This window comes from Sarcophilus harrisii, chromosome 4, assembly GCF_902635505.1.
Source record: "Sarcophilus harrisii chromosome 4, mSarHar1.11, whole genome shotgun sequence".
In the NCBI taxonomy this organism is placed as follows: domain Eukaryota; kingdom Metazoa; phylum Chordata; class Mammalia; order Dasyuromorphia; family Dasyuridae; genus Sarcophilus; species Sarcophilus harrisii.
In genome coordinates, this window is record NC_045429.1 from 142,576,307 (window position 1) to 142,720,485 (window position 144,179).

Consider the following 144,179-nt stretch of genomic DNA (forward strand, 5'->3'; position numbering starts at 1 on the left):
TTAAATAAATGAATAGGAGAAAGATGAAGAAACTGAGGAAGATTCTAGTCTCTTTCATTAATTCCAATGTGATTTTCATGGAGCATCATTTAGCAAACACTGAGTTAATCTACTATTTAGATAGATTCTAAAGGTATGCATATATTTTTGAATGATGTAGACCTACCTCACTTTCATGTCCCAATATCATAGAACCATAGGCTAGAGCCAAAAGGATCAGCAGAAATCATCTAGTACAATTGCCATTTTACAGATGAAGAAACTGAGACCCACAGAGGGAGGAGGCTATGGCTTGTCAAGGTGTCACAGGCAATGATGGTATGAAGTGAGATTTGAAACCAGGTCCTCTGTCTCCTTAGCCAGATCTCTTTCTACTGGACTTCTCTGCTACCAGGTGTGATAGATGGAATTAGCATTTCCAAAATGACTTCCCATCCCTTAAGAATTCTAATAGTAGGGGAATAACCCAGGATGCTCTACCAATGATAATTGTGCCTTAATCAGAAACTGTTCAAAGGGAATCCTAGTTCTGCCCACATTTTCTAAGGACAAAGGTGAGAAGTAGTCTCAACATTCTTAAAATTTCAAGCACAACAGACTTTAGGCCAAAAATTGATAACTTTTTTTGTGTCACGGATTCCTTTAACTCTTCTATGAAGCCCATGTGGATACTTTCTCAGAATAAAGTTTTTAAATGCATAAAATACATAATATTACAAGGAAAAAAATTATTTTAAAAAATTATCAAAATTTTAAAAAATAAAAACAAAAAACCCAAGTTTACAAACCCCATATTAAGACTACCTACAGAGTCACCCAAGTTGCAGACTGTCATCAGGAAACTCTATTGTGCCAATTCCACAAAAGGGATGGAGATGCTGCTGTGAGGGGAGGGGAGTTTTGGGGGAAGAACATTACCATTCTCTAAGTATGATTCAAGGGACTGCCCCACACCATCAAATTTTTTCCTTTGCTTCCCCTGGTATTTCGCAGTACAAGGGTAAATGCTAGACTTACTCAAGCAACCAATGGTAATTTCAGAGGGCGAAGGCAGGAGCAGAGATTCCAGCACCCCTGAAAACCCTTCCCCTTAGAGCCATTGGCAGATATATGACACAATATGGTACCTACCCAGTTGTAAGGTTATTTCTTGAATAATCATCATTAGCAAATTGACAATCATATTTTGAAGAAACTTTTATGTGCTTTAGTAATTATGGATAAACAGCTTCTGTATAGCCTAGGAATCATTGAAGAAGGGACCCCAAAACTAAAACTCCTTGAAGGAGAAAATCTCCTTCAACTCTGCCCCAGGGAATCAGATAAATTGGTTTATCTAAGTGGGGTTGGTTTAGTCCTCAACTAAAAGAATTGCAACCCTATTGAATTAAAGAGACTCATTCAATTCTAATTCCAGCTCAAACTGAAATCCAGCTTGTAGATAAAAAGAGCCAACTTGGAACTCCATCCACTAGCCCAGACCTCATGGAGCAGGCTTGGAATGTAGCCAAAGACTTCCTTATAAAAATGGCAATTAAAAACTCATTTCTTTGCAGAGGTTCTAACATGTTGTCCCATGCCATGCTATGCTATGCCATGCTACCAAGGAAAGCTCTGTGGAGCCCAGTGGAATAATATTCTCTTCCGGTATTACCTTCTCTTTATCCTCACCTATTTCCCTAATGAGACTTATGCCCCTCTGTCAGGATCTTTCTACTAGAAACTTTACTTCTCTGTCAGACTTTGCCTCTGAGGAATTCAGCCTTCCTATTCTTGCATAGTAAAGGCTGATTTCTCAATGGCAATAATAAACCTCCTTTATTAGTCTAGCCTTTTTGGATCTGTAAATTCCTTTACAGAGAATCTCTGTGCCACCAAAAGGGGGTTCCCCAAAACTCCCTACCCTTGTGCCAAATTCCAAGGGGATATAGAGGAGCCAAACTTCTCCATTTAGTTCTCTGAACCCCAAACCTGAAACTAGACCTTATCATTTAACTCCCTGACCACCAGAAACCCTAATCTCATTTTGGTTCCCTAAATCTAGATCTCATCATTTCGTTCTCTGATAAAAGAACCCCAAAACCTAAACCTCATCATCATAAAGTTTTTTTAAAATATGGCTCATAAAAAGATCTTTTTATGCCTCTCAAGAGTTTGAAAGCTATCTTATATATAATCTTAAAATATTCTCCCCCACAATTTAACTTTTAGGCATTTTTCAGAGATTCACTCAAAAATCAAGTTCCACTACTAAAGAATCTGCTCCATTTCTGACTTGGACCGCTTAGTTCCTATTTAGGAAGCTCAGCAGACCCCTGCTCCTAAGACATACCATAGTGGTGCCAGATTTAGTGGAAACTCCAAATTGACTGTAATACCCTGCTACAGCTCAGAACTCTTGGATTCAAGAGATCCACCACCCTCAGTTTCCCTATTAGCAGATATTACAGGTATACATCACCTTGACTGAACCAGGACTTTTCAATATAGATGAAAACTACTAATTTAGTAATTGGGATCAAGACCCAAGTCTAACACTTATGCCTTATGTGACCTTAGATGGGTCACTTAAGATCTCTATGCCTCAAATTCCTCATTTTTAAAATGAGAATTAAACTAATTAGTCACTTTCAGTTCTTAGTCTGGCTTTATGATCCAAACTGTCAAGTGAATGTTTTCAAGATAACCTACCATACATATTTCTTTTTTTCTCTTCTTTCTTTTTCTCTCTTTTCCTTTCCTTCCTTCCTTCCTTTTCCTTCCTCCCTTCCTTCTCCTTCCTCCCTTCATTCCTTCCTTCCTTCAAGAAAGCAATCAGGATTAAGTGACTTGCTCAGGGTCATACAGCTAATTAAGTATAAAATGCCTGAGGGCACATTTGAATTCAGGTCCTTCCACCTCCTGGATTGATGTGCTATCCACTGCATCATCTGCCTGCCCCCAACCTACCTAAAAAAAAAAGTAATGCAGCAGAAAGTTCATCCTTGAGCAGACAATCGTATATAATGGAAAGTGTTCTGAAACTAGAATCAAAAGAACCAGGTTTCAATCTTGGTTCTTCTTCTTACTACATGTGTGTAGTGTTCAATTCAATTTAAAAAATTCAAATAATTTTACTTTTCTGGACATTAGTTTCCCTATTTGTAAAATAAAGGGGTTAGTTAAGAAGCAAAGGTCCTTAATCGGAGGTCCACAGACCTCCAAAGAGTCTGTGAATTTTTTTTTGAACATTGATAATTGTACCTTAATACGATTTATTTTCTTTGCAATCCTATACTTTTATTTTATGAATTAAAAAGTTTATTCTAAGAAGAGGCCCATTAGTTTCACAGAACTGACAAAGAAATCCAAGACACAAAAAGTTTTAGAACTCTAGACTAGATGGCCTACACGGTCCCTTCCAGTTCTAATTTTATTAACTAAATGAAAGAGCAGACAGCAATCTTCCCACCATTGGACTTGAGACATAGACAAGACAAATAGAGAAGAGACATAGACATAGACAAATTCCAAATGTCCTATTTCTACCTTAAAGCTAGTAAAGAAACCCCTCAAAGTCAAAAGTTCCATTATGCCTTCTGAGGAGTTACCTATGGGAAACATTAACAATTCTGGAGGAAGATACCATTTCATAAGAGGTCTAAGAGTTCAACATCCCTTTAGGGTAACTAATAGGTAAAACTCCAATAGTTAGAAGTGAACCTAATTTTGTTTGAAACAACAAATTGAGTGGAAATTAAAATACTTCTGAATTTCCATTGTGCATGTCAGCTATCTATCTTTTCCTCTCTAATTGGAGGTAGGCAGGGGTGAAAAAGTATTAAAGAAACTTAAATTAGCCATATATCACTATGATAGGTACCAGAAATATAGCCTGGGTGTAGGCATATTAGCTCCAAATACTAGCTCAAAAAATCATTTATTGATCTGTGAATGCCACATGATCATTTTTTTCCTGTAGGTCTTGCTTCATGTTACTTGGAACACAAGAAGTTTCATTTTAGGCACAAGCTAAAAGCCTAGATCATCTTAGATTCATTCAAGTACTATACTTGGGTTATTCAAACAACTGAGTGGAAACCCTATATATCTACATATTTCTCCATCTTGTGAAGAAATAATAAATAAATAAAAATAAAATTTCTGAATATGAATGTCTGATTAATAAATTCAGTAAAACTTTCCAGGTAATTCCTACCAGATATAAAAGAGGAAAGAGGGGTTAATTAAATCAGGAGTCCTTAGTCTAGGTAAGGGATTTAAATTCGATGACAATTAATCAGAAATAGTTGGTTCATTTTCTTCAATGAGCTATAACCCACCAAAACTTCTGCCTCCACTTCCCCAAGCTATAAAATTCAATAGGGTATCTGAGGAGATTAAATGATTACAAATTCATTATAAATGAAAAAAAAATCAGGATTTCAGTGCTTAGTACAATAAGATCATTTGGTAAGGCATACATGTAATAAGAGCTGTTAAGTTGTTCCATTTATTCGAGTAAATATCTTGTAAATAAATCATTGGTAAACATTACAAAATTAAATACATTTTAAAAAGCTTGCCAGTATACAGAAAATTCACAAACATATTTCTTTTTAAAAATAAAATATGTTCAGAGCACCCTTGATATAAAATGCTTGACTACTGTCTTCTTTTACGTGGTCACTTATGAACATCACATAGCAGATAAAGAACACCACCCAAAGGAACCAAAGATCTACCTGAAGTGGTCTTCCCCCCCCAACCCCTGCCATTTTTTTTTCAAACATGATCAGATAGCCATGCCATTACTGCAGACCTATTTTAATCATCTCATAAGGAGCAGGAATATACTGTGTAAGAAAGGACAGTTGACCTCCCTAGACCCAACCCCAGAGTAGGGGAAAAGATAATGAAATTCTGCCCTATTTTGCCCCATGATCCTGTAAAACTTCTATGCCCTTACCCACATACTATAGAGTGAATCAGGAAGTGTCAACACTATTTGGAGCATGTTCTGACATCAAGGCTTCCTACATTGAGTCTTCTCTGCCTCCCAATAGCTCACAGTAAGACGCTCGATTTTCATCCTCCCTGTAGCTATCTCAGGAAGAAACATCCAGTATGAGAGAGACAGAGCTCTAACATGCTGGCTTTTTACCTGCTTTAATGGGAGAGACAACATTGTTTTTGGTTGAAAGTGGAGAATTAAAAGCTACACTATGCTTTCTTTTTCTGCAGTAAAACACTGATCAGACAGTGTTGGCATTTCTCTGTAGAGTTCCAATCAGAGCTTCAAACAAAGGGTTAAACATGATTCCAAATTATTATGAACGAGGCAGTGAGGAAGAGACCTGGCAAAGCATCAGATCAATAATACAGTCATCCATAAGTTACGCCCTTGAAAACAGTAACAACCAAAAATTTAAGTGTAGCTTCCTGAAAGAACTGATACATTTGTCTTCACTTTGGTGCATAAAGTGAATTTTTTTTAAATCTCAGCACCTGCATTAAAAATGTAAAGTTGTCCCTCAAAAACACATGTTCTGTGGTCTCCAGTTAAAGAATGACCAAACATCAATTCCATCCACAGGAAATAATACTCACATCTACAGAGTAACATAACAGTGTATATACAAGTACAAGAAATTGGAAGCATATGAGTCAAATATACAATTGAGGGGGGAAATATTACCAAACTATCTATAAGAAACCCATTCTTCCTGCTCTATATGGTTATAAACACTCTCCTATTTGCCATATAAGATAGGGCTGCCCATGTCAGCTACCAAGAGGCTTCCATCAAATCCCTGGGCTCTTCCATCCGGTTGGATAATCCTCCATTGATAGTTGTGCTGCATTCAAAGCACTGATAGCTTTGTTTAAAAAAAAAAAAATCTAAAAAAATCCATAAAAACAAATAAAAAACATCCATGGGTAAAATGTCTAACAGAAGAAAAAGAAAAGTTGCTCAGAAAGACAACTATTTTTTCTTTTAAATAAGAGTCTTCTTGTGGTCAAAATCCCATTTCCCTTTCTGTGTTCCTTAGAGAGAATTTTACTCTCTATTCAAAAAATTATATACTCTTCTTTTGGGGGGGACTCAGTTTCCGCATGCCTCTTATCCGAGATAGCAGTTCTTTGATAAATTCCTAAGAAAGAAAAGAGAAGCCATTAGTATTGGGGATGACACCATTTCAATTAGTCTTGTCTTGATTTGTTTTAAGTAAAATGAACTGCAGCTGCCCCTAATTTCAGACCCTGGCTCTTCAGACTGCATATTCTAAATGGTACTCTCTAAGATACATCTAAGCAAGCAATCTGGATTTCTATCAGAGATGAAGAAGGCGGCAGCATAATCAAAAAATTTTTTGCATGTTTTTAACCTTGATATTCCACATTTACTTCTATTGACTTACTTCATAATATAACGAATACTAAATGCTTTCTTAATTACTACTATTTCTGTACCAGGATAGAAAGGGATCCATTCTGAGTCAATGGCACATCATTTTAAGTTTTTGGACTATCTTGTTTTTCTTTAATTGCAGCATTTTCAGGATGAGAGAATGCTGTATTCTCCATCATGAAGACATTCTTGCCTACTGAATATTTTTGAAGGCTCAATGTATTTATAGCTACCCATTTTATTGTTCTGGCTTGAATAATATTTTTATTCTCTATCAATGGGAGTTTCAATTTCCTTAATGCATTTTGTTTTAAGGATCTATCATTGAGAGCAATGCTAATTTCAATATGCAAATGTTGGGTTTTTTTATGCAAAGGGCAGAAACATAAAGCATATAATTTATCTTATTGACAATTTTGGTAACATTTCTGCATTAAATAGACAAAGTTCCTATTTAAAAGTCACACACTGAAGTCACATAAATGGTAATATTCTTTGAAGGGCATTACCCTTCTAGGATTTACTGTAATTTGGACTTCATTAGTTTGCATTTTTAAATAAGTCAACATATTATATGTGAGAGAAGTACAGTGTTCTGGAAAATACCAATGAAAATCCATCAGTTCAGACATCAAAAAACCAAGTTGTATTCCCAAATCTGTCATTTATTCATTGTGTGATCTTGAGAAAATAATACAACCTCCTGTACCTCAGTTTCCTCAATGCATATTGAAGGAACTGGACTAGGTGATCCTTGAGATTTATTCCTGTTCTAACATCAAAAGTTCTACAATTTTCATTGAATAAAAAATTTGATATAACTGACATAACTCAGGATTCATGTTTATGCTACACAGTATATTTTAGTTCTACTATTAAAGAATCATAGTGTTCAAAACTGGAAGGGATACATATGATATTAAGAAAGTGGTGAAGGAAATGTCAGAAGGGTCCTGACATATCTCTTAGGCTAAACAGAGGAAAACTTTGCATCTTTTGACTTTAATAGTGTTACCCACTCTTCTATCTTTGATGCTGCTGCTGGAATTGTCTAAGTCTGGTGTGACAAAGAGTTAAAAGCCACTATGTTTAGTAGACTTCATTTTATAGTCAGGGGGACTAAAGCCCAGAAATGGGGAATCTGAAGCTCAGAAATGTTAAGTAATTTGCCCAGGATATACACAAATAAAGTCAAGTTCAAACCTAAAACTTCTCCCCTTCAAACCCATTTTCATTTTACTTATTCTTTTCTATGTAACAATTTAAAATATGCTGTTAAAAATCAGTAATTCAAACTTGGCTAATTCAGAATTCACAAAAATTCAATTTATCCCCTAATCTTATGCATTTGATTATTATCTCTAAGGAGATAACTTTCAGATTTATACTTTTAGTTTTCATCTTTTGAGCTCCATCTGTATTACAAGTGTGTAATGAAGATCTCTACTTGGATGTGCCTCAAGTATACCATACCTAGGACATAATTCTCCCCTCAAATCCTGCTCTTCATCTAATCTTCCCTGTTACTGTGGAGAACATAATCAACATTACGATCACTAAAGTATGGAATCTCGAAGTTCCTCTCCAGTCTTCATGTTCCCTCAGCCTCTATATTCAATGAATTGCTAAATAATGGTATCTTCAATCTCCATTTTTTTTCTCATACTCCATGGCATAATTTAAGCATTTGTTACCTGTCACCCAAGTAATGTCAATAGCTTTAAACTATCTTATATACACATTCTACTTGTAACCATATATGTTATTTCCCTGCTTAAAAATCATTAGTGGCAATACAGCCTTCAGGTTAAAATGGAAAATTTTTTGTCTGGTACTTAAAATCCTTCTCAATATAGTCCCAACCTACCTGGATAGGATTTGGATAAATTTATTTAAAAATTATTCCCCTTCAATTATTCTATATTCCAGCCAAACATGCTTATTTGGTTTTTCCTGTACATAGTATTCAATGTTTTAATCCTGTGCCTCCATAGAAATTAACTCCCATACCTGGAACATACTAGTTCTTCATTTAGGATATACTTTCTTTCCTCCCTTCAAAGGTCTGCTTAGGTATCATTCCTATAGGACATTTTTCCTAATTCCTGAGTTGTTGATGTTCTTTCCTTCTTCATCTTACCTTGTATTTATTTATATCTATATAACATATCCTCCAGCAGGACATAAACTCTGTGGGGAAGAAATTGGTTTTTATATTTATCTTTTATCCTAACTGTCTACAATAATGCTTTATATGTAGGAGATACTTAAAAAATATTTGATGAATTATTTAATCAATTTGTGTGGTAGGAGAAAAGAGAAGAGAAACAGGGAAGAAGAATCCACATTTTGAAATGAACATTTTCCAAATAACCTAAATCCTTTTATCTCATTAAAAATATATAAAACAACAAGCAAGACTTCTGTATTAATCAATTAATTAAAAAACTATTCCGTGCTTTTATGTTTGACACTAATTTGAAGAAGAGTAAAGCCTCATGGACCTTATAATCTAAGATGTGTCAAGGTACCTGGTTTGCTCAGCAGATAGAATCAGAGCATCTAAGCAAGTGCTTGGTCTAAAGTTTAGCCTAAAGTTATTTTCAGTTCAATTCAATTCAATTAAATGTTTTCTATGATTTAAGCACCAAGAAAACAAAGAAAAAAGTGAAAGAAATTCTTTACTTGTCTTTTTTGTTAAATTGGACCTGTGGTTTCACTAGCATGATAAATGTCCAATGAAGAAACTCCCATGTAGATGAGCACTTGCTCTGTCATTTGAAGTCTTCATTTTAGGTACTGAGAGGTAAACTGACTTGCCCAGCATTATAGAATCAGTATAGATCAAAAGTTTAACTTGAATTGTGGTCTTCCTGACTAAGGTCAGCTTTCTATCCACAATATCACACTGCTTCTTGAATGCAAAATATGTATATGATAATTTCAGGGGGAGGGCATCCAGTCTTAGAATGAGGAAGGGTCTTAAAGAGTATTTAATTCAGGACTTCTTAAACTTTTTCCACTGTGACTCCTTTTCTCCTTTTCACCTGAGAAACTTTTATGCAACCGTATATATATATATATATATATATATATATGTTTACATATATACATATGTTTACATATGTATATGTTTACATATATATATGTAAAATATGTATACAAATCAAACTCTTACTAATAATAAATCATAATTTTACAATCCCCACATTCAGTGTCTACAAAATACTTCAATAGGCATTTCATTCACAAATATCTTGGTTTGGCATTGTATAAATATAAAGGATTACTTATTATCATCATCATCATTATTACTTTTTTAGGAGTGATTCCATGGCTAGGGACAAAGTAGTAGCCACAGTAATACAGCCCTATAGTAGAAGCATGAGTGGGGGAGGGTGGGGGAGGAGGAAGGATAACATTAATAACAATGCACATTTAGAGAGCCCTTTGTGCTTAACCAAGTAGGGAACAGACCTAATAGAGAGGTGATGGACAACTTATCCATAATGAAACACATTTTGGAACATTGTAAACACATAGGGATTAATTTTGCTTGACTATAGTCATATAGTTTGTTCCATACATGTTTGTTCCAAAGCCTTTTTTTGACCTTTTTTTTTTTTTTTTTTTTAGAGAGGAAGGTGAAGGGGGGGGGGGGGAATGGATGCTTAAACATTGAAAAAAATTTTACTTAAAAAAAAACTAAAGTAGGGAATAAAAAGGCTGTTAAGGCAGAAACCATGATAAATGAAAAGAGGTTGACTATCAGGTTGTGGAAACATACTTGTGTTCGAGAAAAGGAGGCTTGCGAAAACAACTATGGCTACACATTTAATATGAAGGTTAATTTTAGCATCCAGTTTAGTAAACCCTAAAATTGGATTGTCCTTTCTTCTTGCCCAGCTAGAGAAGCAATAGCATCTGTAACAACTTCCTTGCCAGATTACTTGTTTCTGGCATCTTCTTCCTTTGTTCTATTAAACAGGCTGTCACCAAAAATACAATATCTGCATTTAGTTTAAAGCGGCATTAAGTTTTATCAGATGGCTTAGTATTATTTCCAATTCCATTCTCCAAAAGCACAGAAAAAAGACATTGTGAGATGCTCAAAGGAATGGTGTTATATAAAGTGTTAGAACCAAGGTATTTCAGCATGTATAAAGGTGCATATATTAGAACTCCTAATTCCACACTTTATTTCTGAACTGAAAATCACTATCAGGTTCTTTTTACAAGTATAGACTGTACCTATCTCTGCCAATAGGATGTAATCTCTAGAATATGAGGGAAAGACCTTTTTTGTATTTGTATCCCAGCACCAGCACTGTTTGGTATTTAATAGATGCTTTAAAAATGCCTGTGAGTTGCCTGAAATAGCACTGGACTAGCTAGTTGCTAATTCTGGGATTGTCATCAAACTCACTGGGTCACCTTTGCAAGGCACAATGTCCCTGTTTAGATGTCAGTTTCCTTGTCCGTAAAATCAGGAAGTTGAATTAGATGATTTCAGAGGTCCCTTCTAGCGCTAACATTTTCTGTCTGGAAAATGGGGATAAAACTTATCATTCCTATATTATGAAGTTGCTGTTGGGCTAAAAGGGGAGAGGAGATATAAAAGTGCTTAAAAAGTTAAAAATAATATTTCACATTTTAAGTCTATACAAAATAAAAATATCATACATGATATATTATAAAATATGTTATTAATATTACATACAAATCTGCAAATATAAGTACTTTAAGTAGGACTTCAGAAGGAAATAGGGTAATAGACTTGGCATTGGGAAGAATTTTGAAATTATCTAACACAACTCCCCCATTTTATATATGAGGAAACAGAATCAGAGAAGCTTAAGGACTTTGTCAAAATCACATAAATAGCAGCATCAGAATTTGAATCCAAGGCTTCAGATTGAAAGTACAGAGTTCTTTCCAAAGGGACCTGACTCAATGAACAAGTAAGAGTTTTCAAGTCAGAGTTTCAATAAGTGAAATGTATTTTTAAACATTAAAAAATATTTTGAAATTATTTGTTTTCTATCCAATGAAATCTTCTTTTAGCGGGCTACCATGAATTGATAGGCATATGGTCATCATCTGCCCCTATCATTTTAAAAGCAGCATCTTCTCTTCTTCAGATTTATTAAGCAACTTCCCAGAATTACAGATGGGACATATTAAGGCTGATCTTTTCAATGATAAAAGAAAGGGGGGAAAACTATCTCCTAGCTACATTCAACAATTATTTATCTAGCTAGATTACTGTGTACTCAGAACTCTGTTAGGTCTTGAGCACTGTTTTGAATGATGAAAATTTAAATGCAGCATCCTGGAAAAAGCTAATTATTCTTATTATTAGGGGAGGAGAACTAGATCTATAGTCTTTGGGATTGTGAGATTTGTATTGGGTAAAAGTAGGGAGAGGGAAAAAGAGAGGAGGAGTTAAGAGAATGAACACATCAGAGAAAAATAATACAAAAAGATTCTTTGACTCAAATGCCCTGTTTGTGTGCAGAGGAGATCACTTTGTGTGAACATTCTGACTTTAGACTAAGGACTTAATTTCGGGGATGTACTATTCAAATCAGGTCCACACTAGCCTGGCTGCATTAAGACAAATGCAATCAATCAATGTTACCTTCCCTGTGGAAAAGGTTTGATTAAGGGAGGTGAGATTATGTTACGTGATATCCATGAAAACAGCTAGCAACTCAAGTCAGGTTGTTGCTTTGAGGATTGAGGAGCCCATGAGAGTCTCCTCAGATGAAGCAGGCAGTAGTACCAGCAACTAACATTTCCCTGACTCTGTATGTTGTCACTTTAGCCCTGTTTCAGACAACAAAGGATGTCATTTCTGTGAAGACCAGGCTGGTCTTACTCCTCATTCAACAGCAACGACAGTTGTTTTTACAACATTTCCTTTAGCTGGATTCTATTTGTGGGCTGTCTTTCCCTTGATCTGTTCTGTACCCTGCTATCAAATCTTTCCCCAAAGTGCCCTAAACTTTCTAACTTTCCATCTTTAAAGCATAGTGTAGATCTGTCCTTCAAATCAGATGCAAAATGTTTGACAGCAGACTTAAAAGCCTTCTGTCTATGGCATTTCCTGACCACTTTACCCACAAACACATACGTTCCTTCCAGATATTTCACTGTGCTCCTGCCAGGCAAACTTCCTAACTATCCCCAGCTAACCTTTCCCTCCCCTTTTTGCCCTCTTCCTTCCTCTGAGTCTTTAACCATGCTAATCTTCCTAAACTCAGAATGCTTTTTCATTCTCTCCTCAACCCTAAATTATCCTTTTTTTAAAAAAATTCAACTCAAAATTCACTTCTACCTTGTTTATACTGATCTGAACTTCCTTCTGCTAACTTCAGTATGGCCAATATCCCCTTCTCAAAGTCCTGTCCTACAGATCTAGACCTAGGAGAAACTATTTCCTGTCCTTCCTGTATAATTGCCTTCTCCACAAAGCATAATAAAATGCATCACCCACAGAGAGCAACGAATTAATGTTCTGGGTGGGAAATTGTTTCATTTGGCAGACAGCTCATGCTGTTTCAGCTAACTTATAGTCGTATAGACCCCAAAAAATCAATCAAAAGAATTGGAATCCAATATAGCAGAGCCACACTGCTTCTGAAGCATATTCAGATGGCAGGGGAAGGGTTGTGCTTGCCTATAGAATGGCAGAGGACAGTTCCATTGGAAGTAAGATCTCCACTAGGATATATGACAGTGGGTGGGGATTCCCTCTACTCTTCCCAAAGAAGAAATGCCAATTCACATATCAACAGTGTTGAGGAAAGTTGTCATATCCTTAAGCTAATCATACTCTTCAATGTGGTACTCCAAACCCAGAAGGATTGCTGTTTCAGAAATACCAGAATAGAAAATAGAGATATGTGCAGGACTTATTCTCTATAGATGGGCACTGTAAAACACTCAAACAAGTCTAAGAACATGTGTATTGTTTTGCCAATGTTCTTTTCTTTAGTTGAGAAACCTTTAGAGCAGTGGCTCTCAAACTTTTGTTTTCAGTATCTTTATCCTATTAAAAATTATTGAGCATCTCTCCAAAGAGTTTTTGTTTATCTGGATTATATTTATAGACATTTATTAATTTCAAAAAACTATTTTTGAATTTGTAGACCCTCTAAAAGATCCCCAGGATTCTCTAGACCATACTTTGAGAACCACTGCTTTAAAGCTTTGGGCAATCACAGCTCATCATGACCTCTTTTCTCCAACCAGATAATGTGAGGGATAAGGAAAAGGGAAGACAAGTAACCCATTTGGAAGGGAAATGGGAATAGCTTTTAAGCTCAACATTTACAATAGCAGTGGCTGCCATAGATTATTTGCCGGTGGACTTGGGAGAAATGAAGGAATTGGAATTTAGGGACAAGAGTGTGAGGGTAATTAACAAATGGTTGAAAACATTTGTATGAAAAATATACTAAAGTTAAAATTAACAACCTGCAATGGCAGATGGTAGAAGAAGGTTAAAGATTTGACAATAAGAACACTAAGCAGAGTTAGGGAGAATGACAAGTATATAGTGAGAAATGGATGTTGGCATCTTGGTTATGAGGGGAAAGAGAGAAAATGAAGAAGCAAAGGAAAATAGAAGTATTATTTCTAATGGTCTTAGAAATGGTTAGTCAATAAGGATTGATTAAGAGATTACTATGTGCCAGCCTCTAATATGCAGCTATTTCATGCACAAGATACTTCTGACTTGTTATGTGAATAAAATGAAACTACCAATTATACATATATACATGCATATATGTGCATATACATGTATATATATGTATATATTTTTATTTTATTTTTCTTGGGATAATTTTTCTTTTTAAAATATTATAGCATATTTCCAAGAAGATCTAGCAAAAATCATGAAAGCTGAGGGTGCTTCTAGTGGCTTAGCTACACTGATTCTAGCAAAGAGGAACAGACATATGGTACCCTTCCTCCAACCTAGTATACTCTTCTTCCACTGCCCCTCCCCTCCATCTCAGTTATCTTGATGGTTCCTAACTTCCACTTTTTCATAAAAGCATATGCCAAAGGTGGCAGATGAAGAAGCATTTTATAATTGTCAATATAGTTGGACATCTGTTATATTTTCCTGGGTATTCAAAGAATTCATCTGTCAAAAATGTTGATGACCACATAAGAAATATGGGTGCTTTTGACAACCAGAAGAGAAACAATAGTCTTATTTCAAAGCTAAAAGTCTTTTATTTTTTCTAAGTGCCTAAAACATAACTGATCTGTGAATAACTTAGTCAATAGTAGAAATCTTATAAATAATGAATGTTCCCAAGCAATATTTAGCATAATGGTGAATAGTTGGGTGATAACATTCCAAGGAGCAATACCCTTCCCTATGAAGGAGTAAGAATGGGGAAAGGAAAACACAAAGCAAGCATTCTGAAAGCTATCTGATTCTGGGCTATTTCCTCTGTGGCCACATCCCCTTCTCAAACTATGATATCTCTGGCTACAGAACCCCAGTCTTCTACATTCTCCCTCCTTCCTCCACAACCCCCACCATTTCCCATTTCCTAATAAATAATCTCATCATTTACTTGAAATTTTAGATCCACAGAAGCCATCTGCTCCTGGTCAAGCCTCTCCCAGTGAAATGAAAGCAAAGCAAGTCACACCAGAACTGAGCTTGAGAGCTTTTAAAACGTGACATCCAACAGATTATTGGGAAATTAAGGAGACCAAGCAGGGAAGGAAGAGAGAAACATTTTCAACCGCACCAAACTTCAGGTAAAGAAGGGTAGAAAGTAAAAGGCAACCAATTAGTCTTTAACAGGTGATGGTGATATTTTAAAAAGATTCTAAATGGCAAAATAAGCTCTCTCAAAGAGCCAAATAAGCTGCTCAGAAGCATAACAGCTCCCTTTAGTAACTGAGTGCTTAGAATATATATATATATACATATCAGGAAGTAAGGCAATACAGACTGCTGCTGAATCAATACTGATTTTTAACAACCCAGGCTGAGCTACCAGAAGGCCTACTGGGAAGCAGCAGCAGAGTTGTATCCTGGTACATGCACCAAAGCCAAATCCACTACGGCCTACCACTTAAATATTTAATTTTTTCTTGTTTATCTTCACAGAGGTAGTTTCTCTGTACACAAAGCAGACTATGTCCCATTTTTTTTTTTAATTATCTGAAAAGAGGCTTAGGGAAATGTTAAGGGGAAGATATTTTTGCCATACTGACTGACTTCTGCCAATAAAATTTCCCAGTGATCTTATCTATATTCTGTTTTTCCCTTTGCTAAATCAAAACTTCTGATACTATGCTATCCATTCATTTTCTTGCAGAAGAAACAAGTTATCTTTAAAATGAATTTGCTCTATCAATGGGGAAGTTCTCATTAATATGAAGCTTCAGATTATTTTTCTTGGAATAAATTATTTTCAGAAATTCTAAGTATTCAACATGTATTCAACAGTGAATTTAAAAGCAATTTTAGTTCATTTGTGCTCAGTTTTATTCAACCCCTCAGGCACCCACTCTTTCTAATGGACTCCCCAAAGTCTAAACACTTATTCATACAGAACAGATTGAAAAAAAATTTAGTTTAGTATTTTATTTTTCCAATTACTTGTAAAGATAGTTTGCAACATTCATTTTTATAAGATTTTGAGTTCCAATTTTTTTTCTCCCTGCCTCCCTTATCTCTTCTCTCCCCAAAACAGCAAGAAATCTGACATAGGTTATACATGTACAATCATCCTAAAAATACTTTCATATTAATCATGTAGCACTTGAAACTGACATTGAATTGACTGAAACTGACAAGTAATCTGATGAAAGTAAATTATAATTCAGGACAAAAATGATCTTCTCTATATTTTTATGAAAGTTGTTATTCTCCCTCCAAAAAAAGTTGGGAAGAATTGCAGAACCATGATCTCTGACATTCCTTCTATGATCCTAAAATAACTTATTTACTATTCCCAAACTTTTGTTTCCTATTTTGTAAAATGTGAGAACAGGATTAGAGTCTCTGAGGTTCTATGTAGCTCTAAATCTAGATCCCCCAATTCATAACTCTTATCAAGATTCTCATTTTTCCTCTTCACATTAAAAGACATTCCTAAACTATGCCCAAAAAGTTATCAAACTGTGCAAACCCTTTGATCCAGCAGTGTTTCTACTGGACTTATATCCCAAAGAGATCATAAAAAAGAGAAAAGGACCCACACATGCAAAAATGTTTATGGCAGCCATTTTTGCAGTGGCTAGAAACTGGAAACTGACTGGATGCCCATCAGTTGGAGAATGGCTGAATAAGTTATGTTATATGAATGTTATGGAATATTATTTTTTGTAAGAAATGATCAGAGAGGCCTGGAGAGACTTACATGAACTGATCTGAGTGAAATGAGCAGAACCAGGAGATCATTGTACATGGCAATAACAAGATTATACATGATCAATTCTGATGGATGTGGCTCTCTTCAACAATGAGATGATTGAGGCCAATTTCAAAGATTTGTGATGAAGAGAGCCATCTATACCCAGAGAGAGGACTGTGGGAACTGAGTGTAGTTCACAACATAGCATTTTCACTCTTTTTGTTATTGTTTCCTCGAATTTTGTTTTCTTTCTCATTTTTTTTTCCTTTTTGATCTGATTTTTCTTGCGCAGCAAAATAATTGTAGAAAAATGTAAAGAAGAATTGCATATATTTAACATATATTGGATTGCTTGCCAATTATTGCCCATTACAAGGGCTAATGTTGAAGAATTGTCCATGCATATGTTTTGAAAAATAAAAAGCTTTAATAAAGAAAAAAAAGAAACGACCAACTTCTTAAAAATTATTTTTTTCAATTTAAAGATTCCTTCTTTTATTGTTAAAAAAGAAAACAAAGTATGTTAAGGAATTGACTTGTTAAACTTTTTTTACTTAGAGATTGAGTTAATAGATTTCTTTTCTAAATCAACTCCAATCATGTCTTTATATTTACCCACTTAATCCCCGCCCCAATACTTACATACTCAGGGTTACATACTCAGTGGGAACAACCACTAATCGTCCATTTCACTACTTCACAACTGAGCATTACTTTTTCAGTCTTTTTCTAGGGTGACTGCAGAGTTTGCCAGCTATTCAGCAGCATTCTTCTGTTTTAGATGGTAACATGTTAACCTAGAAATCTTTTCAATTTAGCCTTTCTACAACTCAGATCTGGTCCCCAATTCTGACTGAGATGGTCTCCCCTTGAAGAAACTCCAAGAGGGACCCAGAAACAAAATTCAGAAAAAGATATGTATTACATTATCTAAGACTATCTGTGGCCTGTGGATACTGATGTTATTATCCATGAGGCTAATGAAGTTTCTTATGTTTTCTTTAGCAGTTATATCATCATCTCACCACCACACTCAATTAAACTAAGTTACTAAGGATTCTTGTCTAGATTTATTTTTTAAAATTTCTTATCTTTGTGAATAAGCTGATGGACTTTAATTTTTAGTCTTAATACTAAACCCTTGGATACTTTCATATTTTTTGAGCATTGATGCTTTCATAATTAAGAGGGAAGTGAAGAGTGGAAGAAAGATGGTGAGAAAGATTTATCTGGTAGATGCCATGTGCTGAGCATGTGCTGTGATTTGGGACAATTATTTAACTGATGGATTTCATGTGGTCCATGATTTCTCCTATGTTAAATTGAAGAGACTAGAGGGTTTCTAAAGGTTCCTGACATGATTTTATCATCACTATTAACTGTGGCCTTTTTTTGAAGCTTAAATATTCAACACAATGCCCCAAGACGCAATGCTTTTGAAGTTTCCTATCACCAACTAAAGGAACTGTTCTGAAAGATAGACTTCATAGAAAGTGACAAAATGCCACTATGTATATATTTATGCACAATTCACACAGAAATAGCTCTTCTTTATAGTGTTTTAAAAGCAAAGGGTATAAAATAAATTAAAAATTGTAAAAAGCAAAGAGTATATTTTTCCATGCTTCTTGCATACTTACCTCAACAAATTATATTTACTTTCTAAATAATTTGTACTTAGTTATATACGTATATCACTTTCCCTCTACCTTCCCTATTCCCTGCCCAGATAGAGTGAAAGCTCCTTGAGTTCAGGGACTTATTTTATTTTTATCTTTGTATCATCAGTGCTTAGGCTAAACATAGAAGATATTTAATGAATGTGTGTTGATATAATGATATCATTTAGGCTGTAAGATCACCAAATACTGCTCTTACACAGTAGGTGGAAGGTTGGCAATCAATTTCCGAAAAAACTACTCAACATATCAAAATCTGAGTGCAATTATTGAAAGCAATTCAAAAGAAGAGACCCACCTACTAATTCTATTCACTAATTTTATAGTATTCTAAGGCAGCCTGTTCATAAGAAAACCACTGGAGAAACTAAGATTAGATTGCTGTAGCAATAAAGCTCAGAGAGAAAGGTATAAACACAAAGAGAGATGCAGTTACAGCACAAACATGTTTGTGGAATGGAAAAGCAGACATCTTCAAAGAACATCAGTATTTCTCTAGAAGAAAGCCAGAATCAAATGTACATTTCATTACAAAGGAACACTGTGACAGTACCACAACCTAGCATATCACTGTGACCCAGAGCCACCCACTACAGCTCCTAGCTTAGTCAGTTAGCATTCAATAAGTGACACATGCCAAATTGTAAGCTTCAGTAGCAAAATGATATCATCACAAACCCTACTAATAGAAAACAAAACAGATGCAAGAATGAAATTTATGCATTGGATCTACCTCAATGAGAGAATCACAGAATTTAAAAACCATTAACTCCCATAATAAATTTTCTCTGCCTCTAGTGAACATTTTGTCCCCCCCCAAAGGGGGATAGGATAACTGGGTTCCAATTCTGGTTACATCACTAACCACCTGTTTGACTTGAAGCAAATCATATAAATCTCCTTGTCTTTAGTTTTCTTATTTATCAAAATAAAGATGATAGATTAAATGACTTTCAAGAATCTCTCTAAATATAAAAGAAAAATTCCAGCCACGGTAGCTAGCTAAATTCAGGTAAATGGCCCTGATCCCATATACCTATACCAGCAGAACCTAAAATTAGCAACAGAACAGATAATGATCAAGAAATCTGATAAGAAACTAAAGTGGCTTATTTCATCTCAAAACAATACAAAAAGTCAGCTAAAAGTTCATAATTTATAAAAGGAGGTGGGGATGGGAAGGCAAATGACAAAACCAACATTGATGCTACCAAACAATTCCTTAACTTGCCCAACATGCCCTAGCATGCCCAGAGACATATGTATTCTTAAGGGTTCTGTGTCTGGGATAGCAAATGTATAATGTCCCCTGAAAAATTTCAGGGCACTCAGACCCAACGGTAAGGATCTTGGAGAGCCAGGAAAGTAGCAGGAACTAGCACAAGTATGATGTAATCAGACTGAGAGACTACAGCACATAAAGACATCCAAAGTCCCAGATATTCTCTCAAGATGCTAGAGAAGTCTATGAAGATACAGTGCCTCAAAGATCCAGAAGTCTAAGCCCAGGAAAAAGAAGGCAGATTAGGACCCCAGATGACCAAAACAAAGCCAAGCAGGCCCAACAATATCATCTAAAAGCACAACAGGCAGCAAAGGCTGGTCCTGGCACAAAGCCTCAATTCAACAACTAAAGCTGGAGAAAGGAGTGAATCAGAGGAAGCACCAAGAAATATTAAAAAGTAATTGAAAATCTAAAGATTTGCCCAAAATAAGTATTAAATAACTTCATAAAATCTTTAAGTAGGAGCCGAAAGGGAAAAAAATTGGCTTGGTCACAAATACTTTATGATTCCCCAGAAGAAATGAAGCATGAAACAAAAAAGGAAGTGGGGAAGGAAATTATAAGTGAAGTAAGAGTTTTGTAGGAAACAACTGAGGAGGAAACATCTTAGAAGGGAAAAGTGATAAGCCTTATCCAAGAAATGGATTCCCTGAAAAGTAGAATAGACCAAAGAGAAATCAATCACCATGAAAGACAAGAAATATTAGAACAAAATCAAGTTATTCAAAAAATAGAAAAAATATTTGATACATCAGCAACAACTGGCTTAGAAAATGGGTCACTGGACTCCCTATAAGCCAAAATAAAATAAAAATCCTGCTCACTATATATCAAAAACTCATAAAGGAAAAGTACTCAGATTTAATAGATTTCAGAGGGTGAAGACAAAAAGAATCCACTGATCTGCAATCTAAAGAAATCCAAAAGGAAAAGTCTCAAGAATGACAATACCAAACTCCAGAGCTTTCCTATCAAAAAAAAAAAAAAAAAAAATACTGCAAACACCCAAAAAGAAACAGTTCAAACACAAGAGACCACAGTCAGAATCACATGAAAATCAGAAGCATCTACTTTAAATAAGAGGAAATTTTGAGAATACAACAAAGAATAATTTATCATGCACAATTGGATATAACACTACGTGGAGAAAACTGCACTTCCCTCTCCCCTAACTTTGCTATTAATGTAATACTATCCTCCTAATCCCTCAGGCTTGCAAGTAGAAGTAATCCTGGACTCCTACACTATCTGTTATTCCCCTTATCTAATACATTGTCAAGGCCTGTTGAGTGCACCTTTGCAACATCTCAAATACACTTTCTTCCCTCCTATGACATTGTCAGCACTTCAGTACAGTCACTCAAAACCTCCTACCTGAACCATTTTTATAGCTTGCTGGAAGGTCAGCCTGCTTCAATTCTCTCTCAGCTCCAATTTATCTTCCACTCAACCACTAAAATGATATTCCATTATGTTCAGATTCAAATACAAAATACTCTCTTTAGCATTAAAAACCTTTCATAACTTGACCTCCTCCTACCTTTCCAGTCTTCTTATCCCTTACTTCCTGCCATAAACTCTCATTTTTGGGAAATGGCCACTGCATGGAATTATTTTGTTTGACTATACTCGTTTATTATAAGATTTTTTCCCTTTTATTTCTCTCACTTTTTATTTAAGAAAGGGGTAGAGTGGGATAATTATTTAACAATATTGATACTCCTGATCTCCAGAAATGATCACCATGGCATCTTTAAATGCACAGAAGGAATTTCAAAAAGATATATAGTCAAAGCCAACAGTTTTTAAAATAATATGTATGTGTAAATATATATGTATACATATATAAGCAAGTGTTAGGAAATGAAGAGCTAGATTTCATATGGGACCCTTATTTTCTGTTCTTTATATATAGAAATGTTCTCTTGTTTGGTGTTTAAGTTCAGAATTAAAAAGACTTTCTTGTTTGTTTTTTAGTTTTAAATCTTCAGTCTAATAGATAAGAGTTCTGAACCTGAAGTCAGTAGAGCTGGGTTCAAATCCCACCTTAAATCGCTAGCTGTGGAAGCATAGGTCAAGTCATTTAACCTCTCAGCATCTCGGTTACCGTATCTACAAAATTAAATGATGATACTGGTACCACCATCTTTACAAGATTTTTGAGAGGAAAGTATTTCACAAACCCTAAAGCTCTATATGAATATATGTTATTGTTATTGGAATATAAAGGAAAAGACACAATAATAGATGCTTAAATCATTGAATTGTACTGCATTTCAATCTTACTTTCTTTTATAAAATATTCTTCTCCTAGTGTTTACAATTTTAAAAAAAAAATCTTTCCTTTTACAAGTTTACAATCACTCAAAGTCTCATTGTAATCTCTTTGATATTACAAATAACTGCAGATCTAGAGAATTTAAATTCATAAATTCTTTGCAAAGTCAAATATTAGACATATTTCTTTTACAGGTAGTTTTTGCACCCAAAATGAAAATATTTTAGCTTTCCATTAGCTTTATTTATAGTTGCTAAGACTAAATACCCTGTAACTATGTTAAATACTGTAATTTTTCTAAGTATCCATTTCCTTTCACTTTTTTTTTTTTTTTTTGCTGAGGCATATGGGGTTAAGTGACTTGCCCAGGGTCACACAGCTAGGAATGTTCATTGTCTGTGGCTAGATTTGAACTCAGATTCTCCTGACTTCAGGGCTAGTGCTCGATTCACTGTACCATCTAGCCATCCCTCCTTTCACTTCTAAAAGCACTTAGGTATACATGGATAGATATGTGTATATACATATGTATATATAAATTGATTAAATAGATATGCCAAGTTCAGAACTAAACAAATGGCTTAATAATCTTCTAGGTTGGACAGGTATATTTTCCAAATTTGTAATTATAAAGCTTAAATTAAAGTAATTCCATTTCCTTAGCACTTCCTAAGAAGTTGAGATTTGGATAAAGAAAATACTCAGTGAATACATTTCCATTTGTTTTCAAGCTCTCCTGAACTGGGCATGCTCAGGCTTAGAAATCATCAGGTCCAGACTGCTAAAACATATGCATTTATGGATACAGATTAGTAATTATCATATATCAAGTCAACTTTTAAATGAAATCTACTTAGACAAATTGCTTTAACAAGAAGAAGAAGAAAGAGACAGAGACACACAGAGAGATACAAAAAAAGAGAGGTGGGAGAGGAAGGGAAGGAGGGAAGGAGGAAGGGAGGAAAAGAGAGGGAGAAAAATAGATGGAGGAGTAGAGAAACAGAAGGAGGAAGGGAAGAGAAGGGAAGGGAAGGGAAGAAAAGGGAAGGGAAGGGAAGGGAAGGAAAGGAAGGAAGGAAAGAAGGAAGGAAGGAAGGAAGGAAGGAAGGAAGGAAGGAAGGAAGGAAGGAAGGAGAAAGGAACAAATAAGGCTTTTTAGAAAAATGATTTGTTTACCTCTGTTGGTTTGTAGCAATCTACGAGAGCTTCCTAGAATTAAACACACAAATAGGTCAATTTAATAATTGTAAAAAGCCATTACAATCTTGAAAGTCATTCATCTGTTTAGTACTATCTTTTATAAGGCAACTCAAAATCAAACATCAGCTATCTTTTTTTCCATAGGTCTACTCTTTTTTTTCATAAGCATGGGATTTGTGAACCTCAAGCAAGAAAAGCTTTTCTCACTGGGAATATTATAGCCCATAGAGAAGAATCTTTTACCTCTGAGATGACTCCCTGTTTCTGAAAAGAAGGAACTATCCTTCCATTGGCACTGAAATGAACACTCTGCCCTTGAACAAGTTATCAATACTTTTCAGAGGAAATGGAAAAGGGAATGGCTTATCTTGAGAAATGGCAAGTCACAATTCAAAATTCTATGATTTTTCCTAGAATATTAAGATATCTATCAAAGTCTAGACAGAATAGAGCTATCATCATACTGCAGTGAACTGAAATAAATAGCTGACTGGGTGCAGCACTCTATTATTTTCTCTTTTCCCATAGCAGATTTCCCACACACACACTTCCCTCTCCTCTCATTTTGATACTACTGCACCATTAATATCAATTATTCGAAAAAACAAAAGGGAAAATTGTAGAAGGTACATCAGACCAAGTCCAAAGACCTGGTTTCAAAGCCCTAAATCATTTACACTGTCTGGGCTAAATTCCCTCATTTGTGACCCGAGAAGCCAGACAAAAAGCAGGGTGGTAAAACTTAAAAGAACTCTATATCCAGAGTGAAAGGAGCTGGGTTCAAATGCTAGTTTGGCTACTTAGCATTTGAATAATCTTTGATAAATCACTTAAGCACCTTTGGGTTTCATTTGATTAAAAAAAAAAAGAAATTTAAACAAGATGAGATCTAAGAGCCATTCCAACTCTACGATTCCATCATCTATGAACTCTCTCCCAGCTCTAAATCTATATAATCTTGGTTTGCCATTAACTTCTCTACATTCTTTGTCTGTACCTATGTCAGTATTTTTGGTTTTATTCTAGTTTAGTTACTGGTATATATTTTCAGAGGCATAGAATGTTTCTCCATTAATAATACTGGTAAAGATTAATCATTTTAAACACTATTTTAATAGTGTTAAATATTTATATGTAAAATATTTACATATTATATATTTATATGTAAAATATTTAATTTTAACACTAACACATTCAACAGAGATACTTCACAACTGGAAAGATATGAGTAATTATTAGCTCATCTGAAGGAAACCCCTGATTATCTTTAGAAATCACAAACCTTAGTTACCAATATTTTAATAAGAGGGAGACTGACATATTACCAATATTCATTAAGTTGGGAGTCTCCTAGGTACAGAGAAGGTTTTAGATATCATCTCTAAAAAGTGAAATAGTAAAGTGCTTGTTTTAAACTAAAGAAATGCCAAGCATTGCAGCTTCTATTTTCTGCCAGCATGCTACCAGGGGAACATGATATACTATTAAATATTTTGACAGCATTCAACTAAAAGAACCCACAAAAAAAGGGTTGTAAAGATCCAGCTGAGTGGTGCTACAATACTGTGCAGGTCACACATACTCCTGGGTCAGGGGGATTATTTCTAATCCAGGTAGTTATCTACTCATAACATCTTTAAACATACAACTGAGTAGTACATCTTTGGAGATAAAACCCACACTTCTCTCAGGAAGACAGTGAGAAGAAAGATATGGTGTATCTGAGCTCTATAGATCTAATCTATAGAAAAAGATAATGTGCGATTTGAATTCAGCTAGACTCTCCTCTTTGGAAAAATGAACAGCTTAATCATATTTTGCATACTTTGCAACCTCCTAACTTCAGGTATTTTCACGTACTGTCCCTTATGCCTGGAATACTCTGCCTCTTTATGTTGGCTTCCTTTAAATTGCAACTAATATTCCACCTTCTATGAGAAGCTTTTATTTATTCCCTTTTCCCGTGAAATTACCTCCTATTTATCCTGATTACATATTGTTTGTACATGGTTGTTTGAATGTTGTCTCCCCCATTATACTGTGAGCTCTTTGAGACCAGGGATTATTTTTTGCCTTACTTTGCATCCCCAGGACTTAGTACACTGTCTGGCACATAATATCAGTCTCAGTTGGACACACTATACATTGACACCCAACATAGTGATGTCATTTTGGTACTCTTAAAATACAAAGAACAAAAATCATTAAGCTATCCATTATTTGGATATGAAACACTTTAAAAACCACTTGCCTGTAATTTAAGAGCTCTCTCTTCTTCAGTGTCGGCATCAAGAAGATCATCAATGTCAATTTCTACTTCTGGCATCTCTTCTTCCTTTAAAAAAAAAAAAGCATTTTATTTAGTCAAGAGTTTAACTAAACTGTGCTATTACTATGACATAAAATCCTTTTTATTACTCAATAATTGTATAGTCTTAAGCAAAAGATTGTTTGTCCATAAAGAGAAGAGGGAAAAGGAGCTAGTAGAGAAACCAAGCATGTTGTATCTCCAATGGGGTCAGCTCCAAAAGAAGGCCATCAGAATATGATCAAGTTACTGCATTTTTTATTTAGTATAGCTATACATATACATATATATATGGACAGTTAGATGGTATAATAAATAGAATAGTATGCTTGGAATGAGAAAGACTCCTTTTATCCTGAGTTCAAATCTGGCCTCAGACATTTCCTCACTGTATGACCTTGGGCAACTCATTTAACCCTGTTTGCCTCAGTTTCTTCATCTGTAAAATGAGATAGAGAAGGAAATGCCAAACCATTTCAGTATCTTTGCCAAGAAAACATAAATGGGGTTATGAAAATTTGAACATGATTGAAATGACTAACAACATAAACAAACACGTACACACACATATATAATATATGGATACATCCATATCTCCAATTGCCCTGTTGTGTGTCTTAATACTTCATCTTTAATCTGTCCAAAATCAAACTGATTTTTCCCTCCAAAATCTGCTTTCTTAATTCTTCTATTTCTGCAAATAGTACTATCATTTTCCCAATTGCTCATGCCTGAAGCTCTGATGATGTTTAGCCCGCAGTAGAAGAGACTAAGTAGGAATGATAATAACTACCACTCCTGACCTCATTATTTATTATCTACATTAGACTGTATGGTAAAACCTCTTGTCACTCAGGGCTTCAGTTTCCTTATCTATAAAATTAGAAGATTGAATTAGATTACCCCTAAAGTACCTTCCACTTTTAATTCCTATGATCCTAAATATTTGAAGTGCTGCCATGTGAAATAGAGAACAGATTTACTTGAAAGGGCACCAGGAGACAGAATTAAGAATTAATGGAGAGTAGATGCAGAGAAATCCAAATTTGTACTTGATAAAAAGAAAAAAATTCTAAGTGTTATAACTATTCAAAAGTGATGAGGTCCTGCTCATAAGATTGTGAATTCCCTATCATTGGAAGTCTGCAAAATCTGGATGGCTGCTTGATATAGAAAAAATTCCTTTGCAAGTACAAGTTACATTAGATTACTGAGATGCCTTCTAGTTTTGATATTCTACAACTCTACTGTGTACTTCATCAATCAGTTCTCAAATCTAACCTATGTTGTCCATGCAAGATCTTTTATATCTATCCCTTTATTTCTGTTCCAACTGTCACTGTATTCATTATCTCTTACCTGCATTTCTATAATAACTTCAATTGGCTTTCCTACTCCCAATCTCTTTCCATTTCAATCCATCCTACATATTGCTGATAGATTAATATTCCCTAAAGAACAATTCTGATCACTTTGCTCCACAGTTCAAAAATCATCAGTACTTACCTATTTGACACTAATGAAGTACAATTCCCTCCCCTAGCTCATAATATTTTCCAAAATATTTCTAGCTTTCTTTTATACTTCTTGTTATACAATCATTCAGTCATTTAGTTGTGTTCATCAACTTCAGGACCTGCTGGACTTTCATACATGGGGTTTCAATGACAGAGTGGTTTGTCATTGCCTTCTCCCATTTCATAGATAAGGAACTAAAACAAATAGGGTGTGTGTGACTTGCCCATGGTTACACAGAGAGCAAATGTTTAGGCTAAATTTGAATTCAAGTCTTCCTTGCTTTGGACCCAGAGCTCTAACCACCATTAGAACTAGCCCTTCTTTTATATTGCTTTATTTTATGTATTCTCTATGTCCAACTAGACTTCTCAACATTCTCTTAATTCATCCTACCTTTTCCTATCTCTGTACTTTTGCTCACATACATATAGAAAGCAATTGTCCTCTTCCCTTCTCATCTCCTATTTCCATCTTAGTCTGCCAGTTTCCAGTCATTTAAAAACAAACTCAGATACAACCTATATGAAGATAATAAGTGGCAGTTAATCCTGGAGCGAGAAAAAGCTGAGTTCAAATCCTACTTCAAACACTTCCTAGCTATGTAACCCTGAGCAAGTAATTTAATTTCTCTAAGCCTTATTTTCCTCATCTGTAAAATGAACACAATAATCATAACTCATCCTTCTTGGGACTATGAGATAACACATCTATACCACTTCACAAACCTTAAAGTATTATATAAAGCTAGTTATCATCATTATCATTATTATTATTTCTCTCAGGTAGAAGACCTATCTGAGATCTATAAATAAGGATTCATTAAGCACCTACTATATGCCAGTTTAATGTACTCAAAGCACTTTGTGCTTCGATACATTTATGTTTTAATTTGTTTTATAGTGATTTGTATACATATCCAATATATCTTACTGGACTGAAATGACCTTAAGTTCAAGAACAACACTTCATATCCTCTCAATGCCTCGGACATAAATATTTGTGCTCTATAAATATTGAACTGAATTGACTGCCCCAGAAGGACCAATTTGGGTTCCTATCAAGACAGAAAATTGTTTCTAGAATGCTGAAATTGTGTGTTTGAATCTGTTAGCAGTACTGCCAAAGCACAGTGGGCATTGAAATTTACCCAAAATGACCAAAAAGCACTATTAAATTGTGATAAATCTATGTGGGTTATTAGAGCATTAATTCTCTTGAAAGTGACTCATTCCAACATCTGGATCATTTCCATAATACGGACTAAAGTTAAAGGTTGACCTAAAAAAGAAAATTAATTCACCCCCATGGCTGTACAGTTTGCTCAGAGATTTAGTTGAATTTTGAGTAGTCCCATATTACTCATTAAAAACATCCAGCACCCGTGTGAATATAATAGTAGGTATTGGAATTTTTAAATAATCTTTGAGGAAGATGAGGTCTCTGCCCTTCTAAAAGCAGTCAGATATGAAACCTGCTGCGAAATTCTTCAGATCCTTTTTACACATATGGAATATTTATTTAGTCATTAACACTATTCAGAGTACATTAGTCACATGTCCCCAGTGAGTATAAGTGCTTGGACAAGTTGAAACATCATTATGTCTTAAAATTATTAGAGCAGCCTAAAAAATTAGAGCCTTGGAAAAATTTTCCAGCTTTCTTTTTTTTTCTTCCATCAAAATCTGGAGTTTGTGAGTAAACCAGATTACAATCAGATTTCTGATAGTCTCAACCTGATGAGAATAAAATGAAGGAGGATCAATACCGTTCAGAAAATACTGAGAAATATCATGATTCACTGGAAAACAATGACTACAACAACATAAATGGAAATGACAACAAAGTGAAACTGAGCCCTGTATTCTTATAATGACCAAGTTTATCTCCAGAGAACAATTGAGAAAATATACATTCTTCCCTTCTTCATCAAATGTTCATCATTAACAAGCACTTATTATGTGCCACACACTGTGCTAAGTACTGGATACAAAGAAAAGAAAGAACAAGATACTTCCCCTGAAGAAGCTTATTTTCTAATGAGTGAAACAAAATGCAATTCTGTATCTACAAGATATATGTGTGTGTGTGTGTGTGTGTATACACATATTATATAAATGGAAGGTGTTATTATTGTTTTTTATCCTTCATTTTTAAGAGAACCAGTGGTATCATGGAGTAATATCTTGACTTACACATGAATTGGATTTAAGTAAGGCAGAGTTTCACAAAGTCGACAGTCTCACTCTCTCTATTCCAGAGTCACTAAAGTCCAGTGGTAAGGCAAAAGTCAAAAGACCGGCAATAACCCAGGATATAATGGATGACCAAACTCTAAGTGCTTCCCAGTGCCTGCTTCAGTTGCTTTCATGGTTAGTAGAATAAATTACCCTCATTCTTCCATTCCTCTGAGAGAAGTCTTCGTATGCTTGGGGTAGACATTCTCCTAATTCTCAGAAAGGTTTGAGTCTTATCAGTTATCTTCAACCTGGCATAGATTGTCGGCCAAGACAGTTTTATTGGGGTGTAGCTGCTGTATATGTTACAGCTTCTTGGATCTGTAGAGTCAGGTGAAAAGTCGACACTGAAGAGGGCTCAGCAAATCCTCACACCAGAGGTGCTAGTCCTCCCAAACACCCCAAATACTCCAATGCAATGGAAGGTCATCTCAAAGGGAATGCACTAACAGGTGGAAGGAGACAAGAACAGCTTTCTGAGGAAGAGGAGAGTGGAGTAAATCTTGAAAGAATCCAGAAAAGCCAGTGGACAAAAGTGAAGAAAGAAAGCACTCCAAGTTTAGGCAACCGTCAAAGTAAAGGCATTGAGTTAGGAGATAGAATATCATGTGCAATGAATAACAAGGACATCAGTCTTGATGGATCATACATAGAGGTCTTGGCGGGGTGGGGGTGGGGGATAAAGTTTACAAAGCCTGGAAAAATAGAAAGGGCTTTAAATGCCAAACAGAAGATTTTATCATTGAGAGTGAAAGGAATAGGGAAGGACTGCAGTTTATTTAGTGGACGTGCAGAGAAGCCAGGGTCAGACTTATGCTTAAGGAAAATCCCCTTAAAAGAGGGTAAGGAACTATGGGTATGAAAAATTATATAAAGCTACACTGTTACTTTGCTTTAAACCCTGCTACTGGGCAGGATGGGAGTAGTGGATCACTTGAGCTCAGAAGTTCTGAGCTAAAGTGAGCTAGTTCATATTAGACGTCCCCACTAAGTTTTTATCAATATGGGAGAACCCGGAGACCAGGGCAAGGGAACCACTAGGCTACCTAAGGAAAGAGAGCCAGTTCAAGTTGGAAACAGAAAAGTGTTCATGCCATTTAATTGTGTGATTCAGCCTATGAATGGCAGCTGCACTTTCAGCCTGCATGAGATAAGAACTAGTCACAAAAAAGGAAAAGAGAAGTTGCATATACTATAAGATATGGTTAATTATACGAACCTTTTTTTTTCTCCTCCCCCCCCCACTATTTTTAAAAAATTATAGTAACAAAAGACTGACTTGTAGGGCAGGGGAAAGGAATATATATTCAGAAGTAAATGTTTAAAAACAAAATATCATTTTTAATCTAAAAAAGAATAAAAGATTCAGGAGAGTAACAACATGTCTCCCACAAAACTTTGATATTTTTAAAAAGAAAAATACTAATAGCCACTAAAAATTATTTTTAATAGCTCAAAATGGCATAAATGAACCCAATCTCTCCAAGACTATACTAACAAAACAGACCAGATTTGACAAGTTCTTCCAAGGTGAAAGACTTAAAGTGCCAGCCTGACAAACAGATTGTCTATTGGCTAAGTGCCAATCCAGGAGGGTCATCAACAAAAGCTTGGCTACTATGTGATTTTTTTCCCCTCAGTCTTGACAAATAAAGTATTCTGTATCAGGAAAGGGAGTTGCCACACCAATTAAATCATGAGCTATCAAAATATTAAAGAGAATAATAGGGATCGGAATTGCTATGTTCTAATCAATCCCAATTAAAAAAAAAAACCAATTACTTATTGAGTGTATACTGTTGAGTATCTATAGCCTGGAAGTCAAAGTATATTGGTGTGTGGTGGATATCACTCTTTTATGATACCCATGGAGTCTCTTACTCATATGCATCTAAATCTTGGTTTAAAAAGCCTCCTTTGAGATACAGAAGTGGCAAAGCTATGCTTTTCTCTCCAATAGCTGGACCAGAATTCCGCCGAAAGGAAAATATAGGGGTTAAATAGGAAAGTCAGATGAATATTTAATGAGGTAGATAATTGTACACATCTATGTGATACAGGAAACTTCCCAATTTAACAAATTTGATAAGATATTAACATTGCTTAATTAATGTTTAATTAGAAATTTCTCTTTTCTATTCCTCAATGTAAGTGGGAAAGGGAGGAAGAAGATTTCATTACTTGTAAGGGGAAGGAAACCGGTCAGTGATCTTATTTCTCATAATAATATGAAGTTTTTCTGCTGATGTGACTCCAACAAGAATTTCAAAGCATGTGAAGTCTGCTTGCCAAATGAAGAAGACCTCTTGATTGGCTGATGATCTGAAACTGAGAATGCATTCAAAAGATACTAACCTACAAGAAATTTTCTCTTTTCTGCCTGCCTAAGTTCAAATGAATGATAAGCCTCTGGGTCAAGAGGGAGCCCTCAGGCTTTATATGACCAACACTGTGTGGTCCATGAACACATGACCCTGCTATGGTTTCTGTCTTTTTTATGTCTGGTCTTAGGTAAAGGTTGGGACTTTGTGAAATTTGAGCCACCAAAGTTCTAAGAGTCAAGTTTATAGTTTACCAACAAATCCCCAAGGTGTGGTCAGGGCTTAACCTAGCAGTCAAGATTGGAAACAAAAAGAACAAATTCATACATTGACATACAAATAACACTGGCATACATTGGCATTTAGAAATACAACACCTTTGGAAGTGAACTAATAGCACAAGAGCTTTGTAGAAACTGCTTTAAGCTGAAATTCACTCTTCACAAGAATCAAGGTAGTGTGTTGGGCGAAATTTGTAAACTTTTGTTCTTATCCTTTCTTCTTGGTAAATATGCTTTTTATAAGCTTTTGCAAAAAGCTAACTGATATTTATTGATTAAATGAGAATGAAATGCTAATTACTAAATCAACAATATAAAGGAGATACCAACTATAGCTAGTGACTGATACTTGGAAGAAGATACTATAAAGGGGAGTCAAGTCAATAGCATTATAGAAAGACATGACCCTCAATTCTTCATAGTTCCCCTTAGAATACTGAGGGAAAACATAGCCTTGCTCTGGAAAGCCTGATTCATTAGTGTATATGTCAGTTTGGATGGAAATCCTCATAACTTTAGAGGAGCTATATTTTATAGAAAACAATTCCTATATTCCATCTTCAAATCTATAAAAATAAGGAGGTTGGATTGACCTCTATTGCTCTTTCCACTCAATCTATCATCCTGTGATCCATTCCTGAACAAGCTGTAGGTTATCCACAGTTACAAAAGCAGATATAGTATATTTTTAGCAAAAAGCCAAACTACCACACCAAAACCAACAATATTTTCATCAGAAATATTATATACATAAAAACCTATGAACACACATCTGCCTTATAAGAATTTATGTTTCATAGAATTAATTAAAACTAGAGCTCAAAGCACAGTAACCATGGGTCTTCATATAACTGCTCTGTTGTCATTAATTTGCATAGCTTTAAGTAAATTGAATAAGCTTCTCTGCAGCTAGATTTCACTATTAGTACTTTAATAAACAATCCCTGGATTATGGATTTGATACCAGGTCTTCTGGGTCTCTAATATTAGATCATGATGCATGGTTTCATCCAAAATCTTGATGAAAAATGAATACAAGATTACGTGGGAGGGTACTCTGTGGAAACTAAATTCAATCAACAGTTTATTCTTTTAAAAAATCCACAGTTCAATGCACCCCCTCCAAAAATGCAGACTACAACCCACCCATGCTTTCTCATCCTACGAGATTCCTGCCTATGTCATCTCATAATTCTATTTAAAAAATCTTCTTTTAAGTCATTTTGACACTCTGTGGGTATCAGGGTAGCATCCAGACTGTCTCAATGAACAATTAATTACTTCATTCCCTAGAAGGTATGCCTGAGGTAACTTCTTTTGTGCAAGCCATTACTGGCAGTTTGCAGTAGTTAGATATGTTTGCCATATATAGCTCCACTGCCCTTTGAATCACTAATATTGGGGTTGCAAGGGAGATTGCTGTACTCTATGATTTGTAGCCATAAAATAACTCTGAGTATTAAAAAGATGGGATTATGTTAGGAAGGAGGTTTGAGATTGTTGAAAGTACTGAGCAATTATATATATATATATTATGGATTATAGATATATAGCAATGAATTAGCTTAATGAGCCACCCATACAATTACTGAAAAATAGATATTCTTCATCCATTTGGTTTTCCCTGGTAAGATAGTAAGACCAATTCATCAACAAGCATATATTAAGCCTTTACTATGTGCCATATATTTTGCTAAGCACTTGGCATATATTGAATAGCAAAAAGAATTCCTGCCCACAAGGGGTTTACATTTAAATGTGGGAGACAAATATTTAATAACTGGTACATGACATCCATATACAGAATGAATGGAAAGTAATCTCGGAGGAAAGTACTAGCAACAAAGGAAGGGGAAGAACATGACAGGCTTCCTGCAGAAGGTGACATTTGAGATGAGTGTTGAAGGATGCCAGAGAAATCAAGATGTGAAGGAGAGCATTCCAGGCATGGGAGACAGCCAGTAAAAAGGCAAAAAAAAAAAAAAATGAAAGATGGAATGGGGGAGGAAAAGCAAATACAATCATGTGGCTGGATTACAGAATGTACAGAGGGAAATAAATAAGAAGATTGGAAAAGTAGAAAGAGCCCAGGTCATAAAGAGCTTTAAATAAGAAAGGATCTCACAGTTAATTCCTGAGGTAACAAGGCACCATTGTAGTTTATTGAGTATTGGGATTAGGAATAACATGGGCAGTCTTATTATGCTTTAGGAAAATTTGGGCAGGGGGCAGTTGAGTGACTTTAGGCAGAAAGATTATTTAGAAGGCAATTGCAAAAGTCCTTAAGTGAGATGATAAAGGCCTGACCTACAATAGTGGCTGTATATTACTACTGAGCATAATGCCATATTTCTAATCACCAAAACAAGTAAAGAAGGTATTAAAGAGTCAGTTATTAAACATTTACCAGCATACTTTTAGTTAAATGATTTGACCAAGGTTGTGCAAATTTTAAGTGTCAAAAGCAAAATATAAAGCTCTCTCTATCATACCACTGGGGCCAAAGCTCTTCTATACAAAATTTGCTATACTTAGCCATACCCACAAGCAAAATTTGCAAAAGTCAGATTTGTGTGCAGGGGATATTTAGAAGTCAGGGTGAATCAGAGCCAGCAGAGCTAGAAGCAAAATTAGAAAAAAAAACAATGGTAAATACCCAAGAGGTGGGCCCATGAACAAGAAATACATTCCTGTGACTGATTTTATTTCCACCTCTAGAATCATAACTCTTGACAAAGTGTCTCATGGGAACAAATACTTTTTTGTTATACTTACTACTAATTGCCCAGGGGAAGGTTTGGAAGTCAGCCCTTTTAAAAAGACAGCTTATCCAATCTAAAATTTATTGTTGGAAGGAGTTGAAAATGATGAGAAAGTTAAACAACCTTTGCAGGAATAACTATATTCAAATTTCCTGGTATAATAATTTTTCTTATTTGAAGTCCCCTTCTAGCACTTTCAAATACCAAAACATATTCAGAAAGCAAATATAACTTAATATATTACTTTTTAAATATGAATGTTATTTCTATTACTTCTACAGTTATATTGGTATCTTATTCCCCTAATACTATTTGAGGGCTATTTGAGGGCAGTTAATGGTGGTAAATTTTATCTCCTTAAGAGTTTAGCACAGGCTTCTCCACTAAATAGATGGTTACTAAGTTTTTGTTGTACTACAGTTTTAATTTTTATCTGTAATTTGCATCTGTAACGTTTCTCAATTGATTTTGTAGTTTCTTATTCACAGAATCAGAATTAGAAGAACTGTCCAATGGCCAGAAGAGTCCAACCCAACTCTGAAAAACAATCTCCATTACAATATATCCCACAAGTAATCATTCAGACTGCTTCAAGATGTTCATTGAGGGAGAATGTACTATCTCCTAAAAGAGAGCATTCTACTTAAAAAGAGCTCTGATTATTAAGACTTTTTTCCTGTAACCAAGACTCAATTTATCTATTTTTGTGATCATTTTTTAAAATATGTTTTTGTATGGCTCAATTTATGAATAATTTCATCTCCAGCCCCTTTTATAACAACTTGATTCCTATTTCATAAAATTTTAATTATGTATATATTGATTTTCTCTAGTTTAAATCTTTAGTTGTTCTTCTGCAAGGTGTTTCACATAAATAGAAGTATTTATTACGCAAAAAAATCATTTACATTTACACTGTGCTAAGTGATGGGGAAACAAAGACAGGTAAAAGATAGTTCCCTATCAAATACTTACTATGTTTCAGGGCTATGCTAAATAGAAGAGATGCAAAGAAAGATATTGTTCTCAAGGAACTCACAGGCTAAGGAGGAAGACAACATGCAAACAACTATGTACAACCAATATGTAGCCGGGATAAAATGGAGAAAATCAGCAGAGGGAAGACACTAGATAAAGGAAGAGATAGGTTTAGGTAACCCAATTCAAGTGCCAATTTGCAGGAATAAAGAAAATTTCCTCAGCAGGGAATTCCCTTATGCCAATATAGACACCAAATGACAAATCATAGATTCACTCATCTACCGCAGCCCTATTCTCCAAAAATGATTGAGGCAAATAATGTCTCCTCAGAGGAAGGGGAGAAAATTCCCAATATAAAGAAAGGATTTTTTGAGGATGCAGAATTTGAGTTGAACCTTGAAAGAGACAGGATTTTGATAGGTACAGAGGCAGAAGAAGGCTTTTCTAAGCAGCTCACAGAAAAACATGCTCTTTGGTATAGTTTTGTTGGATTGAAATGTTCATGTAAAGGCACCAGAGATGATGAGAATAGGAAGGTAAATTGGTAAAGGTAAAGAGTCTTAAAAACCAGATTAGGTTTTTTGGAAGCAGTGAACAGTCACTGCAGATATTTAAGCAATTAAATTGAAAATATGGCAAGAGCAATATTTTTGGAATCAATGGCTTAAAGAATGAAAAGACTAGAGACAGGAAGATCAATTAGAAGGCTACTTTTATAGCACAGATAAGCAATCTTAAAACAATGGGAAAAGGAAGTAAAGGGAATGATGCAAGAAACGTTGCAAAGGAAGAATCAGAAAGACTTGTTCATTGACTGAATGGGATAAGTTAAGAAATAAAAGTCAAATTGAGAATGGTCATCAAAAAGTTATATCATTTCAGCCAGACCCAGTCCAACTTCTAACTAGGGAACCTTATATACTTAGAGGAAGGGAAGGAAAATAAAACTCATTATGATCAACTCTCAGTATATCATAATTTGCTCTTGGACTTCTCCAGAATTTCTTAATTCAATTTTGATCCTAGGGAATATTAAGAAATCTATTAAAATGCTTAAAGTAGCTGAAAAGGTCTATACCTTACTTCACTAGGGAATTATCTGGATATTTCTACTTATATTAGGTGAGAACATGTCAATAATAGGTTTGACAGTAGTTTTCATCAGCTGCCATACATATATTGTTTAACAGCTCTCTAAAAATGATAATAAATAACAATTCCACTCACAGCAGGTATCATCTCAAAGATTACCAAAAAGTATTAATAGGACAAAAGCATCATCAAAAGTCTAACTGATTACAGAGAAACTAAATGGATAATACTGGTCACCATTCTAAGAATATTAGGATTCCACAAAGCCTAGAAAGAAGTGGTAGAAAAAAATTTCTGACATAATATTCATAAATGTATTTATTTAATAAATATTTATTAAGAGACTATTATTATATATAAGGTACTGGACTAAGTTCTCTCTACAGAATTGAGAAATATTGGCACAAGATAATTTTTAAAAATTAAAATTGTCAGCTCTTTGAGTAGAAAAGGGTCTTTAGGATCAATTGGTTTAACTCTTTCCTGAAACAGGAATCCCTTCAAAAATTTATCCAGCCTCCTCTTGAAGACCTCCAAGGAAAAGAGCCAAATACTGATAACATATTAATTGAAGGAACTCTAGCATTTTAAGGTTTTACAGATAGATTTCCTCACAATAGTCCTGTGAAGTAAGTAATGAAAGTCTTCTCATTCCCATTTTATAGATCATGGAACTGAGTATCAAAGGGCTACCTAGGCTACAGTTACAAAACACCTAATAAATAATATTCTACCACTTCAAGAAAAATGCCAGAAGTTCAACAGGAGAGATGTCTGAGATATGTGAGCCTTAATAACTGAATCCACTCAGAGGTATGATTATTGAAACTTGCCATTTAAAGTTATATCTTATGGGACTATCAATGATATTCTGAGTCTTTTCCAGATATGATCATCAAGAAATGTTATTGAGCTAATACATAATGCCAGTAATTCTTTGGGGTTGATATCTATGACCTGCAGGAAATTCTCATAGAGATTGCTTGGGAGAATGACTCTTGCCAGGAGCTGAGGTAGAATTTGACTCATTTGATCCCCTGAAAGAAAGAAAAGGAAGAAGGAAATGTGGGGTAGTTTGTCATGATGTTGATCACTTCCATTTCTAAATGTTGTTAAGAATGCTAAATTAATAGATGAAAGAAATGCTGTGGATATAATAGATCTATATTTTAGCAAACCTTTAGCTAAAGTACCTCATTTTGTCCTTATGAAGAAAGTATAGATATGTGGATCAGAAAATAATACAATCAAATTAATTCAAAACTATATGGATGATTGTTTTTAGAGTAGTTGTGAATAGTTCAGTGTTAACATGGCTGGAAGTTTTCAGAGGAATAGCCCCAGGGATCAGTACTTGGCCCTGTGTTATTTAACTGTTTTTATCAGTACTTGAATAAATGCATACATGGTATGCTCATAAAATCTGTAGATGAGAGAAAGCTGGGAGGATAAGTAAGGAAATAGTTGAGAGAATCGGGTTCCAAAAGGGCCATTACAGACTAGAATATTGGTTTGAATCTAATAAGATAAATTCAATAGAGATAAATTAATCTTGCACTTGGGTTCAAAAAAATCAACTCCATAAACATAAGATGGGGAAGCATGGAGAAACAACAGTTATTTTAAGAAGAATCTGAAGTTTGAAGGGACTGAAAGCTAAACAGGATTGCTGTGATCACACAGCCAAAACTGCCAGGGCAATCTTGGGCTATGTTAGGAGAGGAATAACTTCCAGGAGCAGGGAGTTGATTAGCCTGCTATATTCTGCCCTTGTCAGGCCTTATATGTAGTATTGAAATCAATTCTGGGCACCAGTTTACAAAGAACATTGATAAGCTGAAAAGTGTCCAGAGAAAGGCACTCTGGACGGTGAAGGTTTTGAGTTTTTAAATATGAGGATCAAATGAAAGGGCTAGATATATTTGACCTGGAGAAAAGAAAATACAGGATGGCCAAGTTCATATATTGGATGAGTTATCATTTAAAGGAGTTATTATATTTGTTCTCTTTAGTCCCAGAGGACAGAAACAGAAGCAAAGGGAAGAAATAGCAAAGAAGCTTAATGTTAGGGAAATATTCCTAAAAATTAAATCTGCTCTAAAATGGAATTGCTAGCCTCCAAAGGTAGTGGATTCCCCCCCCCCCCAGTATGGGAAGATGGTTTTTAGGGTATGGTTCAGTGGGGATTCTTTTGGATATAGATTGGAATGGACATCTTTGAAGTTTCTTCCAACTCTCAAATTCTATGAGTCAATGTTCACTAATGAGGAATCAAAGTCAAGCTTACTGGCCTGTAGATGACAAAGTCTACTCCCTTTTTGTTCCTTTTTTTCAAATCAGAACACTTGTCCTTCTAAGTACTAAGTACAGTCCTGTTTATGATTTTTCAGAGATCATGGGCAGTATATTATACTAGCTCTTTCAGTATCACTGAAGTTTACCCAGACCTGGTGACAAACTCATTGAGGGTAAATAGGACCTTTCTTACTCTTCACTTGTCTTAGACTTCAGCACTTTGTTAACCAATTTTTCTTAATCTTTCTTTAATCCTTTGCTTTTCTTGGTAGAGAAATATGCTAAGGATTAATGATTTTATTACTGCAGATATTTCCTCCCTTCATTTAGATCCTAGCCCCTTTATCACAAAGCAGATAGCATCTTTACGGTTATTGTCCTTAAAGACTTCACCACAAAGACTTCTATTCTGCAAGCTGGTGAGGAGTCTTCCTAAACTTAGCTAGCCTGGTCCAAGGATAGCAGGCATTCCATCTGTCACCAGTACCAGACTATAACCTTCCTATCATTAGAAGTTGCCAGAACTGCATTCTATTTTCAAGAACCCTGCCACATATGATGATTTGGTACCAGAATAGATCTTGAATAGATCTGACCACTCCTTCTGACTTGTCAAGGACATCTTGGAAAAGAAACCAGAATTAAAATAAGTAAAACAGCTTTACTTTCTCTCTTATAACAATCACCATCACCCCAACCCTATACAGTGGTCCTAACCCTTTCTTGATTTTGCTATTGCCTCCAACATAACTTTCTTTTTAAAAGCACCTTTAGTAATCCTTTTATTTATTTAATTTAAATTTTGTGGAATTAAAAAAAGGTTTCTATAATATGATAAAAAAAGATGATTGTATATAATAGGTTTGCAGTTTTATGTACAATCTGTTATTCCTTTTAAATATATAATCAAGTTATCAGGTAATTTTCTTTTTTTTTTCTTTCTTTATCATCTATGTTGGCTCATTCTGAACTTTAGCACCAATGACACTATTCTCTCGAAGGATCATACTATTGCATTTCCCCATTCTTAATTGGAATAATTTATGTTTGTATTGCCAGAATTTCATTCTTATAGATATCTCATCCACTGTGGATCAATTTCCTTTCCAGAATCTTAGGCTATTGTATTCCACCTATATTTCTCTAAATTCTAAAAAGAGCTCATCTAAAATAAAAAAAAAAAGACAAAAAAAAAAAAAACCTTCAGACTATGCCTGCTTTTCTCCACATTGATCAAGAACTCAAAAATAGAGTACATTTTGTTCCAATGTTCCCATTAATTCTATCTTGGCAACCCATTCCTCCTTAATAGTACCAAGCCCAGAAGAGTGGAGACAGTGTGGTGTTAGGGAAAGAAAACTGGCTTTGGAGTCATGAAATTCAGGCTCTCTCACTTAAATGCCTTTGAACAAAATTACTTCACTTTTCTGGGCTTGATTATCTTTCTGTATCATCAGAATGTTAATTAATTAATGAATTGAGGACCCTCCAAGGATCTTTCTAGCTCTAAATCCATGATCCTAGTCCTAGATCTATGATGCTTCCCCTCTGTCTTATGAAGGATAAAATACTGCTAAAGTCAAACAAAAGTATGGTCAATTTCTCTAAAAGATTGTTTGTAGATGATTTTCTTTAACATTCTGTGAACTTATATCCAAATAATTGAAATTTCCTATCATGTTATATTTTGGCTGTATGTCAGATTTGTGATCTATTGCCTAACTTATCACTCATTTTTTCCTTTGGACAATTCAGAGATATATTCTTAAGGCAATGTAATTTGTTAATCGATGACTAATCCTTACACAGATGCTAACTTCCATGATCTCCCTACTCTTTCCCCTAAATCTTGAACTTTTTTTTTCACATGAATAGATCTTGAAATACAGTGCTTCTCAGAATTAGGAGAATAATTTGTGCAACATTATCATAGTAAAAATAAACCACTTTAAAAGAATTAAGAATTCTAATCAATGCAGTGGACAACCAAGATTTTAGAGGATCAATGATGATAAAGTAGGCTTCTGTCTTTTTGACAAAGAGGTGATAGAGTCAAGAAAAGTAATGAATATACATTCCTGAACATGGGTAATGTGGAAATTTGCTCTATTTGACTCTACATATTTATTACAATGGTTTTCTTTTCCCTTTTTATGTTGTGGAAGATAACAAAAAGAGAAAATAAATTTTCATTGAAAAGTTAAATTTAAAATTTAAAAACATAATTCTACTCCACCATCTGCTTTATTTAATTTGTTCCTTTTGAATAAATTATATCCTTCTATAGCCAAATTTCATGAGTGACATCCCACTATGTCTAAGTGATACCTAAAATTAACTAATCTTGATAAGAAAGATAATCATTTCTAAATGACATATAGAGAATGATAGTCTAAGAACAGCAAAGAAAACTATTAAGTTCCTAGTTTTTTCTGCTCTGTTTAATTCAATTAAATAGAGTATGATACATGGGGCAGTCAAGGTCATGAATTCAACACCCACTCAAACTAAACACATGGGAAAAACCTATCCATAGTCATACATTATGTGAAAAATACATGACTAGTGAAGCAAGGTAGTTTATCAAGGCTTTAACTTAAAAGAACAAAGGATATTTTACCTCTCAGGTCTGTGGAGAAGGAAGGAATTTGTAGTCAAAGAAGAACTGGAGTTCATTATTGAACACAAAAGAGAAAATTTTGATTATATTAAGTTAAAAAGGTTTTATACAAACAAAACTAAGGCAGACAAGGTTAGAAGGAAAGCAATAAACTGGGAAAACATTTTTACATTCAAGGATTCTGATAAAGGCTTCATTTCTAAAATATATAGAGAATTGACTCATTTATAAGAATTCAAGCCATTCTCCAACTGATAAATGGTCAAAGGAGATGAACAGACAATTTTCAAATGAAGAAATTGAAATCATTTCTAATCATATGAAAAGATGCTCTAAATCACTATTGATCAGAGAGATGCAAATTAAGACAACTCTGAGATACCACTACACACCTCTCAGATTGGCTAAAATGACAGAAAAAGATAATGAAGAATGTTGGAGGGGATGTGAGAAAACTGGGACACTGATACATTGTTGGTGGAATTGTGAATATCCAGCCATTCTGGAGAGTGAATTGGAACTATGCTCAAAAAGTTATCAAACTATGCATACCCTTTGATCCATCAAGTGTTTCTACTGGGCTTGTATCCCAAAAAAAGATTATAAAAAAGGAAAGAGGGCCATGTGCAAAAATGTTTGTGGCAGCCCCTTTTGTAGTGGCAAGAAACTGGAAACTGAATGGATGCCCATCAATTGTTGAATGACTGAATAAGTTATAGTATGAATGTTATAGAATATTATTGTTCTGTAAGAAATGACCAGCAGGATGATTTCAGAGAGGCCTGGAGAGACTTACATGAACTGGTGCTGAGTGAACACAGTAACAAAAAGATTATATAATGATCAATTCTGATAAGACTTGGCTCTTTTCAACAGTGAGGTAATTTAGGTCAATTCCAATAGACTTGTGATGGAGAGAGACATCTACACTCAGAGAGACTTGGGGGGACTGAGTGTGGATCACAATAGAGCATTTTCACTCTTTTTTTTGTTGTTTAATTGCATTTTCTTTTCTTTCTCATTTTTTTCCATTTTGATCTGATTTTTCTTGTGCAGCAAGATAATTGTATAAATATGTGTACATATATTAGATTTAACATATATTTGACCATATTTAACATATATTGGATTACTTGCCATCTAAGGGAGGAAGTGGGGGGGAAAGGGAATTGGAATACAAAGTTTTGCAAGGATCAATGTTGAAAAATTATCCATGCGTATGTTTTGAAAATAAAAAGTTTTAATAAATAAATAAAATATTATCAATATTATCTATTACAGGTGACTTGATATATCACCAGTAACATTTCTCTCTCCTAGATTTTGTCTTGAAACAATTAAATAACTCTCCAAGACTAAGTTTCTTTCTTGTAGATTCAGTTAAATTTTTAATTCCTTAAATCAATGTATCTATGTGATAGGCACAATGTGAAATAATGGATAGAATGCTGGGTCTGCAATCAAGAAGGCTTAGGTTCAATCCCACCATGCCTAGAATATAATAAGCCCTTAATAAATGTTTGTGATTAATTGTGTGATTCTTGGAAAGTTATATAACCTCTATGTCCTTTAAATAAAGCAACTTCCTAAAACTTACCTATTAAATCATATTTAGATTTTGCATTGGTAGAAGGATTTCCCCATAGTGATGAAATCACAGATTATACACATATTCACCCATGTACATGATACATATTAGGTATTGAAGTGAAGATCATTCCTTTTAATCATCTAGGTTCAACTATTTTCAGGAATGATTCTTAAATATATCATTGCTAGCCATTTTGAGTTATCATAAAACAGGAAACACCTATCTAAGAATTTAGAAAACCTAAGATATGAATATCTTATTCCTATTTAAAAAAAAAAAGACTTTACCAGGTCAAAGCTTCTTTAGTCCTCAAACCCAAATCTGACATGCATAAATTTTCACTGAAAAAAGAAATTGGCAAATTATAATAAATCATTTTGCAAGATGATGGGGAAAGAGTGTATACTTGTTACACAGGATTAACAAGTCAATGCAGATAATGGGTGTGTACATAGCAAGTACAAATATTAGAAGTAAGAAAAAGTATTGCAGAAAAATAGTTGCATAGATCAAGAAAGAAATCAAAGACATTTTAAATAATGTGTCAACCTCTGACTAACCAAAGGTGGAGCTGTGCAGAAAATGGCAACATGAAGCATGACAGTTTTTCTCCACTGGAAACCTATTTCTTATTTACTCCAGGCCTTTAACTTGTTTCCTTTTCTACAGGGCCAATCTCAGACATAAATTCATCTGCATAGTGTGAGGGAAAAATATACTTTAAAATAATTCCCCTATTTTAAATCTACCATTAGCAATTCATTTCTTTCTGGCAAGCATTTCCCTCTCCAGGCATCTTCTTTTAAATACTCTAAGGAAGAGTAAATCCTGACAAGTGTAATGAAAAGAATATCAAAGGAGTAGGCAAGAGTCCTGACTCTGCCAGCAGTTATTTAATCTTAAACCTAAAAGATTAAGAGAGGTTAGGGTTAACCTCTAGTGGACTCAGTTTTCTTATCCCTAGAAGAAGGGGATTAAACTAAATCCATGAGGTTTGTTCCATTCCTATGATTACTTGATATTATCTACCTTACTGAAATTTCTATGCATTGGTCCTAATTCTGCCCTCCAGATTTAAGTTATGGTATAATAATAATAAAACATATCATTTTTCTTATACATAATAGCCTTTAAAACACCAAAAGACTGATATCAGGTTCCTTATATGTTTCTTCTCCAGTCTTAACATCCCATCCTTCAGGTGATTCTTATATGGCAAAACCATTGATCTCTTCACTTTACCCAGTCATTCTTGGGATTCACTTCAACTTGCCCATGTCCTTTCTGAAATAAGTATTAGAACTTTGCCAAGAATCAAGTCAAGAATCCTGATGTATAATTCAAAGGCTCTATCCTCCCCTTATTTGTCATGAATATTAAAACAGTATTTGTCTACCACCAAATCCTGTGGCATCTTCTCCATTTGAATGGATTTCTCAAAGATCAAAAGCAATGAAGGAATCTTATCCTTAAGAATTTTCAGAATTTTGATTACATCAAATTAAAAAGGTTTTGTACAAACAAAACTAACACAGACAAGATTAGAAGGGAAGCAATAAACTGGGAAAACATTCTTACAGTCAAAGGTTCTGATAAAGGCCTCATTTATAGAGAATTAACTCTAATTTATAAGAAATCAAGCCACTATCCAATTGATAGTCAAAGGATATGAACAGACAATTCTCAGACAAAGAAATTGAAACTATTTCTAGCCATATGAAAAGATGCTCCAAGTCATTATTAATCAAAGAAATGCAAATTAAGACAACTCTGAGATACCACTACACACCTGTCAGATTGGCTAGGATGACAAGTAAAGATAATACTGAATGTTGGAGGGAATGTGGAAAAACTGGGACACTGATATATCGTTGGTGGAACTGTGAACACATCCAGCCATTCTGGAGAGTGACTTGAAACTATGCTCAAAAAGTTATCAAACTGCATACCCTTTGACCCAGCAGTGTTACTACTGGGCTTATACCCCAAAGAGATTTTAAAGAACGGAAAGAGACCTGTATGTGCACGACTGTTTGTGACAGCCCTTTTTGTAGTGGCCAGAAACTGGAAACTGAGTGGATACCCATCAATTGGAGAATGGCTGAATAAATTGTGGTATATGAATATTATGGAATATTTTTGTTCTGCAAGAAATGACCGGCAGGAGGATTTCAGAAAGGCCTGGAGTTCAATAACACGAACTGATGCTGAGTGAAATGAGTAGGACTAGAAGATCATTATATACTTCAACAACAGTACTATATGATGATCAATTCTGATGGACGTGGCCATCTTCAACAATGAGATGAACCAAATCAGTTCCAATAGAGCAGTAATGAATTGAACCAACTACACCCAGCAAAAGAACTCTGAGAGATGACTATGAACCACTACATAGAATTCCCAATCCCTCTATTTTTGTCTGCCTGCATTTTTTATTTCCTTCACAGGCTAATTGTACACTATTTCAAAATCTGATTTTTTTTGTACAGCAAAATAACTGTTTGGACATGTATATTAATATTGTATTTAATTTATACCTTAACATATTTAACATGTATTGGTCAACTTGCCATCTGGGGAAGAAGGTGGGGGGAAAGAGGGGAAAAATTGGAACAAAAGGTTTGGCAATTGTCAATGCTGTAAAATTACCCATGCATATAACTTGTAAATAAAAAGCTATAAAAAAAAGAGATTATATATATACAATCATGCAAATCATTTCCATTTTATTCATGTTGCAAAAGAAAATGCAAACAACAAAAGAATAAGAATAAGAAAGCAAAAATATATTTTTCCATTTGCATTCAGACTCCATCAGTTCTTTCTCTGAATGAGATTTTTCATCATAAATCTTTGGATTTGCATTAGACCATTTTATTGTTGAGATAGCAAAGATTAACAGTGGTTTATAATAAAATATCATTGTTACAAGGGAAAAAAAAGAATTTTTGATATCTTGCGGTATAGTAGGTCCTAGCTGGATGATTAATTGCTTAAAGGAAATTAGGTATTCTATTAGTATGACTTTATTTTAGGGTTTAATTCTCTGAAAATTATTTTTGTTCTAATAATCCCAGCCTGAAATTTTTCTTTTCTCTACCAAGAATGAAATAAACAAGAATTAATTTTGCCTTATTTCTCTCATCAAAGTATCTTCTTCTGATCCTTATCAAGCAAGAGTCCTGTCCTTCATTTACCTTTCTATAGCTGCCTATAGTCTATAGACAAAGTTTAAAAATGTCTTGTTGTCATTAGCATTTTTGTAACGTTCAGATAATAAAGAACATTAACATTCATCTATTTTTTAAATAATTCATCACTTTTTTGTTTTTATTTTAAAAAATTTTTAAACAAAAAACCATCTTTCCTCCTTCTCACCTCCCCTCACCACCATCTAGATATTTTAAAAAAGTCATGCCTCAGTTTCCCTAACTGTCCTGCCTCAGTTTCCCTGAATTGTTCTGCCTCATTTTCCCTGATTGCAACCCTCCTTTTCTGCCCATTAGAACTGAAATAATTAGGGTTGTGGAGATCTGACATTCCAGAAGATAAAACTCCTAGGGTAGGATTATCACTAAACTTTCTGAGAAATGTTCTCCTAAAGTACACATATAAAAATGTATATTTCTTTTTATCATGAATTCTAGGAAGTAATGATTATTGCCTCTCAATTTCCCATCAGTTCCTCTTCACCAACCAGTTCCATCTTTTTGGCCAGAATTAGTTTCAGAATAGTAGTTCTCTTCATGGCCTCCTTTACCTTTGAAAAAATTAAATTAACAGTAATGATCTTGAAAATATAACAAAAGAACATCAAAATGAGGAAAGGATGAAAAAGTGTACTTAAAATACCACTTCATAACTGATTGGGGGTCTCAAACTATCCCCTAGAAGAGACATACCCTCATGTCCACAAAAGAAACTCCCATGATAAGTAATCTCATTCAAGTTTGAATTGAACTGAATTGAACTGAATTAAAAACCAGTCTTTCATATTCATCCAGTGATAGATCCCCAGCTCAGAGCCAAAGATCAAAGCAGCCCCAATATATTTAGTGTTGTTTACCCAGATCTTTCGCAAAACTATCCTGCCAGGATTCTTTGCCCACTAAGAAAGCTATCTTCTTAGTGAAAATAAATAAAAATAAATCCCTTTTTGCCAGGGATTTCGGGTTTGCAAATTCTTTTCCAAAGGACCTGTAACTCCAACTCCAACCAGAGAGGATCTCTCACCCCAATTCTCACACCTCATCATAACTATTTTGCAAAAGCTGAGCCAGTTCTCTTAACACAAACAAATGATTTCATCAAGATAGTAAATTTCAATCAAATCAATCAAAAAAACATTTCTTAAGTTCCTACTGTGAGCCAGGCTCTAGGGATACAAATCTTTTTTTCTATATTTGTTATCTTATGCAAGAAAAATGAGATCAAATGAAAGGTACAAATACTATGCTTTGATCCCCATTCAGTCTCCAGAGTTCTCTCTATGGATGCAGAAGACATTTTCCATCCCAAGAATATTGGAACTATCTTGGGTCTTCACATTACAGAGAAGAAGAGCTAAGTTTATCATAACTGATCATCACATAATCCTTCCTATTGTTACTGTGTACAATGTTCTCTTAGTTCTGATCACATCACTCAGCATCAGTTCATATAAATCTTTCCAGGTTTTTCTGAAATCAAACTGTTCATCTTTTCTTATAGAACAATTAAGTTCCATTACTTTCAGATAAGTTCTATAACTTATTCAGCCATTTGGGCATATACCAAATTTCAATTCATTGCTACAAAAAGATCAGCTATAAACATTTTTGCACACATGGATCCTTTTCCCTCTTTTATGATGTCTTTGGGATACAGACCCAGTAGTGACACTGCTGGGTCAAAGGATATGCACAGTTTTATAATTCTCTGGATATAATTCCAAATTGCTCTCCAAATGTCTGGATCATTTCACATCTTCACCAACAATGCAATGATATCCCAGTTTTTAGGGATACAAATTCAAAAGAAGATGGAAAAGATAGGTCCTGCCCTCCAGGAGCTTACCATCTAATGGAGAAGGAGATAACACACAAAAGAAAGCTAAAAAGGAATGGGAGAGAAGGTATCCAATATGGGAATATGAGACAGAAGTCTATTAGAGAAGTCTCAAGGAAGGGCAGGCAAATGAGAAATAGATGTCTGAAGTGAACTCTGTCCTTGAACTCCTTCCACCAATGCAGGTCTGAAATGTGTAGTCTTACAGAGTTGGCTGGCTACACTAAGAACATAAGTGATTTGCCCATGGTCACATAACTAGTCTATGTCAGAAGCAGGACTTCTATCTGGCTTTCCATCTATCAGTCCACACTGCCTTTACAATAACTGATGTTCATGTAGCTTCATAAAAAGTTCATGTAGAACTTCACAAAAATCATGTTATGAAGGCACTACTATAGTATTTGTATTAGTTTACCCATTTTTCAAATGGGAACATGGAGCAGCAAAGCCATCTACTAATTGCCTATGACCATACAACTAGCAAGGCAAGATTTGAACCTTAGTCTCTCTTGCTTCATAGTACAGTGTTCTTTCTGTTATGCTATATTGCTTCTCCAGAATAAGATAAGCTTGACTAACTGAACTGAGCATTTAATTTGCAATTGTCTAATCAGATCATCTTTTATATCTGATACCAAATTTTGCTTATTAAATATTCTTTAACTACATTACGTTCTCATCTTCTTTCTTCTTGGTATCAAAGCAAACACATGAAAGTCCAATAGATTAACCAAAAGAATAAAGAAAAAAATCTACACCTAAGGAAAAAAGAAAAATATACCTAAAAAGAAGAGAAAAATACACTTAAAATTCAAGTAAAAGATCTCCAATTATACAACTTTCTGGAAATAATGACGCTGTCAAAATTATGGAGGTGTAAGCCCACATAACTGGTTGATCAGAGTAGCAATAACTCAGGGAAAACATGAGAGGTCTTTCCTAATGAGGTATTATGAAAGTAAGTGTGACAACTAAAAAGGGTTCATAAACATGGCAATGACAATGATCTCAATGCTAACAGTAATAAGGGAAGTATATCTAAGGATAGTTTTAAAAATGTGATCCCTGATTCTGGGAAGATGGAGGAGTAGATGAGTACATTTCAAGCTCTTCTGTTTCCCCACAAATAGAACAAAATTGCACCTCAGGGAGAATATAGACTCCTGAAAAATCAAGAAAATTTAGGGCAGAACAGGGGTTCTCCAAATACATCTGAGAAGATATGAAGAAAAGACTTGGGCTGGGGATTAATCTGTCTGAAATGCATACATCCCCTGGTTAGCTCCACAGAAACATCAAGTGGAGATCTCTTGAGCTAACTGGGTGTGGCTGGAACCTCAGCAGAAACCACAGGGACTTTCCCCTCTAATTCTAAACACCAGATCTAAACACCAGATGCAGGCACTTGTAGGAGGGTGGAGCTCTTGCTTTGGGGTTCCTGGTCAGAGGAGAGAGCTAAAGGGAAGCTTGAGGCACCATCCCCCCACCCCATGATTAGAGGTCTTTACCCTAATACTTATTTAAAAAAAAATGAACCGGCAAAGAAGAAAGAACCCCATTATTGAAACATATTATAGGAACAGGGAAGACTAGGGTTCATCTTCAGAGGATACTAGTAATGTGAAATGGCCCCCTGCCCAGAGAAAATTTATAGAAGAACTCAAAAAAAGAATAAAAAAAATCAAATGAGAGACTGAGGAAAAAAAGAAAAAGATAAACCATCCAAGAAAAACAAGAAGCTTATGAAAAAAATTAACTAACTAGAAAAGGAGATACAGAGTCTCAAAGATGAAAATAATTCTTTGAAAATTAGAATTAGGCAAAGGGAAGCCAGTGAAGCAAGAGGCCAAGAAATAACAAAACAGATTATAAAAAATGAGAAAATAGATCAGAATGTGAAACATAAGAAAAACAACAGATTTGTAGAACAGATCAAGAAGAAAAAATATAAGAATAATTGGACGGCCAGAAAATTGTGATCAAGAAAAGAATTTTGACACAATAATGCAAGAAATAATCCAAGAAAATTGTCCTGGAGTGATAGAACATGAGGAGAAAGTAGAAATAGAAAAAAATTCATTGATCACCATTCTCAAAGAGATCCTTTGAGGAAAACACACAGGAATATTACGTCCAAATTTCAAAACCCTCAGATCAAAGAGAAAATTTTGCAAAAAAAACAGAAAAATAAAGAATTCAAATACGCTGAAGCTTCAATTAGAATTGTACAAAACTTATCAGCAGCTACAATAAAAGATCACAGATCCTGGAATCATATGTACTGACAATTAAAAGAGCTAGACCTATGGTCAAAAATATTACATCCAGCAAAATTATTTATAATTTTGGATTAAAAAATGGACACTCAATGAACTTACAGATTTTCAAGATTTTCTATCAGCCAAACTCGAATTTAACAGAAAATTTTACATATAAGAGCCAGTATCAAAGATCAATTTTAAGGAATTGAATATGGACAAATGGTTTAAACATGAACAAATCATTTGTTTTTATATATGTATGTTACATGTTTAAGATTCACATCAACAATAGGATAGCTCAAAAGAAAGATTGGCAAAGGTAAAAATAGTAATCACATACAAATGAGGTACAGAGGAAGAACCGACACAGATATATATACAGAGGTGTATGTGTGTGTATATGTGTGTGTGTGTGTGTGTGTGTGTATACATACCTGTATATATATATATACATATATATATATATACAGGTACAGCACCCTCCAAGGATACAGCACCCTTCAAAATCTATAAAGAAATAAGGGGAAAGATGAGTGGATGGAGAGGCAAAGGATGAGGGAAGAAGACAAGGAAGGAATCCTTGGATAGAAGGAGGTTAAGTAATAGTAAGGCAAATTAGGGATCAGAATTTAATTAAAGAGTTAGCAGGGATAGAAAAGACATGTATGTGTCTGGGGGGGGACTGTATGTATATGTCTATATATGACTATGTATATGTCTATTTATGTATACTTAAATATATCTTTTCTTAACTATAGCTTGCTTGGGAGTGGGGGGGAGGCAAAAGGGGGAAAAAGAATAAAATAAATAAGATGCACAGCAGAAAACCAAAGAACAATTTACAAGGAAATAAAGAAAAAATACTCATAAATATAATTTCTTCTATTAATATATATATGTGTACTTTCTTCATTTAGTAATTTATTGTTATATATTTTGAATCCTCCCTGGTGTTCTGCTGGGCACATGAAAATGTTCTCTTTTGTTTTGTTTTATTTTGCTTTGTATTTCTTTTCTGTTTTTTCTTTTTTTCTTACTCTTTTTTTTTTCAAATAAAATAAATTTAATAAATAAATAAATAATTTTAAGTGTGATTCCAAGAAGATTTTTGGCCACAACAGACAAAGGGCTATCTCAATGGACAATAGCTTGTCCCTTTGGTTTTAAGGACTCTGGCTCTCTAATAATGGAGCCTAAACCTTTGGGAGAGGAATAATATAGGCCCAGCAGTGTCCAATACATAGGTCCTTGAAAACAAAGACATGTTTGTTTATTTGCCTTTTTTTCTTATTTCCAATGCTTAGCTTAGTGCCTGGCACACAGTAGGCATTTGATAAATGCTACTTAATTGACTGACTTGACATGTACACAGCACTGTAATGAGTGATGGAAGAGATATAAGGTTTTTAAAAAATATGAACCATGTCACCAAAGAGTTTATAGCTTAGTAGGAGTTTAAAAAGACTTTCTTGAATAACTATACCAGAATGGGATAAGCATTGACAATATAATCCTAGAAACCTAACCTAATCATGGAAGTATATCCTACTATCAAAATAAAAACCAGAAGGGTAATATATTTCCCTTCTCTTTCCAAGGAAGTAGCCTTGAAAGGAGCTGAGCTTTCCTACTAAACTAGTTCTCCTGTGGTACTCACTCCTGGATCCTTTTATTCACTTGACATCTCAGAGTGTACAAGCTCCTTAAAGCTGGTGTAGTCCCAGATTTTAAAGCTTCTAGCATCCACCCGATTGGGCTTTGAGCCACATATTTCATGACTATATTCCTTGTCTGAATAGAGCTAATATTTCTCCTAAATAACACAAGTCAAAATACAAGGCTGGTATGTGTCTACAAAAATTCTTCCTCAGTGTCTTAAGCTAGCATGAAAGGGAAACTAGATTTCTGCTAAAATGGAGAATCAACACCAGAAGGTGTACAACCACTAGATGATAATTCTTTGGCCATGGTGGCTCATGCACTACAAAAAGATCTCAACCTTTTTGTATATAGCCCCTTTCTACTTTTATAGTGACTGTCAAGAATATTGAGAGAATCGGAAAGAGCATGCTACAAATCACAGGTTTTTAAAAATCTACAAATGTCCTTTTAACTGCTGGAGCTCTTAATGTGAGTTACTGCCCTAATATAGTAAACTGAACCTCTAGAGCAGAAACTTAATCACCATCCATATCGACAATGTTGCTGTAAATTAAACCATAAAATATAAAATCGTTGTCACTTCAAAGAAAAGATGGTTCACAGGTCCTTGGAGAGGTAAGAAAAAGAATTGGTTGTATCATGAACTTAAAGGCAACAACAACTATGCCACATTAATTCATCTCATGGATCACATGATTATTTCATTTTGCAGTAACAATGAAAAATATGAGCAAAAAAACCATGAAGATTATTGCAGATTATGTACCAACACTCTAGTAAAGAATAAGACATCTGATAAATTCCATAAAGAACTTGACACATTCCTCCAAATTGTCAACATATACATTGATAGTGTCTTCAATACAAAAGCAGACACAATAAAGGACTACAAATATATTTAAATACATGGCTCAGAATTAAGAAATTAAAGGGGCCAAAGACTTATAATTTGTTCAGAAAATTCATGTTTATACAAATAATTTAAGGGATCCAGGAGGCATTAGACAAAGCAAGCACTGTACATCACCAAAAATAAAATTAACTATATCTTGATAGAAAAAGACTGGTAACTCATATGGAAATCATTTCAGAATAAGCTGTCTCTATGAAAGCAGATCAATATAAAAGGATCAAAATCAATATGACACTACAAGAAAATATGTAAATAAGAAGAAAAAGCTTGAAATTACAACAGCTTCAACAAAACCTATTTAAAGAAATGTTAATGGAAAAAATCAGAAATTGATAAAAGACAACTCTGGTCTTCCCTAATTCTAAGAGAAATTTAACTAATATGAAATAATTGTCACAACAAAGAAGAAAAAAACAAAATCAAAAACAAACAAAAACAATTGTGATAAAGCATGAAAAGGGAACCAAAAGACTTTTGCAGAAAAAAATTTTTTGTCACATCTGTAAAGTCACAAATTTGATTGAAAGTTGTAAAGAATAGAAGAAGCTTTTGTGTTTGCTGATTTTTTTTAAGTATTTGGGTTTGATAAAACAAAGCATAGCCTATGGGGCTCTTTTTTAAACAAGGTATCTCCCTTGCATATGTTAAGGTCATACAAGATTCCTCAGTAAATAAACCAGAGACACTTTGTTCAATGATCCTCTAGGAATAAACACTAAGTAAGGAAAAGAACAAGGAGACAAATACTCACCAAAAAATGCTTAGCAACACTAAGCAAATTCCAAATAGAAGAGGAATTCCCTTTTGTAAGATCAGAAACTCTAGCTTGTAAATGACACTATGCTGACTGTGTTGAGCTCTCAGACACTAAGGCCTCTTCAGTAAGATCTATGATTATTAACAGACTAACTTGGCAATCCACACAGGAAAAACCAAAGGGATGAAGAATGTATTTGGCCCAAGTTATAGCCTATTGGATGGGTAACCTCTTGACTCAGTGCAGTAAGACATATAATTTGGATAAAGAGTGCTGATAAAAAAAAAGAGAGAGCTTATCTCAGAACTAGAAAAGGAGTAGAATATTAGACTATATTTAATTTGGGAAAATATGAGATACTCAATGATCCAAAATTGTAACCTGCTACAAAAGACAATTTTTTAAAAATACCAATGTTATTTCTTTGGTTTTAAGTTTTGGAATATCATAGTATAAGAAATATTGCAAATGACTAAAGGAAAATAGGAAAACACAATATATAGGGAAGCTATAAAATCCTGCCTGTGAAAACTTCCATCCCAACTAACTTATTTGTTGCTCCTATCCTTTTCATTTCCCATCTCTGTGCTTTTGTACAAGTTGTCTCCAATGCCTCATATGCATGGTCTTTTCTCCACTTCATAAAGCTTCCTTCAAAGCTCAGCCCATATTCTACCTCTGATAGGTCTATACTGATGTTCATAGTTGTTATTATTCTCCCAAAATTAATTTGTATCACTTTTGTTTGTATTTCATATTAACTTTTCTGTAAACTGATACTTTCTCACACAACAGTAGAATTTAAGCTCCTTGAGATCTTATTTTGTCTCTCAACAAAATTCTGTGTAATGCCCAACACATAGTAAGGGCTTAATAAATGCTTATTCAGTGAATGATTTGAGCTCTACAAAAAGGAAAAGCAGGTCAATCAAGTAAAGGGGAATGTAACTACCAGAGAGATACCCTAAGTGTTGCAATGTTGTTCACAAAATGCTAAAAAGAACTAAAAGAAAGCTGCCAGAATATAAGGTAGAACCTCTGCAAAGGACATATTAAAATACACTGATGAGAATACCTCAAGAGAAGGTATGGATGGATCATGATCTAGTAGAAGGAATAAGGACATCACAAAGAAGCTTGAGATGAGTGTGTTTGGTTAATTATACCTCCTTTATCTAGAAATTTTCTGGGGTGTGACATTTCAAGCCCAGGCCACAGAACAAATGCAGTTATCATTTGTCTAGCTCTCTGATCTTCTAAGACTAAAAACAAGGTTGTTAATGCTGAGATGACCTTTTTCAAAAAGGACAGAAGAATCTTTTCACTGAATTGCATTTGAGAATCACAGATAACCATAAAATATCATGATCTATTTTTCCTGCTTGATTCTCACCACTGTTTTATCCCAGTGCCCCTGGAATACATGATGCTGTTAAAGTCACTGTAATGATGCTGTAGTCCAGCAGAACCCCTATTTCCAAAGACAGTCAAGCAAACTACGTACAGTAAGTTGCATGGTTCTATGAAAATTTAAAACATATGAGAAGAAAAAATATTAGGAAAACAAGAACAAAACATGTTATTTTCCTTAATGCTTGACATAGTCTCCCCTCTTTCCCACCTTCTGTAGCCAAATAATTGGCAACTCTTATCAGTTCCACCTCCAGAGCTCTCACATCCATCTTCTTTCCTTCCCTCACATGGTCATCACACTAGCTCAATGCCCATCCACCTCCCACCTTAACTATCGCTATAGTTTTCTAATTAGGTTTCCCATCCCAAGTCTTCCTTCTTTCAAATGCATCCACCACACAGCTGTCAAAGTAATATTCCTAAAGAACAACAAAGCTGACCATGTCAATCCCCGATTCAAAAAGATCCAGTAGCTCCCAATAATTGAATTTAAGCTAAAATGCCATTTCTTCCATTTGCAATGGAAAACCCTTCATAATTTGGCATCAGTCTCTTTTGCTACATTTATTGCCTATTAATTTCCTTCATGCACTCTGAGTTCCAGCCAAATTACCCTATTTGTTCTAGCATATATACAACATTTCTTCATCCATTTATAAGCTTTGGTCTCTCCTTACCTCTGCTTCATCAAATCTCTAGTTTTCTTCAAAGCTTAATACAAGTACTTCTTCCTACATGGGGTCTATCCTGAACTCTCCCAGGTGTTACTGACTGACTGAGAAAGCATTTATTACTGTGTGCAAAGCCTTGTGAATACAATTAGGAAAGCAATACAGTCTCTACTCTCAAGAAGCTCATATTCTAGAGGGAAGACTATTAATATAAGAATTTCAGTTGTGGATCAAAAAGAAAGGTCCCTATTTCTTAGGGTACAGTGACAAAGCAGATAATAATACATGTTCTTTAAGAGAATTTCCATTAATGAAATCATTTCCATTTCTGGTGTAAGCACAACAGACTTTGGTAGCAAGAACTTTCTTTTCCAGTCTTCAGGAGTTGTGGCTTTTGAGGAAGCAAGGGATTCAGTATTTTCAGAAACACTTTGATGCCCTGGATAATGATTGTAAGTACTCTCTTCTGCCACCTGGAAACTACTTATTGTACACTTTCTACATATTTTAAATTATACTACATATTCATGTTTTCCTCCAGTATTATCTCTTTGAGAGCAAGCATTGTTTCATTGAATCACAAATGCATTAGGACAATGCTTGATACAGAAGCAGATACCTGATAAGTACTTAATGAATGAGTAAATGCTACATGTCTTCTTGTCTCATTCCTATTTCAGCTACTAGGACACTTGCTAACAGACAAACCATGCTATTTCCAATTTTACAAGGCAATTTTACACTAGGTCATCCATGGGGACTTATTAGTGAAAATACAAGAAAGACCTTGTCAAAGGACAGCCCTCAGCAAAATTCTCACTAAGCTATAATAACTACAAACAAATTGAAGTCCTCAGTCCTTTCAGGAGTATAAGTTTTTCAAACAGGGCTCCAAGGGAGTACCAGGGTTACACTGCAGCAAAGAAATGGCACTGAAGTTCAGAAAAAGATGACAATGGCAGTGTTTTTAGAACTGCTGGTTGGAATATTTTCAGGGTTCTAAAATTGGTAGGAATAGAGTATCTTCTCATATAGATGGAAAAAGGAATGGTCTTAAATCTGGCCTTTCTTAGTTCTAAAAAAAATTCTTCTTTTTCCTCTACTAACTCTATTTTAGGCTGAGAGATTAGGGAATGTGTTTGTAAATGCAAGAATACTACTACTATCTTGTATTTACACAATACATCAAAGTATATAGAGAATTTTCTTCACAAAAAACCCTGTGAGGTAGGGAATGTATTTTCCCAATTTTATACATGAGCAACTGAGTCTGAGGGAAATAAAATGACTTGCCCATTGTCACACAGATATTCTATGTAAGAGATGGAATTAAAACTTAGGTATATGACTCCAAGATCAATTCCTTTTCAAATATCCCAGGCTTCCTCTCAACTCTCTGTGACCACATTTTGGCCAAGGTTCAAGTCTATGTACTAGTGAAATAGAAGGATGAGGAGTGGGCTGCAATTGTAGAATTTCAGGCATCACTCAGGCACTTGGGAGAGAATTGAGGGTGGAGGGGGATGCAGGGGGAAGGCCTTCTTAAAGCTACTGAAACTCTATCTATTCCTCTTCCTCCTGTGTATAAGGCTATTTATGGATTTGACAATTTAGCCATTTAAAATGATTCCACAGCATGGATTAGTGAACAATGGTCTATTCTGTAGTAAAGCTTCAGTGTAACTGTCATTCTTTGAGACAGTCTTCTCAGTAGGTTTTTTATTCTTATGTAGCCTGAAAATAGTTTCAGCTATTAATGCAGCAAGTTGTTATTTCCACTACATCTGCTGCTTCAGCTATGAGAGCAGTCATCCAAGCTAGTTTAGAAGCAGTGGCAGGTGGAAAAGGAAGAGGGGTAGGGATGGTGTATCTGTAATCTTTTCCCCCTTGGGAAATAAATATATATTTCATCCAATTCATTAAAAAAATCTTCAAAGCCTAAGGGTACAAAGATTCATCTCATTCTAAATGATTCTATTCACAAAAAGATAGAAAACTTAGATATCCTTTCCTAAATCTTCTGATTAAGATATAAGAGTTCTGATATGAGTGCTTCAGTTGTTTTCTATTCTTTGTGAGTTTATTTGATTTTTTATTGGGGGGTTTTGGAGGAGCAGAGATACTATAGTGGTTTACTATTTCTAGTTCATTTTACACATAGGAAATTGAGGCAAACAGGGTTAAGTGACTTACCCAGAGTTATATAGCTAATAAGTATCTATGACCAGATTTGAACTCATGAAGATGAATCTTTCTGATTCCAAGCCTGGTACTCCATTCACTGTACCACTTTATCTGAGTAAATGATTAGGCTAAAAAAAAAAACCCTAAAAACTAAAAGGCTGCTCAAATGCTTCCATTAATGTTTAGTGGTGTGCTGCGGTCACCCCAAACCAGCTCATAATTACAAATGTTAAATTTTCAATGTGAGCATTTACATTTTAGGAATTGGCAAACACTACAAATCAGGGCTTATTGTTGTGTGTGTGTTTGTGTGTGTGTGAGAAAAAGACATACACATAGACTGAGGGGGAGGGATTACAAAGAAAATCAAAGATATTTAAATAGCCATAACAATTTTTTTAAACAATTTGTTCATGGACCCCAAGATTGCAAAGGGTTGTAAAAAAAAAAATCCTTGGGTCTAAGACATGATAAATTTGCAATCTGTATGCCTGGGCAGAGTATCCACAGATGTTTCACAGTTTAAATATTAACCTTGTAAGATTTGAGAGAAAGGGGGGGGGGAGGCCCATAATCACATTAAATACATCCAACAGTAACTTTCTTCATCTTTTACCCTCTTAATTCCTGCCAAGAATTTCCAGCAAACATAATAAAAAAAAAAGGTAACAGAGAATGGCAGACGGAAAGATAAGCAATGTTTTGCACACAGTGGGCACAAAATCAGTCTTTGTTAGGCAAATGAGTAAATGGATAAATAAATATTTACTTTGGACCAATATACTCACTAATCTGCAAATAGGGCTCAAGATTTAGAATTACCAAGGGTTTGCCTCAGAAGACAATAAATCTCCATTTGGCAACATAATGCTACAAATTAATCTAAATTCTTCCATCTAGCAGAAATCAGAAAAGTGCAGTTTAGATTCTGGTTTGAACCCCTTAAGGCTCCAGCCTAATAGATAATGAACATGATTTCGTATCAGAAAGTCAAAAGTTCAAATTCCTTTAGTGTGATCACTTTGGAAATATGGTATAATGGCAAGAATGCTAGATTTGGCATTAAAAAATCTGGATTTAAATTCTAGTTCCAACATTTACAATAGGACTGAAAACTGGAAAGAGAATTCTTTAATCATTTTATTATCTGTGTGAACTTGAGAAAATTATTGTATCTGTCTGATCTTCTGTTTTCTCATGGGTAAAATATCAGGAAAGCTTTTAAAAATAATTTTACAAAATACTGCCTGCTTGACAGAACGGAGGGTTATGAATTGGGGTATAATACATGAACTGGGGTATAATAAAGTTAGATAAATTCAAGATTCAAGGTGTTAATTAATAGGCCAGTACTAATGTGGAGAGGTCTCTTTTGGAGGACTACAAGGCACTCCTTGACTTTGTTCAAATATTTTTGTTGATAAAGTATAAGGCATAATTATCAAATTTGCATTGACCAAAACTATAAAAGAATAGCAATATGCTTAATGGTTCATCTCATGACTATCAAGTATGTTTGTTTCACAAGGTTCTGCCTTGGGAACTCTTTTTCTAAACTTTCTCTCAACCATTGCACATTGGGGATCATTTCAGCTCTCATCTCCTAGACAAATGACTGTCAAATCAAAGTATCTTGCCATAATTTCTCTCATGAATTATAGTCTAGAATTGCCAAGTCTGCAGAATATCTCCTCCTGACTGCACCAGCAGCACCTCAAAATTCAGCATGTCTAAAATGGAACTTATTTATCATCTAATCTCATCCATCCTTCCAAATTCCCTATTTCAGTTGAATTCACCACCATCCTTCCAGTTATCCTTGACTCTTTATCATGACATTGCCTCCCACCAGATCAGTTGAAAAGCCTCATCAATTCTACCTCCTTTCTACTTCTTTCACATCAGTCTCCTTCTCTTGACTCACAATTCCACAACCCTAATTCAGGTCCCTCTGGCCTGGATGATTGCAATAGCCTTCTAATTTGTCTTCCTGTTTCTGGTTTCTTCCCTCTTCAATCTGTCCTCCAAAGAGCAGCAAAAATCATATTCTTCCGGCATGGATATGACAAGGTAAGTTCCCACACTCAGATATTTTCAATGGCTCTTTATTTCCCCAAGAATAAAGTACATACATTTCAGTCTGGCATTTAAAGTTCTCCAAAATCTAGCTCCTATGAGCCGTTTTCTCATTCTTTCTTATTGCTCCCCCCCCCCTTTTAAATAATGATCTAACAATAAACATTCACTGAAGAAAAATGTCAAGGTCCCCAAATACTGTCAAATGAGAGAAATGGATTTAAAAAATGTCTAAGACTCTTTCTAGCTTTAACATTTTATGATTCTGTGCTACAAAACAGGGGTGATTTTTTTCAAATAGTAACTTCTAAAATAGTGCGGATGTTTAATTTTAGTTTGAACCTGACCTTGGCATTAGTGAAGGCTGAATTGGAAGCTTTCTAAGTAATGAATGCTCACTCAAAACCTCTACAGGTTTAGGTATAATGCAAAGTGGAAAGGAAGATATATTATTTTTATAACTCTAGTCTTCAATAATTGGAACATCCCATACTGCAAGATTCTTGAATCATCATAAATTGGCTTAATTTTACCTTTAAATTCCAGGTCAATAAATTTGTTTAAAAAAAAAACTTACATACTTTTAAACAAGCAGACATTTTCCTATATTGTTTGAAATATGCCAGGATATAAAATACAAAATAATTGGCCTGAGGGAAAAAAACTGTTCAAAGGAAGATTTTGCATTTTTCTATCAAAGATTCTTTTGTCAATTCAAAAACAGGGAAAGTCCTCAAAATTCTAGAGGAAGAGGAGGAAGGGGTAGGAAAAGAGTACCTATCAAACAAAAATTTAGTCATCTGAATGGAAAGAGTGGAGAGGGAAGCTTGTGAAAATAGTAAAAAAAAATTAGAAATTTAAAACATTTTTATGAAATGCATTTTTAAATGCATTATTTTAAGTATAAATCAAACTAAGATAATAAAGTTTTATTCAGTAAAGAATTTGAGGAGATTTATGTCAATGTTTACATAAAAATAAATTGTAACATATAAGTTTTTATGAATACAAACAGGTCTCCAATTTTTTGAAGTGTTTTGTTTTTGGAACAAATGATTCTATGTTTCTCTTTTGAAAACTGTTTTAAATGTATTAATGCATATTATTTCTTTCAAATTGTTGTTTTTCTTGTTGTTGTTGAGTCATTTCAATTATGTCTTACTCTTTATGATCCCATTTTGAGGTTTTTTTGGCAAAAATATGCTGGACAGGTTAGCTTTTTTCCATTTCTATGTTGTGAGAAGGAAGTGCATTCTGAAAATAGGGGAAAGATTGCATAAAGCACACAGATAGAAGATGAAATGGCATATATGAGAGACAACAAGAATGTCAGTTAGGCCAGAACAGGGTGGGGAAGAGATGATGTGTATTACTTAGAAAAGTTGTCTAGAGACAACATGTTAATGACTTTAAATAACAAAGAGAAGAGTTATATATTTTATCCTAGAGGGAAAAGGAATTTGCCACTGGAAACTTTGGAGGAGAGAACTGATATGATCAGATTTGCTTTAGAATGACATCTTGGTAGTGACTTCTCTGAATTACTCTTTATGGTGTAATTATATTTCATTATGTTTCATTAAATTTATATATTATTATTTGTTCAGATAGTCCCTGACTATGGGGCACAATTTGTCCACAACTTTTAACTTCTTTAAACAATACTATTATGAATAGTTTTGTACATATGAGTTTTTTCTTTGCTGAAAATAACCTCCCTTAGATTTGTCACCTCATGTTCAATGTCAAAGAGCATGAATAATATGGTAACTCTTCTTATATGATATTGGAATATTTTCCAGAATGGGCAGCACAATTCACAGTTTTCCAAGAGTGAATTTACATCTCTGTATTCAAAAAACAATGAGCTTTTACTTTTTCATCCATTCTTTCCAATCAGTTAATCAATAAGCTTTTATTAAATCCCTACTACATGCTAGGCACTGTATTACATACTGGGGGTACACATATAAAAAGGAAAACACAAAAAAAAGCAAAAAAGAAAACCTGCCCCTGCTTCCAAAGATCAGAGAAGACAACATGCAACACATAAACTACATACCAAAAAAGGTAGACAGGATAAATTGCAAATAATCTTATAGAGAAAGCACCAATATAAAGTTGAATTGCGAATGACTTTTAGAAACTAGAATTTTTGCTGAAACCTGAAGGAAGTCAGGTATAACCCTATTTACAAACATGCTAGCATGATTGGTATGAAGTACCAGCAAGGTTATCTTAGTTTGAATTTCTTTGAGTATCAGTGGTTTAAAACATTTTCCATAGGGTTACTGATAGAGTTTTTAAATCTTTTATAAGAATAGCTCAAATCATAAGAATATAAATTGGTCTTTGAAACTGTTAGTTAAAAAAAGCAGAGCTGTTAAAAGGTATTTTACTCATTGGCTTAAAACTTTTTTACAACATTAATTTGCATTTTGTTGGAAGAATTTGTTAATAAAAATTCCTGATTACTGTTTAAATTTTTACAAAGTTAGAATTGATGGACATGGAAATTTAAGATGATTTGTAACTGTTACATTTGTTACAATACAATTTGGAATGTATCATGATAGACTCCAACCTGTATGACTTTCTCTTATGATAAATTGGCAGGACTTTAGACGAGAAAATCCAAAAAGATACAAGTGGAGAGGGGGGGGGGAAGCTTCTTCAATTTCCCAGAATAATCCTTTGAACATACTAAGTGCCTAAAAATATTTGTTGAAATATTTTGTTGGATTGGGGTTCAGTTTAGTAAGAAGTTTTTCAAGTACCTACCTCTTCTGTTTAAAAGCTCTATCAGTAACTTGGCTATTTCATCATCTGCCATTTTTCGCTACACTATGAAAGATATATATGTACTACTGGACTATTACAGTAGCCTGTTAATTATTCTCCCTGCCTTAAGTCTGTCTTTACTCCAATTTATCTTCCACTCAGCTGCCCAACTGAATTTCCTATCAAGTAGCTCCCTCTTGCCTCTAAGATCAACCATCAAATCACTTAGCATTGAAAACTCTTCACAACCTGACTCCTTCCCTACTTCACAGACTTTTTAATCCTTTGTTCTTTTCAATGTACTCTAAGACTTAACCATACTGGCAGATTTGCTCCTCCTACATATTCCATCTCTCCTCTCTGTAACTTTACAGTGACTGCTGCCCATACCTAGAATGATCTCCCTTATTACCACTGCCTATCAGAATCCCTAGCTTCCTTCAAGACAGCTTGAACACATCTTCAAAGGGCTTTTCCTCAGTCCCTCTGCTGCAAGTTGCCTTCCATTTATTCTGTATAATTTATAATGTTGTCTATTTATATACATATTGTCTTCCCCATTAGAATGTAAGTTCCTTGAGATGCAGTTAATGTTTTCTATTTTTCTTTCTTTGTATTTTCAACTTTGAAGACAATGCCTAGGACATAGCAAATGCTTAATTAGTATTTGTTGATTGATTGTACAGTTTACAGAATATTAGGCAGGAGGAGACACAGTTGATGTCATCTTTGATTAAAGTCTATAATATTACCCAGTAAAATTTAAAGAAGCCCTACCTAGACTCTCTCTGTTCAACAAAGCTCAAATTGTATGTCACTATAATCAACTATGACTATAATCAGTAAATGTTCCTACCATAATAACAGAAGATATTCTTCTGGGAAAATGTTCCTGTATTTTCCGCTCAAATATATAAATTATTTTTCACTTTAATGTGACCTTAGATTAAGATGGGGATGAGAGAGAAAGTTTTCATATAAATTGAATTGGAACCTTTATAATCATTGTTATTTCCATCATTAGTCCCCCACCAAATAATAATAATAACAGCAGGATATAAAAAAGGTATATTAAAAAGTAATCTTATTGATATTATATATAAAAAATTTTATATATACTTTTTATACATAAATACTTTTTATATATAAAAAATAATCTTAGTCTCATTAAAAAGTACCCCTCATCACAACTTAGGCTTTTGACTATATTACCCATCCCTAATCATTGTTGTGGCAGCCTGGTTCTTCCACTCTGTCTTAACTTCACAATAGTTCAATCTGAAGAAATAGCTGACAGACATCAAACAGTGCCAGGTTCTTTACTGAGTCTTTGGGCTATATGGAGATTCTCTGCAACAGTCTTATTTAGCCAGTGTTAGAAATGCATTGCAATAGTATTTCTAAGTTTTCAATTGACTACTGAATATCATCTACATGACATTTTAGATATCTACCAAGAATATGCTCACCAGACAACCTCCAAAGGTTTTGAAATCCAAACTAGTTTCTTTAGTGATGATTACAAACAGTACCAAAAAGCAATTTTCTGAACTATAAATAACAAAATCAGTGGCTCTAAAGAATGCAAGGAGGGAAGTTTTAAAAGAGATGATGTATTTTATGTCATTTCAGAGTCACTGCTTAAATCAATAGCCAATGACAATTAGTATTTATATAGTACTTTAAGTTTGCAAAGTACTTTAAATATATTATCTTTATATATACTATATAATTTGATCCTTACCAAAAAAAATCCCTAGTTGCTTAATGTCCTTCCCAAAATGTATTATCTAGAATGAAATTCAGCACTTCATATCTAGGTCTAACTAGAGAGGGATACATTGGGACTCTCAGTTCCTTTAATCAAGATGATGAATTTCTATTAATGTACCCTAAGATCACATTAGCTGTTTTGGCTATCATACTATTCCTTGGATTATGTGGAACTTGAAGTCCACAAAATCATCCAGCTCCTTCTCACATAAATGCTTATCTAGACATATTTTCTCCTTACTGTGCTAAAACAGTAGATATTTTTGGACTTAAGTGCTGAACTTCACATGGAACTATTAAATTTGCTCTTGTTAGATCTATCCTTTCATTGCAACCTGTTAAAATCTTTTTAAAAATTTAATCCACCTTCTAATATATTAGCTTTTCCTCTCACCATTATGTCATTCTTAAATGTGATAAGCATCTTCTGTCTATAGCCAAATTATTGATTTTTTAAAAATGTTAAACAGAATAGGACCAAGTGAGAGAAAGAACTCAATAGCACTACACTAAAGGTAGTTAGGTAGCTCAGTGAATAAAGTGCTAGGCCTGGAGTCAGGAAGAGCTGAGTTCAAATCCAGTCTCAGACACTTACTTAACTGTGTAACCTGTATAACTAGCTGTATGACCCTGGGAATTACTTAACCTCTGTTTCCCTTAACCCATTGGAAAAGGAAATGGCAAACTGCTCTAGTATCTTTGCCCAGAAAACCCTATACGGGGTGATGAATTTAGACATGACTGAATGACAACAAATATTATCCCAGAATATCATGTACTCTGAGTACAGATGAAATAAATATACAAATATGAATACATATACATGTATGCCTTGAGATATATATATATATACACATATAATTATATATTATATATTATATATTATGTGTACGCATATAACCCAGGGCTTATTGCAATAAAACTCTCCTCACCAGAGGAATAAATAAGGGCTTGATATTGCATCCCTATGTGAGAGGCAGAGTTAGCACGGGAATTTAAGAAAGGAGAATTTTCATGATTCAACAGAATGATTCCAGATTCTTTTTGGGAATAGTTCCAAAGAAAAAGAGAGCAGATACATAGGGAAAAGCTGGCTCCTAAATATATCCCTGATTTCCAGCTTGCTACATTAGAGACTTTGGAGAATTTTTCTTGGTTGAGATTGATTAAGACAGGGGAGAGGGAGGGAGAAGGGGGAAAGAGAGGAGAGGAGAGGAGAAAGTTAAGAGATGGGAAAGATTGAGATCTCCCTATCAGTTGGAATGGAATTATTTCACTGCCAGTGGGAGAATATATTAATCATTTGTATTTTTGATATATTTTAATATGTATAACTTTTATTTTTTATGTTTGCTATCCGCTTGAGTAAATTGGTTTATTCAATAGCCACTATTTATGATGCATTTGGTAGAAAAGGGCTCAAGGCTTTGGATATCAGCTTGGGGTACCCCTTTTTTAAGGAATAGCAACCAGAAAAGAAACCTGAAAAAAATCATTCCCAAGATTTATAATATTTAGAGGGCATATAGTTCTCATTATAATTCAGTATCTTACTATTTTTTAAAGCAGAACACAATAACCATCCTAGTGGTTCCTTCTTCTCCTCTTCAGACAGGAATCAGTGTCTCCCTTAGAGAGGGATGATTAAAATTTCAGAGAGATCTATTTATGCTTCCTGAGAGCAGCATTTAGACAATTCATATAGATATACATAATCATCATTTATAATATCCATACTCTAGAGTCTAATGCTTTTAGACACTGACATGAGAGGACACATGAGAATCTGATACCATGCTGTCTTGATTGGTGGCTCTAGTTCTTAAATACCTCTTTCAGGAAAATCCAAACACTATTATTCACTGCACTCCCCACTTTCTGGATACCTCTTCCACAACCTTACTTATCAGTTCTTATACTCTTCTAACATCTAGCACAGCTCTTAGCACAAAATAAGGATTTAATTAATATTTTTTTCATTCATCCATCTAAGAGTCTTATACTCAGTTTCCACACAATAAAGTTAAGTCTTATATAACCAGTGAGCAAATTTTATGCATTCTCTCTTAATCTGGAGAGTCATACTGACTCACGGTCCAGTTCGTGGTAAATAACATTGTTCTGGATGGAGCAAACAAGGCAGTAAATCTGATGCCATTTCATTACTGGTAACATGATCCCAATAAGCAACAAGCTGACCAAAAAAAAGAGTTCCAAATAATAAGTTCCTTTTAATTCTGTTTACATAAGCAATAACTAAAAAGTGTTCCCTTGGATTGAAGTCAGAAGCTCCTGTTTTCTAAAATGTTAAGTAAAACAATGTATAATTTCAGAATTAAAATGTTAAATTCTTAAAGCCTTGATTATATTTTGAAGTGTAAACATGTAAAACAATTGCAATTTTGTTGATCAAGATAATATAAAAGATTACATACTTATCGTTAGGAATGTAAATATCTTTTATCCCCAAAATTTTTTGTTATAAAACTAAATAAATTCTGAAGAGTTGATGCTTTTATTTCTCTCTTTAAAGCAAAAGTCTAAAAAGACAAAATTCTACTCAGTTTAAGAATCATATAATTTTAGAGATGGAAAGAATCATCTAATCTAGTGCCCTTAAAGATGAAGAAACTAAAGCCAGAGAGGCAAATGACTTACTTGCCCAAAGTCAAAAAGATAGATGTACATACACACATTTGTTTGCATTTTGTCTCCTCTATTAGAATGTGAGCAGCTTGAGGGCAGGAACCATACTTTTCCATTTCTTTATATCCTCAGAATATAGGCAGGTAACAAGTACTTATTAAGTGCCTGTTGATTGATTGATTCTGAGACTGGAGGCATCTCTAAGCATCACCAGACTGCCAACATGATCCATAGTCCACGTGCTAAACAAAATTAATTTTTAGATTTAGAAGTAATTTTGCTATGTCTAGTTTATCTTTAAGAAAATCTAACCATAATATTTTAAAGCATTCTACCTTAAAAAATTACACTTACATAGTTTCTTTACTCAGGGATATTTAGGAGCCAGCTTTCCCCAACATATCTGCTATCTTTTTCATGTGCATTTTACCTCAAAAGAAGTTATAATTATATACAGGGAGAGGTACCTAAAGTAAAGATTAAGACAAATCAATGAATATTATCAAAAATGGATATTATCACCCCCAGGTCTATAAAATGTTCATCCAGTAGGGATAAAGTTGAGGTAACCAGATGAACTACAGCTCCAACATATAAGTACAATTATGATCATTATTAGGACAATAAATGTATTTATGCCCAAGATGATGATAGAAGGGTAAGGTATAATAAGGGAAGGCATTTGGTATTATTGATTGAGAATCATTTAGGAAAGAGCAACACTCATAGGTGTCATGGGAATGGCAGTGGAAAGATGTGTGTCTTTCTATTAAATCCCACATTCTCAGGAAAGGAAAACAGACTACATGTACAGCAAGTCCATTAGGTTTAGCTAAAGCTCTTAGGTTCAATAAAGTACTTCGATCAATCCACATTTCTTCTGCATTATCTTGCTATTCTGGAAGACCATGATAGAGAAAGGATTGGAGGAAATAATGTGCTTACATTGGTTTCTAAGGTTTACGTTCAATACTGCTTTGCCATGTGGCAAACTAGGCTAAACAGATGACAAATGAGCTCTGCTAGCATGCAAAGCCAATGAGCAGACATATATGTAACAATGGTCTTTTCCTAAAACAATCCCAAACTGAATATCCATCAATTCAGATATCAATACCTGTCCAGAAGGGAAAAAAGTTCCAGTAACAAGTTTTAAAGTAAGAAGTGATAATAAATTAACAAGCATATTGAGTGTGAATATACTATCAAAAATTAAGAGGTAAAAAAGGACCAATATCTGTATAATTACTGCTATTATTTGCCCAACTAAGGAAAACCATGTGATTATCATGGATTCCTTCACCTATGTATCAATCAAACAACAAGTATTTATCAATTATGTGTTCAACACTGTGCTAAATGCTAGAGAGACAAAGTGAAAAACCTCCCTTCTCTTAAAGAGTCTACACTTCAACAGAATGTATGTCAAGTGGCTAATGTAAAAGGCAAGTAACACTGGCATACATATGCAAGAGTAAAAAATAAAATACACTCATTTAACAAAAGATAGAAGAATTTTCCAAAAACACAAAATCTGTTACTTTTATAGCTTGGGAGGACCTCAACAGAAATTCACAATAGTTCATTTGAAGAAGAACTCTAAGACACAGTTTAAAAAGGATAGAGATGGCCTGGCTCCCTCCTTCAGGACAGAATTAGTTCTCCCATTCCTGGGCAATGTGTTAAATGATGAGAAAAAGCAGCTGGGAGAAATGGATCTCAATAATTATTATCCTGATCACTCACATAGGGTGATGGTTGGAGAGTCTATCCTTAAGCACATTATTAATTACTGCATCCTCAATTTTCAGTGACCCAGACAGGTCTTAAAAGACTAAAAATTGCAGAGTAATTTTAGCCTTGGATTAATACAGGGAAATTCCTCATCAGGATTTCCTCTATATTGATGAAATTACAAATCTAGACAAAAAAAAAAAATAACAACTTACATTTATATAGTACTTTAAAGTTTGCAAAGTACTTAGAATGTGTTATCTCATAAGTTTCTCAATAACCCTATGAGGTAACTGCTATTAATATCCCCCTTTTACAGATGGGGAAACTGAAGTTCTGAGAGTTGAAAGCCATAGAGTCAGAGGATTGCCTCTGATAATAGGGCAATTACGAGGTACAGTGCTACAACTTAAGAAGTTCAAGTATGGGGTAAAACAATTTAATAGTTGGGAAAGTAACAACCTCATTTACCTCAGTTTCTTCATCTGCAAAAATGAGCCGGAGAAGGAAATAGCAAACCATTCCAACATCTTTGCAAAAAAAAACCCAAATGGGATAAAAAAAAATGTTAAAAAATTACTTCTGACAAAACACCTGTACTAACTCTATGATACTAAGTAGATTATTTGACATCTCTGACTTTCTCGTTTGTAAAAGGAGGGAACTGAACTAGGTCTCTAAGTCTATGATCTTATGGCTCTGCCCAGAGCCAAACAGCTATCTTCTGGCTGAGGCAGAAGACCCTGGTCTTTCTAACTCAAAATCCAGCATTCATGAGATCACAGACCTAGAGCTGAAAAAAATCTCAAAGACCATCTCGTCCAACATCTTTATTTTTACACATGTGGAAATTAAGACCCATCAGGGTTAAATGACTTGCCTTTAGTTACAGAAGCAGTGAGCTTCAGGGGCAGGAACTAAAAACAGGTCTTCTGACTAATACAACACTATTCTTTCCACTGTACCCCCTGTTTCAAGGTAAGTGCTCTTTCTGTTTCAAAATGTCACAGGACAAATTCTTAGCCTTTCTTCCATCAGTACCTGTCGCAGCAACATGCCCCATCCATTGCTTTCTTTGCTTAGTTTAAATACAATGATGTAAAACACTTGGTTCCAATTGGGCACAAGTATCTTGTTACATCCATAAATTAGTCATCATGAAGTTACTTAAATAACCATTTGCTTATTATCTTCTGAATGTGTTTATATGTGAGAAAACAAGCAAAGCACAAATCTGCCGACACAATTTTTGCATGTTTTATTTTTCTGACTACTTCAAAAGTCAGAGGAATCACCAATCTCACAATATTAGAAAGACAATTTTGAACCAAGAACAGCAGTTACAGAACAAAAGCCATTTGATTATCCTCAGAAACTGAAAATAAAACAAAATTAAATTTGAAGCTACATGCCTATAAAAGGCTGAGCAGTGATGAGCCTTTACCTAAATCTTGTGGCCTTCTATATTTAATTTGACTATAATAAAAAAGGAAACAAACAACATCCAAGCTCAATAATGTCCATTAATGTCCATGTTCTACAGAAAGATATATGTTTTAATGTAAACATCTACTTAAACCTTTTAGAGCATAATTTTTCTTGCCTCCGATTTTTATAGTAAAGGGAATAAAATCTATTTACATTTCCTTTCTATTGCTTTCATTTTCTTTTTTATCTTGTTCTATTTTCTCATGTCTAAATTGTTCATACTGACCTTTTTTCCACTGTCTCTGATTTTTGACTGATGTTAGATGTCCCAAACTGAAACTATCATTTCCCAAAAAACTCTTCCTCCTGACAATTCCTCTTGTTACCCAAGGTCAAAATCTTTAGATATCTTTTTCTTCTCCCTCTCCTTGCTCTCATCTTCATATCCACTTTGTCATCAAATCCAGCCAATTATAGATCACCACTCTCTAACCTATTCTTTCCCTCCTTTTCATTCTCACAATCATCATTGTCCTCATGTAAACCGTCATCAATTCTCATTCAGTCACAACCTCCTAATTGAACTGTCTGCATCTAGTGTCTCCTCTCCCCAGAACATCCTACACAGAGCTCTGTTCATCTTCATTACTAAAAAACCTCCAATGTTTAAATGTCAAGACCAAACAAAATATAAATTCCACAGTCTGGGATCTATTCTCCACTATCAGGCTGTTACCCACTTTTCCAGTATTAACTCACCTTGCTGGTCTTTATACAAGGGCTGCATTTTTTTTCTATTCTCACTTTTACCATATCTTCTCTTTGACCTATAAAGTTCTTTTGCCCATCCCTGTTTGTTGAAATCCTAGTAGTCCTTCCAAGATCAACTCAAATATTACACTTCTTCTAGAAAAGATTTCTATGATTACCATCCACCAAAGTAGAAATGATCTCCCTTTCAAAAACTCATAACACTTTACAATATGCTTTTATATTTATTACATTATAATTTTATATTATGTTGAATATGCTCATTATATTTTCTACTATGTTTTGTGGGTATGCATTTCTTGCTTTTTCCACTAGAGCATAGGTCTTTTTAAGGAAAAGAAAGGGTTTCAATCATCTATCTTTTTCAGTATAAGATAATGTGATGTAGTGAATAAAGAGCTATTCTTGAAGCCAGAAAGACATGGATTCCAATCTTCCCGCCAAAAGATATTGACTGTGAGACCCTAAACAAATTACTTAACCTCCCCACTCCAGATCAGAGGTATCAAACTCTCCATGTTAGAAAACAGCTCCCAAATCCTCCACAAGAACCAGATTAAAATGTCATTGGAAAATGTTGAACAAAATAAATAAATAATATAATACAACATAATTCATCTTAATTTGTGGCTTTCTAAGTAAATACCATTTCTATTTGAGTTTGATATGACTGTTCTAGGCAACCCTCTAAGAAGGAAGCAACCTTAATTGTTGGGAAAATATCCCTTGCCCTATCACAATGAAATACAATGAAATTACATAATTGGTCTCCATTTCTATCCCTAAATCTCTCTACATCTACATAGCATCTGGTATGAAAGAGTCTCTAAAGTTTGTTGTGACTGAAATAATCATGGAGGCAATTATCAACTATAAGTTATGACTCCATTTCCATGAATTGGGAAGAGAGTGGGGCTAATGTTCTTGAACCATGGAAAAAATAATGTACATTTACAAAATCTCTCACTTCAAAGTGTGAACAGTCTATGTGGGGACTGAATGTGAATCACAACATAGTATTTTCACTCTTTTTGTTGTTCTTTGCTTGCATTTTGTTTTCTTCCTCATTTTTTTTCTTCTTGATCTGATTTTTCTTCTGCAGCATGATAATTGTAGAAATATGTATAAAAGAATTGGACATATTTAACATATATTGAATTATTTGCCATCTAGGGAAGGGGTAGGGGGAACAGAGTGAAAAAATTTGGAACACAAGGTTTTGCAGAAGTGAATGTTGAAAATTATGTATGTGTTTTTAAAATAAAAAGCTTTAAAATTTTTAAAAAGTGTGAAGAATCTAGTTTACAAAACTAATCAAAATGATACAATGTAATCACAAAATCCAAAAGCATACCGCCATGAAACTCATTCTATTTCTCCTGAAACCTGTCCCTGTCCCTTTCTTCTGATGACATTTGTTATGTCTGTAGCATCATGATTCATCTAGTTTCCTATATTCATGACTTTGATGCTACCATATCTTTGCTATAACCTTCCCATCCTTTGAAGCTTAACTCAAATACGATCTCCTCCCGTAAGCCTTCTCTGACCTCCTGTTTGATAATGACTGGCTGGCTCCCCTTCAAATTTCACAGAGAACTTTTGTGGTGAAACCTTCTAATACCATTTGCATGAAAAACTGTCTATGCCCTTAAAATCTTACTCTCCTACTGTATTTAAGGCCATGGACCAAAGGACCAAGAACCAAATGTTACATAAAGTTTCATATGGATTACCCTGAAATACATATTATTTTATTTCAATTAAATTTAAGGGAAATATCAGAAAAGTAAACCTTCTAAAGCCCCTACCCCCAAAAAAAGTTCAAAAATGGAAACAGAAAGTGAGCTAAATATCTCTTATATCATTAAATAATGCCTTAACAAAAAATTATCCCAATACCATCAACATTATACGTTATATTTCTGACACACACACACATATATATTATAATTTCTTGAAAGGTGATCTCAATAAACTAGCCAGAAGTACAGCAAGATTTAGAACCAGACAAATCATTTTTCAGTTCTTTAAAAAAATTAAGAAACCAAACTCATAACTAGCTATGTGACTTGGAGCAAATCACTTCTTTCTCAGATTTTGGGTTTCTTTCTCATTTAAAAAACAAAGGAGTTGAACTAAATGATTTTCAAGATCAATCCTATGTTGGAATATTTTTCATTATTAAAATGACAGAGTTAACCAAGTGAAGGAGATACCTTTTCTGAGATTCCTATTTGAGAAAAGGGGAATAGAGGAAATGTAGAGTAGGATGGGAGTGGGAAAAGAGAGAAAAAGCTAAATCTTCAACTTATCCATTAAATATTGGATACTTGCTATTTTTAAAATGCATTTGATAAATTTTCAAAATCTTTCATATCTCTCTGCCTAAGAAGAATTTTAAGAAATAGCACTTAAATAAGTTTAATTGGTGATTCTCTCCTCTGAGGGAAATCTGTATTCTAAAGTAGAAACAGATTGACTGAAAAATCACCACCATCCTTAATGAAGCACATCCTCTTAGATAATAAAGGTCAGAGAGCTGATTTAGCTATGGAAATGGAATTAATTATCACAAAACCATAGGATTTAGAACTATAAGGGACCTTAGAGATCATTTAGTCCTACAATCTTATTTTAGAAATGAAGAAACTGAACCATAGAAATGGAGGAAAGAGCATCCAACATAACTCAGTAAAGTACCAGGGAATAATAACTCAAACTGATGAGCAAGATGCTATTATATGAGTCAGCCATTAAACTTTGAAGAAGGGAGAGGTACCTAAATCCTGAAGGATACTTAGCCTTAGGCAGAAATAGAGAAGAAGGTTGGGATTTCCCCGCAGTAATTGGGCCAGTCAGCTTATTGCTACTACTAACAGTGCAATCTGATTCCCAGGTTTCCTTTAGCAGCAATCTTTCTCTGCCTTTACATAACCCATTCCCCATAGAATAAGCTACAACAATTTATTTTCTTCTTCCCCAAGTATTAACTCTGAGGGGCAATCTTTGTTGGACCATTGCATTCAAAGGATATAGAAGCAATTCATGTCGTAAAGAAAATGTTGGGTATGGCTGTAAATATCAATTCTACTACTTCCTATACAGCCCTGGGGTGGGAGATGATTTCTGCCTTCCATCTCTGTCCTTCAGTTTTTTCATCTATAAAGTGAAGATGTTAAATTAAATAATTTCTAAGGTCCCTTTTAGCTCTAAATCCTATGATCCTATGATAACTACTTCCATTTCCAAAACCAGTTATTTTTAATTTTTTTGTGAGATAAATCCCTCCTAAACTCAGGTGAGATGCCGGAAAAAAATGCTTATTTCCTAGACAGTTCAGCAGAATCTCTACATTTTCTTCTGCTCTCTGAGATAATGGTGCTTATTTGCGATTAGTAAAAAAAAAATGACACTTTAAACCTAACATCAGTAGGATGTGTAAGTTGAGTAGGTTTTCAAGTAAGAATGCTGTTTATATATCACATCATCCATAATTTTTTTCTGGGTCTCTTTTGTAACATAATACTATATTTTTATGAGATAAATAGTCAGGACTAAGAAATTCATCTCTTCAATTAATATCCTGAAAACAGGATGATATATGAGCAGATTTCCTTAACATCCAACAAATATTAAGTCAAAGAAACATGTTCAAAAGATTTGCCATTGTTATTAGAGAAAGTCTAAGGTTCCAAGTGAAAGAAAGATTTCCCAGAGATTATGAGATTCTCTAGACAGCTAGGTTAGTGGATGCGATTGTGTTAATTTTATCAAACAGGTATATAATTCCTGAAAATCATTCTACTTTTCTATCTACATAGTTTAAAAAAACCAAACAACTTAGTAGATGAAGAGTATCTATTATCCAGATTATGCTATGTCATTGAATGGACAACTCTATAGATATATGTGTGCATATGTGTATACACACATACATGTGTGTAGGTATATATATAGTTCAGCAATAGGAGAAATTAATGTGAATTTTCAGGCAAGTGAATTTAAGTGGATAAAAAACAGGGGTACACACAAACACACACACACACACACACACATACATACACACAATGACCTAGATATATTGAGCTATTGGATATAGATAAATGAGATAGAGATATACAGATATGGATACAAATTATTTAGATATATGTAGATATCAATATAGAAGGATAACAAAGGATAAGTGAAGGTATAGGTATAGGTGAAAGTGAACATGAAGTATAGAATAGATATGAGACAGAAATAAAGACCTATTGATTACATAATATTTTTGAGAGATTATAAATCTGCTTGATGTAATCAGAAAAATATCATTTACCAGTATTTGGAAGATCTTATTATTTATAGAGAGTCTGGGGATTTCTCTTCCATTTGGACATACATTGTTAATAGTGGCAAATATGTTTGAATATGTATATATACATATATATAATGTGTATATGTAAATATTATATGTGTGCATATAAATTAATATATGCATGCATATATGTGTGTGTTTATATATTATATGAATATAATACATAAATATATCACACTAATCTTTCCCATCTCTAAGGAATATATCCAAACCATAAAATGTGGTATGTGAAACACTTGAATGATAACCCTGTATCTTACTTCATTAATTAAAAAGATGTTTGTTATATGCAAAGCAGTATGCTAAACATTGTGGATCTAAATAGAAAAGTAAGATCGTCCTTGTTCTCAAGGAACTCACATTTCAATAGAGAAGACAAAAAACACAAACGATGGTTTCAAAAACAATTCAAACTGAAAGAGCCCAGGATTCTTAGGTATAGTAGTAGAGTGGATAGCAATGCTTATTCTCCAATTTCATTTCCGCTGATAAGTTCATAAATTTTTCTAATGTTGAACCATTTGATAGTGCCATGGAATGACTTATTACATAATTACAAAGGCAGCATTACTCCTGTCTCCGAAACACAACTATAAGCTTCTTGAGAGAACTTATATTTCATAAAATTCATCTATTCCTACAGAATAGCACAGTACTGGGCAAAAATTCTAAATTAAATTCCTGAAATGTCTTCCTTTATGACTGTTTCAGCAAAGTTTTGTACCATTTAAAAACTTTAATAATAAAAAATAATCACAGTTTCAAAGCAAAGGTGAACATAAACATGATGCATAAATAGTAAGATGTTGAAGACTTAGATCTGGTAACAAAAGAAGAATTAACCAGTATGTCTCTATTGAGTCCCTGGAGAACTTATTTTTCCCCTGTTTCCTAAAAAGAGAAGAAAAGAGGAGGGGAAGGGAAGAGAAAGGAGAAGAGCAAAGAGGGGGCAGGAGAGGAGAAGAGAAGAGAGGACACAAGAAGCAAAGGGAGAGGAAAAAATAAAAGGATAGAAGAGGAGAAGAAGAGAGAGGAGAGAAAGAAAAGGAAAAAAGGAGAGGAGGAGGAGAAAGAAAAGGAGGAGGAAGAAGAGGAGGAGGAGGAGAAGAGAAAAAAGGGGAAGCTTGAAGAAGCAATAATGTCAAAAGGCATGAGAGAAGACAAGATGTGAGGAAATAAGGAAGGCCAGGTGAACCCATGTTGCCACTGATGCTATTCCTTCGTGTATGGTTATACTGCTATCACAATTTATCACACCCATGTCATTGCCAATGTAAATGGAGGAAGACAAAAATAAAGACCTCCACTTAATATGAAAGTGGGCACTAAGCCTAAGCAACAACTTTCATGGAGAATGAGTAGAGGAACAAGAGACCCAGATCAGCAGAAAGTACAGAGAGCAGCTATAAATGGGAGCAAGAAATGATCTGTACCAGCAAGAGACTCGGGCAGATCTAGACACTGCTGAACTTGCAGAGGGGCAGATCCAAGACAGTGATTACCTTTCTTTTTCTACCATCTCTCCTCTCCCTCTCCAGGAGAGTGTGTATCCATTCCCAACCTTATCTCTGCTTTAAAAAAAAAGTTTTCTTTTACATTTTTATTTGTCTACTACCAAAAACAGCATTGTAATAAAATGCACTAACCAATGAATCATTTATATATGCTTTATTTGCTCAAAGGCAACTGAGTGAGTAACTATGATTGGTCAGATGCAAAAGGAAAAGCAGATTTTCATAAGTAGTGAGCTATTCCCAGTATGGGGACTCTGAACCAGACAGAAAAGAAATTTTATTGATTCATAATAATTATAAGCTTCCCAAAGGCAGAGAAAGAACAAGTGAATCCAAAACTTAGATCAATATAGTGTGATGGAGGTGAGGTAGAACCTAAGGAAGTTTCTCCTTTTCCATTATATTTTCTTAAAGAAGGCTTAAAAGAAAATCCATTTGCAGGGCATTGCCTTCAACTCATTTTGTGATAGTGCTCAAAGAGAAACCACAGCTATAAAGAAACAAATAGTACAGCCCCCAGGAAGGTAGTAGTCAGCCAAGATGGAGTAACTAGTTCTGTCCATTAACCTTTTGCCCTCTATCCACACACTACTGGAAATTACCACTACTATTAGTCATATTTATACATGTGCTCACTTATATATGACTCAAGAGAAAGATATACAGTAAATGTGAATAGATTGCAGAAGATTATCAACCATAAAAACACCATCAGGGACATTTAAGAATGGAAACAGAGGTGGGCCAGTCAAATAACAAAAGTAAGGGATAAAAGATAGATAAGTCTTATACTTTATCTGTAAGATATTAAATAAGAAAAACAAATGAAGGCCTCTAGCACGTGGATTAGAATTTCTTATGGAGGATTTTTTAAAATAGATGGAAAAATTATATAAAATAGGAAGATATGAATTGTGATCCAATGTACAAAGGGAAGGAATAGCCACATCAGTGAAATCATATGTCTGCTGAAGTAAGAAAGTAGATTAATTGTGATGTGACTTCATTACACACACACATTGGGAGAGAGACAGAGACAGAGACAGAAAGCAGACAGACAGAGACAGAGGCAAAGACAGAGAAACAGACACACAGAGAGAAACAAAGATACAGAGAGATAGAAAAAGAAAGAAAGAGAGAGGATCTCTCTCAACTTTTATACAACCACACTAAATTCCACCTGTGAAAAGAAAAATAAGCTTTTATGAATTTATAAGAAAGACAAATATTTAACATTAAAAGAATATGTGACTGATTTACTATGACATCAAAGTTCAAATAGAAGTTTTTTTTTTTTTACCCAATGACAATGGCACAATTTGTATAAGATTAGATTTCAGGAAAGGTCAGATTTATGACAGTAGCTTCCAGGGAAAAAGAAACTTGTCAGGACTGGTATTGAAGTTTCTAGTTACTTTATCAGAACTCACTAAAACTTTGAAGTTCAAGATCCCCTACTTGTAATGGAGTGCTGAGCCAAATTCCTGAACCCTCCCCCTGAGCCACAGCTTCTTTTCTTTCCTTCTCCCTTGATCTGTCTCAAATTGGCAATTAATCTAGAGGAAGGCAGACTTTTCAGGGTTTCCTTCCTACAGGAGGGAAGTGGGTTGGTAATATTGTTAGAAGCTGAGCAAGCTTTGAAAGGGCCTTTTACTATCCTCATGTCAGAACTAGACTAGAAAGCTCAGAATTAAATCCATCTCACTTATTCTAGAGAGGATATTTTTATCTCCATCACCTAACATATATATGCTGATTTTCTAGAGAACTAAGATTTGTTCTTCCTTCCTTCCCAGTTATTCATTAAATCAGTCACTTTTGAGATTTGAAAAACTAACTTCCTATGTCAATTAAGTACTACTAGAAGTCCTTAAGTTTTCTCAAACCTCTTCAAGAAATCCTGTGATCACAAATGGCATTGCCAGGTAGAGTAGCCAGCCTGATTTCATGAAAATCCACACTAAAATGTTTCAGATGTGCTGTTTAAAAACAAAGTATCCTGGGAAAATACCAAAACTCATCTTAATTTTATCTAATCATCAGAAAGGAATAAGGAGATTGGCAAATATATAGTATGATATCTGAATTGGAGGAAAAAAAACATTAATTTGGTTAAGACACTTGCAATAGTTCTACAAGTCAATAGTATTCACTGAAGGACTGAAGAATTGACTTCCAGGTTTAAGAACCCAGTGTGATTTCTTAGATACCACAAAGTTAAAAATGTCTTGGCTTGAAACCCTCACTAAAATCCACTTGTCAAGGTTTCACCATAGAGACAGAGAATTCATAGTCAAGAGATCACTGTTACATATAGTCTGTGAATCACAAAGTGATATATAAGTGATCTTGGATTGGTTTATTAGATTAGCCATTTATTACTTTGAAAAATGTACAGAGAAGTCCAGCTTTTACCAGAAAAGGGAAATGCTAGCTAATTTCTATGGGCTTAGGGGGAAGGAACGGCATGGAACACCAACCAATATTGTCAGATCCTGTATACCAAGGCAAGCAAACCTAGATTTGTGAGTGAGATAAGAGACTGAGGAAGAACTTTTTTCTAAGTCACGATTTTGCCTGATTTATTCAATCCTTATTTATTCAATCAGCCCCTGCTTGTGTTGGTGACAGCCTTTGGTAGGAAAAGTGTGGGAGTAAGAGGAATAAGGAAAGAATGAGGCATACGGAAAGAATGAGGCAGAGTTAAGACAGCATGGACTCACCTATATTGGTAAATGCAGATTATGATCTGAGCAAATACAAACTCCAAATGCAAGCTTAGAGCATCATCACAGATAAAAAGTATTTTAAGCATCTCATTAGGTATGATATGCTATACTGGTTATTGGTAATAGTCCTTTGACTATTATCTTTCAGTTTTAGTAATATGAAAAAAATTAATATTAATCATTAAGAGAGAAGGGATCACAAGATCACAGCTCTAAAGCTAAAGAAATAATGTATTAAAGCTCTCTCATTTTATAATTGAGATATGGAATCTAAGGCCCAACATCATACAGGAAGTAAGCTTCAGAGGCAGAATTTGAGTTTAGCTCTGACTTTTAGTTCACAGACAACTAGGTAGCACAGTGCTGAACTTGGATTTGAAAAGCCCTTTCTTAGCCTAAAATGTTTTTGTCATTGTTTTTCATTTATTTCAGTCATGTCCAACTCTTCATGATTCCTTTTGGGATTTTCTTGGCAAAGATGCTGGAATGATTTTTTATTTCCTTCTCCAATTCATTTTACAGATGAGCAAAGTGAGGTAAACAGAGTTAAGTGACCATATCAGGGACACACAGCTAGAATCTGAGGCCAGAATTAATCAGGTATTCCTTACTCCAGTCCTGGCACTCTATTTATTATACTACCCATAGGTGCTTTTAGCTTTGCTTAAAATTTGCTTAGCCCAGTTCCTGGTACATAGTGGGGACTTAATAAATGATTGTTTCCTTTCTTCCTTCCTCTAACTCCAAAGCCAATTTTCCCATTAGTACTATGAAGCTTCTCTGATTAAATGTTAATCTCTCAAATGATTATACTATGCCTTATAGGATTATAGAATATTAGAATTCAAAGGGAACAGTCCCACTATCCAAGGATACTCAGGAAGCAGTCAGGAAAGGTATACTAAATGGAAAGAAAAGTATTGACACGGTATATGTGGACAGCTCCATGATAACCAGATAAAATACACACTGCAAAGGACCTTCCTTCCCATCCCCCATCTACCTTGTCCCTTCCACCCCCCATCCCCCTGCACTTGGTCCTTCCCAGCCCCCTCCACCTTGTGAATCCTTAGAGATTGGACCAAAGTCTAAGGATCTGCTCTTTATTATAGTAAGCCTTAGGGAACTACTCTAGTGTAACCTAGCAGAGACAGCCTGGAGAACCCCTGGAGAACCAGCTCCGCTCACCAGGAAAGAGAACCTGGTTGTTTTTGATCTGAGTCTGGGTTGATAGCAATTAATAAAACACATCCTTTCCTTATCCCCCTAATCCCAAAACCCAGTCTCATAAATTAGTCTCAAGATTGCAAAAAAAAAAAAAAAAATCCTACACCAAAATGGCCACTGGGAACGTGAAAAGAATTAAATAAATTTACTTTGATATTTTTGCTCTTTTACTCTACTGATCTGAGGACAACAGAAAGTAGTATAAATTCAAATATGGAAATAGAAGATATCCCTAAATATGGGGCAGGACCCAGTCAGACTCTGACTATTAAATAAAATTTGAGGACCAATTTTTAAGATGAGGTGATTACAAATGAATTACTTTGAGGCATTGCCAGTTCTATGTATGCTTCACCAAGACAGGCAACCTGAACCAGTTTGTCATTTTAAAGGGTCCTGCCAGTATTATTTTAACACATGACCCCAGAAGGGCTCTTATCAAATAATTTTTTAAAAATAGATATTGATGTTTATGCCAAGAGACAAGATGAAATAGTAGGTAAGAGTCAGGAAGCCTATGTTCAATTTCTGCCTTTGACACGTATCAATTAGTTGTGACCACCAGCAACGTATTTAATGTCTCAAATCTCTAGGCAATTCTTTGTATGTTGTACAGCAGGTGCCAGGCTGCATTGAAAAAGAGAGTTTCCTCACTGGAAATCCCCTATACCAATTAAATCAGAGTTTAGGTTCTGCCAAATTGCTGAAATAGCATAAAACCCATAAATTTCAGAGGAGTTGCCAACCTGCACTTTGAGAATTTCCATACTAGAAGTTCCATTTGGTGGTGAAATAGTAGATCCAGACCTCAAACATTTATGCTCCGGAATTATGGATACAAATACATACACACTTATACACAGACACATATGTATATATACATGCATACATACAAATATACATGCACACCCAGTGAAAGAACTCTGGGAGATGACTATGAACCACTACATAGAATTCCCAATTCCTCTATTTTTGCCCGCCTACATTTTTTATTTCCTTCACAGGCTAATTGTACACTATTTCAAAGTCCGATTCTTTTTGTACAGCAAAATAACTGTTAGGACATGTATGTTTATATTGTATTTAATTTATACTTTAACATACTTAACATGTATTGATCAACCTGCCATCTGGGGGAGAGAGTGGGGGGAAGGAAGGGAAAAATTGAACAAAGGGTTTGGCAATTGTCAATGCTGTAAAATTACCCATACATATAACTTGTAAATAAAAAACTATAATAAAAATATATACATGCAAACATAGATGTGTGTATCTATAGTACAAAGTACTATAGTAATATATATATATAATATATATATACACACACACACATATGTAGATATAGATCTAAATAGTGAAAAGTGAAATGGAATATTAAGATAAAGAGATCCAGATAAAAGAATGGAAACACTCTAAGGAAAAAGCCAAAATATCTTTGTGATATGAAAGAAGAAAACAGACAAAGACAAGGAATACAGGAAAATAAGCTCAGCATTCCAAGAAGCCAAATTCACTAGAAAAGGAAGGTTAAAGAAGTTGAAGAAGGCCTTAAGTTTTTGATTACATAAAACTGGTGACATCTCTGCCCAAATCTGGCCCTAGCTTGCAGGTTAAATCTTGATCATTCCAGAGACCAAAAGGCCTCTATTTTCAACTATCACATTCCTTCTCCCTTAAAAAAAAATTGTTTTCTTTTTCACAATTGTCACATTCCTTCTCTTGCTTATTTCAAACTTCCTATTCACATCAAATCTAGTCAGATCACGACATCCTTGGCAAAGATAGAGACACATCTGGAGCAACTAGGTGGTGCAATGGATAGAGCATTGGTTATGAAGTCAGGAGGACCTGAGTTCAAATCCAGTGTCAGACACTTGATCCTGGGCAAGTCACTTAAACCCAATTGTCTCTCAGGGAAAGGAAAAAAAAAAACAGACAAAGATAAATCCATGGAGTCTTCCCCCAAGAATAAGAAATTTGAAGTAAAAATAGCTCCTGTTATCTAGAGTTCATTAAGTAATAATAAGCCTTATTCCTAGGACACATTATAGGTCTCCCAAATGGTAAGAACACCATCTGCCTCATGAGGGGTCTATTTAAAAATGGGATCTAAAAGCTGCTGGAAGATTTATCTAAAACAAAACAAAATTACCTTAATTTGTCACTGCCTTAGGACAAAAAAAAAAGGAATTTCAAATGTAGTTCTTAAAGTAAGTCTGGGATTTAAAAAATATTAATATTAAAAATAGAGACAGCTAAACATAGTCGATTGAGAATCTTCCCAGAAGTCAGGACAACCTGATTTCAAATTCCATCTCTGATGCATGTAATTCTGGGTGAGTCACAACCTCTGTAAGGCATTTAGTCTCTCTTACCAACACCCAAAGATTTATAAATGCAAACAGTTGCTAACTTATATTAGTAGAGGAAGTCTCCTCAATGGAGAATTCCCAACAAGTCCCAATCAAAAAAAAAATGTTTCATTGTAATGAACATTGACATCTTATTAATTATATTATTGATAAGATTATTTCTTTTAAATATATTTTAAACATAAAAAATCATTTTTCTTGTCTATGAGCTTCAATTAAGAAAAAAAGTTTCCTGAAGTGTGGGCACCAGGAAGTATGTGCTACCCAACAAAAGGTAGGAACAAGGATCAATTGCTTAGCTTTTAGTAAGAAAAATTCCACGGGACAGACAATGTGGTATAGTAGAAGCAGAGACAGTCTTAGAGACAAGAAGAATTGGGTTCAAATCCCTCTCCATCACGTACTTTCTGTGTGATGATGGTCAAGTCATCTAACTTCTCAATGTCTCAGTCAATTCTCTAAGATTATGCTGTATAACAACAGTGCCCTACACCAAATATGAAATTCAAGTCTAGAGGAAAGAAAAAGGTATTTTGAGGGCAAAATCTTTTATAAAAGGACCTAAAAGAATTCTGAAGAAATTTCTAAGTGTGACCACTCCACCAGAGAGGCTTCCTAGGCAGAATTACTCTCAGCATTGGTGAAAAACATCAAAGTCATCTCTATACATTATGGTCCACACTGATAAAAGGATAAAAGAAGAAGTTCCTCTCCTTTTTCTTAACCACTAAGAGAACCCTAAAAGCAGTCTACAAGTCAAGGAATAAAGAAAAAAAAGACAGGGAACATGAAAACCCAAGGACCCATCATTTAGAAGTACTACTCTGAACTACCTGTAATTAGTTTTAAAAATAACAATAACTTAATAATTTAATATTTATAAAATACATTATAATTATTATTTTATTTAATCCTTACAACAACCCTAGAAGTTAGGTGCTGTTGTTATTTATTTAAGAGATGAAGAACTTGAGTCAGAAAAAAATTAAGTGACTTGTTCAGGATCAGACAGGCGGCATTTGAATTTCAGACTTTTCAATATTCTATTTACAAACCTTGTTACTTATTTCGCTGACTCTAATGCAAAAAAATTTCTGATTGAGATTCATCAACTGATAGATCTCGTTATCAGAAAGTAAAAAAAATCAAAGCACCTAAGAAATGAAAAAGCACCTAATTTGTGAATTAAATACCCGGAGTACTAGTAATACAGGTCAGAAGGCATAGAGGCATCTAGGTCTGGAATAAGGAAGATTTGATTTCAAATCTAGATTCAGTCACTTAATAGCTTTACAATCCTGGACAAGTCACTTAACCTCTGTCTGCCTTGGTTTCCTCAACTGTAAAAAGGGAATAATAATAATAGCCTCTATCTCGCAGCATTGTTGTGAGACAGTATTTGTTATATATAAAAAAAAGTATTTAGCACAGTGCCCGGTAACACAGACAACCAGGGTCATCTCCTATAGCTTGATCTATATATGTTGCTACTGGACCCAGATGACTCTGGAGAGGAAAATGAAGCAAGTGACTTTGCCCAGCCCTCCCTCACTTAAATCCAATTCATTTGCATGTCATGGCAGCACCTTCCGTGATGTCATGTTCTCTTTAAAAAGGAAGAACAACAACATAAATGCTTATCGCCTTCCCCATCCCTTTCTTTTTCTTCCTTTAATTCCAAATTTACAATCCCATAATTCTTAGTAAAGTCTCTTGTGCCATTAGAAAGAGAGATTCATTACCAGTTGCTACCCATGCTACCAAAATATAGTGTTGATTCATTGATACAAATTCAGAGACCTCCACCAGTATTCTCAGTGGCAGAATTTGTATGTCAATGATTAATTTTATAATTTGTAAAAATATTGAGCACAATTCCTGGAACATAGTAGGCACTGTATGAATGCTTATTCCTTTGTCCCTTCCTTTCCCTGAAGATTACAATACATTGGGATGATCAGGTTGTACAACCCAAAGTTGTGGATGATAGATGGCATACAAAAGGTACAAAGGCCCTTTCCAGTCCTGAACCCTGTAATTATGGGACAATAAGTGCCATTACATTGCAGAGAAGACGGAGTAAAGGTGAGAGCAAGGGAGGGAGGGAAGGGGGAGAGAGAGAGAAAGAGAGACCTATAGAGAGAAAGAGAGACTGATAGAGAGACCAATAGAGAGAAAGAGACAGACAGAGACAAAGACAGAGAGATAGAGACAGAAACAGACAAACAGAAACAAAGAGAGGCATAGAGAAAGACAGATAGACAGAAAAAGACAGAGAGACAGAGACAGAACAGAGAGAGACAAAGAGAGGCAGAGACAAGAGACAGAGGCAGAGAGAAACAGACACAAAGAGAGACAGAGACAGAGAGTGAGAATGAGAAGAAGGAAGGGAGAAAGAGAGAGAGACTGATGGGGGTTGGGGGAAGAAGGAAAAGGAGAAGGAAAAAGAAAGGGAGAGAGTAAGAGAGAAGGAAAGAGAGGGGTGGAGAAATAGAGAGAGAACAAGAGCTTTTAACTTGGAGGACCAATCCTCCATGGGAGGGCAGATCATATAAGGAGAGGATTTGAAGGATAATAATAATTGAAGTGGAAATGGAGAGGACTGGGGACAGAGAGAGAACAAGAGAAAAGGCATAAAGTAATTTGAGGCCATATTGAAGAAGATCTTGAATGCCAGGCTAAGCAATTTGGATATTATTTCTATAAACAGAGGAGATTCATTAAATGTTTTTTAAGCAGAAAGGGGCAACATTAGTAAAGTGGCATTTTGGAAGAATTAATTATCTGGTGATGGGTAGAGTAATTAACAAAGGAAAAACTCAAGGCAAAGAGACTATTTTAATTTCAATGAGGGTATACACTAGGGTAGTATCAATGGTTACAGAACAGAAGGGACAGCAGAGAAATGCATTGTAAAGCAAGAATCAACCGAACTCTGTGACTGATTAGGTTTGTGGGGCCTGAGTGTTGCTTCAGTTAGGTCATCAATTTATACCCATGAAGTAACACTTCTCTTACACAGAGATCATATGTTCTCTAGTTTCATAATCTGGAGCACAACTGAGAGCCCAGAAGTAATTAAGGCAACCATCTGAGCAGCCAAAATAGATATCCCAAAATTCATGCACTTGATTCATTGGACAACCTCTTGCGGACTTTCACTCAGAGCCTATTAACTCTAAATTTAGACACAAATCTAACAAACTTGGCTAGTTGTTTTCCCAGCCCACAGTGGATCAGAACCACAAATAAGGAGATGAAGCTTCTAGAAGAATGCCCCCTGTAAACAACTAGACATGATTGTCAATAGATTGACAGCAAAGGAGACAAAAACAACAAAAAGCATATAGAAAAACTCTAAAACCACAGCAGTATGAAGCCACTTGATATAGGATAAACAGCTCTGCCCTAAAAACAGGCAAGAAAGATCAAATTACTGTCCAAATGGCATGTTCAATATCATCACACTGCCTGAACTCTTTTTTTGATATCCAGTTCTCCATCTTAAACCAAGAGGAATCATCATTTCATAGTGGAAAACACCCTGGATTCTCAGTTTTCTCATCTGTAAAAATGAATGTTGACTAAAAAGTTTCTCAGGTCTCTTCTTGCCCTGTATCAGATGTTCTTAACCTTTTTTGGGTCAGACTGTCTTTGACAATCTATAAAAGTCTAGTCTCTGGTCAGAGTCCCTGGTAAAGTCTATAAAACTCTTCTCAATGTTTTCACAAGCTTAAAATTATATACATATATATATATGATTATAAGGAAAATCAATTATACTAAATCTGGTATTTGGCATATACTAAACTATATGCTAAATATGATTATCAAAAATATATTATTTAACAATTTCATGGAGTCTAGATTAGAAACCTCTGTTCTAGTATTCAGTCATTAAATTGTGAGTACTCTTAGATCATGAACTCCTTGGGAACAGAAACTATCTTTTGCCTTTCTTTGTATCCCCAGCTCTTAGCACAGTACCAGGCACATAAGAGGCACTTTATAGATACTTGATTGATGGCCAAGACTTGTGAACAGGCAGTTTCCCAAGACAATCAATAGAGTAAGGTCAGGAAACAGGCATAGGAACCAGCAATGCTACTATCAACCCCTTTCAATCACTTCTAGGGTTGAATATGACCCAAGGTCTATATCACTTTCTATTCACATTTATATAGAGCAATACGTAGCAAAAAAAGTCCCTTTTCAACAGTGGGCTTCCTGAGCGCATGATGATAGAACAGAATACTGTATATGAAGGAGGAAGAGGTAAAGGAGGAAAGGGGAACAGGAGAAGGAGAAGAAGGAGGAAAAGGAAAAGGAGGAGGAGGAAGAGGAAGAGAAGGAAGAGAGAGAAAGAGAAGGAGAAGGAAGAGGAGAAGGAGAAGGAAGAGAAAAGAAAAGGAGGAGGAGGAGAAGAGAAGGAGAAGGAGGAGGAGGAGGAGGAACAAGAACAAGAAGCCTTTCTTTTTTATATGCCTCAAAATACAACGGTTACATCTAAGCACATCCTTGGGATAGTACTGACTCTGAGACATGAAAGTTCTCAAATAAATAAATAAATAAATGCTTATTGAACTGAGTGAATGAAATACTGTGTTACTGAAATGTTTCTTGTTTTCCTTCCCTCACAGAGTTCTGTTTATATTTTTAAATGCTTGTGTGGCAACAGAGAGCCTCTAATTCTTAGTAATTGCTCCTTTATCAAGGGTGTAACATAGAAACATTTAGATAATGTGGCAGTGTAACAGAGCTCTTACAGAAATAGAAGAAACTCCCCAAACTGTCATCCTCACATACAAAGAAAGCAAGAAAAAAATCCTCATTTGTTTTCAATGATAGGGTAATAAGATGTAGATGGTTAAACTGATTGGGGAGAAAGGTAATTCTGTTGACCAGTGACATGGTGAATTCATTGTCCCACTGACATTCCTAAAGTCTGGTCATTTTCAGTTGAGTACCATTTATTTTGGTCAAAATCAGTTCAGGGCTCTTCTAGCATTTGAAATTACATAGGACTTTATCACACTGCCCATCTTTGGGATTAAAAGCCCTGTTTCTGGTCAGAGATCACTTTCTCTTACAGGAAGAGATATGCATGGAGATATGACCAAGTGCTGGACTGGCTTTGTTGCTTCGTGGATGAGAACCAGGTAGTAAGAGGGAAGTAGGACAGAATGATGCTGGTGAATATTCCTTTTTTTTTTTTTTTAATACTGTATTTTAACCTCCTTCAACCTGTTTACTACAATGTATTTTGGCAAAGTATAAAGAATGGGGGAGAAAAGGGTTTTTTGGGTTGAGTGAACAGTTTATATATATTATTGCCACTAGCAGGTCTGAACTGGCCCCAGGGCATATCCCATTTCAAGGGCTTTAAGAATGATGAGCAAAGCAGGTATATCTTTACCAAGTGTTAGGTAACCTTTCAGCAGGTTTTCTAGCCAGATTTGACCCAAGGTCTCTTGAGGTGATTAAAGATCGAAACATGACCTTTAACGAGACTGGGAGTCCCCCTCCCCCCATGTTATCTGGAATAGGGATGACCAGAAAGCGAATATAGGTATTGTCGATAATGCTTCTGAAAGGAACAGAAATTTCTAAGCCAGATGGTCCAAATTCAAGAAAGGTAATTGGCCAGAACTTTCCAAGTTAAAACAATCATTTAGCTTGCTATGATACACCTTAGTATTCCTGACTCAACCAAATCAGAAGATCCTACCTATTTCAGAAGTTTTAATGAAATTCAATATTTGATTTGCTAATCTCTGATTTTCTGACTTGGATAGATTGTTCCTACCAGAGGAAAAAAATTGAGATTGTATTACTTGAGATGCTATTTCTTTCTAACCAAAAAGATTAAAAAATCAGCCTATTGATTTTTGTTTATATATGTCTTTTCTTTGAAAATATGAAAACAAATACTTTGTTGGATTTTTAAATTTAGTTTATAGGGAAAAAACCAAAATGGTCTTTTTCACAAATAAAATGTGCACACCAATTAGCATTAAATTGGTTTCAAATGACTAATAAGTATGGAGAGGGAATTCATGAAAGAAGCACTCTTTTCTTCTAGAGACAATACAATTTTAAAAGGATAAGAGAACTTACTAATTTTTCCCTGAGTAATCAGATTTCATTTGCATGTGTGTGCTGCACACACACACACACACACACGTGTGTGTATTTCATTTTGAATTTTTCTTTTTTATTTATACATGATAATATAGCCTATTATTGGTAACATCAAATGAAAATTAATCTCTGATAATATAATTTTACTATTCCATGTTTACAAAATCTAAGGAACAAAACTCATTTTCCAGCTGCCAAATAAAAAGCATATCCCCAGTTTTAATTTTTAAAATTAGATTGACATATTTCATTGAAGAATAAGCACACAAATTGTGGCTTCAATATGAATATCAGCAGTAACAGCAGTAAAGATTCTAACATGTCAAAGAATAGAAAATTTTACTACTGATAAATTAACTACTTTGTGCTTTTCTCAAGGCATTTTAACCTTTAATCTTAAAGCATCATTAATCTCCAAATTATCCTCCTCCTTAAGAGTCAAGAATATCTTATTAAGCAAGAATGATTGTGCTCACATTCAGAAGGAAAAAACTATAGCACACCAAGGGTCAGTAATTATGCATAGTCTTAACGTAAATTAAAAGAAGAAAAGGAAATGTATCCCAAATTGCTGATTCCTTTAAGTCAGTAAGCAATTATTAAGTGATTACTAAAGGTAAGGCATTGCCCTAAACTCTGGAAAGAAAAAGAAAAACCTGTTCTCAACTAATAGAAAATCAATCTCAAAATATTATCAGTAGATAGCTTTCCACTATTTATGTAGTGATCTGGTAGAGTCATGCTTCTCAAGAATCTTCTTTGGCTCCCTATTAATCTTCCTCCTCCTCCTCATCATGTCTCTTTCTTTATTCTTATTTATAGAGCCTCATGGAGGTTTACAAAATGCTTTATATACTCATTTTCATTTGCTGCTTGCAAGAGTCCTATAAAGGAGGTGTTTTTATTATTCCCCACTCTACGATGAGAAAGTAGGGACTCAGAAAAATCTAAGAAATTTGAGCCAGAATATTGAGACAATAATTGCAATAAGATTTGAATCAAAGGTTCCTGTCTTCAAGTCTTATACGCTATCCAGTATACAGTGTCATGTCCTTGCCGTCTGAATAAAATCCAAATTCCTTTACCTGATGCTCAACTTTATATCATGTTAATCTCCTCCATTAATTTAAGCATTATCAAGCATATATTATGTACCAGACACTAGGGCTATCAAGGCAAAAAAGAAAGAAAAGGAAGGAAGGAAGGAAGGAAGGAAGGAAGGAAGGAAGGAAGGAAGGAAGGAAGGAAGGAAGGAAGGAAGGAAGGAAGGAAGGAAGGAATTCTCCCTAAGGATAATTCTATTGGTGAAATATATATTTTATTTCTTGTCTTCATGCCTTTGTTTACACCATTCCCTCAACTTAAAATATTCTGTCTTTCCTTCTTCCCCTGCTAAATCCTCTAAAACCCAATTCAGATCTTTGTGGCCATGATTTTACAGCATTCATCTTGTAAAATAGGAATGCTAGCTTTGCTGTAAGTTCAATTACATTCAACAAACATTGTGTCTAATATATTCTAGTCCTTGGGAGAAATAAAGATTAGATAATACACCATAACTGATCTCATAGATCTTAGAATCTAGTATTATTAGACACAGACAATAATATACAATATTTCTAAACCTTAAAGTGCCACATCAATCAGTTATTATTATTTAAATGATAAAATGTATATTCAATACAAAGGCATAAAAGGTAAATAATCTGTGAGGTCCAAGGGAATAGGTTTTATAGGGAAGGAAACATAAGAGTTAGACTTTACGGAGGAGAACTGGAAGGAAGAAAGGAAGGAAGGAAGAAAGGAAGGAAGGAAGGAAGGAAGGAAGGAAGGGAGGGAGGGAGGAAAGAAAGAAAAAAAGAAAGAAAGAAAGAAAGAAAGAAAGAAAGAAAGAAAGAAAGAAAGAAAGAAAAGAAAAGAAAAGAAAAGAAAAGAAAAGAAAAGAAAAGAAAAGAAAAGAAAAGAAAAGAAAAGAAAAGAAAAGAAAAGAAAAGAAAAGAAAAGAAAAGAAAAGGAGGGAGGGAGTTGTAAAGGGCTGAAACTCTTGAGTTGATGCACTGAGGTCAGCAACTGAGCACTTAAGGCTAACTATCAATCAGCCAATACTCTATTAGCATATGCTTGGAAAATGGCCCTTCCAACTATTCTATGCTGGTTCGATCTTTTGGTGTATACAGAGAATTGTGGGAAGGATTAGGGGGTGGAGTAAGACAAGTCAGAGTCACTTGGGCAGTGGAGGTGAAAAAGGAAGATCGCAGAGATCTTGTGTCCATTCCCTTCACTTCTACCTAAAGACCAAGAACAAAGACCAAGGACTTTTGCTTATCTTAACTCTGGCTGATTCTAAGGTATCCAGGGTGCTAACTCAGTCTTCACAGGGAGGGAGGGAGGAAGGGAGGAAAGGAAAGAAGGAGGGAGGGAGGGAAAAGGGGAGGGAGGAAGGGAAGAAGAGAGGAAGGAAGGAAGGAGGGAGGAAGGAAAAGGGAAGGGGGAGAAAGAGGCAGAGCGAGAAGGAAAGAAAAGGATCAGGGAAAGAGAAGGGGAAGAGGAAAGAAAAAGGGAAGGGGAAAGAGAAAAGAAAAGGAAGAAGGATTTATTAAACACCTACCACATGCTAGGTAGTATGTTAAATACTTTTAAAATACTATCCCATTTTATTCTCGCAACAATTCCAGGAAGCAGGTGCTATTACTATTCCAGTTTTGGCAATTGAGAAAATTAAGGCAGACCAAAATTAAGCAATTTACCCAGGTCACAGAGCTAGTAAGGATCTGTAGATTCTAATTCAGATCTTCCTGACTCCAAGTCTCATGCTCTATTCACTTTGCAAAAGGACAATGAGTCACCTATATAGCAGTTTGTATTTCTTTTCATTTCATGCTTTCTGTATGTGTACATATATGTATTTGTGATATTATTGTTTTCTTTTCCATGGTGCTCTCAAAATAAGCAATTTTAACATCTCCATGGAAAGCCATTTATAGTAAATTTTCCATTACAATTAAGATAGGACTAAACTTGGCATTCAGTCTCTCTATTATTTATTACCATATCCTCTGAAAACTTGACTTATCATGTATATTTTTTACTCTAGTCATCTGAATTTTAGAATAGAGAGACTACAAATGTTTTAATAGATGTGACTCATTGGCATTTAAAAAAATGATCCCTCTAAAGTCCCATGCTTTCTTGTGTGGTGACCAATCTATTTCCACAAGCAAATGACATGTATAATACATATGTATATCATATATGTATAAACATAAGTGTAAATACATGAATTTTTTCTAATGTATAATGACTAAGATTTAAGTATCTGAAATTTCAGAAAGGGAAGATTAAACAATGAAGATTTTTACTTAACAAAAGGTATTTGTCTACCTAGCAAAAAAACAGCACATGATTTTTTTTTATGCCGTGATGTTCATGTGATGTATTCTTCATCAGAGCAAGCACAATCCTGTTTTAACACCAAATCAATGACTAATTTTCTTGTGACTTGTCAAATGTGGCCACACCTGAATGTGTACATGAGAAAAACCAGTTTACTAATTAGAATTTCTTACGTAGAATACTGGATTAAGAGAGCTAAGGACAATAACCATCTCTGCTGATCAAAAAAAGATAGAATATCCTACCTACATGGCTTGGGGATAAAATGGCCTGGTTCAATTATCATTAGCTGAAATGAAATTAATCTACTCCGTCTGCCAGAAGCACTATTTGCACGTATAAAGTATCACAAAGGCTACATTAATCCAGCAGATGATCATCTAAACTGGCTTGCCATTAAAGTGTAAAAATCCTTTGGCACAAATAAATCAGACTTTTGCTGGGTGTTGTTCATCTAGGACTAAGGGTAAGAGCATGAGGCTTGGAGCAAGGAAGACCTGTATGTAAATGCTATTTCAGGCATTTACTATGTTGATTCTGGGAATGTCACCTTAAAAAATTTTTTTTTAAAAAGACTGTTTGCCTCGGTTTCCTTAACTTAAAAATGGACATAGTAATAGTACCTATAGCCCAGGGTTGTGAGAATTAAAAAAAATAAGATTTGTAAAGCATTTAGCACAGTGCCTGGTACACAGTAGACACTTAACAAATATTTATTCTTCTTTCCCAAACTAGGATGGTATTACTTTTGCCATTTCTAAAACATTATTAGATATTTTCAAAATATGTGGGATAATAAACATTATGATTCTTATTTAAATCATATTCCTAACACTTAGCTTCAAAAGAATTCTGCCTAGGGCACCAATGCTATCAAAACAGATTGACTTCAAGCATTAGTATATCATTATAAACCTCTTGGATATGTCTGGCAATCAAAAACTAAATAACATGTTCCCTACAATTTATATTTGTTCTAACAGATTTCTGTTTTTCAGAAGAAATAGCTGAGCTGCTATAACAATTCAGCTAAAATGTAGTATGTTTGAAAATACCTCAGATAAAATAAGTAGCAAATTATGGCTTAGGATAATATTGGTCATTCTGTATTATAATATCTGAGAGAAAACAGAGGAAGCAAGAAATTGGCATGCATTATGTTTGCTTGACTAACCTCTTCAAGAGCTAAAAAAAATCCTTTATTTATATCCCTCATTGAAAACATCCCTAAATTGCCTTAATGTTCTTCTTCCTATGATATATGTGCTCAAAAATTAACTGAATCATCTCAGACTGTAACCTTAACCCCAAAGGAAACAAATATGTTACAACATAAATTTATCCTTTCATTCAGTTTTATACTAACTAGCAAAAGACAGTTTTTCATTTTTATTTCCATGGAGAATCTCCTCCTGATGTCTATTTGTCTCCCATCCCAAAGCTAAAAAATTGTAACTTCCTTTGCTAAAGATCTCTCTTCTTGATGCTAAAACCAAGGATAAATACTGTGGTTGAATAGAATATGTACAAAATTAAAAAAAAAAAACAAACTTTCCCTCTCCTCAAGGAACTTGCATTCTACACATGTTAACTCTCATTCTCCAGATATTCTATTGTTCCTAAAATGCTAATCCCTAACCCCAAATAATCACTACCTGATTCTTTCCAATAACCCTAAGAAGTCACACACACACACACACACACACAAGTCAACTTATTTTGCCCCACTATGAACTTATGGTGTATAATCTGTTGAATTTTAGGGCTACTAGACAATCCTTTTACTTTACTAGACTTTGGAAGTGTTTATCACAACTTTCAATTTCACTTACACATTGAATCTCCAGAGGACCACTTCTCCATTTCCCTGGATGAATTGAGAAAAACCCCTAATGAGAGATGGGAGATTTTTCTCTAATCAGCTAAAAAACTCCATTTCCAGTATTTAGTCTCAAAGATCAAACCTTAGTTAAATTCTCCCCATATCAATGATTGACTCAATGATTGTATCATCCCACTATCAATCTAATTAATTATCACCTTGATTTACTCAATAAGTAGTTAACAACAATGAGTTTTTACAAAGAGATATTTAGAGAATATATAGCAAAGACAGAGTACAAACACATTCTTCTATACCAGAGGCATAGACTCCCCTCCCTCACCTTGGTCTCTGGGGACAATGGATTCAAATTTAAAGTGGTTGCTACAATTATTCTCTACCAAATTCGGTTCCAAATGCACTGTTAGGCTGGGTCCCTCAGGACTATCCTTGGACAAACTGAAATATGGATTTCAGTTCCCGAACCTCTGGTGTTCTGCCTCTCAAAGCTCACAAGGTTAAACCTTGTCTCTTTCATCTTCAAAATTCATCCACTTTAAAGCAAGAAAGAACTAAATACAATAGAGACAGAAAATAAACAAGCCATGTATTTATGTTTTATATTGACACAAAATACAAAAAATAGACTACTGCACTATCTGCACTACTGCACTAAGGCAATCATTGCCTTAATTGCCACTAAGAAAAAGAAAAGTTGACAACTGGTTTGAACTGTTTTTTTGTCTGTTTGGTTGGTTGGTTGGGTTTTTTTTTGGTACCATTCAGTAAATAGACAGGAAGTAGAGAATACAATAATGCTCTACAGTGGTGAGAGAGTCCCTCCAATCCATGTCTTCACAAACTTCCAGAAGCAGGTTTGCCACATACTAGCATGAGTACCTTGCGTGCTTCAAGAACCTGGCCCTCTCTGGAGAGACTTACATGAACTAATGCTGAGTGAAATAAGCAGGACCAGGAGATCATTATATACTTCAACAACAATAGTATATGATGATCATTCTGATGGACATGGCCCTCTTCAGCAATGAGATGAACCAAATCAGTTCCAGTAGAGCAATAATGAATTGAACCAGCTACACCCAGCAAAAGAACTCTGGGAGATGACTATGAACCACTACATAGAACTCCCAATCCCTCTATTTTTGTCCACCTGCATTTTTTATGTCCTTCACAGGTTAATTGTACACTATTTCAAAGTCCGATTCCTTTTTACAGCAAAATAACTGTTTGGACACATATACATATATTGTATTTAACTTATACTTCAACATGTTTAACATGTATTGGTCAACCTGCCATCAGGGGAAGGGGTGGGGGTAAGGAAGGAAGGAAAAAGTTGGAACAAAAGGATTTGCAACTGTCAATGCTGAAAAATTACCTATGCATATGTCTTGTAAATAAAAAAAAAAGAACTTGGCCCTCATGAGCTCTATTAATACTTATAGAAAAAAAAAAGTTCCTCTCAAAACTTTTCTTCTTTTAAAATGCACAATCATACCCTCCTCTTTCACACTTTATAGCATATGACCAAGCCACTGAAAGAAGGATATACAGTGTGAGTTCCCTTGAGCGCTCCTCCTTAAAACTTCCTAGGCATTAAATCCAGTAGGCTTTTGTCAGTTTTCATCCTCCTTGACTTCTGCAGCATTTGATACAGGTGCTCTAAGTATTTTCTTATACTTTGACTTCAGAAAAATCATATTCTTATTTTCCACCTATCTCTTTAACCAATTCTAAAGATCTCTTTCTAGTCCCCTTAAAATAAGTGTTCTCTAATATTCCCTTCTTTTTTCTTTCCTTTCTATATACTATCTCCCTCCATTCCAATCCAAAAACATTCATCAAATGTCTCATGTGAAAGTCATTCTTCAGAATGCTATAACTTCAAGGGAAAAAAAAAAGAAACAACCTGTCCCCTTTCTTTTAGGAATTACATTTTTCTGGAGTGGAAATAGTGGGATAAAACATGTAAAGAGATCTGTTATACATACACACATACACAAGCATACAATGATTTTAGGAGGAAATAATAATAAAAGGCATAAGATGGTACAAGAGCAGAATTCTGAAGGAATTCAGAGATTCAAAATGATGAAGGTGTATTACAGGCATTTTATTCTACAGATAATAGGGAGCCACTAGAGCTTACTAAACAAGGAATTTGAAAAAGATTAAATTTATGCTTTAAGAAAATTATTTTGGTATGGGTATAAAGGATAATTTGGGGAAGAGAAATACTGATAGCCAAGAGTCAAATTAGGAGAATTCTGGAAGAATTCAAGATGGATAATGAATATTGATGTCCAGTGGTCATGTTAGCGGAGAAAAGTGGAGAGATGAGAGATTCTGAACAGGTAAAATAAATAAAGTTGGCAAATGATTGGACATAAGGAATATAGGAGATGGAAAATTTAAGGATGACATCAATGATTAAAATCTACCTGATAGAAAGCTAGTAGTGACTTCAATACAACTAGATAAATTTTGAAGAAATATGGGTTTGAGGGAAAAGATGAATTCTCTCTTGAATGCAGAGATTTAGATTCCTGACGGACTTTCAAATGGATATTTTAAACACACTGTTGGTGATACAGGTATGGAGCTCAAGAAGCAATATGATATAGTGCTGAGAGTATTAATTTTAGAGACCAAGGACATGAGTTCAATTTCCAGCTCTTACACTTGCATAAGTCATTTAATCTCTTGTTTACCTCAGCATCCTCAAATGTAAAATGGGGATAATAATAGCACCTACCTCATAAGGTTGTGAGGATCAAATGAGCTAATATTTATTATCTTAGTACAGAATCTGGCACGTAAAAGGCATTTCATAAATGTCTATTTTCTTCCCATTCTCTAGATGTCAATTTCATCTATAAAATGAGACGTTTGGAATAGATGTCCTCTCAGGTTCGCTTTGGATTTAAATTTATGATTTTATCATGTTGAAAGAAACCAGAGTCAATTTTAAAGATCTGTTAGTTATCCACATGAAAATGATCATTGAACCATGTGAGTTGATGAGATTATCAATACAGAACGTTTTGACAGAGAAGAGAAGGCATAGGACAGTGCCTTGTTTGACAGGTATAACAATGATCAAAAATTGTCTTTTTAAAAGACAAAGTAAACTGTAGTCAGGTGGTCATACCAATAATGAAAAGGAAAGGATGGATGGGAGAGAGATTCTAGAGTTTTAATTAACAGGACTTGGTGACTGATTAGATATGAGATGAGAGAAAGAGAAACGCCAACATTATTGGAGATTAGGTAAATAGTGGTACCAGTCACAGAAGTAATAAAGTAAAAGAAGGAAACTTTTAATAAAAAGGTTTTAAATACATATGTATATATTTATATATGTATATGTGTGTCTTTATATGTGTAGCCCACATTCAGCAATACCATTATTGTGTTTTGCTTGGCTGTTATTATTGCTCCTGCTGAAGCAATAATTGCTGCTGTTTTTTAAATGAACAGATCTATTTTATTTCTTATTTTTTCTTTGGATGAGTGAGAAGGGTAACTGAGGTCACTGCTCTGACCTTCCCACCAGGATAGAAATCCACATTTTATCAGGGTTATGCCCCAGACCAGTGGGGATCACTGCTCTCCTGCCCTCACTGCAACTTCAATAGTGGTTCTTCTGAATCAAAGGGTATGCACAGTTTGCCTGTTCATCATGGTTCCAAATTACTCTCCAGAATGATTAGATCAGTTCTCAACTCCATCAACAATGCATTAGTGTCCCAGAACAGAAAACAGTTGCTGTTTACACTTACTCTGAGCCACCAAAACCCAAACAATTAGCAAGAGAGACTTGGCAGGGAGCTGTTGAAGAATTTGGGGCAAAGGAATGTCCACTCTTTTCCTTCTCCCCAGGGAGCTGGGGCTTTCTGGGGTCAGGCACTGGAGTCAAAGCTTTCAGTCCCTTTCCTACCAGAGCTTGCAGGTTATAGAGTCAGGCCTCTCATTGGGTACAGTACCCAAAGAGATTATTTTTTTAAAAAAGAGAAAAGGACCTACATTTACAAAAATATGACAGCTCTTTTCGTGGCAGCAAAGAATTGAATACCCATCAATTACGGAATGGTTAAACAGTTGTGGTATATAAATATAAATAATTTGTTCTATAAAAAATGATAAGTGGCCAGATTCAGAAAAACTTTGAAATTCTTACATGAACAGATGCTTAATGAAATGAGAAAAATCAGACCGTTATACACAGCAATACCAACAATATATGATGATCAACTAGGATTGTCTTAGTATTTTTCAGCAATATAATGATCTAAGATGATTCAAAAAAACTCATGATGGAAAACCTTATCCACATCCAGAGAAAAAATAATGGGTTCTGAATGCAGATAGAAACATACTATGTTCACTTTTTTGTGGTTTCTTCTTCCTCAACATGACTAATGTGGAAATATATTTACATGATTGCACATATATAACCTATGATAGACTGCTTACTATCTTCAGCAAGAGGGATAAAGGGATAAAAGGTAGAAAGGGGGAAAATTGAAAATCAAAATCTTATAAAAATTTAAGTTAGAAACCATCTTTACATGTCATTGAAAAAAATATTATTTACAAAAAAAAAAAAAACCCTGAGGAAAAATGGAATTTTTTGTTAAATTTCTACTATTTAAATAATAAACTTCACAAGTAAGAAGTCCTGGATTGAAAAAATAAAGAAATAAAGAAATTCAAAACCTATAATTTAAGAATTCCTTTCACTGATAATGATTACAACCTAGATCCTATAGATTTATGAGAGTTGCTTGAAATTCTAAATGCTTCAATGATTTGCCAGTGGCTACAAAGTTAGAGGTGATATGTCGTAATGTAAAGAGTAGTACTATATTTGCAATTAGAAGCAACTAGGGTAAAATTTTCCCTCTGACATCATGTGACCTTGGGCAAATTATAAGCTTTGTTGAGTTGGTTCCTTCATTTATTAAAAAAAAAAAAAAAAAAAAAAACTTCACAGGGTTGCTGGGAGAATTTAATGTATAAATAATATAAAACATTTTGTAAGCATTAAGTGTGAGCTACTATTATTATTGTTGTTGTGTCAAACATCACCACCTCCAGGAAATCTTTCCTCTTCCTCTGTCCCTCATGACCATACCATTCTCAGACTTCACATGGTAGTTCACCTGCACCTGTTACACAAATAACTAGTCCAAAATAAATATATCTTTCCAATTCTTTTCCCCACTTCTAACATACACACTAACCTGAAAGCTCCATAAGAACAGGGACCATGTCCCTAAATGTTAGATCTCTCTCTAATTCCAGATATCTGCTCATAGTATGCATTTAGAAAATATTTGCAGAATTGAACCCAGTTAAAAATGCAAGAAAACAAGAGGGGGTTCTAAGCATATCTGAATGACTGAAATTCAAATTTAACTAGGAAGCTAACAGCTGAAGGGCAAATCTTATTCCTGATGCCTTGTCTATGCAAATCATCCCAAGTGACAGATATACTTTTACTATAGGCACAAACAAGGTTGTCATATAGATTAGATGACATGTTCTTGAAATAGCCTAACTCCGGTCCCAAGTTTAAGCAAGAATGACTCCTTCTCTGTCTTTGCTTTCAATAGCACCCTCTCTTCAGTAAAAATGAATTATTTATTCCAGATAGGGCTAATTCTACTGACAAAATAGACAAGACAGCAGAAACAAGAAGGGAAAAAAGAAGAGGCAGACACAGACACAGACAGAGAGACACAGACAGACACAAAGAGAAAGAGACAAAGAATCACAGACAGATAGATTCAAAGATACAAAGAATGGCCCTCTGATCAAAATATTTATTTCACTTATAGTATTATCAGAGGTTTATTTCTTTGAATTTTAATAAATATAAATATCCCTAAGAAAAGAAGTTTGTGAATTAAACTGCTTGATGTGGGAAAAGAAAGAGAGAAGAATAAGAAAGATCATGAGGATGCTGACAGCAGAAATAAGGAGGAAGGACAAAAATAAAAAATGAAATTTGGTTGCAAAATGAAAAATATCTAATGCTTAGTTCAATGCTCTACTAAATCATATTATTTGGTTCTTCCCTTTCAGACTTTTCACATAATTGTATCTTCTTTGAAACCCCTTCTAGGCCAAAGAACCTAATATGATTTCTCTCTTCCTTTGGATACTTTTTTATAGTGAATTTTTTTTCCTTTTTGGAGGCAATTGTCTTTAAGTGACTTGCCCAGGTTCATACAGCTAATGTCTAAGGTCTTATTTGAACTCAAGTCCTCCTGACTCTAAGACCAGTGCTCTATCTATTGTACCACTTAGCTACTCTTGGATATGAACTTTTAAAATATTTTATAACTATGTATTGAAATACATTTCAATATAATTAGTTTCTACCATAAGTATATATATTTTGTTTAATGCAAAAATATCATTCTATTTTCCGTCCACTGAAAGGGTCTCCAAGATACAAAGCTGTTAAACACCCCTAATTATAAGAGCCCAAGATTTCGGATTCAAGTCTTAGCTCTCTGGTTCCTATTACTTACATAACATTGAGAAAGTCAAAAGGGGGTCAGTGAATTTCTGATTGCAAAACCAGAATTCTTCCCTCTACCTCACACTGCCTAAGAGGCTTTTAATGTTAGTCAGTGGGAAAGTCCTTCATTTCACCATTTCTCCCCAACTTCTAAAGTCATGCTTTAGTCTTCCATATATTACTGTCATCTTCATCAAAGATCTATTTAACCCTAAAATAACATAACCAAAAGATAAACCCAAGCTCAGAGCAGTGACAAAGCACTTCAAATGCTCAAAAAAGGAGTTTGTGATTTTACCAGAACTCCACTACAAATCCTACATTTTATTTCATGAAGTTTAATTATAATTTGTCCATTTGATTAATCTTGAGTGTCTAAAAAAAGAAGGCATTAAATTGAAAGAAACATTGTCTTTGCCCTCAAGTAACTTAAATCTAGTTTAGCTAGACAATAAAATGCAAATCAAATTCTTGTGCAGAGTATATCCACCATATGGACTGTTACATGGGGGGCATTTAAATTTAAAACCTATTCAACCTATTCAGTGAATAGGAAGAAGGCTACTGTCTAGAGTGAAAAACTGAGTGAGTATACAGAGAAATGAAAACCAGTTTCACCAGAAGGAGACATGGATCTGGTTGATAAGCTAGAAAGGAGGAAGGATACCAACAAGCCTACAACTTGATCAGAATAACATAAACTGACAGGACAACAGTAATCCAATTGAAACCAATAAAAATGTATGAAGTGCCTACTATGTCCTAGGCACTATGCTAACTGTCAGGGATATGATTAATAAAAAGGCAGTCCCTACCCTCAAGAAGCTTATAATCTACAGAGAGATACAACATAGAAAAGAGACAGGAGAGAAGAGAAGTGTCACGAGGGAATATATAATACAGATAGGAAGAGCATTTTATTCTATGGAGTTGAAACAAGGCAGGGTAGCAGATGCAAAGTGTAGTCGTAGCAGATGTAATAATAGAAAATGATGACTGTAGAAGATAGAGGCTGAGAGAAGGAGGAAACACAAGATTGGGCTTCAGTGTAGGAAATCATACAACCACTGGGCAGTATTTTGCTACTCTCTTACTTTGACTTGGAGCCACAGAATTTCATCATAATCTAAAAATTCTTAACCTTCTTGTATCATGGACTTTTTTAGCAATCTGGTCAAACCTATGGATCCCTTTTCAGAATAATATTTTTAAATGCATGATATTACAAAGGAAACAAATAGTAGTGAAATACCATTATCAAAAAAATTTTTTAAGTTCACAGACCCCAGATTAAGAACCCTTATACTCATTTTAGGTGTTACTATTGCCATATGAAAAAGTCATTTTACTTACAGAAGAAATAAATGTATATATTCTCTAAGTCATAATATGATGTCATAAGTAGCTGACTCTGAAATAATTCTTTTCTTGAGAGGAACAATCTATTCTACAGGATTCTACTTGTCCTTGAATTCTGCTAAAGTAACCTTCAAAAACATTGATTTATTCTATCTCAATCTTTTTTGAGTCTGTCTATAATACTAAGTATACTGATACTATTAGTGAGGTGTGCAGGCATTTTTTGGATTTCAAACTTAGGGAATTTGCAGTGAGGGAAGACACTCCACCAATATATTTGGGGAAATGTCATGCTTTGTAGTCTTAAAGGATTGCCTTGGGCACCAAGGGGTTAAATCTCTTGTTCAGGGTTATACAGCCAGAATATGTGCTATGGATTCTACTTACCACATTAAGTAGAATGTAGAATTAAGTAGAATTTTTTGGTGAAAAGAGAGAGATGCAATCAAACCAAAATGTTTATATCTTCTTTTAACTTTCTGAACATTGGCCATTTTGGTCATATCTTTCTATCCACATTCATTCTGAGTATTTTGTGTACAGAAGGGGAAAAAAATCAGTGAATCAGGCTACTAGTCAGATGAGAATCAAATATCATACCACATGCTAAACCTTCTGTTCCAAACACCCAACTAATCTTTCAACCCAAATTTTACTAAGGTACAGATGTATATACCTTGCAAATAATACCTCCAATCTATTCAATGACCAAAGCTTCACTTTATATCATTGAACCATAGGGAGAAAGTCAATCATGCATTCTCTTCATCAACTGAATTCAATTCACTAAATATTTACTAAATGTCTCCTACGTTAAGAGGTAGGTTACTTAGGGATAAAATAATGATTATAACTCAGTTCCTTCCCTCAAGCAATTTATAATACATTTACTATAGAAAAACTAATTGAAATCCATAAGGGGTAAAAATTCATCAAAATCTGCAATATTAAGGTACATTGCCAATTCTTTTACTAACAAGATAAATAATAATAGAAATAGAATACATGTATTAAAAATACTCTTTTAGAAAGTTAGAAGTCCTAATATTTTAGACTATGTTTTTAGGTATGTTTGTCTATAGAAGAGATGAAATTAAACAATGGTGCATAGTGATCTATATCTTACCTACTCCAAGCCTAACTACTCAGACAAAAGTCACATCTACTATTGTGACTACAAAGACTGGAGATTACTGATGAGGGCAAGAAGCTTGGTGGATTAATTATTTCCATAGAGAAAAAAGGTTATGGAAATGGCTACAAAAGCCTGAAGATGCACAGCAGATGTAGATAGTCTCCCCAACAATAGTCACCAACTTACTTTTTTCCCCAACTCAACTCAGTTGCCAAGGGGCTAAAAGTTAAACGAGGTAATAAGAAAACATAGTTTCAAAACTATGGAGAAGACCATTATCTGAGCTGTAAAAAAAAAAAGTCTAAAATGCAATCAATAATTTGATTAAACAGAGAAATTATATTACTAAAGACTCTAAACAGGGAAGTACTTTTGATATGTTTTGTTTTGCCCTTTCAAATAATAACTAATTTTTATACCTAGATAACTTTTAAAATTCTTTATTATACTTCTTAAAACTTCAGAAAATATATTTATGAGAGGAAAAATCAGTTTTTAATCAACTCTCAATTCCCCATATTAGCAATAAATAAGAATTAAATACATAAAGAGTCCAAGAATTAATAAGTAGCAAGTTATCCATTAAATAAGACTTCTAATTGTTCAAGTATTTGTGGGAATGGGAATCAATCTTGAAATCTGAGCTGGGATTTAGTGCCTTAAGAAGGAAGTCCTCATCCAAGTATAAAAATACAACAATGACAACATTCATCAGAATTACCTGGATTTCAACATGCAGCAAAAATGTCTATTGCAACTGCAGGCATATCTTCTTTTATTGTGCTTCACTCTATTGAACTGTACAGACACTGTCTTTTCACATATTGAAGATTTGTGGCAATTCTGTATCAAGCAAGTCTATTGAACCCATTTTTCCAACAGCAGGTGTTTATATCATGTCTCTGTGTCACATTTTAGTAATTCAAACAATATTTCAAACTTTTTCATTATTATTATGTTTGTTATGATGATCTGTAATCAGTGATCTGTGCCAATATAAAATGGCAAACTTAAATCAATAAATGTTATATGCATTCTGACTGTTCAGTGACTCCCACTCCCTGACTCTCTTTGAGACAAAATAATATTGAAATTAGACTGATTAATAACCTGTCAATGGCCTCAGATAAAAAGAAGAATCCATCAATGCAATAAACGTCATTAAAATTGTAAGGTCAGATTAGAAGAACAAAGGATAATCTACCTCTCAGTTCTGTGGAGAAGGCAGGAATCTCTGACCAAAAAGGAACTAGAGTACATTATGAAATGCAAAGTGGATAATTTTGATCATATTAAGTTAAAGAAGTTTTATACAAACAAAACCAATGCAGACAAAATTAGAAGGGAAGCAGAAAACTGGGGGAAAAAATTTACATTCAAGGGCTCTGATAAAGGTCTCATTTCTAAAAGATAGAGAGAATTGACTCAAATTCAAAAGAATACAAGTCATTCTCCAATTGAATGGTCAAAGATATGAACAGACAATTTTCAGATGAAGAAATTAAAACCATTTCTAGTCATGTGAAAAAATGCTCTAAATCACTATTGATGAGAGAAATGCAAATTAACACGTCTGAGGTGCCACTACACACATCTCAGATTGGCTAAGATGACAGGAAAAGATAATGATAAATGTTGGAGGGGATTGGGAAAACTGGAATATTAATACATTGTTGGTGGAGTTATATATTAATCTAATCATTCTGGAGAGCAATATGGAACCATGCACAAAGCGCTATCAAACTGTGCATACCCTTTGATCCAACAGTGTCTCTATTGGGCCTATATCCCAAAAAAGATCATAAAAAAAGGGAAAAGGACTCACATGTGCAAAAATGTTTGTAGACACCCAGTGAAAGAACTCTGGGAAATGAGTATGAACCACTACATAAAATTCCCATACCTCTATTTTTGTCCGCCTGCATTTTTTGTTTCCTTCACATGTTAATTGTATGCTATTTCAAAGTCCAATTCTTTTTGTACAGCAAAATAACTATATGGACATGTATACATATATTGTATTTAACATATACTTTAACATATTTAACATATATTGGTCAACCTGCCATCTGGGGGAGGAATTGGGGGGAAGGAGGGGAACAATTGGAACAAAAGGTTGTGCAATAGTCAATGCTGAAAAATTACCCATGCATATATCTTGTAAATAAAAAGCTATAATAATAAAAAAAAATTTAATGTTTGTAGCAGCCCTATTTGTAGTGGCAAAGAACTGGAAATTGAGTGAATGCCCATAAGTTGGAGATGGCTGAATAAGTTATGGTATATGAATGTAATGGATTATTGTTCCATAAGAAACAAACAGCAGGATGATTTCAGAAAGGCCTGGAGAGACTTACATGAACTGATGCTGAGTGAAGTGAGTAAAAATAAGAGAACACAGCAACAAAAAGATTATATGATGATCAATTCTGCTGAACATGGCTCTTTTCAACAATGAGGTGAGTCAGGCCAATTCCAACAGATTTGTGATAGAGAGACATCTACACTCAGAAAGAGGACTGTGGGAACTGAATGTGGATCACAACATGATATTTTCATATTTTTGTTGTTTTTTGCTTGCTTTTTGCTTTTATCATTTTTCCCTTTTGATCTGATTTTTCTTGTACAACATGATAATTGTGGAAATATATATTGCACATGTTTAACATTTATTGGACTACTTGCTGTCTAAAGGAGGGGTGGTAAAGAGAGGGAGAAAAAATTTGGAATACAAGGTTTGGAAAGGGTGAATGCTAAAAACTAATTATGCACATATTTTGAAAATAAAAAGCTTTAAAAAAAAAAAAGAAATTACAAGGTCAACCCAATCTTCACCAACCAACACCCTAATCAGTCAGCAACCATCAACACTGAGGCAAGACCCTCCACTGGCAAAAGGATTATGACTCACTGATGGTTCAGATAATGATTAGCATTTTTTAGCAATAAAAGTATGTACTTTTTTAGGCATAATAGTATTGCATACTTAATAGATATAGTATAGTTGTGAACCTAACTTTTATATGCATGGGAAACAAAAAAATTCTTGTGACTCACTTCATTGCAATATTCACCTTGTTTTGGTAATCTGGAAACAAATCTATCATATCTCCAAGATATGCTTATGTTAATATCAGCAGCCATTCTTGGTGACTTGAATCCATCTTTAAAGTTCTATAAGATCAACATATTGAAAAATTCTTAGATGGCCTGAATTTTAGATAGATCCCTTTGACATAAGAAAAACAGGGGAAATTTTTGGTAATATAAAAACAAAAGATATCAATTTTAATTTTTTTTATTTAGTATCTTGAGATGATTAGGTTGGAAGCATATAGCAAGTGTTAAGAGATAACTTTTTCCTCTTGTGGAGACAGTACTAATACATTTTTTTAAATGGTCAAAAGAGAAGAAAAGGCAGAAAAGAAAAAAACAAAGAGATCTAGATTGTCCAGAGCCAAACTTTGTTTTTTAAAATTCACAAGTCTATCTAAAGATAGATCTTTATAGGCATCTTGATAATAATTCCAAGTTATTAAAAACTGCTTTAAATTCAAAATTACACTTCCTGATAAGATTTTTAAAACTTGTGTTGTGGTAGCAAAGGTAGATACTGCCATGATATAGGAGAGATTTGCAAATGTGTATGACCTCACCCAGAAGTCACTGGTACCATTATGTAATCCTTGTAAAACAGGATATAAAGTAAAATCCTAAGTGCTTTTAAAACTAAGGTTAGAAAGAGATAAAAAGATATGTCAAAAATGGACAGCTTTAAATATATGTTTTATAACCAAAAGTATATAATTAAGAATTTCTGATGCAAATTCATAAAGGAAATTAACAGAAGTTTTCTTTTGAGGAAACATAAGTGGTGAATAAGTTAAGTATTAAATCAATCAAAAATATTTATTAAGCACTTACTATGGACTAGGTACTTTGCTGAGAGCTAGGAATAGAAGTACAAAGAAATTTTTTATACTCAAGGAGCAATGGGGAGATGATTAACTACTCTCCTACCTACTCCCCTACACACACACACACACACACACACACACACACACACACACTTTCCATGTAAAAAGCCTCAAAATAAACTTACCATGTGATCAGAAACCTAGAAAAACATTTCTAGATTTCTATAGCTCAGATTGCAGCCAAAATGATATTCCAGAATATTTCTTCTAATTTAGAATGGAAATGTATTGAAAGAGACAAAATCTCCTATGCTTTGTCTTAGGTTTTTTTTAAGGGTAATCATTTCCCCTTTTTGAAAGTGTGAACAAGTTATAGTGACTTTCAAAAGACCCATGTCCTTAAGTCCACTGTGAGTTCTCATAGAATTAGTGTGGATTCACCATAATTTACCCCCAATTCAATAGATAATCTAGACCTTTTGGCTAGCTACCCTATTTAAAACTTAGCTGTTGCCTTTTTTCAAACTAGCTTTTTATCTAAATTATTATATTTCCTGTAAATATCTGCTTTGTTGTTGAGTCCCTTTCAGCTCAGTCAGATTCTTCATGATCCCACTTGGGGTTTTTTTTTGGCAAAGATACTTTGCCTTTTCCTTCTTTGGTTCATTTTACAGACAAGGAAATGAAGGCAAATAGGGTGAAATGATTTGCCCACAGTCACCCAACTAATAATTCCTAAGGTCAAATTTGAATTCATAGCTCCAGGACCAGTGCTTTTGCACTATGGTGCCACCAAACTGTCCTAAACATCTGTAGTCATCTTCAATTTTAAAGTATCATGTAATACTAATGCTAAAAATGTCTTTGGAGATCTAGTCCAATCCCTTTCTTTTACATAGGAGAAAACTGAGTGAAGGAGGGTAGTACACTGAAAGAACACTGGCTCTGGAGTTAGAGATCCTGGATTCAAATCCCACCTCTACAAGGTTTACATGACATTCTATAAATTGTTTATTCTCTCTGGGCCTCAGTTTCCTCACTGTAAAATTACAAGGTTCTAATAGAGAGGGACATCTATGTAGCACAGTAGACAGAGTGCTGCCTTGGAGTCAGAAAGACTCATCTTACTACGTTCAAATCCAGCCTCAGACACTTAGTAACTACGTGATCCTGGACAAATCATTTTACCCTGTTAACCTCAGTTTTCTCATCTGTAAAATGAGTTGGAGAAAGAATGAAAATCATTCCAGTATCATTGCAAGAAAATCCCAAGTAGAGTCACAGAGAATCAAACATAACTTAAACTACTGAACAAGTACTCTTAGATAGCCTCTAAGTTCCAGTCTAGCACTAGATCTTATGATCATATAAGACCCAAAGAGGCTGCATTTCTTGCCCCCTACAATACATCTAATTAGTGGCAGGAGTAGGATCATTAGTCAGGTGTCTTTAAGCAGTCCACTCTGCCATAATGATTCTTTAAAAGGTGAAAATTCATTCATTTTATGTTCTGATTGTTAGGAATCAATGTATCTCTTTTTGGTTTCTGACATACAAGGACTAATAAATTGTAGCTATTTAAGAAAGGAGAGCCTCCTACAAAGGCATATCCAATGTTAGAACTCATTCAGAACTAAATAGTCTTCGAAATCTATGGAAAAAGTCAACACTTTTTCCCCTGTTTAATCAGCTACCATGTGTAGGTTAGCATGTTAATTTCTTTCTAACAAATTTAAACTGTTACATATGTGAATTAACTGCTTCCAAATTACTAACAACCCTCTCCAGTGTCTATGTTCTTTCAAGTTAAAAATGATAGAATAAACATCCTTGAGAGAGATACTTGATGTGTTTCTCTGCCATAGTGACAAATCTGTATGCAGAAGTCTGAAAGACCAGTGGATTTTATTGTATTTGTAAACCAATTATCATTTTAATGTTACTTCTTTCAACCTCCCTTGCTTGCTACACAGATTAATGGTCTACAATCATAAAAGGAAATTATCAGTGAAAATACTCAAGGTCATTCTTGCCCTTAAAATAGTTGTATGAGCTTTATGTTCAATGTAGTGAAAAGCAAGCTCTTGTTTTCCCAATTATTTTGAGAAATCTTGTAATATATTATCTGCCAACCTGCTGAAGAGTTGAAGGAACTCCTATTTTCCCAAGCTATATCCAATTAGCCTCCAGTAAAATGAGCAATACTAAAAGCATTTGTTAGTTCCAACAACTGTTTTTCTATTACCTCAACTATTATCCAAAACCAAAATGTGGCATAAAGGCCAATGTCTAATTGAATTGGATTCTATGAAAGCAAGACTGAACATAAGCACCTGACAGTATAAATAGTGCAATCTCAGTCATCTACTTTGTTTCTTCTTTAAAAGTGTTAACAATTGAGAATGAAATACCACAGCATTTCCTCTTTTTGTCAATTTCCCTTCTCAAACTGATTGCATAATTGAAAATTAACAAGTATGATTAATCACAAGTCAGAGTTATTGTATCGTAATCACTCATCATTAGTTCATAAGACTTGTGTCTGTGTGCAATGAGAATATTAAAGAAATGAGAAAATAAACACTTATAAATCTCCAAAACATGTTAAAATATAGGGAAAGTCTCTTTTAGCAGAGTTTTAAAATCGAGTTCTTTATACCCTGCTCACACTTATAACGTCTGCACAAAATAAATGACAGATTTATAGACAGAAACCTAATTCCAGATTAAAGGACATGTTCTCAATTATTAATCACCTTCACACTACCACACCTTCCAAATCTCACTCACTTTAGAGAAGACATTTCCATTTAAAATTACTGTTAAAGCATTCCTTTAAAAGAATGGCCCCTGGGATACATTAGAGTATTTTAGGAAGGTCATATAACTGACAGATATATTTCAGCCTCTCATTAAATGTTTTATCTTCAAAAATCTCCCTTATAATAGTCAGTCTGGTATAGTTTTGTTTTTGTTACACACACACACACACACACACACACACACACACACACACACAAAATCGGTTCTTTATCTGTTAAAAGGCAAAATGAAGAGTGGGGGAAGGGTGAGGAGAAGCAGAGACTAGTAGTTATCTGCCTGAATAGAGTAATAAGATCCCAATCTTATTCACAAGAATGATCCTTCCATCTGCGAGTCTTTAGGGGTTAGCTATAATTCAAAATCGTCCTTTACAAGAGAAATATAATTATTTTTCTCCCCAACAAAGCCACTGACTGTGTGCCATTTCAATACTGAACTGGAGAAGGGTGAACTATAGAGGTAGGTAAGAAAACTGACTAGAAATGGGAGGGTTTTGGTTTCCAAATTCCAGAGAAGAATTTTAGGCTGGTTATATTTTTGACAAATGTCTGCACATAAATGCTTCCTAAACACATATTCTCATATTCATTCTCTCTCTCTCTCTCTCTCAATGAAGGACATATCTCTTGTCATTTAAGTGCTCCATCATCAACTGTTATTTCCCTAATCACTAATTCCTAAGGCATAGGCTCCTTATAGCTTCTGGATTCCAGACTGCAGCTACAGAAGAGATCGAGGGAGGTGCCCCTTCATATAACAGCCCGAGTGAGACTGTGCCCTTTACCGTACTCATTCCTCACTGCAGATTTAGGTGATCCTATATCTTGCTCTGATTCCATAGAGTAGCTAAATTGGGGACTGGTGAAGGGAGAAAGGGACATCCCTCCCTACAGCTCTGGTCCCGAGTTGAAGGTATTGCAAGGTAAAACAAATGCGCCTAACAGTGTCCCTTAATAGTCACCTTAATAGTCACCCAAGTGGATGATGGATAGATGGATATAGAAATAATCCAACTCCCTCATTCCATAAAATAGGAAATTGAAGCCAAAGGAGATTATAAGACTTGCCGAAAGTCCCACAGGTAGTAGTGGTCGAGGCAAAATGTGAACGAACCCCCGTTCTCTGACTCCAGAGTCGGTGTTCTTTGCAATGTGTTACCCTGGGGGGAAGGGCAGAGTAGAACTGGTTATATGATTTGCCTTCTAAAAAGCCTTTCTATTGCTTATGAAGCAATAGAATGAAAAGGAAAGAAGGAGAAGGGAAGAGTCTCTGCCGCCTTCCTAGCCCTAACGGTTCCCTTTCCTCACTTCGTTCCCCCCACTCCCCACCTCGGGGCAGATAGGATACCTCGCAGCCGTACAGTTGCCCCAGCTGTTCCACGATCCACTCCTCCAAAACTAGCCTTTTCCGCAGTTCCTTCCGATCGTATTTCACGGTCACTTTCCCCTGCTGATGGCGCCGCTGCTGTTGAACCTGCCCGGCTACAGCAGGCACAACTGTCGGAGCAGAATCTTCCCGGGAGGACCCAGACCCTGTGCTGGAGCCCGAACCAGCGCTGGAGCTGGAGCTGGAGCCCGATCCGCCGCCAGCGCCAGCCCGCGGACTCTGGAAGAAAACCCGACTGCCCCCGCCCCCTGCGCCACTGGCCGGCTCGCTGCTGCCGGTAGCCACGGACATGGTCCTAGCCTGCAGCTCTCTGGCTGCCGAAAGCGAGCGGGCAGGCGGGAGAGCGAGCTCCGGCTTTGATCCCGTGAAGATGGGGAGCGGCTCCTGTTGGGCTCTGATCCCGGGGAGAAGGGGGCGGGGGTACAGCTAAGGGGAGGTAGGCAGCTGCTCCAGTCCTCCTCTGGGCAGGGTTGGCTATTGAACCCACGTCGAGGCAGCCACCTCAGGAGGAGCCGCTGCAAGCGAAGGTCTCGCCTCTAGCACCTGCTCTACTGTTCTCTAGGCGCACACCCTGCCGGCTTGTCTGGGAAGTTAGAGAAGAGGAGGAGGAGACGGGAAAGAGGGAGGGAGGCAAGAAGGAGGCGGGGACCAGAGCCTTAAAGAAGCAGCCCAGGACCCTCTCCACCCAGCAGCCCTCAGCCCTAGCCCCGGGATGTGGAAGGAGCGCGCTCCAGAGGCTAGCGATGGAGAGGAAGGCCAAGGGCCTGGGGATGCCCAAGTGAAGGTTTGAGAGTGGAGGGAGGGCGCGCGTGCGTAAGTGCAGGGCTCACGTGTGTGTGTGTGTGTGTGTGTGAAGTGCAGGGCTCACGTGTGTGTGTGTGCATGTGCGTGTGCGTGTGCGTGGTTTAAGTGCAGGGTTCACGTGGATGCGTATTCGCCTGTTAAAGGTGTATGCATTGGGGCTTATTCCTGGGAAGGTGAGGGGCTATTACTGATTTGCTCTAAGGAGCCCTGCAGAGCTTTCCTTGCTTTTCCCTCACCCCACAAAGAAACAAACTCAATTTTTCCGACGACAGCCCCCCACGAAGTCCACACCCTCCCTCCAGCTCTTCCCGAAGCAGTTTCAGGAAGGAATACCGGCCCGGAGTGAGCGCCTGCTGATTCCTCTAGCTCGAAGCCTCTAGTCTCAGCTGTTCCGTCCTGCAAAAGGAACGGAGCTGACTAGGATGTACAAATGGTAAATTAATGCTCCGAGAAGATTTCTGGCTTGAGGTTCGCCTACCCTGATTTTTCCCAAATTGATTTAGATGGCGTCAATACCCTTCCTCCTCCCACCAATCCCTCCCCTTCCCTCAGCCAAACCCATACCAGCCAAACTCGGGCTTCGGTACTGGAAGTGTGTCTGTGGAGCCACTCCCTTTCTCAATTTGCCGAGAGGTGAGGTTTTAACCAAACTAAATCTTCAAGCTTAGAGAAATTATCACACTCTCTTTTCCTGCTGTGCATATATATAGTGTTTGTTAGAGTAAGGTGCCTCTAAGTTTTTGGAGGGCAAAGATCATCTCATTTTGCCTTTCTTTGTATCACCAGTGCGTAACACTGCCAAGTACATAGGAATCATTTAATAAATGCTTTGTCTGACTGGTATCCTCATACATAAAAGACAAGGAACTCAAAATTCAACAAATTTTTATCAAATTCCTATTATATACAAGTCAGCAGCTTAATAAACATTTATTAAGTGTCTGTTACGTACCAGCCTTCAAGAAGCTTACCAACTAACACACTAAAGCTGAAAAATGAGGAGGGGGAAAGGTATCCCTCCGATTATGGAGGGTTCTAAAGAAGTCCAACATTGTGTTGGGAGATGGGCAGAAAAACTGTGCTGAGCCCTCTCTTTAAATAGAAGCCCTGGAGCCCATGCCCATGTGCTACAGAGTCCAATCGAAGGGGAAGAAGATACTGGTGAGCTGTGAATACCAATGAGATTTAATTTTGTATGATGAGATTACCCTGTGATGAGTTCCCTGGAAAAGGGATGATGGGGAATTTCAAAGAAATTCTTATTATTGTTCCTTATTGTGAGTTGTAAAAAAAGTTCTCCCCAACTCTTGAATTATTACCTTAGCTCTTTGTTATACTATCTTTAAAAAAAAAAGTTCTCATGGGAAAGAAGTGGAGAAGCCCCTATATCAGCCTGATTTGATAGTATATTAGACCTTTATCAAGCAGTATCAGATGAACAAAGAAAGGATAAGACTGATTGGAGGGTAGATAGGAAGGTAATAGAAGACAGAGAAAGAAGAACTACTTGACATTTACTTTACATAGCATTTCTCTATCAAGAAAAAGAATTTTTGACCTAGAAAAAACAAGAATCAACATTTAATATAAGGAATCAAAAAAGATTAAGATCAGGCAGAGACAGTAAGATAGGACCTTTATTGTTTCAATGAGTTTGTCACCAGATCAAAAATGAAATACTGAAAAAATGTCTTATGATTACTAAAAATGAAGTTTGAAAGATATGGGGACCATAGGAGAACTACCACAGTATGTGAGACTTGAATCCTGATTTTCAAAAAGAAGAAGAAAATGTCATCTGCAAGACACAGGCCAATGAATTTGTCTTTGAGTTTTAACAAAACTTTGGAATATACTTTTGTTTATTGCTTGTGATCATGAGAAAAGGAATGATTAACCACAAAGAACCAGTAAGAGATTGTCAACAAAAAACCACAATAGTAGAATGACTTCTTTTACTTTTTTTACAGGAAAGGATTAAACTGTAAGTCACTTAAAGGCTGACACATAGTAGGCTCTTGATAGTCTAAGCTGGTATAATAGAGGAAATTTACCTGAATTTAAGCAAAGCATTTGATGAAGTCTTTCATTTTCTTCTTGTGAAAAAAATGGAACTGTATACTTTTGCTAATGGGAGTGATCTGGTGCAGTGGACAAGATCACTGGACATGGAATCAGAAAGATGACTTTAGATCCTGCCTCAGACAGTTAGTTGTATGAAACACTCTCAAACATTTTCCATCTATAAAATGGCTATAATAATAGAACATAATGAATAGGATTTTGAGGATCACATAATATAACATATACAGTGCTATAACTGTTATTTTTATCGTTGGTTAAAGGGCCAGACCCAAACAATGGCCTTTAATCATACATCAACTCAGATTGTCTCTAGTAGAGTAACCCAAGGATTTATGTTCTGCCCTGTATTGTTTTACTTTTGTGTCAGTGACTTGGTAACATTTTATCAAATTTGCATATGAAACAAAGCCAGGAGGAATAGCTAGCATATGCTATGAAGAGGTAAGCATCCAAAAAGATATGAACAGGAGAAAACATGTTATCATGGTACAGTGGAAAGTGGATTGCATTTAGAATCAGAGGATCCAAGTTCAAATCTCAGCTCTTTAACTTTCTTGTGTGAGGTTGGCCAAATTAAAGTTCATTGAAAGAAAATTTCCTCATCATAAAAGGAATAGGTTGGATTAGCAGGCCACCAATGCCTCTTCTAGGTCTAAATATGATCAAAATGAATGTACTTTTCCTCTCTACCCATGGTTCAAGCCAAGATAAAATAACTACTTGTCTGGTATATTATAAAGAGAATTCTTGGTCACGTGTGGCCGGAACCAGCTAGGCCCAAAGATTCTGTGAGTCTAGATTTTTACTCCTGCTAGCTGTGAAATGTTAAGCAAGTTGTTTAATTTTAAGTTTCTGTTTCTTCATCTACATGATAGGGGAAAGAATACTTGGATTATTGTTTCTCAAGCTATAGTGAGGAAGATTCTTCTACTGTGAACTCTAAACTTTAAAGCATTATAGTAAACCCTAATACTATGTAAACTATAAAGCTCTATAAGGATGTAACTTACTATAATTTTCACCAGGCTTCACTTGCATTTAGAGAGATAATGTGGTATACTGGGAATAAGCCTGGACCTTAAATAGGAAAACTCTCGATGAATGACTCTAGACAAGCCATCTGACCCTTTACCGTCTCAACTTTCTCATGTGTAAAATGTGACTAATTGCTTGCCATGGTTATTATTAGGCTCAAATGAAATAACTGGGTAGTACTAGATCACTTCCCTCTCCCTTAAGGGTCACAGGTCCCTGAACTAGGAGTCATCCCTTTCCCAATTTTTCCAATGTTCCAATGCTATTTGGCCTTCTATTGTGTTATCAGAGGTAGATGAAAAATATAAAAGACAAGTGGAGAGATTGGAGAAAGTTCTTTGAACTCTAAGTGGCATTTGCTGAGTGAGCAAAGGCCACCCCATCCTAGAATCATACAGACTCACTACTTCAGACAACAATGGAAAATAAGAGTCTTGGTTATAAAAGTGAGTAAGCAATTTATAAAGTGCCTAAAGAAGCCCTTTGTTTGTAGGGTAGAGAAGAAGGACCCAGTATCAAAGAAAAGGAAAAATAAATAGCCTGGATCCTTTCAAACCTTGTTGTAAAGAATTTATAATTGTTCCCTTGGTCCAACTATGAGAGACTTGACAGTATTTCCTGGAAGGAGACCGTACATCTTTAAGAAGGAAAGAGCCCACAATACCTAGTGGGAAGTGGAGCCTTACAGTGAATTATTGTGAAAAGTCTTTGATCTTATACTTCACCCCTGCAAGAGTCCCATTATGAGTCGTGAAGACAGGGGTCTACTAGATAGGAGGAAAAAAGAGATGCCTCTGGGAGGGAAAGAAACTCTTGTGATTCTGTATGCTTAGGAATAAATCCTTTCAATTTTTTTCACCATGTAAATAAAATCTATGATTGGTGATTTGAGAACTTAAGGATTTATAAAGGGAACTAGTAGCCATTCTTAATGAGAAGTGAGTGCAATATACCAATGTTCCCAGGAATCACTTAGATGGCCACAAATTTTCTATATATAGTGGAAGGTAATTATTCAGGAAAAAAATGGCATATTGAGTAATCAGAAGGAAGCTTTTATATCAGATGGAATTTCCTAACACAAGAATTATTTATATAAAGTACTATGTAAATATTAATGATAGTTAGGAAGAAACTTCTCTTAGAAAGTTTTACCAAATCTTTCCAAAAAGTAACTCATGTTTCAACTTACCTGTCAAAATATCAGTTAATATGTTTATATGCACATTTTTAAATGTGTATATAAAATAGTAACATTATTCATATCTCAGTCTCTAATGAATTTCTGTTCCAAATGATTCAGTTGTTCCATTTTTCAATCTCATAAAAAAAGAGTCACTTACAGATAATTACTGAAATTTAGATAATGTTTTAGGTTTGTAAAGTCTTTCATTGTGTTATGTTGCTTAATCCTCAAAATTCTGAGGAAAGATACTATTAGTATCTTTTAAAGATCAGAAATTTGAGGGACATAGAATTTAAATTACTCATAATCATGCCACGAACAAGTGCAACAGGTAGCATATGAACACAGATTTTATCTGACTATAAATCCAGCACTTTCCACTATGCCACATTGCCTCTGTACTAAAACTGTAAGAAACTGACCTTCAAAGTGAAAGTGATATAGTTAGTGATGGGCTCTGCTTAGTTCACTGGTATAGAAAAGAACCTTCATTGAATTAGAAGCCATAGAGAGATGGGGGCAGGAGGCAGCTGCTTAATATGATAGAAACTTCCACATCTTTTCAATATAAGGGATGTATTTCTAAGATTTTAGGCAATATATGTTCAACAGTCAGTTTTTAAAAACATGGAATATCAGATAGAGTCAAGATGGTGAAGAGTAGATAGGATTTTGTCTGAGCTCTTCCTGGATTCCCTCAGCATAAACATTAGATCAAGCCTCTGAATGGATTTTTGGAATGACAGAACCCACAAATATTTGGAGTGTAATAAATTTTCAACAGAAGATACCTTGGAAGGACTTCAGGAAAGGTCTGCCTCAATTGGTCAGTGGGGGTTCAAGGTCCAGTGCAGGCACATTGCAAGGGAGACCCAGGATGAAAAGGCCTTATATGAGGAGTCTACTGGGAAGCTCTTAGCCAACATACAGCTACTCAGTACTCTTTCAGAAGGCCAGTGGATCAGCAACCTAGACCTCCAGCACAACTACAGAAGACAAATAGTGAGCCATGAATTCCAGTATAATAGGCAGAACTTGGCCAGGCCTACCCAGCATAGTGGGGAAGCCTTCAGCACTAGCCCCAGGGAAATGTGAAGGCCCTGTCTCCCTTCAGAAAAGCTTAGAACAATCTTCCCTGGGCCCTAGAAAAAGACTTCAACCTTTAAAAATGATCAAAAAAGCAAAAAGAGTTCTGGCCATAGGTAGATATTATAGAGACAGGGAAGAACAGAATTAAACCCTAAGGATACTAAAGGCAAAATGGCTTCAGATGAAGCTTCAAAGAGGGATATGAACTTGTCTCCAACTCAAAAGGCTCTCTTGTAAGAATTCAAAAAGGATCTTAAAAGAGAATTAGAAGAAAAATGAGGAAAGGAAATGAGCTTTGCAAAGGAAACATAAAAATTGACTGAAGAAAACAACTCCTTAAAAATACATTTGGTGAAATGGAAAAAAATATACACAAGAAAATAACTTCTTAAAAAACAGATTTGGCAAAACTAATGCAGACAAGATTAGAAGGGAAACAATAAACTGGAAAAACATTTTTATATTCAAAAGTTCTGATAAAGGCCTCATTTCTAAAATATATAGAGAATTGACTCAAATTTATAAGTCATTCTCCAATTGATAAATGGTCAAAAGAAATGAATAGACAATTTTCAATTGAAGAAACTTAAACTATTTGTAGTAACATGTAAAGGTGCTCCAAATCACTATAGATGAGAGAAATGCAAATTAAGACAACTCTGAGATACTACTACACACCTGTTGGATTGGCTAAAATGACAGGAAACGATAATGAGGAATATTGGAGGGGATGTGGGAAAACTCGGACACTGATACATTGTTGGTGGAACTGTGAATGGATACAACCATTTTGAAGAGCAATTTGGAACTATGCTCAAAAAGTTATCAAACTTTGCATACCCTTTGATCCAGCTCTACTGTGCTTATATCCCAAAGAGATCTTAGAGGAGGGAAAGGGATCCATATGTGCAAAAATGTTTGTCTTTTTTATAGTGGCAAAAAACTGGAAACTGAATGGATGCCCATCAATTGGAGAATGGCTGAATAAGTTATGGTATATAATATTATGGAATATTATTGCTCTGTAAGAAATGACCAGCAGGATGATTTCAGAGAGGCCTGGAGAGACTTACACGAACTGATGCTGAGTGAAATGAGCAGGACCAGGAGATCATCATACACACCAACAAGAAGATCATACGATGATCAACTCTGATGGATGTGGGTCTCTTCAGCAATGAGATGATTCAAATCAATTCCAGTTGTTCAGTGATGAAGAGAGACCTCTACACCCAGAAAGAGGGCCATGGGAACTAAATTTGCTTCACAACATAAAATTTTCACTCTTTTTGTTGTTGTTTGCTTGCATTTTATTTTCTTTCTCAGTTTTTTTTTCCTTTCTTCTTGATTTGATTTTTCTTGTGCAGCAAGATAAATGTATACACACACACACATTGGATTTCACATATATTGTCACATATCTAACATGTATTGGACTACCTGCCAGCTAGGGGAGTAGGTAGAGGTAGGGAGGGGAAAATTTAGAACAAAAGGTTTTACAAGGTTCAGTGTTGAAAAATTACCCATGCATATGTTTCGTAAATATAAATCTCTAATAAAAAAATTAGATTTGGCAAAATGGAAAGATAAAACAACTCCTTGAAATACAGAATTGGTGAAATGGAAAAAGAGAATAACTCCTTGAAAAAACAGAATTGGTGAAATGAGGAAAGAGAACAGCTCCTTAAAAATAGAATTGATGAAATGGGGAAAAAGCCAATGAACAAAAAACTCCTTTAAAAGTACAATTGGCCATATGCAAAAGGAGATAAAAAAAAGTGAATTGAGGAAAATAATTCATTAAAAACAGGAATTGAACAGATGAAAGTGAATGACTCAATGAGACATCAAGGATCAAACAAAACCAAAAAATTAAAAAATAGATGAAAATGTAAAATACCTCACTGGAAAAACAATTGAGCTGGAAAATAAATCCAGGAGAGACAATCTAAAAATTATTGGACTGCCTGAAAACCATGATAAAAATAAGAGTATGGACATCTTTCAAGAAATCTTCAAGGAAAACTGCTCTGATATCCTAGAACCAGAGAGTAAAATAGCCACTTTAGCAATCATTCCTTGAAAGAGACCTCAAAATGAAAACTCCAAGGACTATTTTAGTTAAATTACAGAATAGCAGATCAAGGAGAAAATATTTCAAGCCTGAAAGAAACAATTCAAATATTGAGGAGCTACAATCAGGATTACCCAGGACCTAGCAGCTTCCACTTTAAAGGATTGAATGGCCTGGGATATAATATTCCAGAGAGCAAAGAATCAACTACCCAGCAAAACTAAGCATTATCTTTCAGTGGGAAAGACAGACATTCAGTGAAAATGGGATTTTCAATTATTTTTGATAAAAAAAATAACTGAACAGAAAATTTGATCTTCAAATACAGAACTCTTGAGGAACAAAAAGTGGATTGTCTTTTTGCAAACCTTGCCACTCCACTTGACTTTCCACTCATAATCTGTTGTAACCTGGATTATTTTGTAGGCACTGAAATTTTTGTGGATGGTTAACAAGGACAATGATACTGCCTTTTAAAACCACTACAGCACTTGTGAATACAATATTTTCACTAAGTATTATAAAAATGATCTTTCAGAGTTACATGAACTAATGCTGAATGAAGTAAGCAAAACCAGAAAAACACTGGATACAATAGCAGTAATATTATGCAATGATCAACTATGATAGACTTAGTTCTCAGTAACACACTGATCTAAGACAATTTCAAAAGACTCATAATAGAAAATGGTATCTACATCTAGAGAAAAATAAGGAATCTGAATGCAGACTGAAGGATAATATTTTCACTTTTTTGGATTTTTTTCTTTCTTGTGATTTTTCCCTTTTGTTCTGATTCTTCTTCCACAACATGACTAATGTGGAAATGTGTTTAACACGATTGTACATGTATAATCTAAATCAGATTGCTTGCTATCTTGGGGAGGGAAAAGCGGAGAGAAAGAAGGAGAAAAATTTGAAACTCAAAATCTTATAAAAATGAATGCTGATAACTATATTTACAAGTAATTGGAAAAATAAAATATTATTGACTTTTTTTAATCCTTCCAAGAAAATTATCTTTCAATTTACCTTCAAGTTTCCTAGAGATCCAACCATCACAGCTACCACAATGATGGGGAAGACAACTGAATGGGGAAAAATACTTTTATATCATATTAAAATATTGGAGAAGTGAACAATAGACTTTAATGTCCAGTTTTTTTAGTGTTTCAGAAGGAAAAACTAACATCAAAATTTTTCCCCTCAATCCTTACTCATGTTATGTAATGTCTACCAAATGCAATTTAGGAAACACTAGACTATAAGACCCCCAAGATCTCTAAAGAACAATAAATTCTTTTTTTCAAACTTCATTAATATTTAATATCAAATATTAATCAATTAATCATAACAAGTGATTTTTTTCATCTAACACAATTAAAACTTAGATTTTTTTGTCTAGAACACATTTTATTTATTTTTAATAACAACTTTTTCTTTACAAAAATATATTCAAAGATAGTTTTCAATATTCACTCTTGCAAAAACTTGTGTTCCAAATTTGTCTCCCTCCCATCCCCTAATCCCCTCCCCTATATAGCAAGTAATCCAAAAGATGTTAAACATATGCATTTCAAGAATAATAAATTCTTTAGTAAGAGTATGCTCCTTCAGACGACAAAGGATCAGGGATGCTCATACCACTTAGAGCTTACCTTCTTAGATATATAGGAAACATGATCTCAGGTGCAACTTCTTAACCTTTTCTGTGTCATGAATACCTTTGACAATCTTCTCAAGTTAATTTTTAAATGCATAAAATAAAATACATTAGGCTTACTAAAAAAGAATTCAATTATATTGAGATATAGTTTTAAGAAATTAAGGAAAAAACAAGTATTCAGACCCTAGGTTAAAAATCTAAGACAAGGACGTAGCTAATATGGAAATATGTTTTGCACAGCTTTACATATATAATTGCTTTCTTGATGCATGGGGATAGGGGCTAGAGATATTGAGAGAATTTGGAATTTAAAATTTTATTAAAGGAAAGTGAAACTAAATATATATAGTAAAATTATCTTTTAAAAGAATCTAAGTCAAGGCCTTCATGGCCTCACTTCTCCCTTGTCCCCTTACTTCAATTCCACTAATTTGATGTGCCAGCTATAAAAATTACAGCAAAAAAAGACCAATAAGTTTATCTAGCATAGCAGTTCTTAGCCTGAGGTCTGTGGGTATATTTTAAAAGGTCTATAAATTTGTATGGGGGAAAATATTTTTATTTCAATCTAATTGATTTCCTTTTTAATCCTATGCATTTGATTTTTTGCATTTAAAAATATTCTAAAAAGTGATCCATAGGATTCCTCAAATTGCCAAAGGGGTCCATGACTCACAAAAAGGTTTTAAAAAAACATGATCCAAACCAATTCCTTTAGATAAGGAAACTGACACTGAAAGATGTGAAGTGATTTGTCCAGGTTCACATAGCTAGGATATAAACACAGATCTTGTAACTCCACTATATAACACTGCCTTTAGTTAACAAGAAAATATCCTCCAGAACCTTCAGGAATGAAAGGCTCTCAATCATTCACTTAAATTAGGAAAGCAAGCTGATTAAACCAATTTGTCCATCTTGGAACAAATAAAGAAAAGTAGTGATAATGTTGGAGAAAGATGGTAGTTATTTAGAGCATGGGAACTCAAAAGAAGGACAGAGATGAGTATGAAACACAGTGAGAGACTCTTCACAGGACACAGTAGATGAGTCAAGGGTAAGATGAGGGATAGAAAAGCAAAGATGATAAGAAGAGGGCAAGTACACCTGTGTTTTAAGTGTTCTAAAGTGAGTATTCTCATGCCAAGTTCCAGTACTGCTTCCAGTGAGAGAAATGTAAGGAAAACCAGCTTCTCTGGTGTTGGAATAAGATTTTCCTTTAACCATCCTTTGCCCTGAATCTAGAAGTAGTCTTTGTCCCTTTTATACTTCATATGTACAGACTCAACAGACTTAGAATATACCTCTTTCTCTAAATTCCCTATCAATGTGTAAATACTAGTGTACCCTGAAGAAATGTAGAGTTTCCTAGAATGCTAAGGGTCTGAAAAGCTTCAGAAGGGCACTACCTTAGTAAAAATGACAGTGTTTGTAGCAGACTTTTTTGTGGTGGCAAGGAATTGGAAACTGAGTGGATACCCAGCAGTTGGGGAATGACTGAAAAAGTTATGGTATATGAATTTAATGGAATATTATTGTTCTATAAAAAATGATCACCAGGATGATTTCAGAGAGGCCTGGAGAGACCTACATGTACTGATGCTAAGTGAAATGAGCAGAACTAGGAGATCATTATACATGGCATCAGCAAGATTATACAAATGATCAATTCTGATGAACATGGCTTTAGTCAACAATGAGATGATTCAGACCAGTTCCAATGGTCTTGTGAGGAAGAAAGCCATCTGTACCCAGAGAGAGGACAGTGAGAACTGAATGTGGATCACAACATAGTATTTTCAACTTTTTAAGGTTGTTTGCTTGCATTTTGTTTTCTTTCTCATTTTTTTCCTTTTTGATCTAATTTTTCTTGTGCAGCATGATATTTATAGAAATATGTATAGAAGAATTGCACATGTTTAACATATATTGAATCATTGCCATATAGGGAAGGGAGTGGAGAGAGGGGAGGGAAAAAATTAGAACACAAGATTTTGAAAATTATCTGCGTATGTATTTTGAAAATAAAACGCTTTAATTAAAAAATAAAATAAGTAAATAATATAAAATACTTGTGATCTACCTGCCAAGACAAACTCAGCAACTATATAAACACAACCATAAAACCCTTTTTACACAAATAAAGTCAGATCTAAACAGAAAAATATTAATTGCTCATAGATAGGCTAAGATAATATAATAAAAATTACAATTCTATTTAAATTAATCTGTTTATTCAGTTCCATGCCAATGAAAGTATCAAAAATAGTTTATATAGCTAAAAAAATGACAAAATTAATCTGGAAGGACAATTGCTTAAGGAAAATATCAAGGAAATATATGGGAAAAAAGGTGGTCCAGCCATACCAGATCTCAAACTATATTATAAAGCAGTAATTTTCAAAACAACCTGATACTGGTTAAGAAATAGAGCAGTGGATCAGTGGAACAGATTAGGTACAAATTACATTAGTAAAGCTCAATTACCACAATAACCCAGTATATTCTAAACCCAAAGATCCAAACTTTTGGAAGAAAACATCACTATTTGAGAAAAACTGTTGGGAAAACTAGAAAACAGTATAGCAGAAACTAGGTATAGATCAACATTTTACATTGTATACCAACATGGGTACATGATTTACACATAAAAGGTGAGACCATAAGCATGAAGTAGTTAATCTGTCAGATTTATAGATAAGGGGAATATTTAGAACCAAAGCAGACAGAAAGCATAACAAAATGTAAGACAGAGAACTTTTGTAAAATACTTATTACAGTGTCCATGATGCCATAGTCAATATATAAATATTAGCTGTTACTATTATTGTTAATATTATCATTATTTTCAGTGAACATTCATTAAGCACCTATATTCAAGAGATGATTCCAAACATAATGAATACAAAATAAAAAGTAATCTCAAAATAAACTTTGTAGGATTTGCTTACATAAATTATTGTACTAATGAAAGTAGTCTTCAGATGGTGTTCTTACCTGGCAAATTGCAGAACTTATACCTGGATCTGATGAACAAATGTTTTTTTTAATCTTCTGTCTCCAATAAGACGGCCTTAAGAATAATTTTCTTTGCCTCGTGTTAGAACTTAATTTCCACCCTCATGGGATGTTATTTCCTATTCAATAAGAGGTAAAACTAGTTTTGTTGAAAACAATAATCATTATTATGAATTACTTTATCAGTAACCTAAAAAGAAGTAATTTTCTACTTTTTTTCCTTCAGGTATTCTACACTGAAGTCCTATTTTGATGTCTCCTGAAAAAGAGGCGGGTTCTTCTAAGTTGTGCTAGTAGAGGGAAAAACTCTAACAAGTTCTATCAACTCTAGGTTTGACCACAAAGTAAAGGATTTTTCTGTTATATTAATACACAAAAGGAATCTATACTGGGAAAGAGAGATCCCCAAATTGACAAAATCACTAAATTTGAAATAGTAGTATCCTATACGTGTAGAGAACATATCTCCTTTTCTGAATTCTCTTCCCTAAACTACTAAATAGTTTCACCATCTTCTACTCTGACCTGTAATCTTTCTTTGTGTATATAGGATAATAGTGACACTTTCAAAGCTGCAACCACCTTCTAAGTTTTATATTTGGTTTTTCCCTGTGTTCTTGATACCTTGAGAACTTTCACTTTCTTTTCTAAGGTGCTTTACTCAAATGGGATCTCCAGATACTTTTTTTCTTAAATGTTATTAAAATAGTTATTGTTTTATCCTTAGCAAATTTACCCTGGGTAAACGATAGATCCAAAAGCTCCCCATTCAACTTCTTGTTAATTTCTCTTGTTCTTGAGGAGTTGAATGATGACATAGGGTTCAAAAATTGTATGAGAATGACAGTTATATTTTTGGGTTGCTTATTCTTTTACAGTATAATGACAGAGATGTTACTTGACCTCTTTGACTATTAGTTTTCTCATTTACAAAACTATGAATGACTTATATAATCTACTTGGCAATAAGAAATAGCTAAAATAATCATTTTGTAAAATTCTAATAAACATAATATTTAAATACTTCAATTTCTATATGATCTTAGTAGTATAGACTAATATTCCTTCACACAATTATATGCTATATAATTGTTGCTCATATCTCTATACAATTTTTTCCACAGAAGATCCACCTTCTTATATGCTGTATATCTTCTGATTATCCAAATATCTTGAGGATCAAAATATAATTTTCAGATAATACATCTCTTATTACATTACTGTTCTATCTCATCTCTTGTTAAAAACAAATCCATCATTTTCTTAAAATATTTTGCATGCCAATGTAGCATGGACTACAAAATTACCCTCTCGTCTAGCACAAGCATCAAGTGAGAAGAGTCAATTCCACTTCTATCTTTTGGAGATATTTTACAAACAATTTTAGTAACGTGAAAGAAGAACAAGCAAAGAAAAAACTGGAGATACCCTCTTTGAACTTCAAAATCCAATGAGGTAGGTTGATATAAACAGGAGGCACACCATTTTATCAATATGGAAGAGAAGAAGCAAAGAGACCCAATTCACTATAAGTCAACTGAAGTTGAAAACAGAGACTTCTTTGAATAATCTAAGGAACAAATATTATAATATCCTTCTTGGGAGTCCTTTACTGTGAGTATTAGGGGCTATGGCCTCTGAGTATAAAAACTAGTTTTGAAAGAATGGAAGCCCCGTGATTTATCAGGGTAAAATAGGGACTCCAGAGTGATGTCCTGATCTCAGTCCTGTCACTGCACCTTTAGAACTTTTTGGCTTTTCCATCTTCACTGTACAAAAGCAAAAAGCTTACTTTTATGTGTTCTCTCCCAATTAGAATATGAACTTCCTAAGAGTAGGAATTATCTTGATTTTTCCTATCAATGTTCCCAGTACTTATCATAAATTAAGTGTTTAATATTTTTTTCATTCATTTATTCATTAGTAAGAGCCAGGTACAAGAAACCTGGTCCCTTGCGAGGTGACAGCAACCATTTACCACAGAAGAGTAGATCTGTGAAATTTGAACAACTGACCATATGCAATACCTAAGAGAGAAACAGAGAAAGAGGAGAGAGAAAGAGACAGAGACAGGGGGAGAGAGAGAGACAGAGACGGGGGGGGGGGGGGGAGAGAGAGAGAGAGAGAGAGAGAGAGAGAGACAGACAGACAGACAGACAGACAAGGAGAAAGAGACAGACAGAGGAGACAGAAATAGAGATACAGAGGCAGAGAGAAGGGAAGGTAAAATGTAAAAGAGAGGGAAAGAGAAAGATAAGTGAGAAAAGTAAAAAATAGCATAGAAGAAATAATAAGAGGGAAAAAAGGGAGACTTCTCTAATGAATTGACTCTCCAGACACTTTTCACAGTTCAACCAATTTTAATTTTTTTCTATTTTGTTTTTCTAGTATATATGGTTATATCCTTTTTTGTTCATTCCTGTGAGTTTTATGGAATGGAGTTTATAAATTCTGGATCTTACTTTCAAATAGGCTCACCATGAATAAAATCCTTCATGACACTCATGGCTAACACCTTGGAGGAGAATCTTTAAAAGTTCATTTTATTCTGTTTATCAAATACATTTTAAATCAACAACCAATAGACAAAGAATGGTATGTAATCTGTGCTTATTAGTCAGTTTTGTGACAACAAATAAATAATTTACTCTAAAAAAATTGTTCATGAAAACCTACATGTTTTCCTTTCAGATTTCACTACAGATACTCTTAATGAATGCATAATTCCTTCTCATAAGAGATGAGAAAGTAATCATACAGGTTATTGTCTTCTCAGCTGACTTTTAGTAAAGCATTATATTTTCCATTTTTAAAAAAATGTTTATCTTGAATTTTTTATATATTGAAAATTTATCTTTGAATAACTTTATAATAGATTTACTTTGAGAATAGAATTCCTCTTTATGTGGTTAATCAGATCTAGTCACCATCCCTGACTTTATCTTCTTAAGTATTTCTGCACATATAACACTAAATAGTTATCATTGTCTATAAGGATAAGTTACTCTTTGTTTCTATTTGTTGTTCTTTTTTGGTTCTATTTATAAATGCTATCAAGAGTGGGTGATTTAGTTGGATATCATATCAACCTTTCTGCAGTTTCCCCTCAATTTTTTTGCTACTTTTTGAAAAAGGTAAAGCTCATAGTCTTCTAGTGTCCTCCTTTGTAATATCTGAGCTAATGTTGCCTTTGTCTAGCATGACTCTTGATTTTTATTGGCAAGGAGATTAAGTGCTTGTTGGCTGAGGTAATTTCTGGAATCTTTCAGCTTTTTAATTCTGAGAACTATTATATATCAATTAAATTTTACAAAGAAATAGTGATACCATCAATGATATTACTTAATCCGTTTTTAAAACTCAACAACTTGTTTAAAAAGGTTGGATGAAAGTCACTATTATTACATCTATTATTGAATTTTGATATAATTGGTCAGTCATTTGACTGCATAAACAGATCTAAAATAACTATTTAATCAAGAAAGTCATTTCATATCTAATAAGATATAGTCTGAATTCTGAGTATCACTTTATACTTAGATTGACTAAGATGACAGGAGAACATAGTGATAAATGTTGGAGGGAGTGTGGGAAAACTGGGACATTGATACATTGTTGGGCAGTTGTGAACTGATCCAATCATTCTGGAGAGCAATTTCGAACTATGTTCAAAGTGCTACCAAATTGTGCATACTCTTTGATACAGCAGTGTTTCTACTGGGTCTGTATCCCAAAGAGATCATAAAAAAGAGAAAAGGATTCACATGTGCAAATATATTTGTAGCAGCTCTTTTTGTAGTGGTAAGGAACTGGAAACTGAGTGGGTGCCCATCATCTGGGGGTGGGGGGATGGCTGAATAAGTTATGGCATATTAATGTTATAGAATATTATTGTTAAAAAAAACAACCAGCAGGATGATTTCAGGGAGGCTTGGAGAGACTTACATGAACTGATGCTGAGTGAAATGAGTAAAACCAGGAGATCATTGTAGACAGCAACAACAAGATTATGTGATGACTATGATGGAGTAGACTCTTTTCAACAATGAGATGATTTAGGCCAATTCCAATAGACTTGTGATGGAGTGAGCCATCTGCATCCAAAGAGGGTATTCTGTGGACTAAAAGTAGATCACAACATAATATTTTCACCTTTTGTTGTTGCTTGCTTGCTTGCTTGTTTTTTCTTTCTTATTTTTCCCCTTTGATCTTGTGCAACATGATGTGTGGAGATATGTATTGCACATGTTTAACCTATATTGAATTACTTGCTGTCTAGGGGAGGGGAGAGGTGGATAAGGAGGGAGAAAAAAAGTTGGAACACAAGGTCTATCAGGGATGAATGTTGAAAATAATGTTTGCATGTATTTTGAAAAATAAAAAGCTATTAGTATAAAAAACATAGTGTGTTAAATTTTATGGTATTCCATGTTTAGCACATCCATTGGCTTTTAACTTTCTTCTTATTCATGATGTCAGTAATATGAGTCTTTGGAGTAGTCTAAAGCCTTTGTCTTTTGTTTCATGATCCTAAGCCATATTTTATAACATTTTTCCATCTTTCCTTGTGCCTATATTAGCAGTGAAAATTCTGGACATAAAAATATGTAGAAGAGCTTGTCAAATTCTTCATAGAGTTTCTCTAATTCTTCATTCTCAGCTAAGGATGTTAGTACATAAAATACAATTATCTTCATGGTGTTCTCTTTGTTTGTGTTAATTCTAAACATTACAAAGTGAAATAATAGTGTTTCATGAAATGATGTTTCTTTTTGTCTTTGACCACAAAAAGAAACCAATTCTTTTTTTTCTTTTCTGAAAAGAACCTGTGAACCACCATTCAATTTATTTATAACTTCTTTATATATTCTGGTTTCATTTATTTTAATAAATACCCAAAATGAATCTTTCCTCACTTCTTCCACTTAGAATCTTTACCTTCCTTCAAAGTTCAGATCAGGTGCTACCTCCTATGAGAATCCTTCCCAGATTCACTTGACAGGATTCTCACTCAATATGTAATCCTTGGCTTATTTGTATCCATATTTTATTCCCTGGTAGTATATAAGTTCTTTGAGTACAAAATTTTTTTCTTTGTATTTTCTGTATCCAGTACAGCATCTTGCCCATAAGGGCTATTAATAAATACTTGTTAAATTAAACTGAATTAAGAATGTCAGTTGGTTATGGATATGGATCAGCTCTTCCAGTAATGTGTCAACTTGATGGTCATTAGCTAAAGATAGCAAATTAAGAGCACTAGCCATTTAATTAATGATTGTAGATGTTCTAAAAAAAAGTGATTCATAACATATAATATAACTATAATAGCAGTAAAATAACCACATATCAGTTTGACAGTAACTGAATCTTGAAGATGAGCTTCTTTTGATTTATTCTTCTCTTCTGAAATATCTCTTAGAGCCAAAATAGTCAATCAGTCAAGAGAAGATGTAGCATATAGCAGAGATTTATAGATTCCCCCTTCTCACACTTGTGGCTTGTACATAAAATGTTTTTAGTAAAGACATAAAGGAGGGAATGACTAGTAACAAGTAATTAATACAAATGTTCATTAGCACACAGAGGGAAATGGAGTTTCTGCTCCCCAAAGACCTCTTTTTTGCCTGGATTTATTTTATTTTCAAAGAGATACATTAGCCCAATCCTTTCTAGTTTAGTTTCTACAAAATTAATGAAATTCAAATGTGCTTGATATTTTCTGAAGGAATCACAGTAAGCAAATTATGATCTCAAGAGAAACCATCTGTTATTCACAAACATTTCTTCCATGCTGAGAATAGGTTTGATGAAGAATTGTTGAATTACTATAACATTTAGTATTTGAAATTATACCTGACATAAATACCTTGTAGTATGCTACTTTTGTGGATGTCAGTAAAGAGTGGGGATAGCATATAGTTTGTGAACTTTGAGGTGACCCATGAATAAGACTAAACTATTCTTATCTTAAAGTGACAAGAATGGTTCTATTTATCTATTTTTAATCTTCGTCATTTAGCAACATCAGCACCCTGGATAGGGGTAAAGAGGAACTGTGTCAGAATTTAAAAGGAGAGCCAAAGCTTTTGGAGCTAAATTATTTTATATGACCATTACAATCAATATGCAACTAAGGATACGTAGGGAAAGCAGCAATCTATCTTTGTATTCCCAGTGCTCCAGTATCTACAAGTTTTTGGTATGTACCAAGTGCTTAATAAATATGTGTTCATTATTTATTGATTGAGCAATTTGAAAACTTTAGATATAACATGTAGAGGAAAGGGAAATGAGAATATTTTTATGGACAGAACATAACAAGAATTAAATATCATTGGAAGGGCTCACTTAGCTGAGAATGGATTTGCAATTTGAATTGACCAATAATTTTAGTTCAAGAGGCCCAGAAATGGGGGTGAGAAATGTATATGTGGGATCAAGCAAAAGCAAAAATAGATCAAATTAAAAGAGATAAGGAAGGAAACTACATCTTGCTAAAGGGTACCACAGATAATGAAGTAATATCAATAACAAACATATATATACCAAGTGGTATAGCATCCAAATTCCTAGAGGAGAAGTTAAGAGAATTACAAGAAGAAATAAACAACAAAACTATACTGGGAGGATCTCAATCTCCCTCTGTCAAAACTAGGTAAATTGAACCACAAAATAAACAAGAAAGAACTTAAGTAGGTAAAAAGAATTTTAGAAAATTTAGGTATGATAGACCTTTGGAGAAAATTTCATAGGAACAGAAAGTAATATACTTTTTTCTCAGTGGTAAAAGGAAACTACGCAAAAATTGGAGATGTATTAGGGTATTTAAAATCTCACAATCAAATGCATAAAGACAGATGAAATAGGTATACAAATCAAACATTTACTTATAATAAATCATAAAGAAACTTATTTTGGTATGTTCATAATTTTGCTATTCATTAAAGATGAAAACAAATTTGCACACTAAAAAAAGAAAGAAATGTTTATGAGGAAGTGGTGAATCCCATATTTGTTTAGTTGTTTTCTGATAGGAAATCTATTACTCTCATTTCAGAGAAGGAAGGGAATAGACACAGTGCTATTCCAGGCCAAAAGGGATAGGTCTGAGGAATTTGAAAATTGGAGAGTTTCAGAAGACTGTGTTTCTTTTTTTCTCTTATTATAAAAAAAATGGCTCTTTGGAAAGTGGTCAGGAAAAGAATATGGAAATTATAAGTAGTATAAAAACAAAAGATCAGTAAGTCTTTTTTTAAGCTGATTAATTTTTAAAGAAATTTACATCTTCCTAGTATAGGGCTAGGTAGGTTGTTTTACATATTTATATGCTTTTAATTATTTTACCCAAGTATGTTTTTAGAAAATTACATCTTCTATTTTCCTTTGCAAATGCTTCCTAGTTAGATGAACCCAGGATTATATCAGTGTGGAAATTCCTTATACAGATGCAGATCATAGCCATCAGGATTTTCTCATCCTTGAGATTCTGGCTTATGGTGTTTCATAAAACCCTATTAGAGCAAATACTATAGCCAACTGACAAAAGATCTTCCTTTAATGCTTTTCATTTTTTTGTGGAGATGAGTACAACAGTAGGGTCTTGTCATGTGTTATCCCCTGATCCCACTAAATGAACAATCTGCAGCCTTTTCTAGTAATACCTTTGCTTGATGATCTTTCATGCTGATTCTCATTTATAAATCACTGCTGAAAACATAAGAAGTCCATTTACAAATCCACTATTTATCTTTCCATTACTCTTTGGGTCACCTATAATTTTTACTCTTCAGTATTCGTTTTTCCATGGTTTCTAGCCACAGAATAGTGGTGTCTAAAATATGGGTATTGATTAGTTTTGCTGATCTTTTTTTCCTCTTCTTTTTAAAAATTCTGTATTATAAAGGATAGTTCTTTGAAAAAGAGTAAAGGGAGGAAGATGGATAAGAACTGAATCTTTATACCTTCAATGGTATAAGGAAACACCTTCTACTGATGGAGATTGACCGCTTCTCTGCAAATTTATAGTCTTAGAGAATTGCCTGGGACACCAAGAGGCGCAGTGACTTGCCTAACATCATACATCCAATATTTCAAAGGCAATAATTGAACCCATGCCTCCCTGAATTTGTAGCTAGCTCACTGTCCACTATGGCATACTGCCTCTGGAAAGAGAGAGATGTAAGGGAGGAATGTAGATGATGTAAAAACAAATTATCAATTAAAATCTATAAAAAGAAATTTTAATGGACTTTTATGACAAGGAGTATCCTGAGATGATTGAAAGCATTGTATAACTTCCTTTGATCCAGCCTATTCTCTCATCCAAGACTTTCAATGCTGGGTTCTCATTCTTTATGCATTCACTTTCTGCTTAGCTTATTGTTAAACAATTTTAGCAGTGCATCCTATTATGAATACCTGGTCAGGTTCAAGAGCTTTGATGCATTCAGGAAAATGCCATCCACATGGCATGCAATGGGAGCAATGAAGATAATAACTCTCTATAAGAAATCTTTCCTCCATTTGGACTTTCTGCAATATATCCTCCATAAAACCCAATATTTTTGGCAAGCATGTATCTCTGTCTTTTATATTTTGCTTGATGCTGACATTCAGACAATCACTGCATAAAGTTATCTCAGTCATATTATTTATCAAAATATCTTGTATGGTTGTAATATATATACTGAGACTCCTTGGTTGAAGGGGCCCTTCTACTCTCTTGAATTAAGTGCTCTTTGTAATCACCAAATATACATTTATTTTCTCTCTACTTTTTTTAGAGAGAATTTATATTCTTTCTACTTTTAAGTCAACTGTGTGACTGTGGACATATAAACAACTACAGAAAATTTTGTGCAAAAACTTACGTATTTCTTTCAAAAATATTCTTGATGCACATTTATTCCATTCTTAAGATTTTACAAATGAAATATTGGGCTAGCAGTTTAGTATGTGATATCTTCTCAAGAGTCTTCTTTTGGTAATAAGCCATTTATGATGTTCTTAATTCTTTTGGACTCCTTCAAATGAGAAGGATTCCTTTAAGATAGCTTTGGATTTTACATACAAAATTTTATCTATACAATTATTTCATATCTAGCATACATTTCTTCTGTGTGTATTTGGTCGGGTTCAAACACTATACCTAACTTCAATTTTAAAGAATTGTGTCAACTTATAGTAAGCACATCATGAACTAAGTTGTAAAAATACAAATATAGAGTTTATTTTTTATCAGTGATGAAACTAGATCATCATAGATACTAGTAGATAAGTTCTATTTCGTGTCTACTTGTTCATCTTTCAGTTTCACCTATAAATAATCTCAAAATGATCTGATTTATTTAGGTCTCATGCCAAACTTTCCACAGGCTCATTTTTCCATTCCAGGATGAATATTTTGCATCAGTTAATTTCTCTGAAAAGTAATAATAAGTAATTAACATTTATAAAGCACTTACTCTATGCCAAGCATTATGCTTAGCATTTTACAATTATTACTTTGTTTAATTCTCACAACAACCTAGCAGATAAGAGGTATTATTAACTCCATTTTACAGATGAAGAAAAGGCAAACAAAGGTAAAGTGACTTGCTCAGAATCACAGCTAGTATGTCTGAGGATGGATTTGAATCCAGGTCTTCCTGATTTCAGACCTCATGCTCTATTTACTATGTCATCATCAGAGTCATTATCCTTATTTTTATCTCTTTTTCTACTTTTCAGAATAAACAGTTTGTTTAGATAGGTCAAGAGAGAGTTTTCAATAGAGTTAGACCTTTTGGGGAAAAAGTTGATAAAGAACAACTCTCCTCTATCCATTCCCCTAACCCCTGATGTCACTACTTTTGAATTTTTGTTCTATATAGGTAGTGATGAGTGGAGTCATTCAAAAATATTTAGATAACTCTAATAGTTTAGAAAAAAAGAAAAAAGACAAAAATTTTGCAATCTAACGAAAACAAAACTTATCCAAGGCATTTAACAAAATGTCATTGGCCATACCATGCAAGTATTCTCATTGCAAATGTAGAGATCAATTTAAAAAGGAAAATCTCATTTTTTTGAGAATCAAAGGATGTAGAACTCTAAGAGTAGTTATACTACTCTTGGTTCTACACCTAGAAAATTACACTTTTTACAGTATATTACTATTTACAGTTAAATTAATTCCATAGTTTGAACATAGTATTACTTCTTAAAAAGAATCGCAAATTGCAGACCTTTGTGTAGAATCTGAGAGAGAGAGAGAAAGAGACAGAGACAGGGAGAGACAGAAAGAGAAGGGGAAGAAGGAAGGAAGGAAGGAGGGAGGGAAGGAAGGAAGGAAGGAGGGAGGGAAGGAAGAAGGGAAGGAAGGAAGGAAGGAAAGAAGGAAGGAAGGAAGGAAGGAAGGAAGGAAGGAAGGAAGGAAGGAAGGAAGGAAGGAAGAATGATAATAGAAAGTGGATAATTTATGACTATCCATAAATTAATAAGTCCCCCATTCTCGCCAAGGGAATTTTTCCTTTAATCAAAAGCAGATTAAGTATGTAATCTATCAGAAATATCTCATGAAAAAAATATTTCTTATTCATTAAGAAGAAACAAAGAATTGGGATTTTTTTCTACTTTTCCTTTCTTTAAGCTAATAGATCAATATTGTAATATATTTGACACAAGTAAGAAGAAATTAGAACATTAAAATTATGCATTATAATGCCATATTCTCAAATTTTAATAAAAAATAGGTATGAGTGGCAGCTTCAGGTGATGCAAAAAAACTGTTAGATCTATCACATTTCAAAGGAAAAATGGCCTTCAACTTATTCACTCTACTTACACACACATACCCTCCCTGCCACCAGCAGTTTCCAATTTATATACAGGAAAAAAATAAAAAGACATTAAATAGAGTCCCTTTTACTCCCCCAGCCTTTTATGAACTCAGAGGATTTATGGAAAAAAGACAAAAATTTTGCAATCTAACGAAAACAAAACTTATCCAAGGCATTTAACAAAATGTCATTGGCCATACCATGCAAGTATTCTCATTGCAAATGTAGAGATCAATTTAAAAAGGAAAATCTCATTTTTTTGAGAATCAAAAGATGTAGAAGCTCTCTGGAAATCTGAATAGATTCTAATTTTACTTAATGTGCTTGCATGACTGGGCAAGAAGCCAGATCAGTGCCCCAATATAAGTGCAGTTAAGCTGATGTTGTTAACAATGAAAGGACTTAAGCACAGTTGATGGGTAACTGTTAGACATAACTCCTATGCAAAATTCATGAGCTCTAAAACTAGAAGGTACCTTAGATATTATTTCATTTACTCTTTTTACTTTATAAATGAGAAAAGAAAGACCACCTCCATGATCTTGAATGTTTTACTTTCCTCTTCTTATCAAAGTTTTCTGTGGGTATATATATATATACATATATCTATAACTTATGTGCATTTGTGTGTGTATGGATATATACATATATATATATGTGTGTGTACATGTATAAGCACACATTATATATATATATACATATATATATATATATATATATATATATATATATACCTTTCTCTTACTCTACACTCACCCTCACTTTTGACTGGGATTATTGAAATAACTTAATTAGCTTCCTGACTGATATTTCACACCAATCTACTTTTAATCCATCTTCCATTCAGCTGCCAAAATAGTTTTTTTTAAGTGTTAGTTAAACTATAGCAATCCCTAATCAATAAATTCTTGTTGCCATTTACTTGTTTTCAATCCTGTCAGTTATTAGAAGGGTTTACCATTTCCTTTTCCAAGTCATATTACACATGAGAGAACTGAGGCAAACAGGGTTAAATGATTTACCTTTCTAATCTAATACTTACTTATATGGTTTCTTCTTCATTTGAATGTGAGCTTCTTAGGAGCAGAGATGATAGACTTTTTTTCCTTTTCTTTGTATCCCAAGTATTTAATAACATGTGCCTGGCACATAGTAGTTATTTAATAAATATTTGTTGACTCTGGAATATTAATATTCCGTTGGTGATTTGTTTGGTTGCTTGCATTGTAAAGGTAAAACCCTTCCAGAAAACAATTTGGAATTATGCAAGGAAAAGTGACAAATATTTTACCCCCATTGGCCCAACAATACCAATATTGGTTAACCAACCAATAAAATTTTAAGTGATTTCTACATACCAAGCATTGAAGTTGACATTGGAGATATAAGACAATAACAAAAATAAAAGTTGTCTATCTGAAGGAATTTACATTCTATCATGAAAGAAAATGTGTATACAAATAAATAAATCCAAAGCTTATATAAAATACTAAGGAGGTGGCACTAGTAATTGGGAGAAATCAAGAAAAGTTTCATGTAGTAGGAAGAACTTGAGCCAAGCTTTGAAGGAACCTAATGACTCCAGAAGGCAGATGTGAGGAAGGAGTGCATTAGGAAGGGTAAAGATTCCAGGAGGGAGATAATAATCCCATTATATTCTGTTCTTGCTAGACTTCATATGGTATATTATATTCAGTTCTGGGCACCATGATTTAAGAAGGATATGGATAAATTGGAGAGCATATAGAGAAGAGCAACTAAGACAGCTTTGAATTATGACATATGAAAAGCAGTTGAGGGAAGCAATCATGCTCAACCCAGAGAAAAGAAGATCAAAAGGAAATATGATAGCTATCTTCAAGTATTTGAAGTAATACAGAGTAGGATCAGGTTTGTTATCTTTAGCCCCCAGTGGCAGAATTACATGTAATAGGTGGAAGTTTCAAAGAGAGAAATTTAAGCTTGATGGCAAAGCAAACTGCCTATCAATTAGAAGTATCCAAAAGTGGAATGGGTTGCCCCAAGATGTTATGGGTTCTTTCTCCTTTGAAGTCTTCAAGTGGAGACTAGGTGACCACTTATTGGGTATATTATAATTGGAATTCCTTTACTGTATGAATTGGACTAAATGGTTGCTAACTCCTCTTCAAACTCAAATTCTGTGATTTTTTGATTCGAATTAAGGAAGAGAGCTTGTGAAAAGGCACAAATGCAAAAAGATGAAAAAAAAACTGTACGGGAGATTGGTTCAGAATGTGTGTGGAGTAATAAGCTTGGGAAGGTAGGCTAGAGACAAATTCATGACAGAAGAGTTTGCACTTCATCTCACAGGAAGAAGATACTGGAGCTTCTTGAAAAGGGAAATGACATTGTCAGATCTTTGTTTGAGGAATAACATCTTTATAGCTTGTTTGGAGAATGGAGGGAGAGACTTAGGTAAAAAACACTAATTCCTTATCCCTTAATGGATAATTCTCTCATTAAACCAAGAAAATTTTTCCTTTAATAAAAATACGGATCCAGGGTTTAATTTGTCAGGAATATATGATGAAGAATATTTCTGATCCGTTAAAATTGGGCCCTATTGCAATACTGCATATGAAAAAGCTTGAAACATGATATTAATTGGGTACATGCAGAAAAAGGTAAAAATGTGAGATATATTATTGAAGTAGAATCAACAAGATATAGTAGTTAATTGGATGTGGGGAGAGAGAGAGATTGAACTCAAGAAGGTCTCCAGTTTTGCAAATAAGAATGAGTTAGGAAAGTGGGATGGTTTAGGGCAAGACTTCTTGAATTTTTATGACTCCTGGCCACCCAAGAAATTTTTACATGATGCTAGGTATATAGGGATATTATATAGGTATAAAAATTCAAATATCATAATCATAATTTTGTGATCCCCAGATTCAGTTATATGACCCCATATGGATTCATGACCCACAGTTTAAAAATCTATGGTTTTTCGGGAGCAAAATAATGAGTTCTGGTTTGGTCATATTGAATTTAAAATGCCTATGAGATAGCCGGTTCAAAATTGTTTAGTAGCAATTTGTGATATAAGGCTAGAACCAAAAAAAAAATAAAACTAGAGATGGATATATAGATCAGGGAGGCATTTGTAGAGATACTGTATTTAAACCAATTGGAATTGATAAGATCACCAAGAAGTAAGTGGAGAGAGGAAAAGCTGTAAGATACAGTATGGATATTGATCTACTGAGGAGCAGTCAGGCAAGAAAACCAGGAGCATAATGTGGTGAAAGGGAAGGATATAGGAAGACAGGATAATGAACAGTGTGAAATGCTACTTGAGAGGGTAAGGATGCAGACTGAAAAATAGTCACTCCACTGAAAATTAAGATATCATGGTAGCCTTGAAGGAAAGTAGTTTCAGTTGAGTCAAATAATGAGATCAAAAATCAAATTTCAATGGGTTTCATTAGATTGAAAATAAATGAGAGGAGAGGAATTTTTTAAGAGTTTGGTGGATATATGTCACTTATATGTATGTATTGCATATTCAGCAAAAAAAATATCGAAAATACACACATACATAACTTTAAAAAGCCAAGATCTCCTACTGCATTCAGTACCATGTCCAGTCATCCTGATATATGTCTGACCACTGGACCCACTGGAGGAGAAAGTGAGACTGGGACTTTGCACAGCCCTCCCTCACTGATGTTATGGTCCCCTTTGAGAACAAAGGACAAACAACTACTTCTATATATGCATGTGTGGACTTACACACACACATACATACACAGAGATATAGATATAAATATTCTAGCCCAATGTCTCTCTTAAAGACTAAAGAAACAAGCATTCAACCTCAGTGGCACTCCTAGCTCCAGCCCCTTCCTCCTGCCCTGCAACCTTCCCAGCTAGACTTAAAGTATAGAACTTGACTCTAATTATCTCTTCAGTGGTCCAGATTTCAGATCATATGCCATCCACAAGTCACATAAATACATTTAGATAACTCAAGCAGATATTCCATTTATATTTTGCATGTTTACTAGTGAATATCACAATATTTAAGCAATCAATAAAATTTGAAGAGAACTCTCTTCATATTGCAAAGTTGTTTTGCTTATCTCCTTATTCCAAAGACAGCTGTGGGATGCTGCCAGACCTGTGGGTGGATCCTGAACACAGGATGGTCTTACAATAAATAAAATAATAAGTCATGTGTGTGCAGTATGATGCGGGGAAAGGCAAGCTAAATTTGAAGTCAAAAGACTCTAGATTGAATACCAGCTCTATCATTCACCACCTGTAGAATATAAGGCAAATCATTAAATCTTAAATCCTTTAGGTCTCTTTTTTTTTCATTGTAAATGAGGAAGTTGGATTAGCTCATCTCTGGGTCTCCCTACAAGTTCTAAATCTTTGCTCCTATATTTCTATAAGAATCTCTTACTACATAATGCCAATCATAAACTGCACCTAAATGGTACGTATCATCCCTCTGTTCTTTTTTGGAAGAAGATATCAGAGGATTACTAATACATTTCAAAGCCAACAATCAAGGAAACAACTGAAGAGTCATCCCCTGAGCAAGAAAAAAAGAAAATATATATATATATATATATATATTTGTGAGATTAATGAGTAAAAAGGAAACCAGTTCTATGACTTGGAATGTCCCTACTTTCCATCCTGGGATTCTAAGAAACAATCATAATGATCTCAATCAAATCATTTCCAATGGAGCAGTAATGAACTGAACCAGCTATGCCCAGCGAAAGAACTCTGGGAGATGATTAAAAACCATTACATTGAATTCCCAATCCCTCTATTTTTGCCCACCTGCATTTTGGATTTCCTTCACAGGCTAATTGTGCAAGATTTCAGAGTCCAATTCTTTTTGTACAGCAAAATAACGGTTTGGTCATGTATACTTATTGTGTATCTAATTTATATTTTAATATATTTAACATCTACTGGTCATCCTGCCATCTGGGGGGAGGGGTGGGGGGGAAAGAGGGGGAAAATTAGAACAAGAGGTTTGGCAATTGTCAATGCTGTAAAGTTACCCATACATATAACCTGTAAATAAAAGGATATTAAATAAAAAAAAAAAAGAAAAAGAAAAAAAATCATAATGATCTCCACAAATTTGCCTTCCTCTTACTTGCTTCAGGGACACTTGTATTTTAACAGGTAGGCAGCAAATAGCATTTAGTGGTGTATAAATCTCAAGAATGACATGTGGGGAACTGGAGGATGTTCCAAGGAATCCTGCTGGGATGTCAGCACGCCTTCCTTCCAAAGATGCAAAGGCAGGTTTTGGCTTAATGTGATTGAGTTGTTTGCAAATAAATGTATTTTCATTCTTTAAAAAAAAAAGGAATGCTCAGGAAGTATCCTTTTAGAGGTTGTATTCTCCCTTGGTCACAGTTAGGGGCCCATACTCTCAAATAAGGATGACATTGTAAAGACACAAACAAGTGAAAACAAGAATCCTTTTTTCAGAAACCTCCTGGAGATTTTAGAGAAATATCCTGATTCTGCATGAAAAATTAAAGTGGGATCTAGAAAACCTTGCTAATCTGGCTCATTAGCCTGAGGTGGTCAAAATAACACCTATGTCATGTTTATTTATTGCTTCCCTCAAATCACATAGACCCCCTCCTAGGCAGGAGCTGACTAATGAAGCCTCCATTTGCAATGAACCATTTCTTTAAGCTACGCATATCATTTAATCAGTACACTTATTTGCCTAGGAGATTTATAGCAAATCAACTGTCAAGGCACTGTCTTTAGGGTGCAAAAGTATTCATATGGCTTATGAACCACAGGATTTACACAAACACTTGCTTACAGATTATTCATCAGGTGAATTATTGAATGATGAGAAATCTTCCAATTTAATTTCTTTCTTTTTATAAAGAGGGGTCATGTGCTGAGAAACAGGAGAACTTGGGGGGATTAAAGGGAAGGAAGTGAACATTTTAAAATCTGTAATTCTGTAATTGGGCTCTTTAAGTGAGAGAGCAGCATAGGATGGTAGAAATAGGAGTCACCAGGTTTAAATCCCCAATTTTAAATCTGAGCCCATTTACCAATATAATGTTGGATAGGTGACTTATCCTCTCTCAGTTTTCTCATGTTTAAAATGAGTGATTTGGCTTATGTAACCTCAGAAATTCCTTCTTATTCTACATCTAGGATCCTACAGATGACCCCTACCACTTCCGATTTCTGCCAGGGGACCACCATTCTCACATAAAACCAACATCCCCACCTGGATCACCTCACTTTCCTCATACAACCAAACTCTGGTTAAATCTTGCCGTTCATAGCTTCATAGTTTCTCTCCCATACATCCATCCCCTCTTTTCCACACTGACACTACCCAAGATCATCCCATCATCGTGTTGTCTAGCCCTATACTATTGCAGTGTTGTTTGATCATTTTTCATTTGTGTCCAATTCTTCACAATCCTATTTGGATTTTCTTGGCTGAGACACATTTGCCATTTCCTTCTTGAGCTCATTTTTCAGATGGGGAAAATGAGATAAATAGGATTAAGTGACTTTTCTATAGTCACACAGCTATTAAGTATCTAAAGTTATATTTTAATTTATGAAAATCAGTCTACCTGATTCCAAGCCCAGTGTTTTGACTATTACATCACCAAGCAAAACCATCCCTTAATTGTATGTCTCTCGCCAGTCAAGTCTATCCTACATACTTCTGCTAAAGTGATCTACTAAAGAGGAAGTCTGACTACATCAATCAATTCCAGTGCTTGCCATTAACTCCAGAATCAAATATGAATTCTCTTGCTTAGCATTTAACCAGCTCTTCATAACCTGACCTCTTCTTGCCTTCCCAATCTTCTTTGACTTTCCTCCATGCATTCCATAATCCATTTTCACTGATCTGTTTGTTGTTCATTACAAAGACATTCTTCTCTATTATCTTCACTGACCCCCTTGTGTGAAATGTACTTTTTTCTCATCTCTTTTTAAGTATTTCTGGAGTTTCTTTAAGATTCAGCCCAAATCCTACATTCTACAGGAAAAATTTCCATGTCTTCCAAGCTCCAAGAGGCTTATTCTCTGAGATTTTCTTCCATCTAGTGTCTATGTATCTTTTGTACAAATAGTAATTTAATAGAATAGAAGCTCCATAAAGGTTACTATTTTTTGCTTCTCTTTGTACTTTAACAGCAAGATAAGTGGTTCAGAGTAAGCATTTAAATGCTTATTGATTTGCCAACCAAAAATTACATTTTTTACTCATTTCTAATTATTTCTCAATAATATGGTTATAGGTATACTCCTTTAAGAATCCTATCCCCACTCCCAAAAAAATTTTATGAGAAAAAACCTTTTGCAGCCTGAAATGTAATTCTGATTTCAAGAAAGATCTCTCCTAGTCCCTCAATATAACCTCGATATAGCTTTCTAGCATATATCAGATGCATCTGAAGGAAGAAATAAAGTTAAATTAAAATGGGAGTAGGAGAAGAAGAATGTTTCCCAGATACACTTGCTAAATCACTTCTTGAACTTCAACATACATGAATAGGAAAGTTATATATTTTCTTGAGAGTATGAATACTCCTTCTACCAATACAAAGTATATGATTTAGTTGCTAAATCCTAGGGATTTGCTTTGGTATCCTAGAAATCAAGTTCTTTTCCCTGAATCATATAGCATTGTGTCAAAGGCCAGACTAGAATCCAGAGCTCCTTTGAGTCCAAATACAGCACCTCAATCTTCAACCTGCATTGTCTTTTTATTCCATTATGGGCTTGTATATATTAAGTAATTAAGAAATGTTTATTAAGTTGAAAATGAATGAATATGATGGCTGCATTTGAGTTAGAACAACAAAATAAGCCAAAAATATTCTAAATGAAATTCTCCAGAAATAATACTCTATTTAAATTTGATATTTTCTTTTGTTTTGTTTTACTGACATAGTTACTGCAGATATCTGAACCTGAGTTAATGCCAGTGTGTGGCTGTTGTTTGGTCATTTTCCATATGACCTTTTTTGATCCCATTTGGAGTTTTCTTGGCAAAGATACTAGAGAGATTTGCCATTTCCTTTTCCAGCTTATTTTATAAATGGCTTGCCCAGGAGCACATAGCTAGTAAGTGTCTGTGGCCATATTTGAACTCAGGAAATACTCTTCCTGATTCCAAGCCCTATACTCTATCCACTATTCCATTTAATTGCTCCAATGCCAATTCAGCAAGATATTAACACTGTATATCATTTGGAATGAAAACAGAAAAGTCGAATTACTGTCATTTCTAGAGATTTCAAAAGAAGTTCTTATTTG

At 34.6% G+C, this 144,179-nt stretch overlaps 1 protein-coding gene across 1 annotated transcript; it reads right to left on the reverse strand.

Moving 5' to 3' along the window:
• Positions 1-4,466: 4,466 nt before the first annotated feature.
• PPP1R14C (protein phosphatase 1 regulatory inhibitor subunit 14C) lies at positions 4,467-113,036 on the reverse strand. Its single transcript, XM_003769532.3, has 4 exons — positions 112,048-113,036; positions 25,482-25,565; positions 23,207-23,239; positions 4,467-6,134 (listed from the first exon to the last, which is right to left on the reverse strand). The coding sequence occupies exons 1-4, from the start codon at positions 112,375-112,377 to the stop codon at positions 6,060-6,062; spliced, it is 522 nt and encodes a 173-aa protein (XP_003769580.2). The 5' UTR covers positions 112,378-113,036; the 3' UTR covers positions 4,467-6,059.
• Between the last annotated feature and the right edge of the window lie 31,143 nt (positions 113,037-144,179).

Coding starts and splice junctions, on each gene's coding strand:
- PPP1R14C (XM_003769532.3), bottom strand. CDS start 112,377: ATGTCCGTGGCTACCGGCAGCAGCGAGCCGGCCAGTGGCGCAGGGGGC. Junction 25,566..112,047: donor GGCAACTGTACGGCTGCGAG/GTATCCTATCTG, acceptor TTTTTTTTAAAG/GAAGAAGAGATGCCAGAAGT. Junction 6,135..23,206: donor ATTGCTACAAACCAACAGAG/GTAAACAAATCA, acceptor TTTCTTTCTTAG/GAATTTATCAAAGAACTGCT.